This window comes from Pleurodeles waltl, chromosome 12 (genome assembly GCF_031143425.1).
Source record: "Pleurodeles waltl isolate 20211129_DDA chromosome 12, aPleWal1.hap1.20221129, whole genome shotgun sequence".
Lineage (NCBI taxonomy): Eukaryota > Metazoa > Chordata > Amphibia > Caudata > Salamandridae > Pleurodeles > Pleurodeles waltl.
In genome coordinates this window covers 71,419,952-71,564,130 of record NC_090451.1, presented here as the reverse complement: position 1 = coordinate 71,564,130, position 144,179 = coordinate 71,419,952, and the positions used below count along the sequence as shown (strand labels likewise).

The 144,179-nt window shown below is 45.6% G+C and overlaps 2 protein-coding genes across 5 annotated transcripts; both read left to right on the top strand.

Annotated features, from left to right (window-relative positions):
* Nucleotides 1-29,724: 29,724 nt before the first annotated feature.
* On the top strand, nucleotides 29,725-37,794 carry UQCR11 (ubiquinol-cytochrome c reductase, complex III subunit XI). Its single transcript, XM_069217433.1, has 3 exons — nucleotides 29,725-29,908; nucleotides 36,476-36,615; nucleotides 37,576-37,794. The coding sequence occupies exons 1-2, from the start codon at nucleotides 29,859-29,861 to the stop codon at nucleotides 36,594-36,596; spliced, it is 171 nt and encodes a 56-aa protein (XP_069073534.1). The 5' UTR covers nucleotides 29,725-29,858; the 3' UTR covers nucleotides 36,597-36,615; nucleotides 37,576-37,794.
* Nucleotides 37,795-70,891: 33,097 nt separating this feature from the next.
* Nucleotides 70,892-115,797, top strand: MBD3 (methyl-CpG binding domain protein 3). Of its 4 annotated transcripts, none has more exons than XM_069215856.1 (8): nucleotides 70,912-71,298; nucleotides 72,698-72,718; nucleotides 74,985-75,144; nucleotides 76,649-76,786; nucleotides 80,756-80,846; nucleotides 86,063-86,240; nucleotides 87,025-87,210; nucleotides 110,942-115,797. In XM_069215856.1, the coding sequence occupies exons 1-7, from the start codon at nucleotides 71,189-71,191 to the stop codon at nucleotides 87,203-87,205; spliced, it is 879 nt and encodes a 292-aa protein (XP_069071957.1). In that variant the 5' UTR covers nucleotides 70,912-71,188; the 3' UTR covers nucleotides 87,206-87,210; nucleotides 110,942-115,797. The 4 variants fall into 4 exon arrangements, with proteins under 4 accessions (XP_069071958.1, XP_069071961.1, XP_069071957.1 ...); XM_069215858.1 differs by having other exon boundaries at nucleotides 71,055-71,202; XM_069215857.1 differs by lacking the exon at nucleotides 72,698-72,718 and having other exon boundaries at nucleotides 70,892-71,298.
* The last annotated feature ends 28,382 nt before the right edge of the window (nucleotides 115,798-144,179 follow it).

Sequence of the window (144,179 nt, the reverse complement as noted above, 5' to 3'; positions counted from 1 at the left end):
TCTCTTCGCCATCCCCATCAGTACTCTCAGAAGACTCATCAACACAAGGGGCAGATCAGGCCATTTCAAGGATGTTGAAGCACACACCTTTGCCAATCTTGATTTGAGCGTGCCATTCACTTGCTCAACCAAACCCGGAGCCTCAGGTCTATAACTGCAGTGCAGTCTCTGTTCCACTTGCAGTGCTGGGCACAACAATATCAGAACCTCATTGTTGAAATCAATTCCTCAATCTGATTCTAAAAGAGGGCAGAAAGTAACACCTAGGTATAAGCTCCCTCAACAGTGGTATGGTTATAGTAAGACTATCAGTTCGCCTAGCTGGGTATGCCTCAACCCAATGGGAAAAAATACACACAATAACCAAAACATACCTCAATCAGTTGCACACAGGCATCTCAATGAAATTCATCTGTATCCTGTTGAAAGGTCCTCCTGACATTCTTATGTGAGTCAATGTAACTGCAGTTCCCTCTCCATCGTTGTTCTGTTGACACACAACATATTGGTGACACAGTGCTTCAGCCATCAATCTGAATTTAGAATTGATCCGAGGGGCATATTTATACTCCATTTGCGGTGAATTTGTGTCATTTTTTTAATGCAAATTCGGCACAAAACTAACTCCATATTTATATGTTGACATTAGACCCGTCTAATGTCAAAATATTGGAGTTTGTACCATTTTTTAGATGCTCGAATCTGCCTTGTGTCAATGAGATGCAAAGTAGGCGTTCCCATCTAAAAAATTGTGCTAGCCCCATATTTATCCTCCTGTGCTAAAATGACACACGGGTGGGAGGAGGGGCTAAATAATGGTGCAAAGCTTGCTTTGCCCCGTTATTCAAAGCCTGGGTCAGACTAGGGGTTAGGGGACCTGTGGACCCGTTTTCATGGTTAAACACCATGAAATGGGTCCACAGGTGCCCTCCCTAAGCCCCAGAAACATCCCCACCCACACCAGAGGGACACTGGAAGATGGGAGACCCCATCCCAGGTAAGAGGGGAAGGTATAGGTAAATATTTTGTTCTTGAATTAAAGTTCCATCGGGGGCCCAACTTGGGGCCCCCTGAATGTCACAGGGTGCAATGGCCATGCCCAGGGGATACTGGCCCCCTGTGCTGGCCAATGGGATAGTGGGCATGACTCCTGTCTTTTATAAGACAGGAGTCATGTGGTATGGATGGTTTTGCATCAGAAAATGACGCTAGGCTAATTAGAGGCATTTTTTTTGCCTCTATCCAGCCTAACATAATTTTTTGGTACAAAACCTCCTTCTCCCATACCGCCAGGCCCACCCGGCTAGAGTCTTTTTTTTTTAACGCTAGCCCACCCGCTCTGGAATGACGCAAGCCGGCGATATATTTTTTTACGCAAAACTGCGTTTGCACAGTTTTGCATAAAAAAGTATAAATATGGGCCTAAGTCTTTCTGACCAATCTCACTACAGCATCCCTACCAAAATGAGCAGGACTGTGAAAATGTTGAGCCATAGGAGGTAACGAGCTATTTGGCAACACTGGTCTTCCATCCATTGAAACGCAAAGGTCATCATCTCTTTTGGCATAACCTGCCCTGACCGAACTCTCCTGTTCATTTTCAGACACTTCCTCTTGAAGCCTTTTCACCTCATAACAAGTATCAGCTGTTTTAACAAAAGGTTAAAGTTAGTCTCATCCATTCCCTCATTTGTGAATTCACCATTAAAGGTACAGACATTAAAAGGGCACAGTATCTCTCAACCTCGTAGGCATACCTATTGCCCAAAATCATATAATCATCTCCAGAACAATGTGTAGGACACTTGACCACTGCAGCTTGTTCTGGTAAGTGTAGAAGGTCGAGGAGGTTTTTCACTTGTTTGCTGTTCTGGATCGGAAATCCAGAGGACGTCATAAAGCCTCACTGAGACCACAGTTGTCCGAAGTCATGAACGATGCCAAAGCTGTATTAACTATCGGTAAAGATTGTCATTTTCAATTTATCAGAGACACAGCATGCTCTAGGAAGAGCAAACAATTTGGCTAATTGGACAGAGAATATTCCTTGAAGCCAAGAAGCTTTGACAACTCCAGGCAGCGTATAAACAGCATAAGCTGCTCTCAAGCCGTTGTCTCTCAAGTATGAACCATCAACATAAAGGACATAATCAGATTCAGTTTGTGGTTCACCCCATATGTCTGGTCTCGGATTTGTACATAGTTCAGTGACATCAAGACAATCATGGTCCCCTTCACAATCTTCAGTAGTTCCCTGATCCACAGCAGAGTAGCAGGATTCAAAATCCCACAAGGCTTTATTGTTGCATACTCTGCGGCCAATATGATCTGATCGTACTTAGTAAGTTGACTACTTGTCAAGTGCTACGTTCTAGTTCTAGTCAAAAAAAGATCGACTGAGTGAGGGATGTACGTAGTTAATGGGTGTTCCATAACAATATTTTCACACCTCTCTTTGCTAGTGCTAACCACAGCTACGGATTTTAAACATCCAGGCAATGCAGAAGCAACAGAATTTAATGTGGTGGAAAAATACACCACAGGTCTCTTAGCATTTCCATGCATTTGAGTCAGCACCGAGAGAGCACAGCCCTCCCTCTCACCGCAGAAAAGTGCAAATGATTTGTTATAATCAGGCATCCCTAGAGCCTGGGGCACGACAGACACTCTCTCAGCTCTAGAAACGTGACAAGACAATTGTTGTCCCAGGGTACCGGATCAGACACATCCTTGTGTGTCAGCCTCTGTAAAGGCTTAGCCACCAGGGAAAAGTTGGGTATCCCCTGTCTACAGTAGCCTACCATTCCCAAAAACATCCTGACTTTTCTCTGTGTAGTTGGCGGACCCTTTTTCAGTATTGCTGAAATCCTCCCCAGTGACACCTTTCTCAATGTTTCACCCTGTTTTTTTAGAATATTGCAACTTTCCTGGAAATACTTTATGCCCATTCTCAGCCAGGTGGTTCACTAAAGCAATAGTACCCTGTTTACAAGGTTCTTGAGTATTCAAAGCCACCATGAGGTCATGGATAAACTGAATCAGGACTGAATTGTGTGGTATGACCAAAGATTCCAAATTTGTGTTTAAAATCTGATTGAAAATCGATAGTGACTCAATATACCCTCGTGGAACTTAGCACCATGCCAAAACCCTGTTTCTGAGTTGGAATGCGAAGAGAAATTGACTATCCTTATCTGACGGTATCAAAAAGAAGGCCTGAATCAAATCAATGTCAGTGAACCACGCAGGCTCACATGGAATCCAGAACAATATTACAGCTGGATTCAGTACCACAGGTCAATAAGGGACAACTATATTATTTATTTTCCTAAGGTCCTGTACAATTCTGTATTTTCCATTTGGTTTCTGAAGACCCATGATGGAAGAGTTACATGGACTTCCCATGATCTCCTTCAGAAGCCCCTGTTGTATCTTGGATTTGATCACAGGAGTTATTCAAGCAACCGTTTCAGGGGTCAAACTATGTGGTATGGTTTTCGGAAATTCAAGATTTGGTTTAACAGTAATCCAGACAGGTTCTACACCTTTTATCAGTCTGGTATCCTTTCCTGAGAAATCCCACATTTCAGGTTCAACAGTTTCTCTAAATCTGGGGGCAAATCATCAACTATTAACAAAGTCAATTTCACTTTTCATCAACTTAAAGACAGCATCCTCATCTTGGGTGTGGACTTCTATTCCTGCTGGGGTACAACACATGATGCAATTTAATTTTGACAGTAAATCTCTTCCCAAGAGATTCACTGGACTGTGATCACATATTATAAATGTGTGCTTGTCTTCAAATTTACCTTCTGGCAAGATCCAACAACACTCTGCTATGGCATGGGGAGCTGGGGGACTTGCAACACTTTATCTTGGGGCACATTTAAAAATGTGGCTCCTGCGTCTTTGGACACCCTACATCTGGTTAGGATTGTTACTCTGAGAAGGCTCAGATACTGCATTTTGGACTTGATTTGCCAGATTTGAATGAAAATCCAACTTTAAATGTCCCAGCTTATTGCAGAGGTGACAAGGAGTTGATATTTTTAGACTATTTACATCCATTCCTATACAAGGGTCTATTGGGACTTCTCGACCTCTACCTTGTATTGCATTCTGTGGCTGTTGATATACACCTTGCATTGCAAGTGGCATTATTTACAGCTATGGGCCTCTGTTTAGTCCTTTGAGCTGCTTTAATTTGGGCAAGCATCAACTTTTCCTTCAACTTTTTCTGCTTCACCTCTATTTCATTATGGGAATATGTAGCGTAATTGAAAATCTCGTCAATTGACTTATTCTGCCAACAGATTAACTGTTGCTCAATCTGAGTTATCTCTGGCCTCAATCCTGTCACAAACTTTGATACAAAATGTTCCATATCTTTTGCCTATAAAGTCTCTTGTAAGAGCCTTTGATATCAAGCATGGATCGACTCCTTTGGTTCTTGAGTTGTTCTATCAATCTTGACCTAATCAACATCTTGAGGAGGCACCTTCCTTTTTAGGACTGTCATGTCCTCCAGATATTTCTTCTTTGCCAATGGCGAAGGACCCTTAGTTACTGTGTTCCTAGTTGTTTCTGTCTCAGGCCATTGAACAGCTATTTTACACTCAGTACGCAAGTCACTTGGAACAACAATGTCAAACAATGTATTCAAATCAATCCACAACACCTGTGAAATGTTCACAAACCCTTCAACCTGTCGATATCACTTCAGTGGCTTTTCTCACAACTTTGGGAATTCATTGGTAAATGAAGCAAGATCACTTTGACTCCATGGCACATGACATAACCACCCCCAGGCACTTCTCTCAAGGGGAAGATTGTAACACCTCCCTCTGCTCCAATTGACGGTAGTTCACCCGAAGGTTTCTTGACCTCTTTCTTTTTCACCTATTTGGTCTCCCACTTATCTAACTCATTCTATTTCCTAATTTTCAGAATCAATCTCCTAATCTGAGTTTTCAATGTCGGAGTGTCCTTTTCACTGAAACACACTCAATTGCTCCTTTACAAAGCCTTGGTTTTATTTAATTCTACCTCATACTTTTGAGCCAATTCTGCCAATTTATCATGAACTTGGCCTGCTCGCTTAGTAATATCCCAACACATGAATGCGAGCTCACATTCTTTGTGGGAAAGTGCCTCTTTTGAAATGGTCACCCACCCCACTTTTTGCCTGGTTTCTGGTGCAATTTTGACTAAAAGTGCACTGTGTCCCTGCTAAACAGGTCCCCAGTGTCAGATCTCTTTCCCCCTAAAATGCACAGTCGTTTTTCCCAATTGGCAAACCTTTAACTACCACTGTAAGTCCCTAGTAAATGGTACCCTTGGTACCTACGGCATGGGGTACTAAAGGAAGGCCCCTGAGGGCTGCAGCACAAATTGTGCCACCTTCAGGGACCTTCTCACTAAGTGCACATAGTGCTTCATTCGCAGGTTGCGTGTCTTGGTGCAGAACCAAAATTAAAACACAACATGGCATACAGCTGGTGTGCCCTGTCCCATTTACACTGCATGCAATATATGTAAGCCACCCCTCTAGCAGGCCTTCCAGCCCTAAAGACAGGGTGTATTATAATACGTGTGAGGGCATACCTGCATTAGCAGGTATGCCTCTGCTATGTTTCTGTCAATTCTCAGACATAGTAAGTAAACAGGGAAGACATTTTAAGTACATGTGCTGGACACTGGTTATTACGAGTTCCCCAGGTACATGATGGCTTCACTGAAAACAAGGCTGCTTTTTATCAAACATCTTGTATTAATAAACCCTCGTTGAATACAGTGATGGATTTATTAATACGTGCACTCAGAGGGCACCTTAGAGGTGCCCCCTAAAAACCTACAAACTACTAGCGTGGACATGAACTGGTCAAAATCAGTGCAGCCACCTTAGACAGAGTTCTGGCCCCCTGAGGTGAGAGCCAGTCCTCTCAAGGGCTCAGAACAAAGGCCTGCTCTGGACGGAGAGGCTAACACCTCGTCCAGGCAGGATGGACATTCCAGGGCGGGGAGCTTCAAAGGCCTTGCAGCCTTTGTAATGCGACCGAGGCCTCTCCAAAAGGAACGGAAGGCACACCCCCAGTTCTGGACCCCACTTTTGGTGGCAGGACTGGCACAAAAATTAGGTAGAGGTATGCCTAGTTCATGTTTGTTCAACTCCTAAGGTGGACGAGCTGAAGTGGACACTACCTTTTAAATTCCTCCCTCTTGCTTGGAATGAATGTAGGCCATTAGGGTTAGGGTTATGCCCACTTTCAAACAAAAGTGGTCATAAAAAGGGTGGAGTCACCCTGAAGGTGTGTAGCCCATTGGCTACCACCTGGCACTCCCAGTAATGCTCAGAAATTCAGTATTTAGGTGGTACTCCTGAAACCTAAAACTCAGGTTCCTGATGACCTAAGAAGAGCCAGACACAACAGAGTCGCATCAGCAGAGAAGACTACAGACACTTACTGACTTGGCCCCAGTCCTACTGGCCTGTCTGCAGCCCTTGACAATCCTGCACTCCTGGCCCGAGCCTGCAGCCTTTATCCAAAACTGATCTCCCCAACTGATTTGCATTGGGCGCCCATCGCTGTGTTGGCACTCTGTACCTGGCCGCCCCTGTGCCGCTGATGGCGTACGTTTGGTGCTGCTTTGTGGGCCCCCCTGTGCTTACCTCAACCCCAGGAGATCAACCCATGGCACCGTTTTACTCACCTGTGAGCAGTGCATCTTCGTTATCCGCAGTCTCCATTGGTTAACATTGGGCATCCGAAGTTGTATTGGCACTCTGCACCCAGCCGCCCCTGCTCTGCTGAGGGTGTAGGTTTTGTGCTACGTTGTGCCACCTCTTGTGCTTACCTCAACCCCAGGAGATTGACCCCTGACACCGCTATACTCACCAGTGAGGAGCGCATCATCCTTCACCACCAGTCTCCATTGGTTAACATTGGGCATCCAACTCCGAATTTGACCTCTGCACCCGGCTGCCCCTGTACCACGGTGGTTGCACTCTTGGTACTGATTTGAACCTTGCCTGGTGTTGACCTAAAAGCCAGAAGACTGGCTTTGTAAGCCATGTACTTACCTGCAAAACTGCATTTTTTTGGGTTCCTCCTATAGATTAACATTGCTGAACTGAAAAACTGCATTGTGTTGATTTTTGAAACTACAAAGTATTTATGCTGGGTTTGAAACATATATAAAAAGAAATGTTTCACCAGTGTGGGACAGTTTATGGACAACTCCTGGGATCCTTCTGCATCTCCTGGACACCACAGCTGCATCTCCATAACAACTGTCCAACAGGAAAGCATCTTTAAGAAGGGTGGGCATTGCCGTCCTGCACCCCCTGGGCATCTCCGGGTGGTCTGGACGCTGTCCCCTCTTTCCTTAGGTACTGCTCATCTGGAATCCATGCCTGGGTTCCACCGACCTGGTCCACGGGTCATGACAGCAGCTGTACAGCCAAGGTCCCCACTGACATCAATGGGAGACTCCAACAAGACTTCACCCCTATGCACCTGGGCTCCCTAGTGTGGGGGCTCCACTTCTCTGGGTATCCATGGGTGGGGCACTCTTGAACATTCCGTGTCACAACGGGTTTCCTCTGGGAAGAGTCCTGAAATATGAATACTCCAACTGTGACTTCCCCAAGTTATTCTATGGACAACTGAACCGGGGTAACATCTCTGCACATGGATGTCTGGGGAATCCTAGCTATTTACCTCTGGTGTTTTAGTACTTCCCCAGTACCTAAGATCTTTGGGTGGCAGTCTTGGCTTGCTGTGACTTTATCATCCCATTTTTTAGTATATGGTTTGGCCTCCCCATGGGGGCCCCTGTTATTTTATGCTTTTACTTACCTGTTTTGAAGTATATTTTTGTGTGTTTATATCTCAGGTTAGGAGATATACCAAAGTTAGTTTAGTGTCTGTATTTTACTAAATACTACATTATTTTGATAACACTGGTGTGGTTCTTTCTAGTGTGTAAATCACTGACTGACTTTGTGATATTTGCAATTGCTTTGCTCCCTCCCCGATATGCATTAGCTGCTTTCCACAGCTGTAGGAAGCTGGCCTGGTGTGTGGTGAGCACATATGACGTTATCACCTTATACCAGGTCCAGGTATCTCCTATTAGTGAAGTGTAGACAGTGTCTAGAAGCCAGGCTCTCTAGAGGTAGCTGTGGATGAGCAGCCAATACTTATCTAGGAGATATGCAAAGCTGATGCAATATCACTATAGTCACACAGCACTTACACACATGAAAGGACTACACAGTGTTACAAAAAAGAAGGTACTTTATTATAGTAATACAAATTGTAGAATACTGTATAGGCAATACTCCAACTGAAGGTAGGTAGACACACTATTATATACACATTAGCAGTCAGTAAATAGCATAGAAAGCAATAGGCATTGGTAAAAGCAATGCCAATTTTTGATGGCCCTAAGGGAGGGCCAAACCATATACTAAAAAAGTTGAATGTGAAAGACAGTCCTCCACCCAAGGAAGTGAAATCAGTAGAAAGGAGCTGGAGGGACTAGGAACCCCAAGAGGTGAGTACCAGAGTGACCCCCAGCAACCAGGAGTGTAGAGGTAAGTACCTGGTTTTCACCAAAAACAAACAGAACAATTTTGGAAAAGGATTATGTAAGACCCAACCAAGACTGGAAGAACCCAAAGGTGGATCCTGACAGAAAAGGACCTGCAAAGGAAGGCGACCAAGTCCAGTTTGTGAGTGAGTGTCCGGTCATGGCAGGAGCCACTACCCACCCTTCTGTGGCTGTAGAACCAGGTCGACGGTGGACGAAGAAGGTCAGCAGTGGAGCACAGGAGATGTAGAGAAGTCCCAGTAGTGATGCAACTGATGCCATGATGGCGGTCAAGATGCAGTCTGTTAGTGGTGCTAAAAAAAAAAAACTACAACAAGCCTTGGCAAATGCAAGAGACGGAGAAGAAGGTTTGCAATGCTGAAGAGGACCACCAAGGTCCAGGGGACTCAACCCAAGAAGGGAAGTCCGGGATGACCCTCAGCAGTTGGGAGAGTCACAAGAAGAGAAGGCAGTCATCACAGTCAACCCTCTGGCAGCAGGCACAGGAGTTGCAGTGAGGCCCACTGAGCACACCTGAAGAGGAGTCCCATTTCGCTGGAACACCAGGCAGGAGACTGTGCTTTACAGGAAGGAGTGCTGTGGGCTGGGGCTACACGGAGCCTGAAGATCTCTTGGAGAATAAACAAACAAGCCTTGGTAGCTGCAAAAGTCATGGTACACAGGGGTACTGTCCTCAACGAAGAGGCAAGGGCTTACGGTCTCCCAAGTTGGAAAGCTGGTAGAGAGGACCAAGGGGGCCACTCCAGACTACTACCTGTGATTCAGGATCCACGCAGCTCCGGAGGAGAGAAGATCCACGCAGCCGATTGTCATTGTAGTGGTGCCTACAACTGCAGGAGAGTGACTCCTTCACTCCAACGGAGATTCCTTCTTACTTCTTGTGCAGGTTGAAGACTCTCTGCCCTCAGAAGATGTACAGCTGGGGAAATGTTGCAGTTGCTTGAAGGAGCCACAGAAACAATGTTGCAGAGCGAAGATGTCGCTGTAGTTTCAGATTGTCCGTTCCTAGAGGGTCGAGTTGCAGTCCCAATGGCCAGAAGATGAAGTAAACGATGCAGAGGATTCCTGCTGGAATCTTGCATATCAAATCTGAGGACCCACCCAACAGGGAGACCCTATATAGCCCAGGAAGGGGGATTGGTCACCTAGCAGGGTAACCACCTATCAGGAGGGGGCTGTGATGTCACCTACCTAACCTGACCACTCAGATGCTCACAGTGGCCTCTGCCCACCTTGGATTCAAGATGGCAGAATTGAGTGGCCACATGGAGGAGCTCTGGGCACCACGCCCAGGGTGGTGATGGACAGGGTAGTGGTCTGCCCCCTTTCCTTTGACCAGTTTAGCGCCAGAGCAGGGACCAGGGGTCCCTGGACTGGTACAATCTGGTTTATGCAAGGAGGGCACAAAATGTGCTCTTCAAAATATACCAGTAGTTTGGGGAGGCTACTCTTTCCAAGCCATGTAACACCTATTTCCAAGGGAGAGGGTGTTAACTCCCTCTCCCACAGGAATTACTTTGTTCTGCCTTCCTCAGCCTGAGCTGGTCAAGGAGCAAGAGGACAAAAACCTGTCTGATTTGTGGCAGCAGTGCAGGCTGCCCGAAAAACCCAGAAGACTGGTAGGAGTAACGCTGAGGGTTCTCTAAGGAGCCTGCAGTGTGCATGGAATCATAAACCAATACTGGCAACAGTATTGGGGTATGAGTCAGACATGTTTGATACCAAACATGCCCAAGTTCGGAGTTACCATTATGTAGCTGGAAACAGGTGGTGACCTGTGTCCAGTACACAGGTAAAATGGCTTCCCCGCACCTACAAAGTCCAGTGTAATGGAGCTGGAGTTGGTAGGGGCACCTCTGCTCATGCAAGTGTGCCCTCACACATAGGTACCTGCACGCTGCCCACTGGGCTAGGAGGGTCTACAATAGAAGTGACTTACAGTGACCTGGTAGAGTGACCTCTAGGGAAAGGGTGCATGCACCCTTTCATGCAGGCTGCAACGGCAGGCTTGCAGACACATTTTGAATAGGCTCCCATAGGTGACACAATACATGCTGCAGCCCATGGGGAACCCCTGGTTCCCTAATGCCCTGGGTGACTAAGGGGGTCATTACAACCCTGGCGGACGGTGTTAAAGCAGCGGTAATACCGCAAACAGGCCGGCAGACAAAAAAAGGGAATCATGACCCTTGCGGAAACCGCCAACAAAGACAGCCACTTTAACACACCGCCCGCCACGGCGGTACAGACAAGCAGCGCGGCAGTCACCGCCAACAGACAGGCAGAAGACAATGTACCGCCCATAGTATCACAATCCGCCACCTTTTCCGGGGCGGTTTCACCGTGGATAAAAACACGGCGGAAACAGTTTCTGCAATGGGAAAACGCTCACCTGAACACATCCCACGAGGAAGGAGGACACCATGGAGCTGGAATTACAAATCCTACCAGCCCTTGTATTCCTACTCATCTACGAAGACCAACGCTGGCGCCGGCGAAGACAACGGTGAGTACTGCACCTACGACATAGGGGAGGGGGAGGCAAAAGTCAGGGGGACACACGCAACACCCCCAACCTCGCACATTACAACACACACACCAATGCATCTACAAACATCACAGTAACAACCCACAACCCCCCCGGAAGAATGCAAAGATAAAACAAAATGAGTTCAAACATTGTAATGTATCAATATACATGTCTCAAATATATACAGATATATCATAAAATCATTCAAAAATATATACATAACGAGAAGTAGTGCAGATATGCACATATCAATGTCCGTGCACCACTAGTCCAAAAATGCATGGGCGAGGCCCACACAAGATACCTGTCCACAAACGGAGAGAACACTGCCGGGGCATCAGAGAGAAATACAACAGGCACCTCAGGGGGAAGGGAACGGGGGGGCACCTCAGCCGGATGAGTGCAAAGCCAGATCCACGACGGGGCTCCATGCCCATTGATGTATCCTGGGGAGTGCAAAGCCACAGTCTCTCAAGTCTCTACAGTGGGTGGGTTGCCCACTGGACCATCCTGGGGAGTGCAAAGCCACAGTCTCTCAAGTCTCTACAGTGGGTGGGTTGCCCACTGGACCATCCTGGGGAGTGCAAAGCCACAGTCTCTCAAGTCTCTACAGTGGGTGGGTTGCCCACTGGACCATCCTGGGGTGTGCAAAGCCACAGTCTCTCAAGTCTCTACAGTGGGTGGGTTGCCCACTGGACCATCCTGGGGAGTGCAAAGCCACAGTCTCTCAAGTAGATAACAGCCTCCACTGGTTCTGGAGGGGGTCTGGTGCCCAGAGTGCTTCATCCTGTGCAGGACAGACAGAGTGGATGCATGTCTCCACTGGTTCTGGAGGGGGACTGGTGCCCAGAGTGCTTCATCCTGTGAAGGACAGACAGAGTGGATGCATGTCTCCACTGGTTCTGGAGGGGGACTGGTGCCCAGAGTGCTTCATCCTGTGAAGGACAGACAGAGTGGATGCATGTCTCCACTGGTTCTGGAGGGGGACTGGTGCCCAGAGTGCTTCATCCTGTGCAGGACAGACAGAGTGGATGCATGTCTCCACTGGTTCTGGAGGGGTACTGGTGCCCAGAGTGGATTATTCTCCCCGTGACAGTTCCTGTCCTGTCACTGTCCCAGCTGCACATGGGATAACGATGCTTGATGTGGCGGTCTTTTCCTTCTTCAGCGGTGCTTGCCCTGTTCAGCGGTGCATGCCCTGTTCAGCGGTGCTTGCCTTGTTCAGCGGTGCTTTGCCATGGCGGTTCTGGACTGTTCATCGGTGCTTTGCCATGGCGGTTCTGGACTGTTCAGCGGTGCTTTGCCATGCCGGTTCTGGACTGTTCAGCGGTGCTTTGCCATGGCGGTTCTGGACTGTTCAGCGGTGCTTTGCCATGCCGGTTCTGGACTGTTCAGCGGTGCTTTGCCATGCCGGTGCTTGCCCTGTTCAGCGGTGCTTTGCCATGGCGGTTCTGGACTGTTCAGCGGTGCTTTGCCATGCCGGTGCTTGCCCTGTTCAGCGGTGCTTTGCCATGGCGGTTCTGGACTGTTCAGCGGTGCTTTGCCATGCCGGTGCTTGCCCTGTTCAGCGGTGCTTTGCCATGGCGGTGCTTGCCCTGTTCAGCGGTGCTTTGCCATGGCGGTTCTGGACTGTTCAGCGGTGCTTTGCCATGCCGGTTCTGGACTGTTCAGCGGTGCTTTGCCATGCCGGTGCTTGCCCTGTTCAGCGGTGCTTTGCCATGGCGGTTCTGGACTGTTCAGCGGTGCTTTGCCATGCCGGTGCTTGCCCTGTTCAGCGGTGCTTTGCCATGGCGGTTCTGGACTGTTCAGCAGTGCTTTGCCATGCCGGTGCTTGCCCTGTTCAGCGGTGCTTTGCCATGGCGGTGCTTGCCCTGTTCAGCGGTGCTTTGCCATGGCGGTTCTGGACTGTTCAGCGGTGATTTGCCATGGCGGTTCTGGACTGTTCAGCTGTGCTTTGCCATGCCGGTGCTTGCCCTGTTCAGCGGTGCTTTGCCATGGCGGTTCTGGACTGTTCAGCGGTGCTTTGCCATGGCGGTTCTGGACTGTTCAGTGGTGCTTTGCCATGCCGGTTCTGGACTGTTCAGCGGTGCTTTGCCATGCTGGTGCTTGCCCTGTTCAGCTGTGCTTTGCCATGGCGGTTCTGGACTGTTCAGCGGTGCTTTGCCATGCCGGTGCTTGCCCTGTTCAGCGGTGCTTTGCCATGGCGATTCTGGACTGTTCAGCGGTGCTTTGCCATGGCGGTTCTGGACTGGGCATTGGTGTGTGGCATGACGTTCTCTGGACTGGGCATTGGTGTGTGGCATGACGTTCTCTGGAGTGGGCATTGGTGTGTGGCATGACGGTCCCTCATTGCCCAGCGGGGCTGTGGCTGCCGGGGCCCTCCTGGGCACTGACTCCGGCGGTGGCGGTGGTCTCCTGACCAGTGACGATACTTGGGCCCTCCCGGGCACTGACTCCGATGGTGGTCTCCTGACCAGTGACGATACTTGGGCCCTCCTGGGCACTGACTCCGGCGGTGGTCTCCTGACCAGTGACGATACTTGGGCCCTCCTGGGCACTGACTCCGGCAGTGGTCTCCTGACCAGTAACGATACTTGGGCCCTCCTGGGCACTGACTCCGGCGGTGGTCTCCTGACCTGTGACGATACTTGGGTCCTCCTGAGCACTGACTCCGGCGGTGGCGGTGGTCTCCTGACCAGTGACGATACTTGGGCCCTACTGGGCACTGACTCCGGCGGTGGTCTCCTGACCAGTGACGATACTTGGGCCCTCCTGGGCACTGACTCCGGCAGTGGTCTCCTGACCAGTAACGATACTTGGGCCCTCCTGGGCACTGACTCCGGCGGTGGTCTCCTGACAAGTGACGATACTTGGGCCCTCCTGGGCACTGACTCTGGCGGTGGCAGTGGTCTCCTGACCAGTGACGATACTTGGGCCCTCCTGGGCACTGACTCCGGCGGTGGTCTCCTGACCAGTGACGATACTTGGGCCCTCCTGGGCACTGACTCCTGCGGTGGCGGTGGTCTCCTGACCAGTGACGATACTTGGGCCCTCCTGGGCACTGACTCCGGCGGTGGTCTCCTGACCAGTGACGACGGTGATGGCGGTGGCGTCCAGCCAGCCGGGAAGGATGCCGGCCTTCTCCGCTGTGATGCTGACACCAGGCTGTGCAGACTTCTTCTGGCCCTTCCCCACCTTTGGAGGAGTCACAGCTGACTCTGCATTCCCCCTGGGACCCCTGTGAGTTGTTTTGCCTCCAGGAGTCTTCACACGGTCCCGTCGGCCACTTTCCAACTTCAGAGCCTTTACAGGGGGTGGACTGCCAGTGCCTTGGCTCCGTGTCACACTGCCTGCCCTGGTGGCCGGTGCACTCCACACACCTTGAACACGCACCACTGGTACTGGAGGCTTTTTGGCTGAGGCGCTACGACAGGACTGATGAATTGGAGGGGTGGGGGCAAAAAGGTCAACTTTGCAGAGGGACAGTTTCTGACGAACACTGGGATGGGTAGCTGGAGGGGGTCTGGGAGTGGAGGAAGAGGAGGTGGTTGTAGGAGGTGTCACTTTAGGTGTTTTGGGTGCAGGTGCAGGTCCTGGGGGCTGTCGTGAGGTGGATGGATGTTGGGTGTGTGGGTGCCCGCGTTTGTGTACTTTGGGAGGGGGCGTCACAGACACACTGGGAGAGGACACAGGGGACGTGTAAATGGTAGTGGGGGTGGTGAGTGCAGGTGAGCGGGGTGTGGTGCTGGGTGTTCTGGTGCGAGTCCTGGTGCCTGTAGATGTAGTGCATGCAGGTGAGAGTGTAGACGACACTGGGAGGGAGGAGGTAGACGACGAGGAGGGGGACACAGTGGAGGCAGTGGATGTTGCTGTGTTTGCATGTGGGTGATGCTTGTGTGAGTGCCTGTGGGTTGTGTGGTGCTTATGTTTGCCAGAGCTGTGTGCATGCTGGTCTGATGGTGTGCCTCGGATAGGCTGGGGTACAGGGGACTGGGTCTGGGTGGAGGAAGTTGGAGGGGGGAGGCTAGACACAGGGACAATGGCTGCCATCAGTGCTGAGGCCAGAGATTGCAGGGTTCGCTGAAGGACAGCCTGACCAGAATGAATGCCCTCCAGGAATCCATTACCGTGTTGCAACTCCCTTTCTACACCCTGGATGGCATTCACAATGGTAGGCTGCCCAACAGTGAGTGACCTGAGGAGGTCAATGGCCTCCTCACTGAGGGCAGCAGGGGTGACTGGGACAGGGCCTGAGGTGCCTGGGGTGAAGGTGATGTCCACCCTCCTGGGTGAGCGGGCACGGGGCGAACGCTGGGGGGCTGCTGCGAGGGCGGTGCTGGTAGGGGAGGTGGTGGCTGTACCTGTAGAAGTGGTGGCTGTACCTGTAGAAGTGGGGCGCACAGATGGTGCCGCCACCACAAGGGAGCTCCCATCGGCAAACGAGTCTGTGTCGCTGGTTGGTGATGCGGTGGCCAACGTGAAGCTCCCCTCGCCCTCCGTCCCACTGGTGCATTCTGAGTCCGTGATGTGGCCCTCCATGGCCAAGTGGGATGCAGCTCCCTCGTGCTCCGGTGCCACTGTACCTCCGCCTGATGATGCTGATGCACAAAAGAACAGGGAGAGCAGAAAAAGGGGTGGGGGAAGACAGAAGAAAGACAGGTTGAGTGCATGGCATACCGCTACCGTTGGCAGACAATACAGACACAGCAGCCCCCTGCACTACGCCGTGCTCCTGGCCTCTACAGATGCAATTTCTTGGATCTGGCCTACATGGCTATGGTGGACATCTGCACACATGGATGCCACAGGGGCATGTATACCTGTACTTGGCACTATACTGTGGTGGGGTAGAGTGCCACATGGCCTGCATTACGGAGGGGCCTAGCCTACGTATTTCTGCCTGGCTTAGGTACACCCACAGCCCTCCTCCCTCAGCCAGCCCCTCCACTGCGCGCTAAGTCCCCAGAATGAGGTTGTACTCACCCCCTTGTGTCTGCTGTGATGCCCTCAAGCGCCCATCCAACTCCGGGTAGGCCACCGCCAGGATCCGGAACATCAGGGGCGTCATGGGGCGACGGGCACCCCTCCCACGTTGGGAGGCCATCCCCAGCTGATCCTCCGCCGTCTTCTTGCTCCAGCGGCGAATGTCCTCCCATCTTTTCCGGCAGTGGGTGCCCCGTCTCTGGTGGACCCCCAGGGTCCGGACGTCCTTGGCTATGGCACGCCAAATGTCCTTCTTCTGGTGGGTGCTGACCTACATGACAAGCACAAGGGAAGAAGAGAAGTCATTATCAACTGCACCGTCGATGTGAGTGTCCCCCCTCCCTACCCTAGCCATGTGGCACATTCATTCACATGCATTCATGTTCCCTGAACTCTGCCCCCTTCCCTCTTACAACCAGCCCTCTCCACCCAGGCCTAGCCCATACAACGTGCTCCCTGTGTACTAACCTGTTTGTCTGGATGACCGTAGAGTAGCGTGTACTGGGGGAGGACCCCGTCTACTAGTTTCTCCAACTCCTGAGCAGTGAAGGCAGGGGCCCTTTCCCCAGACGCAGCAGCCATCGTCGCTTCCAGACCGAGGTTACAGCAGCACTTTCAGTGTAGGTCCTCTCCTGTCGAAGATCAGGTATCTAGTGATTGAACAGATAGAAAATGGTGGTGACGTCCACGGCGGTGACGTCCACGGCGGTGCGTATCATCACCGGCGGCGCACTTCTTCATTGGCTCCTGGGACCCATAGGGTCCAATGCTAACCAATGCAGCATTGCGCCACGGTCTAAGACCGGCTACTGCGACGGTGTGCCACGCCAATGCACTTACCCCACAATCCCATTGTCCCAGTTTAGAGGTCAGGCAGCCGCCATTTCAGGGGCCCACATGGCTTCATTTACTACTGCGTCACACATAGCTAGGCCTACACTCAACACACATACAGGAAGGGTTTTGTGTTTGGTGTTGTGTTCTGTGTATCTGTGGGTACATACCTGGGATTTTGTTGACTCTGTGGTCGCTGTTGTCCTTCCTAGGCACCGTCAGCTGGGACATTTGAGAAGATGGCGGAATCCTCCGGTGTACCGACCGCTGGTGGACCTGTTGACAATGGAGGAGCGACATTTAATCGTCACCTACAGGTTTGACCGTGCCACTATCCAGGAACTATGTATCCAGTTGGAGCCAGACCTGATGTCACCAATCCGCCATCCCACAGGAATCCCCCCTGACGTGCAGGTGCTGTCAGTGCTCCATTTTCTTGCAAGTGGGTCTTTTCAGACAACAGTGGCCATGGCATCAGGGATGTCCCAGCCTATGTTTTCCAACGTGCTGTCCAGAGTGTTGTCTGCCCTGTTGAAACACGTAAGGAGATACATCATTTTCCCTCAGGTGGAAGATTTGGCTACAGTTAAAGGTGACTTCTATGCCCTTGGACATATCCTCAACATCATAGGTGCTATTGATGGGACCCATGTAGCTCTGGTCCCCCCCCACAGGAGTGAACAGGTGTACAGGAACCGGAAGAGTTATCATTCTATGAATGTACAGATGGTATGTTTGGCAGACCAGTACATCTCTCAGGTAAATGCTATGTTTCCTGGCTCAGTGTATGACGCCTACATCCTGCGGAATAGCAGCATCCCTGATATGATGGGTCAACTCCAGAGGCACCGTGTGTGGCTATTAGGAGACTCTGGTTACCCCAACCTGTCCTGGCTATTGACCCCAGTGAGGAATCCCAGGACCAGGGCAGAGGAATGCTACAATGAGGCCCATGGGCGAACTAGGAGGGTGATCGAACGCACCTTCCGCCTCCTGAAGGCCAGGTTCAGGTGCCTCCATATGACAGGTGGTTCCCTATTCTACTCACCCAAGAAGGTGTGCCAGATCATCATCGCCCGCTCGATGCTTCACAATCTTGCTTTGCGGCGCCAGGTGCCTTTTCTGCAGGAGGATGGTCCAGATGGCGGTGCTGTGGCAGCTGTGGAGCCTGTGGAGCCTGTGGACAGTGATGAGGAGGAAGCTGAGGAAGAAGACAACGACAACAGGGAGTCATTCATACAGCAATATTTCCAGTGACAAACAGGTGAGAACATTTTCATTTTTACCATTACATTCACTGTCACACGTCTTCCTCTATCCTGTGTGTAATTTCATAGCATTATTTGGTAACTGAGTTGTACCTTTCCATTACGGTTTCACATGTGTGGTTACCAACGTGTGTCATCTGCAAGCATCCTTCAAGGACTTGTGATGTGTGACATAGGTATGTTGCCTTTACAACTAGAAACGCATTTTCACACTGTCATTGATAATACATTTTACCAAATCATATACTGACTCCAGATTGCTTTGTGGGTCAAGGGTGTTTATTTAAGTGCTCAAAAATGGAGGGGGGTTGTAAAATGGTGATGGGGGACGGTGGAGGAATGTCAGAGTCCAGTCTATTGGTCACACAGGTGCACTGCCCATATGGGCATAGGAAGTGGAGCTGGGGCAGTTTAAGTATGGACAGGGTAACAAAGTGGGACAGTGGGAGGACAATCAGGGTGGTCTCATTTCCTGGCGGGGGTCTTGCCATCTTGCTCTGTCCTGTTCCTGGATCTCAGGGACCGCTTGCATGGTGGTTGTCCGTCTGCAGGGGGTGGGGTGCTGGTGTGGTGGTCCTGTGGCGGGGCGTCCTGTCCACTCGCGCCGGCGGAGGTGGTGGGCAGTTCATCGTCCTGGCTAGTGTCAGGGGCCCCTTGGACTGCCACGGTGTCCCTCAAGGTCTGCTGTATGTCCTTCAGCACCCCTACGATGGTGCCCAAGGCGGAGCTGATGGTCCTGAGCTCCTCCCTGAACCCCATATACTGGTCCTCCTGCAGGCGCTGGGTCTCCTGAAACTTGACCAGGACCGTCGCCATCGTCTCCTGGGAGTGGTGGTATGCTCCGATGATGGAGGAGAGGGCCTCGTGGAGAGTGGGTTCCCTTGGCCTGTCCGGCCCTGTCGCACAGCAGCCCTCCCAGTTCCCCTGTGTTCCTGGGCCTCCGTCCCCTGGACCGTGTGCCCACTACCACTGCCCCCAGGTCCCTGTTGTTGTTGGGGTGGTGGGTTATCCTGGGTTCCCTGTAGTGATGGACACACCGCTGATTGGCCTGTCCTGGGTACGGAGGTTTGGGCCCGCTGGGTGGGTGCTGTGCTGGTGTTACCACAGTGTGGAAGGTCAGTGTTGGGCTGTGCCTGTGCAAGGGGAACCGACTGTCCCGAGGCCCACGATGGTCCGGGCTGGTCATCAGGATCCAGTAGGGCAGAGCTGCTATCGTCACTTTGGGCCTCTTCTGTGGGTGGAGTGGAGTTGTCTGGACCCTCCGGTGTGGTGACGGTCCTTCGTGTTCCTGCAGGGGCATAAGTGCATGATTATTGCATGTGTGTATGTCATGGTGTGCAATTGGTGGCTCACCGTGTACCCCAGTGCAAGCATTCCTGTGTAGAGGCTTGTGTGATGATGGTTTAGGGGGGTGTATGGGTATGTGCAGTGGGCATGCTTTAGTGATGGGTGTCCATGCTTAGTTGTGTCATGCAGGGCTTGGTGTTGGGATGGGTGGTTTGTGTTATGAGTACATTAGTGAGGAGTTGGAGTGATAGGGGAGGGGGTGATGGTGGGGGTGTATGATAGCATGCAGGTAGGGTGGGGGATATGATAGTTAAGAATTGGCTTACCAGTGTCAGTTCCTCCACCGACTCCTCCGAGGCCCTCTGGATGCATGATGGTCAAGACTTGCTCCTCCCATGTTGTTAGTTGTGGAGGAGGAGGTAGGGGTCCGCCGCTAGTCCGCTGAACCGCTATGTTGTGCCTGGAGACCGCTGAACGCACCTTCCCCCGTAGGTCGTTCCACCTCTTCCTGATGTCCTCCCGATTTCTTGGATGCTGTCCCACAGCGTTGACCGTGTCGACTATTCTGTGCCATAGCTCCATCTTCCTGGCTATGGATGTGTGCTGCATCTGTGAGCCAAATAGCTATGGCTCTACCCGTAGGATTTCCTCCACCATGACCCGGAGCTCCTCCTCGGAAAAGCGGGGGTGTCTTTGGCGTGACATGGGGTGTGTGTGTGATGTGTGGGGCGGTGTCAGTGTTGATGTGTGTGGTGATGTGTAGTGGTGTGTGGTGTTTTGTGCGTGGATGTTGTGTGGGTGGTGATGTTGTGTGCCTCTGTGTGGTGGGGTTGTCTATTCTGTGCTGTCTCTCTTGCCTTCGTGACTAATTTTTGGTCGTAGGTGTTTGTGGGTGATGTGGGAGTGTGTTTTATATAGTGTTGGATGTGTGGGAGTGGTGTTTGTATGTGTATCAGGTGTGTGTATTTCGAATTGTCCAATGTGGCGGTGTTTTGGAGATGTGTGTGTATTTTGAGCGCGGCGGTGTGTACCGCCAATGGAATACGACGGTTGAAAGACCGCTGCGTGGATTCGTGGGTCGTAATAGCATGGGCGTGTTTCTGTTGGCGTGGAGGTGGAGGTTTTGTTTTCGCCACTTTACCACTGACCTTTGGTGTGGCGGACTTGTGTGGGTGTCTGAATTTCGGCGGATTCCGAGATGTGGGTCATAATAGCTGTGGCGGAGTTCCGCGGCGCCGGCGGTGTATTGGCGGTCTTCTGCATGGCGGTAAGCGCCTTTTACCGCCAATGCTGTAAAGACCCCCTAAGTATCGTATACTAGGGACTTATAATGGGACACGAGTATGCCAACTGTGGAGTGCACAAAGGTCATAGGCAACCAAATTTAGAGAGAGAGAGCACAATCACTGGGGTCCTGGTTAGCAGGATCCCAGTGGCAACAGTCAAAGCATACTGACAGCAGGAAAAATTTGGAGGTAACCATACCAAAAAGAGGGTACTTCCCTACAATAGCTACCCTTTGAGAGCTTTGGTTATTAGGAACCACTACCACTATCACTAACAGTTGCCTGAACTCAGTACATTGAGCAAATGGTTATAAAGAATAACACTTCTAAAATACTATAAAATGGACATTCTTGCAAACAAGTTTTAAATGCAGCTTACATGAAACATTATTTTCATTATACACCTTTACTAATATATTTCAGTACATTATGTTTAACAATTCATTTTACACATTACCAAAAGAAATAACCACGCCTTCTTCTCATGTTTTAAAAAGCATAATGGCATAGCCAGGTTATGCTCCTTCACATCAAACCAGTCCTGAATGTTCCAGCTAAAACCTAGATGATATGGTGGTTGGTAAGGGGAAGTTTTCCAACAAACTCTTTTATGTCCAAAGATTTTGTGAAAACTGAAGCCACAATTAATTTTGTTTCTCTGAGAATTTCATTTGATGCTTGTAGGAAAGTACCATCTTGCCTGGCAGATTACCCCCATTTTTACATGTATGTCAGTTTATTTTTGCCTGTCTCACTGGGATCCTGCTAGCCAGGACCCCAGTGCTTATAGTTTGTGGGCTGAATGTGTATACCTGTGTAGTGGCTAACTGTGTCACTGAGGCTCTGCTAATCAGAACCTCAGTGCTTACGCTCTCTCTGCCTTTACATTTGTCACTATAGGCTAGTGACCACTTTTACCAATGTCAATTGGCACACTGGAACACCCTTATAATTCCCTAGTATATGGTACCTAGGTACCCAGGGTATTGGGGTTCAAGGAGATCCCTATGGCTGCAGCATTTCTTTTACCACCTATAGGGAGCTCAGACAAACCTTTACACACGCCTGCCACTGCAGCCTGAGTTAAATAACGCACATGTTATTTCACAGCCATTTTCACTGCACTTAAGTAACTTATAAGTCACCTATATGTCTAGCCTTCACTTTCTGAAGCTTAGGTGCAAAGTAACTAAGTGTGAGGGCACCCTTGCACTAGCAAAGGTGCCCCCACATAGTTCAGGGCCATTTCCCAGGACTTTGTGAGTGCGGGGACACCATTACATGCATGCACTACATATAGGTCAATACCTATATGTAGCTTCACAATGGTAACTCTGAATATGGCCATGTAACATGTCTAAGATCATGGAATTGTCCCCCCATGCCAAATCTGGTATTGGGGTGTCAATTCCATGCATCCACGGGGCTCCACCATGGACCCTGGGTACTGCCAAACCAGCTCTCTGGGGGTTTTCTCGGAAGCTACCGCTGCTGCCACCCCACAGACAGGGTTCTGCCCTCCTTGGGTCTGGGCAGCCCAGTCCAAGGAAGGCAGAACAAAGAATTTCCTCTGAGAGAGGGTGTTACACCCTCTCCCTTTGGAAATAGGGATTAAAGGCTGGGGAGGGGTTACCTCTCCCAGCCTCTAGAAATGCTTTGAAGGGCACACATGGTGCCCTCATTGCATAAACCAGTCTACACCGCTTCTGGGAACCCCCAGTCCCTGCTCTGGCACAAAACTGGACAATGGAAAGGGGAGTGACCACTCCCCTGTCCATCACCACCCCACCGGTGGTGCCCAGAGCTCCTCCAGTGTGTCCCAGACCTCTGCCATCTTGGATCCAGGGGTGTGAGGGCACTCTGGAGGCCTCTGAGTGACCAGTGCCAGCAGGTGATGTCAGAGACCCCTCCTGATAGGTGCTTACCTGACTAGGTGGCTAATCCTCCTCTGAGGGCTATTTATGGTCTCTCCAGTGGGCTTTTCCTCAGATAACGACTTGCAAGAATTCACCAGAGTTCCTCTGCACCTCTCTCTTTGACTTCTGCCAAGGATCGACCGCTGACTGCTCCAGGACGCCTGCAAAACTGCAACAAAGTAGCAAGAAGACTACCAGCGACATTGTAGTGCCTAATCCTGCCGGCTTTCTCAACTGTTTCCTGGTGGTGCATGCTTTGGAGGCTGCCTGCCTTCATCCTGCACTGGGAGCCATGAAGAAATCTCCCGTGGGTTGACGGAATCTTCCCCCTGCTCCAGCAGGCACCAAACGTCAGCGTCACCAGTACCCTGGGACCCCTCTCATCCTGACGAGTTGGCCCTTGGAACACAGGTGGTGGACTCAAGTGACCCAGACTGTCCAGTAGTCACACTGTCCAAATTTGGAGGAGGTAAGTCCTTGCCTCCCTTCTCCGGACAGTAATCCTGTGCACCACATGAACTGCAGCTACAAGGGCTTCTGTGCACATTTCCACAAAATCCTTCATGCACAGCCAAGCCTTGGTCCCTAGCACTCTGTCCTGCGGTGCTCTGCTCCCTGAGTTGATCTCCGCCTTCGTGGGACCCTCTTTTGCAGTGTTGAGATGACCGCCATGTTCAGACTTCTTGAACCCATGTTCAAGTGCTTCTGCGGGTTCTACCTTCTTGTGCATGGGCTCTCTATGTTGCTGAGGGCCCCCTCTGTCTCCTCTCCCAAGTGGCGACATCCTGGTCCCTCCTGGGCCTGGGCAGCACCCTTTTTCTTCAACCGTGACTCCTGCAGCTAGCAAGGCTTGTTTGTGGTATTTTGCCAAGGAAACAACTCTGCATCCTCCAGCATGCCGTAGCACATCTTCTGCATGAAGGAGACGTTCCTAGCACCTTCTCTTGTTGCAGAATCTCCACCTTCTTCCATCCAGAGGCAGCTATTTTGCACCTTCATCTGGGGTTTAGTGGGCTCCTGCCCCCCCTGGACACTTTCACGACTCTTGGACTTCGTCCCCTTCCTTTGCAGGTCCTCAGGTCCAGGAATCCGTCTTCAGTGCTTTGCAGTCTGTTGTGGTCTTTGCAAAATCCTTCAGTGTGTTTCTGGGGAAATAGTAGTACTTTACTCCTACTTTCCAGGGTCTTGGGGTGTGGTATCTTGGATACCCTTAGTGTTTTCTTACACTCCCAGTGACCCTCTACACACTACACTAGCCTAGGGGTCCATTTGTGGTTCGCATTCCACTTTCTTAGTATTTGGTTTGTGTTGCACTTAGGCCTATTATATTCTACAGTGTTTGCACTACTTTCTGACTGTTTTACCTACCTGATTTTGGGTTGTGTGTATATTTTGTGTATTTTACTTACCTTCTAAGGGAGTATATCCTCTGAGATATTTTTGGCACATTGTCACTAAAATAAAGTACCTTTATTTTTAGTAACTCTGAGTATTGTCTTTCTTATGATATAGTACCTATATGATATAAGTGGTATAGTAGGAGCTTTGCATGTCTCCTAATTCAGCCAGAGCTGCTCTGCTACAGCTACCTATATCAGCCTACGCAGCTAGAACACTACCAATCTACTAATAAGGGATAACTGGACCTGGCACAAGGTGTAGGTACCATCAGGTACCCACTTTAAGCCAGGCCAGCCTTCGACAGTGGGATAAGTACTTGTAACTGCTTTACCACTTTGTCATTGGTGCTTTTCATAAGAAAATCATATTCTAAATACCTAGAAATATACACAGTTAACCTAAACAGTCTAACTTTCTTCCTAAAAACTTTCTAAAAAGTTTCAGAACAGTTTGAAAATGTTTTTCTCTTTTCTCTAAATGTTTTCTAAACTTTTTCTCTCTCTCCCCTAAACTCTTTCTTTCAACTATGTCTGTAGTAGAGGCCACTCCCAAAGTTGTGCAGACAACTTATGACAATTTAAACTTTAAAGGTTTGAGGGGTCTGTGTGTAGAAAGGAGTTTATGGATTGGTAAGAACCCTACCAAAGAGCTCCTTCTCCTTGAAAGTGACCAGAACCAGACTGGTCAAACCCAGGATCAGGAGGGAGAGGAGGGGGGTACCCAGATAGTTCCAGTGGGGGTACAAGAGGACTCTGGGTATGGTACTTCCAAAGACCTTTCAGTTAACAGGCCATCTAGTGAAGCTGGTAGTGGGAGGGGGTCACACACTAGTAGGGCACCTTTCACTCCAAAAGGCCAGGTAACTAGAGTTCAGGTAGTTAGAGATAGGTCCACTTCTGCCCATTCCCACATTACCTCTGTGTCAGAGAATTCACAAGCCTCCCACCCTGAGGATAACACCCTAGACAGGGAACTCAGAAAGCTGAGGTTGGAAGAGGCCAGACTGAAGCTGAGACAGCAACAGTTGGCCTTAGACAGGAAGTCTCTAGATGTAGAGAGGGAAAGACAGAAGTTGGGGTTAGTTCCCCATGATGGCAGCAGCAGTATTCTTAATAGTCATCCTGTTAGAGAAACAGATTCAAGAAACCTGCATAAGATTGTCCCCTCTTACAAGGAGGGGGATGACATAAACAAGTGGTTTTCTGCACTTGAGAGGGCCTGTATGGTACAGTTGGTCCCTCAAAGGCAGTGGGCTGCTATCTTGTGGCTATCTTTCACTGACAAAGGTAGGTAGAGATAGACTCCTTACTGTCAGGGAGAGTGATGCCAATAACTACAGAGTTTTGAAAGATGCACTCTTAGATGGATTTGGCTTAACCACTGAACAATAAAGGATAAAGTTCAGAGATACCAGAAAAGGGTCCTCTCAACACTGGACGGACTTTGTAGACTGTTCAGTGAAGGCCTTGGAGGGATGGTTATATGGCAGTAAGGTGACTGATTATGAAAACCTATATAATCTTATTTTGAGAGAGCATATTTTGAATAATTGTGTGTCTGACTGGTTGCATCAGTACTTGGTAGACTCAGATCTGACCTCTCCCCAAGAATTGGGAAAGAAGGCAGACAAATGTGTCAGAACAAGACTGAGCGGAAAAGCTCATACAGGTGGTGACAAGGATGGCAAGAAGAAGGATGGTAAGCCTTCTAACAAGGGTGGGGACAAAGATAAAAAGAATCCAGAGTCTTCATCAGGCCCACACAAATCCTCTGGGGGAGGTGGGTCCAAATCCTCTTCAAACAATCAAAAGAAGCCATGGTGTTATTTCTGTAAAAGTAAAGGCCATTGGGCAAGTGATTCCACTTGTCCAAAGAAAAACACCAAGGCTCCCACTACCACAACCCCAACTGTGTCCTCTAGTGCCCCTAATAATAGCAGTGGTGGTGGGAAGAACACTACAAATAGCCAAGCAAAGGGTGTAGCTGGGCTCACCATTGGTAATGTAGTTGGGGTTGGTCTGGTTAGGGAGACCACAGAGGCTGTTTTAGTCTCTGATGGTGGTATTGATTTTGCCACCTTGGTTGCTTCTCCCCTTACTATGGGTAAGTACAAGCAACTACCCCTAATAAATGGTGTTGAGGTTGAGGCCTACAGGGACACAGGAGCCAGTGTCACTATGGTGACTGACAAACTGGTTGCCCCAAAATAAAACCTACTCAGTCAGCAGTAGCAAGTGACTGATGCTCATAACAACACTCTTAACCACCCCACGGCTGTTGTGAATCTCAACTGAGGGGGGGGGGAGGTTTACTGGTCCAAAGAAAGTTGTGGTAGCCACTGATTTACCCATAGACTGCTTACTAGGCAATGATTTGAAGACATCAGCTTGGGCTGAAGTGGAGTTGGAGGCTCTTGAAACAATGCTGGGCATTCCAGGGCATATCTTTGCTCTCACAAGTGCTCAGGCCCAGAAGCAAATAGGACAGGGAAACTTGGATCCTGGAAAAATGGACCAAGTGCTCCCAAAAGCTAGGGGTAGAAAGGGTGAATCCTTGCCCACTATCCCACCCTCTCCAGAAGATTCCACTTTTGAGGAAGAAGAATCCTCTCCATGTGCAGAACCTACACCAGATGAGCTGGCAGCAGACACTGCTGAGCTTTTGGGTGCAGGGGGCCTGCTAGGGAAGAGCTGAGTGTGGTACTAATCTACTAATAAGGGATAACTGGACCTGGCACAAGGTGTAAGTACCATCAGGTACCCACTATAAGCCAGGCCAGCCTCCTACAATGTTCATGGCCATTTAATTGTTATTTCTATTTTACTCCACTGCACTGGAGAGAAAACAGCAAATGCCACAATGTCCTTGTCTTGTAAATCAGTTATGAATTATAATCAGTTATACAGATATGGCTGTTTGTGGTTAATTTGTTAATGTGAACCCCAATATATCTCTTCAAATTAGAAAGTTAACAAAGTATTTATGATATAATTAAAATGTAACTTGTGTGTAATTAAAATGATAATGTATATGAGTCATAGTTTATAGACTGAACATTTCCACAAAACTCAATCTACAATGGAATTCTCAGACCCATTTGGAAATGTGAAACTGGGGCTACTGAAATGTGCTGTGATGCTGTACTCATTGTAGACTATGCCCTATTCAAATGTCCCACAAACTAAGGTGTAATGTCCAAATCAAACTTCAAAAACATACACAATAAATGTTGGGAAAACCTAAGCATTGGCAATACTTTTTTGTCAATTTATGTCAACTAAATATTATTGTACTGTAGGTGTCACCAGACAATACAAATGAAGATTCCACCTCAGCAGCAGCTACAGGATGACACATTAACTGTGTTTATAAATATAAATGTGCATTAATGCGACACCATGGGGGTTATTCTAACTTTGGAGGAGTGTTAATCCGTCCCAAAAGTGACGGTAAAGTGACGGATATACCACCAGCCGTATTACGAGTTCCATAGGATATAATGGACTCGTAATACGGCTGGTGGTAAATCCGTCACTTTTCCATCACTTTTGGGACGGATTAACACCTCCTCCAAAGTTAGAATAACCCCCTATATGCCTGAAAAACTGACATACTCAAATTAAGGCTGTCATATAGGTGGAACTTTGTGTAAGTATTTGTGGATGTTCTGAAGAAAGTGCATCCTACTGTCACTCTGTTGTTCCTGTGTTTTGCTTTAAATTAGCAGCAACAGTCAGGTACGGCGTATACTTTTAATACAGTGGTCTCCAAACCTTTTAGTGCCGAGCCCCCTCAGTTGAAAAATAAAAGTCACTGAGCCCCCCGTCAGAATTTTTCACAAATATTTTATAAAGATGGCAACATTTAAATATGTCTAGACACACTTAAACATTGCAGTTAAGTACTGTTAACTTTTTCAAAATGCAATAACATGTTTCTGCTTAACTAAAACAAAACACTGTTATCTGTGTAATGCTTCTTTTGGCCAGAGTCTGGCACAACCCCTGGGATCACTTGAGCCCCCCCGTAAGTGCTGCCCACCTCCCAGTTTGAAGACCCCTGTTTTAATAGGAGAGCAGGTCTTTAAGTGGGCTGCTCAGCACGGCACTTCTAAAAAGCAGGTGCTGAGATGAGTCCCTATTGGGCTCTTCGTTAATGCCCTCACTCTCAGAGTGAAAAAAAAACTCGTAACTGGCAGCAGTTCCTCCTTTCACTGCCTTTGATGCAACATCAAAGAGGTTCATTCTAGTTCTTTCACAGTCTTGTCATATCAGAACTGAAGCATTTTAACTGTTTATTTTACACAAAGATGCCATTGTAGTTGCTTATTTATCTTATGCAACTAGCAACCATTGACAAAGCCAATAATCCTGGTTTGCTGCAGGTATAATGTTACTTGTTGTATTATATATCTTGATGCAAAGACAGAAAAAAGCAGCAAAAATATCAGTTGGGCGCCACACTATGCTAGGCAGAGATTTCTAACTTCCATTTTGTAAGCCATGCTCTTAATTTTATCGGCCATGCCCCTTTGAGAGACCCCCAGTTTTTCCATCCCACTTAAAGCCCTGTGGGAAAGTATAAGCAATGCTCAGAAAACAGGTATTTCTAGAGAGGGAGTAACAGCACTTCTACATTTCTATTCACCACAGTTTCAGGAAATTCACTGCTTCTGCAGCAGTTCTTCTCACCCCTGCCATTTTTTGCACCCTGCTCGCTCTCAGGGTAGGGTGACTGATACAGAATATAACAAGCATTTGCAATCCAACTGGTCTCGCGTTTGCTCGTGTTAGAGCTGATAGCTTTGTAAACTCCTAACCGGACTTTTCACTCGTCATGAAACCTATCGGCAAATATGCAATAACCGGAAAAAATGCAATTAAGTGTGTAACAGGGTCTATATTATGTAAACCGCTCGACTTCTGCCAAGCGAGATCGCGCTAGGAAAATAGAGAAAAAGTAGTCCACGAACCGGACGGAAAACAGCGAGCCTCGTGTGTTTTCTGTACTTGGTCGATGTGCTTGAGGAGGGCTATCTACCGGAAAAGGCATGACGTATGCGTGCCTTCCACTAATGAAATCAAGCAGATTTTAACAGGCAAGCCCACTAGCCAATGAAAGACACTGACGTGACTTGGACAGGGCTCCGAGCCCTTTTTAATTCCTAAAGCGTCTCGCTCAGTAAAACGCATGCAACGCAGGCTCGACCCTAAAAATGTTACTCTATTCGCCACACCAGTTTGATAGATTTTTTTCGCTTCACCTTTTTCATGTAATTTCTCAATTTGATTATATTGGTAACAAATACTGACTCTAGACAGTTAATAAGATGTTGGCATCAAAAGGTGCTAACACCTCGTCAGTGGTAGTAAGTGCTATAGAAATGCAATTTAATGTAAACTTCAGCTGCGTGTGTGAGGTGTAAGCTTTGTTAAGCCAATAAAGCATTATCGTATTGAATTCCGCTTTCTCCCAGGGTCATAACACCAGAATTAGCGGACCAGTCCCTTTTATTGAGTCGTGAACCAATCACAAGCCTCTATTTAAGGGGCCGTCCATCGACCGCCTGTTACCAGTTGGTGTCGACCTTGTCTCCTCCGGACCAATTGTTTTCGTAGCTTCGGATCAGGCGCGTCGCGGGCAGCCCGTAGTCTGAGGTCCCCGGCATTTGTCCGCTGGGTCGGACTGACCGTCAGAGTCACTTTGAGCTGCGGTGTCGCCGTTTAGGGGCAAGATGATCAGCAAACTGCTGGGGCCGCGCTTACAGCAGCTGGCCAAGAACTGGTGAGGGCCGGGGCTGCGTGGGTACTGGGATCTTCTCTTGTGTATTACCTTTTAAAGCGTCTCTGATTACCCCCACGCCTGAAGAGTCTAAACTGTACCACGTCGGTTATATTTTGACAGAAATGCTCTGCTTTTCGGGTCGTCGCTCAGCTCTTCGATTGAAAATCTTCTTCTTCTTATTTGTATTTTATTTTATTTTTTGTTTGTGAACGTTTTCCACCCCTGTAGAGTACCTTCTTTTTATGTATATTGAAGCTCATCCCTGTACACCCTTTTGCCTCCTGTGTATTTTTTTTGTCAGTCAGTTCCATCACTCCGTTTGAGACCAATTTGTCACGTAGGCTATCGGTTGCTGGAGGTTTTGTGCTCCACGATGAAGCCCCCACTCCCTTTAGTAGTTTCACAGGCCTCCAGCTGCCATGTTTTACAAAATGCCTAGTAACGTTGAGTATCTCACTATGGTGGCCCCTTTTCTCCGATGGCTAGGTGGGACAGTCACGCCAAATTATTCATTTACCAAGAGGTAATCGTTTGTAAGCCTTAAATCCGCTTACTTTGGATGAGGAGCTCCTTCTCAAAATTAAAGTCTAAGACACGCAACAAACGTGTATTTTGACAGCAGCTATGGCTACAGGGCTACACAGGCCGCATTATGTGATTTGGGGCTATAATGAGAGTCCCTGAGAGACTACTTCACTTTCAAATGAAACTAGGATGCCAATTTAACACGACCGTTATATTCTGGACGATACTCGTCATTAGTGCAGTGGTGGTGTGAGAGACTCTGCACCCCAAATTATATGTGTGTGTGTGTGTGTGTATATATATATATCTCATATGCACCTGCAAAAAGCATTTAACCTCAACTGTTGTCTAAAGCAGTGGTTCCCAACCTTTTGACTTCTGTGGACCCCTATTTTATCAATACTGGAGCCCGGGGACCCCCACTGAATCCTTATTGGAACCTGGGGACCCCCACTGAGTCATTACTGATAGCTGGGACCTAATATCATTACATTTTTTAAGAAGACGCAGACCCCCTGAGGATGCTTTGCGGACCCCCGGGGTCCTCGGCCCACAGGTTGGGAACCACTGGTCTAAAGGCCTCTTATGGACCATACCATAAACTAACAGTGGGCATAGAGAGCCGATTGCTTACCACTGGTTCCCCCACTCAAAGACCTGCCACCTTAAAAAAAATCACTGTATGAGGAGAGGATGTCGCCTTGGAGGGGTCTTGTGCCGATAAAAGTCCTAAGAGATGCTTCTTCTCCCTTGCCCTGCCAAAGCCCCTCCCCTAGGGTTTTAAACTCTTCGCAGTGGTTTCCACCCTTTTTTCACCTGCCATCATATGATATGGCATTGATTTTCCACTAGATGGCCGTATGAAGGAAGCTGATATTGCGTGACACTGAGTTGGCAGGTCAGCACCTGTTTGCTTGGTTTTTCCTCAATGTCTTTCCCTCCTCCTCCTTTTTCTTCCTTTTTTTTTTCCCATTCCTAAGAGTGCATAAGTTTTCTTGCTCTCTACTGCATCAGCTGCTCATTCACCTTTCCCTCCCTGCCATGTCCGTTGTTTTCCCCACCTAGGGTTTTTAAAATGTTATTCCTCCAGCCACCTTGTCTGTCTTTTTTGTATAGTCTCAGAATAATGTGAAAACACATCCAAAAATCTTATTCCAGAAAGTGACTGAACTAACCTTATCTTTGATTGGCACCCTACAGTCCTGCTGTTTTTCCTTTTGCCTAGCCACCCTTAATAAGACCAGATCTTAAGTATTGATGATCTTTTCTGAAGCGATTATCAGAGTTTATAGCATCCACAATCTTGGATCAACCTATAAAATTGAGGCTAATACTGTGAATACAAGATACTTTATCTGGAGCAGTTGATAACATCGCCCTGCCTAAAGGTGTAGCACAAGTAGATGCCTGAAACGATGCTTGCTCTAAATAATGTGAGATGGGTTCAGAGTATCCACAGAGGATGTGGAGAAATGGCGCAGTTGTCATAAACCAATACAACCAAAGTTTACAAATGGAATCATCACTGCCTTAAGCTAAGTGACAGAAGTATTGTAGGCCATCATCCTAGTAGCACAGTGGACCCACCTGTCTAAATTCTCACCCTGTAAATCATACAAATTGAGGTTTTCTTCTGGGGACGATTATTGGAAATGTAATCCTTGCAACTACAAAGCTCAGCACTCCCCATTATGGCCACCAATGCACAACCATCTCCTTCCTAATTCATATGAAGGAGAAGGTCTTGCTCATTCTCGACCATCAAAAAACCTTATAGAACTTTTGGAAAAAAATACAAATATCATTCCTTCCTAAGTACTTAAGCACAGCAACCCAGTTCCTAGAAGCACACTAGGGGAGATAGTTGGAAAACGCATGCACTCTCGTGGAGTGCTTACAACAAAAGAAAATAGTTGTGAAAATTGAGCAGTAGAAGGACACCAGTAAATTGGAAATGCACCAGGGGAGGGACAGACACAAGTTGGCTAAGGTAGACCATTGAATAAGAAGCAGGAAAGAGTGTTTGTAGGCCATCCCATGGTAAGCACTGGATGAGCTGTGAGCCCCTCTAGGTTCTTGGTAATTCTGCAATGTCTGTAGCAGCCAAACAGCTGCAGTGTCTGGTAGTCTCAATCTAAAAAAAAAAAAAAAGGGGTGTCGTGGTCATGGAGGAATATCAACTGCAGAAAGGAGGCAGATGAAGACTGCATCCAGGAAGCAGAAGTCTGGAGCGAGTGACTAGCTGGGTTGGTGTAGGACGTTGGCTCTGTATATACTATTTCAAAGTAAGGAATAGTGTGCACAGAGTCCAAGGGTTCCCCTTAGAGGTAAGATAGTGGCAAAAGTAGATAATTCTAATGCTCTATTTTGTGGTAGTGTGGTCGAGCAGTAGGCTTATCAGAGGGTAGTGTTAAGCATTTGTTGTACACACAGGCAATAAATGAGGAACACACGCTCAAAGACTTACTCCAGGCCAATAGGTTTTTATATTGAAAAATATATTTTCTTAGTTTATTGTAAGAACCACAAGTTCAAGATTTACAGTTAATACTTTAAATGTAAGGTACTTCACTTAGATACTTTAGGAACTTTGAATGAAAACAATATCATGTACAGTCTTTGTAAAAATGGCAATAAGCTATTTTCAAAGTGGATACTTAGTGCAAAAATCAACAGTTCCTGGGGGAGGTAAGTAAAACACTTACAAGTCTCAGTTCTGGGGCATAGGGAGCCCACCGTTGGGGGTTCAAGGCCACCCCAAAGATACCACACCATCAGCTCAGGGCCGGTCACGTGCAGAGGTCAAAGAGGTGCCCAAAATACATAGGCTTCTATGGAGAACAGGGGTGCCCCAGTTCCAGTCTGCCAGCAGGTAAGTACCCGTGTCCTCGGGGGGGGGGGGGGGCAGACCAGGGGGGTTTTGTAGGGCACCGGGGGGACCCAAGAAGGCACAGAAAGTACACCCTCAGCGGCACAGGAACGGCCGGGTGCAGTGTGTAAACAGGCGTCCGGTTTTGTATAGGAAGTAATGGAGAGACCCGTGGGTCACTTCAACGCTGCAGGCAGGCACAGGAGGGGCTCCTTGGGGCAGCCACCACCTGGGCTAGGCAAAGGGTCGCCTGGGGGTCGCTCCTGCACTGGAGTTAGGTTCCTTCAGGTCCTGGGGGCTGCGGGTGCAGTGTTGGTTCCAGGTGTCGGGTCCCTTGTTACAGGCAGTCGCGGTCAGGGGGAGCCTCTGGCTTCTTTCTGCAGACGTCGCTGTGGGGGCTCGTCTCTGGTTACTCACGGGCTCGCAGTCGCCGGGGAGTCCTCCCTGAGGTGTTGGTTTTCTGCAGGTCGAGCGTGGGGTGCAGAGGGTGGAGTCTCACGCTTCCGGTGGGAAACGTGAAGTCTTTGGAAGTTGCTTCTTTTTTGCCAAGAATAGCTGGTTTTGAACAGAGCCACTGTTCACAGGAGTTTCTTGGTCCTTTGGTGCAGGGCAGTCCTCTGAGGCGTCAGAGGTCGCTGGTCCCTGTTGGATGCGTTGCTGTTGCAGTTTTCTTCGAAGTTGGGAGACAGGCCGGTAGGGCTGGGGCCAAGGCAGTTGTCGTCTCCGTCTTCTCTGCAGGGCTTCAGGTCAACAGCCTTCTTCTTTGTTAAAGTTGCAGGAATCTAGGTTCTGGGGTGCCCCTAAATACTAGATTTAGGGGTGTGTTTAGGTCTGGGAGGGCAGTAGCCAATGGCTACTGTCCTGGAGGGTGGCTACACCCTCTTTGTGCCTCCTCCCTGTGGGGAGGGGGAAACATCCCTAATCCTATTGGGGGAATCCTCCACTCTCAAGATGGAGGATTTCTAAAACCAGGACTCCCCTCAGCTCAGGACACCTTAGGGGTTGTCCTGTCTGGTGGGTGGCTCCTTCTTGTTTTTCTAATTATTTCCTCCAGCCTTGCCACCAAAAGTGGGGGCAGTGACCGGAGGGGCGGGCATCTCCACTAGCTGGGATGCCCTGGGGTGAGCCTTTGAGGCTTACCGCCAGGTGTTACAGTTCCTGCAGGGGGAGGTGAGAAGCGCCTACACCCAGTACAGGCTTTGTTCCTGGCCACAGAGTGACAAAGGCACTCTTCCCCATGTGGCCAGCAACATGTCTGGTGTATGGCAGGCTGGCAGAAACTAGTCAGCCTACACTGGAAGTCGGGTTGGTATTCAGGAGGTACCTCTAAGGTGCCCTCTGGGTGTATGTTAAAATAAATTGCACACTGGCATCAGTGTGCATTTATTGTGCTGAGAAGTTTGATACCAAACTTCCCAATTTTCAGTGTAGCCATTATGGAACTACGGAGTTAGTGTTTGACAAACTCCCAGACCATATACTCTTATGGCTACAATGTCTAAGGTTTTGCTTAGACACTGTAGGGGCATAGTGCTCATGCACATATGCCCTCACCTTTGGTATAGTGCACCCTGCCTTAGGGCTGTAAGGCCTGCTCGATGGGTGACTTAACTATGCCACAGGCAGTGAGAGGGTTGGCATGGCACTCTGAGGGGAGTGCCATGTCGACTTAGTCTTTTTCTCCCCACCAGCACACACAAGCTTTGAGGCAGTGTGCATGTGCTGAGTGAGGGGTCCCCAGGGTGGCATAAGACATGCTGCAGCCCTTAGAGACCTTCCCTGGCATCAGGGCCCTTGGTACCAGTTACAAGGGACTTACCTGAGTGCCAGGGTTGTGCCAATTGTGGAGACAAAGAAACAGTTTAGGGAAAGAACACTGGTGCAGGGGCCTGGTTAGCAGGGTCCCAGCACACTTTCAAATCATAACTTAGCATCAGCAAAGGCACAAGGTCAGGGGGTAACCATGCCAAGGAGGCATTTCCTTACAGTTGGTAATCTGTTTAAACTATGTAGGCAAGGCTTCACTTGGATTCTAGTGGTATGAATGGATCTTTTTTTAATGCATCATTGGGTTCCAGCTAAGCATTGACAATAATCCTATATTCTCTCTTCAGCATGATATTGAAATTCCCGATTTGGTTTGTTAACCAACATATAGCTTTTCACTGGGAGACAATGCCTAAGCAGGAACTTTAAATTCCTCCAAGATGCCCTATAACTCAGGCATGTTCAGTGGTAACATGATGTTCTTCAGACCATGCCTTTGTTTAAATAATCAAGACCCTGGGCACCTCACTAAGATGACCGTGCTCTTAGGGGGTTCTGATGCTTGTTTACTGATGTAAGATTGTCTCCAGTTAAGTATCCATTCGCTAAGCCATACTTTGCTCGTGTACATGAGCTTCCTTCAGAGACAAAAGTACTCGGATGTCTGTTTCAAACAATTTTTGGGGTCTTTTTAGGTTTTATGTCTGATTATTTTGCATGGAAGGGTGGCATAAGGGAGATTAAACCATAAAACCAATGTATGTTTGTTTAAATCCATACACATCAATGCTCCTAAGGGACCTCTAAATGTGCTGTTTCATCAATGTTTCTTTTTCAAAAGGCACTTTTCAAAAGCAGTTCAGTGATTCCTAATGTTGGTGCCTTGAATCTGTGCTAAATATATACCCGTATCTGAATGTGGTGCCACTAATCTTCATTTTAAGAAGCCAAATCTTATTTTTCCTTAGACTTTCCTCCAGGCAATGGAGGAAGGTGCAAAAGGGAGGAAGAGAAAGCAGGGTTGGAATAACTTGCAAGAACGAGCTAGGAAATGTTGGGTGATTTTAATATAGAACACAAGGTGAAATCCAGATTAGGCAGCCTTGGTATTTGACCCTGCCCTTTTATTTTTCATTTTGACCACCCCCTAAAATGTCCCTCAAAATCTGCTGATATCAGAACAGTATTCAGACAGACATGGCTAAGTCACAGATTGTGCCAAAACAGCTTCAGAATACTTTTAAAACCTGGTTATTCATTGAAATGAATCGGCAATCTGGATGAGGGTAGGTATGGAGTTCAGAGTTAGGTTCACATAATGGTTTCTGACTGAGCAGAGGTCCAGGTAATAAGTTGTGGTGCATTGTAGTAGCTGTAACATTGAATTAATGTCCTTTGTTTTGTAGGGTTCCCATACTAGGGACATGGAGCGCTGTTGGTGGAGTAGGTCTTGTGTGGGCCACAGACTGGAGGCTTTTTTTGGATTATGTCCCTTACATCAGTGGCAAATTTAAGACGGATGATTAGTTCGGAGTCTCGTATTTTGGTAAGTTTACAATGTTGCAACACATATTTTTGTCCCCCATTTGGTCCTCTTGATTTGAAGCTTCAGTTGCTCAAAAACTAATGAAGGGAATTTATTCTTGCAAGAGCAAGAAAGTTGTTTCAGATGCTGTTGATCACACCAGAACTGCTTGTTCCAATTAGTTACGTAATTGGTTCTGAGATGAAGGTGCCCGCCGGTGGCGGGCAATATTATTAGTTATTGACTTGTTCCAAACTTTAACTGCTTTAGCACAAGAAAGAGGACGACCGACTCCCTATTCTTTAAGCTGTGTAAGTCCAGAAGTGACAGCTGGGTTGTAAATTTGGAATGTGGTCGGATGAAAACTTGGATAAGATTTAAATCCTTACTTGGCACAGAAGGAATATTTTATAGAAATCAAACTTTGGGTGGTTTATTTACTTTCCTCGAAGGTCTATCAGTGTCAACCAAAGATTATTTCATCTTTTTTTAACGTTTGCATGTAACATGTTCTGACTTAATGAATTTATAGGTGTGTGTAAAAGGGCCCCTTACTGCAAGTGGTTATGTTCACAAAATTGATGATTGCACACAATAAAATTCAGTGACTAGATTAAGGAGGCTCAAGAACAGCATTAAATGTTCACTTAAGGTAAACTGGATTTTAAATGATACTTCAGTTTACTGTATGAATATTTATCTTGAGTGTAAAATATTTGCCTAATGATAGCTCCATGTCACAAGCAAATGGCATTTCTAAGAGGCAAAGCCCTTGTTTAAATTGTTTCGAGACCAATAATTAAGTTTTACACACATTTGCTAATTTCCATAGATAAGGAACTGCATGGACCACAGGGAGCTTAGTAGCACATGGTTATACAAAAGTGTGGAATGCTTCAAAATGAACTGAAAAATATGGTGGACTTTCTCCATACTGATCATCAGTTAATCTGCTTTTTTTTTTTCTCCTCTTCATTTCAGATGACTCCTTTGCTCCGATTTTCTGTCATCAAGGTTCACAACACAGCAGGCAGAAGGAGGGCAAGCGTGATGATAAATTCTCATTTCTGCCAAGACCCCTTTGCTTAGTTACTGCTGTGATTGAACCTAATTTGTTTCCACGTTAAATATTTTAATGGATACCCGCTGACTCATTTTATTTGAAGCTTTGTCTAAATAAATGCTGCTTTATTTTGTTGATTTGCGATCTGTTGTGTGTTCTGTGTTCTCACTTTTCCACTTGTTGTTTTCTTCCAATGTGATGTACTTTCTTGTATGCTGTGAAGTCCACATTCTTCAATTTGAGAAAAGGGTACTAATTTTATTTAACAAACAGGCACTCTTAAAATACTGTTGTACAGTTCCAGCCATTCCTTTGACAAATCTGTGTTTTACATTTTTTTTAACTCTTAAGTGCTCATGTTAACTGCAATTATCCAGTGTTAACGTGTGCACACATGCCCATGGCAAATTTCAAATGTTTTCTCGTTTTTTATAGCTATCCAAATATCGATAATGCTGATACTTCCAAATTAGTATGGAGTTGAGGCCTACTGTGTTCCTAACTCTGGATCTTTTCTTATAGTACAAATTTAACTTGAGGGTGCATGATCAAATAAGTGCTGGCTGGCAGAGTGAAGTTTTGCAGTGCAGTAGGCCAAGATGGAATCTGATTTATTTTGGGGCATTTTTTTTCTGCAGTGCTTTGTGGATGCAATTAGAATCGGAAACTTCCATCTTTAGTGTTTATTGAAGGAGTCCAAGATGTGTTGGTATGATCCTGATAATCAGCATGAAATATCACAGGCTGCTGTTTTGTAGAACTTGCAACTTCATGAGACCTTGGAGGGAGAATGCAGTCGTCTACTTTGGTAAAATCAAGCTTTTGAGTGTTTATTCAGGGTTGGGGTAAGAGCTATTAGACTTCGAGTTAACAGTACACAACCTTGATATAGTGTATTCTTACTGTTCGAATGTAAATGTAGTTATTCTCTCAACTATTATAAATGTATTTTGCCACAAACCCTCCTAGCCTGTTGCTTCATCACAGACCAGTTGGAGGCAGGATTTGCCACCTGCTCCACTGGGAATCCATCACAACAGACAAGTGGGTTTTGCAGATAGTCTGAAGGGGCTACTCCCTCCCCTTAAAGACTACCCCTTCGGCCATGCTGTCTTACGACTGTCTACTGGAGGATCAGTTGGCACTTCTCCGTAGCTCTCTTGGCCAAAGGAGCTATAGAGAGCGTCCCTGTGCCAGAAGTAGGTTGTGGTGGTTGTTCCTGCTACTTTCTGGTGCCCAAAAAGGACAAGGGCCTTTGTCCTGTCCTAGATATCAGGGCCCTCAATACCTTCCTTAGGAAGGAGAAGTTCAAAATGCTCACTCTGGTTCAGGTCCTATGTGCCCTGGACCCAGGAGACTGGATGGTAGCATTGGACTTGCAGGATGCCTATTTCCACATACCCATCCTGCCTATACACAGACGTTACTTGTGGTTTTTGCTGACCAGCGCACCTCAAGTGTTTACGAAAGTAATGGCAGTGGTCGCAGCTCATCTGCACAGGTTAGGTGTTTCAGTCTTCCGATACCTCTGCGACTGGCTGTTGAAGGTGAGCTCGCCCCAGTTCATTTCCTCTCACCTTCAGACTATGCCAAACCTCTTGCATTTGCTGGGGTTCACTATAAATGTACCCAAGTCACGCCTGACTTCCTCTCAGACGCTCCCTTTAATTGGAGCTGTTCTGGACACATTGCAGTTTCAGACCTCTCCTCCCGAAAAGCGAGTCCAGGATATTCAGGAGATGATACAGATGTTTTAGCCTCTGTCCTGGGTTTTGATGAGCATGACTGAGGCTGAAGGACCTCATTGCATCCTGCTGGTCACACATGCCACACAAACCTCAGCTACACAAACCTAACAGAATATACAAATCATCAATCAAAAAAAGCTAAAATCTGCAACTTGAGAATTCTATAAAATTCTCAATGAATTTCGAAAGCCTAAATGCATTTAAGTAAGCTATTCCACTACTCAAGATTTCACAAACAAGCTGGCAACTCATTAAACAACCAAGGCAGGCACATTGGACTCCTATTTAAAACAGAAGAAAACCATCAGCACCAACCTGTTTCCTAAAATGTCCTCCAAAAGTAAACCAAACCAGCCTCTGCACTCCTTCAAACATCAAAAGGTGAATTTATGGATTTGGTCAAAACAAGCAGGACTTCAGTCTGCCCTTCTGACCCCTGCCACACCTGTAAGAAGAATCATTAATAACTCTTTAAGAACAGGAACTTTTCCTGAAGACCTAAAGGCATACATAGGTCTGTTATTAAAGAAAACAACCCAGACCCACGGGACCCCAACAACTACAGACCAACTACAAATGGACCTTTCCTGGGCAAACTGATAAAGCAGCATTCCCTCAGATGCCACAATTCATTGAAGACAATTCCATACTTTCAGACTAGCAAACTGGATTCCACCCAGGAATCTTAAAAACACGGTTGACTGCAATGGAGTTGCTACACTACTTCTCCTGGACCTCTTGGCTGCCTTTGATACTATTGACCATGGCACCCTAATTCAAAGACTCCATGAAGCCGGCATAGAAGGGACTGCTTTTGAGTGGATTACAGCCTACCCTCAAAACGGAACTAATATCTATTCCCCACCTCCCCCCAATTATCGGCCAAACCCTACCTCACAAAAGCAGGGGTCCACCAAGGATCGATCATCTCACATGTGCTTTTCAACATCTATGTGATGCCATTACCAGACTCTATCAATGAGTTTCAACTCACATGCTACAACTATGCAGATGACCCACAAATACTACTTAAATTGGAGTGCCCCCAAAGACATTAAAAATTCACAGATATTCAGTTACCTCAGAGCTGTTGATCAGTGGATGATTTGGAGCCATCTCAAACTAAATGCTTCCAAAACAGAAATACTCACATGTGACAACTGGAAAAATTATGACCCACTGTGCGTCTTGCCGTATGATCTGGGACAACCTCCTCGAGTAGCCAAGGAAGTTAAAACTTTGGAATTACCATGGACTTCAAGTTAACAATGAATGCCCAAGTGGATAAATGAGCACAATCAAGCTTTATCACCTTGAAGAGACTGCGTCACATCATCCCCTCCCCCCCCCCCACCACCCCTGATTTCCACACAAGGTGCAGGCTACTATATATTGTACTATCCAAACTGGACTATGCCAATGACCTCTACCATGGATCATCTCTATCTAGTATGAAAAAACTACAAAGTATTCAGAACTAAGCTGCCAGGCTACTATTATATGTAAAGCCACAAGCCCACATCTCTACTCTACTCCAGAGTTGGCCCTTTCCTTCATAACCACCAAATTCAAACATCAATGGACTGCATATGCCGGTGTTGATACATATTTATAATCGGATTGTGTGTATAATCTTGATGTGTACAGTTCTTTAAGAAATATGTATAGTTACATATGCTCTTTAAGCCTGTTTAACAAACGTATATTTACTCACGGTTAAATATATATATTGTTCCTGATACTACTTAGTCCAAACGATGGCGGTTCGTGTACGGGTCAGGCTTCCGTAGATCTGCAGATCCACACAACTCTTCCGATACCAGAAGAATAAACACAAATTCTGCAGCGTAAAGTGATTTAATAAAGTTCCACAATCACCACCCAAAAAAAAAACCTGTTTCAAGATTCCTCCCCCCCCCCGCCCCCCCAGACCATATTGTTATTTGTTGTTGGTTCAGGGGTTTTAGGAAAGGACCACTACAGAGCTTACCCGTGAGCAAGGTGTGATATGCCAGTGGGTTGGCTGTTGGAGCCAGTTGGTGATTATGGAACCTTATTTATTCACTTTACGTCTGCTGAGTTTGTGTTTATTCTTCTGGTATCAGAAGTTATGTGTGGATCTGCATACATATATATGTGTACATATATACATATATATGTGTATATTATTCAGTGCTTAACATGCTTATAGGTCTTTGCATAGCTCCTAGACTATATTAGATACTTATGAATCCCTGCTTTCTTTTTTGTATTGCAATGAGCAAATGTTATAACTATTTATCAGCAACCATTTTGCTATTGAAAAATTGAGGAAAGATAAATGAATGTTAGAAAAGTACACTTATTAATTAACGTCAAATATTACAATGTTAAGTCTGTTAACACAGTACTACTTTTCTTATATTACACCCACTATTATATTCTTTGCACATATATTCCCTTACTATGTATTTACATATCTATTCTTCTAGTCCTACTGTACTAGAGAGAAAAAATAAATAATATACATTTTACTCTCGTAAGCTTTACTCTCCCCATCACCCTGTGTCTCTACCAATCTATACCCACTCTGACTCATCTCAAACCCATTCTAATACTTTCACCTCCAAAATAACCCTGCCTAAGCTCTTACCTCCTCTACCGCATCTGGGAGCTCATCCAAAACCTCAGTCTACTGCCATGATCTCCCAAACAACCCTACAGAATTCTCCCTCATTTATCTCACTTTTGACTCATCCAGAACCCCTCCTGCTACTATGTCCCTAACCCCTTTCTACAGACTATTCCCTTCTCCAACTCTCTTTTATGCATCATAAGCCTCATCTTGTTACTACAAACTCCCAATTAAGACTGCTAGATTCTTTCCTCCATTACTCTAGCCAATCCAGCTAACAAACTCGCATATCCTCTGCTCAACTCATAATAATACTAATATTGTATTCCTATTTCCCTATACTAATCTACCAGTAATTCCTCTTGCGTTCCGGAGTAGCGTGCTACTCCGAAAAGGGCGTCAGCGCCTTGTCAGGGGTAGCAAGCGCAATATAAATACAATTTCGTTAACGAGTTCAGCAACTAATCTTAACTGTTACAAGGTGAACTTGGTAAACCAATTCTGGAATGTAGTAGGCAAGCTGCCTGTTGTGTGTGAGGAGGGGCTGCAGCATTCTTGTTGTGTCTGGTGGTTGAGAAAATGGCTCACTGCTTTTTTTGACACCCTTTTTTCTTTTTATAGGCTTTATTTCTCAATTCTGCATTTAGATCTGGGAAGTTGGGCCTGTGTTGCTTATAGCTGTGTTAGTGAGGAGAAACACCTGGACAGGACCCTACCACCTTGGCCAGGTTTATGTCTTGTGTTGATGAACTTTAACGTATGACCAGTGTTACAGGTCTTCACCGGTTTTAGTGGGATTATAGGATGGTATCTTGAACCTGAGAACAGAAGCTGCTGGGATGCTGTATTGGGTGCTTGCTGTATCTCTGATCATAAGACCTGTATTTTTAGGAAAGCTGTAGACACTGGAGGTGTCGAAGACAAAATCCTCAGTCTTCCCAGTAGTATTTCATGAGCCCTTAACTTATTTCTTTGGTTGGAGATGGCTCTTATTGACACAGGTGCTTATTGTAAGATGTTAAGCCATTTTAGTCCACTCCTGGACAGTGCTGATATTTTATCTGCAAAAATTATATTTTGCTGGAAGGTTTGTGATGGTAAGTGGAGTGGGATGGTACACATAGTGCTTTACACAGATCTTGATATATTTATGGCGCCAAGCTGCCCTTTCCAACTTGAGAGAAAATCCCAGATCACTGTTGGCACAGTAGTATTCCCCTGCTTTTGCACTACTAAAATTCTCATCCTATGCTATAAAACAAACAAACCATGGTCAGTATGTACTGATCAGAACAACATGGGTGGGTGGGACAGGACATATATACACATACATACACCTACCTCTGGATCTTGCTAGCTGCACTGAAAGTTTTGGCATTTATACCATAATTGAATGCATACTAGGTGAGATATCACATAGGTAATACGATTGTGAATTCAGTTTTCTGGTTTGTGCTGTGACAGTGATTAATCGGGGGCAGCCAGTAAATAATCCAACAGAAGTCGTATTACCTTTCAGGCGGACATAACATTTGGTTTGCATCTGTGTAATGCTTTGTTTTCTACATTCATATAAAATCAAGCTTTATTCAGTTCATGCTGCAAACCATACCACAATCCAGAATTAAAACATATACATGTCTAAAAATTACAGATCGTAAAATACAAGATAAAATCAATCATCCAGTATTAAGTTTACTCAAGGGCGTTCCTCACACTCATAGTAGCTTTCAAAAAACACTTCACAGAAAAAAGAGTATTCTCGTGTAACAACTGCAAAAAAACAGGGCAGGGCGTACTTGAGAAATAAAATTTCTTTAACAATGGGATATGGTAAGCCTTCCTAGGGCCCTCGTAGAATTTGCAGAACATTGTAAAATGCAAAGTGTCCTGCGGGAATGAAATACATAGACGAAGTACCTCTCCCTTGGAAAGGCTAATCTGAAGTGGAGAAGATCGAACCTAAATCTAGTTAAGAGAAAGCGCTCATAAGTACTTTTTACCAACATGAGGGACATTTCAGTGGAGGGAATAGTTTGTAGAAGGTAATAGGCACGTACATGGGTTTTCAAAAGGGCAGCCTCCTCCCTTTAGTTAGCCCTCAGCCAGAAAAAGTTTTCCTTTGCCCACTTCCAGTCTGCTCTAATAATCTCCTTCAATGTACTGAACAATTTGCCCCTTCCTAAACTCTGGGTAGGTCCTTAATATAGTTGAACCAGGGGATGGTAATTGGCCTGCCCGGTGCCATGCAGTCCCTTAGAACCTCCCTGTTCAGGGTAGCAGAAGGCAATGACCAGATGTCAAGCCATAAAGCAAGAGGATGAAAAGCCATGACATCCGTAACATAGCCTATACTTAGCTCAACATAAACAGATAATGTTGGTGTGCTTATGAGGTGAGAGACACAGTGTAGGTGTCTAAAGAAGGTATTTTCAGCCACTTGCAAGTCTTTTTGATAGGCATACCACCACACCCTACTTCTATAGACTGCCTTAGAAACACATTTAGGTTGGTATAGCTGCAGAATAGCCTTAATTGGTCTTCTACCCAAACGTGTCTCAAAGCCAAACACAGATGCATTAGCCCTTGCAAAGTCCTCCTTCCTCCTGGAGACCAAGGGTCACCAAGAGAAGCCCCAGGAAGGAGGAAGCCCTTGTTTTAGGGAGGACTCTATTCCCCAGAGTAAACCTGCATGTTTTAGTCCTACAGGGCCCTACCATCATCACATAGGATTTATTTACATTAACTGTCAAATCCAGGTTGTCCACAAAGTTGCCAAAGGCGTTCATCAGGACCTGCAAACCCCTTGCAGTTTTTGCTATGACTGTGTTGTCAGAGTAAAGGAGCACTGACAAACTCCAGGCCCCCCACATGTGGACAATCTACCCCTGTGTCAATTGAGGCTGAAAAAAACCGGTGTGTGTGTATATGTATATATGTATGTATATATATATAAAAATATATATATTGATTGAAAAGAAATGGTGCCAAAATGCAGCCCTGGTGAGCCCCCCTTTTAATGGCAAAGCTGTGTAAGCCTTTCATGTTGCTCGAGTAGCGCGCTGAGGCTGCTGTATTCATATGGAGGTCTCTTAAAAAAAAGAATGTCCCTGTCCACCTTCATTGACCCCCATTAGCTCTGGATAAATCAGATTGTTATACTTATTTTTTTTTAGAGTTTCATCTTTTTCTGAGTTTATTTAGGTCTATCCAACAGATTGCTTTAGGATAGACCTGCAGAGCCTGCTTTGGGTTAGCCCTGGCTTATGACTCACCGGGTGCCTTTCTGGTCTATCTCAGTTCCCTGGGTCTTACTTGATGCCTTTCATCCCCTATTCATCGTCATTGGCAGACGCGTATCCACCTGGTACTGATATGAAGGAGCTTCTTTACTTGTTTCAGTTTTCCATGGGAATGCATCACTTCCCTCCCTTCACCCAGTCAGCACACTACCACAACAAACTCCTTGCTGTCCCCTTCACCTCAATAGCGTTCTTTTTTTATTTGTATATTATCTACCGGTAAATTATAAATAGTTTCCAATGCATCGCAATGCAATGGCCATCTTGAAATGGTCAAAACATGTTTTTACTATTCCAAGATGGCCATTCTGTGTGCGGATTGTAAGGAAATGCCTCCTTGGCATGGTTACCCCCTGACTTTTTGCCTTTGCTGATGGGAAGTTATGATTTGAAAGTGTGCTGAGGCCTGCTAACCAGGCCCCAGCACCAGTGTTCTTTCCCTAACCTGTACCTTTGTCTCCACAATTGGCACAACCCTGGCACCCAGGTAAGTCCCTTGTAACTGGTGACCCTGGTACCAAGAGCCCTGATGCCAGGGAAGGTCTCCAAGGGATGCAGCATGTCTTATTTCACCCTAGGGACCCCTCACTCAGCACAGACACACTGCTTGCCAGCTTGTGTATGCTGGTGGGGAGAAAATGACTAAGTCGACATGGCACTCCCTTCAGGGTGCCATGCCAACCTCACACTGCCTGTGGCATAGGTAAGTCACCTCTCTAGCAGGCCTTACAGCCCTAGGGCAGGGTGCACTATACCACAGGTGAGGGCATAGGTGCATGAGCACTATGCTCCTACAGTGTCTAAGCAAATCCTTAGACATTGTAAGTGCAGGGTAGCCATAAGAGTATATGGTCTGGGAGTCTGTCAAACACGAACTCCACAGCACCATAATGGCTACACTGAAAACTGGGACGTTTGGTATTAAACTTCTCAGCACAATAAATGCACACTCATGCCAGTGTGCACTTTATTGTAAAAATACACCCAGAGGGCATCTTAGAGATGCCCCCTGAAAACATACCGACTTCCAGTGTGGGCTGACTAGTTTTTGCCAGCCTGCCACACACCAGACATGTTGCTGGCCACATGGGGAGAGAGCCTTTGTCACTCTGTGGCCAGGAACAAAGCCTGTACTGGGTGGAGGTGCTTCTCACCTCCCCCTGCAGGAACTGTAACACCTGGCGGTGAGCCTCTAAGCCTCACTGTAGGAAAGTACCATCTTGCCTGGCATGTTACCCCCATATTTCACTGTACATAGGTTGTTTTAGTGTATGTGTCACTGGGACCCTGCCAGCCAGGGCCCCAGTGCTCATAAGTGTGCCCTGTATGTGTTCCCTGTGTGATGACTAACTGTCTCACTGAGGCTCTGCTAACCAGAACCTCAGTGGTTAGGCTCTCTTTGCTTTCCAAATTGTCACTAACAGGCTAGTGACCAATTTCACCAATTCACATTGGCATACTTGAACACCCCTATAATTCCCTAGTATATGGTACTGAGGTACCCAGGGTATTGGGGTTCCAGGAGATCCCTATGGGCTGCAGCATTTCTTTTGCCACCCATAGGGAGATCTGACAATTCTTACACAGGCCTGCCAGTGCAGCCTGAGTGAAATAACGTCCACGTTATTTCACAGCCATTTACCACTGCACTTAAGTAACTTATAAGTCACCTATATGTCTAACCTTCACCTGGTGAAGGTTGGGTGCAAAGTTACTTAGTGTGTGGGCACCCTGGCACTAGCTAAGGTGCTCCCACATTGTTCAGGGCAAATTCCCCAGACTTTGTGAGTGCGGGGACACCATTTCACGCGTGCACTATACATAGGTCACTACCTATGTATAGCATCACAATGGTAACTCCGAACATGGCCATGTAACATGTCTAAGATCATGGAATTGTCACCCCAATGCCAGAGGGGAGACAATTCCATGATCCCCCGGGTCTCTAGCACAGAACCCGGGTACTGCCAAACTGCCTTTCCTGGGGTTTCACTGCAGCTGCTGCTGCTGCCAACCCCTCAGAAAGGTTTCTGCCCTCCTGGGGTCCAGCCAGGCCTGGCCCAGGAAGGCAGAACAAAGGACTTCCTCAGAGAGAGGGTGTTACACCCTCTCCCTTTGGAAATAGGTGTCAGGGCTGGGGAGGTGTAGCCTCCCCCAGCCTCTGGAAATGCTTTGATGGGCACAGATGGTGCCCATCTCTGCATAAGCCAGTCTACACCGGTTCAGGGATCCCCCAGCCCTGCTGTGGCGCGAAACTGGACAAAGGAAAGGGGAGTGACCACTCCCCTGACATGCACCTCCCGGGGGAGGTGCCCAGAGCTCCTCCAGTGTGCCCCAGACCTCTGCCATCTTGGATTCAGAGGTGTGCTGGCACACTGGACTGCTCTGAGTGGCCAGGGCCAGCAGGTGACGTCAGAGACTCCTTCTGATAGGCTCTTACCTTTCTTACTAGCCTATCCTCCTTCCTAGGTAGCCAAACCTCTTTTCTGGCTATTTAGGGTCTCTGCTTTGGGGAATTCTTCAGATACCGAATGCAAGAGCTCACCAGAGTTCCTCTGCATTTCCCTCTTCACCTTCTGCCAAAGGATCGACCGCTGACTGCTCAGGACACCTGCAAAACCGCAACAAAGTAGCAAAGACGACTACTGCAACCTTGTATCGCTTCATCCTGCCGGCTTTCTCGCCTGTTTCCTGGTGGTGCATGCTCTGGGGGTAGCCTGCCTCCTTCTTGCACCAGGAGCTCTGAAGAAATCTCCTGCGGGTCGACGGAATCTTCCCCCTGCAACCGCAGGCAACAAAAGACTGCATCACCGGTCCTCTGGGTCCCCTCTCAGCACGACGAGTGTGGTCCCTGGAACTCAGCAACACTGTCCAAGTGACTCTTCAGTCCAAGTTTGGTGGAGGTAAGTCCTTGCCTCCCCACGCTGGACTGCATTGCTGGGTACCGCGTGATTTGCAGCTGCTCCGGCTCCTGTGCACTCTTCCAGGATTTCCTTCGTGCACAGCCAAGCCTGGGTCCCCGACATTCTAACCTGCAGTGCACAACCTTCTGAGTTGTCCTCCGGCGTCGTGGGACTCCCTTTTCTGACTTCGGGTGAACTCTGGTTCACTCCTCTTCTAAGTGCCTGTTCCGGTACTTCTGCGGGTGCTGCCTGCTTCTGTGAGGGCTCCCTGACTTGCTGGGCGCCCCCTCTGTCTCCTCATCCAAGTGGCGACATCCTGGTCCCTCCTGGGCCACAGCAGCATCCAAAAACCCTAACTGCGACCCTTGCAGCTAGCAAGGCTTGTTTGCGGTCTTTCTGCGTGGGAGCACCTCTGCAAGCTTCTTCACGACGTGAGACATCCATCCTCCAAAGGGGAAGTTCCTAGTCCTCTTCGTTCTTGCAATACACCAAGCTTCTTCCATCCGGTGGCAGCTCCTTTGCATCCTCAGCTGGCATTTCCTGGGCATCTGCCCACTCTCGACACTGTCGCGACTCTTGGACTTGGTCCCCTTGTTTCACAGGTACTCAGGTCCGGAAATCCACTGTTGTTGCTTTGCTGGTGTTGGTTTTCCTTGCAGAATCCCCCTATCACGACTTCTGTGCTCTCTGGGGGTTGTAGGTGCACTTTACACCTACCTTACAGGGTCTTAGGGTGGGCTATTTTTCTAACCTTCACTGTTTTCTTACAGTCCCAGCGACCCTCTACAAGCTCACATAGGTTTGGGGTCCATTCGTGGTTCGCATTCCACTTTTGGAGTATATGGTTTGTGTTGCCCCTATACCTATGTGCTCCTATACACTGCTTGCATTACTTCCTTTTGCTATTACAGCATATTTTTGGTATTGTGTACATATATCTTGTGTATATTTGGCATCCTCATACTGAGGGTACTCCCTGAGATACTTTTGGCATATTGTCATTAAAATAAAGTACCTTTATTTTTAGTATATCTGTGTATTGTGTTTTCTTATGATATTGTGCATATGACATCAGTGGTATAGTAGGAGCTTTGCATGTCTCCTAGTTCAGCCTAAGCTGATCTGCTATAGCTACCTTCTATCAGCCTAAGCTGCCAGAAACACCTCTTCTACACTAATAAGGGATAACTGGACCTGGTACAGAGTGTAAGTACCCCTTGGTACTCACTACAAGCCAGGCCAGCCTCCTACACTCACCCCCTTTTGTTACAGCGCCACAGGGCATCCCAGCTAGTGGAGATGCCGCCCCTCCGGCCACTGCCCCCACTTTTGGCGGCAAGGCTGGAGGAGGTAATGAGAAAAACAAGGAGTTGTCACTCCACCAGTCAGGACAGCCCCTAAGGTGTCCTGAGCTGAGGTGACTCTTACTTTTTGAAATCCTCCATCTTGCAGATGGAGGATTCCCCCAATAGGATTAGGGATGTTCCCCCCCCTCCCCACAGGGAGGAGGCACAAAATGGTGTAGCCACCCTCAGGGCCAGTAGCCATTGGCTACTGTCCTCCCAGACCTAAACACACCCCTAAATTGAGTATTTAGGGGCTCCCAGAACCGAGGAAGATAGATTCCTGCAACCTAAGAAGAAGAAGGACTACTGACCTGAAGCCTTGCAGAGTAGACAGAGACAACAACTGCTTTGGCCCCAGCCCTACCGGCCTGTCTCCCCACTTCGAGAAAAACTGCAACAGCGACGCATCCCACAGGGTCCAGCGACCTCTGAAGCCTCAGAGGACCACCCTGCATCTAAAAGGACCAAGAAGCTCCCGAGAACAGCGGCCCTGTTCAGCAAACCTGCAACTTTGCAACAAAGAAGCAACTTTTAAAGACCACACGTTTCCCGCCGGAAGCGTGAGACTTTCCACCCTGCACCCGACGCCCCCGGCTCGACCTGCGGAAAACCAACACTACAGGGAGGACTCCCTGGCGACTGCGAGCCCGTGAGTAGCCAGAGTTGACCCCCCTGGGGCCCAACAAAACCCCCCTGGTCTGCCCTCCGAAGTCGCAGGTACTTACCTGCTGGCAGACTGGATAAATATAATGGAGCCAGCAATTGCTCACATAGCCTATCCAATCAGGCACCAGCACCCTCTAGAACCTTCTCCAGAGAAGCTCCCTTCCTCAGATTTTCTACCGCACGTCGTGTGAAGGGAGTCTCCCTGAGCTCTGCTCAGTTTTTCTTCTACTTCAGAATGTTTTCTCTCAAAAGAGTTGAAAATATGTCAGATTCTTCTAGGAAAGGCCTTTTCCGCCCTTGCAAGACCTGTGGAAAGAAAAGGCTCCATGTGGATGACTCACATAAAGACTGTTTGTATTGTCTCTACCCACAACACCAGGTTAAGGACTGCAAAATATGTCGCACCTTCTCCACAAAGACTCTCAGAGACCGTGAGGGCAGGCTCCTGACATGGTTACAGGCCAAATCCTGTACTTCAGGTGAGGCGAGTGGGTCAGAGAGGCCACACAAAAGGTCCAGATCTGAGGACCTGGGCCACACAGAAAAATCCAGGAAGAGGCAGAAATCACATCATGGGAAGGGCTTACAGACTTCAGTCTCCTCTGAGTCTTCCTTTCCTCTTCAAAAGAAGGAGTCCTACCGTCTATCTCCTTCCTCAGAGCCTTCCACTTCTGGAAATATGACTCTAAAAATCAGATCGACGACGACGGCGACAGTACCAACAACTACTGTCTCCACTACATCGTCGACGAGACCGTCGTCAGCGTCGACTACCTTAACATCGACGGTAAGGGATCCTATTCCCTCTCTCATAACTCCGTCGACGAGTATAGTAAAAACATCGTCGGTTGCAACACCGTCGACGACTGCCCCGTCGACTATAACGTCAGTGATGCCATTGTCATCGGCGGTTTCGCCATCGACGGAGACACCGTCAAAGAAGTCATCCTCGACGACACTAGCGTCGACGACACTACCGTCGACGAAACCATCGTCGGCGAAACCACCGTCGAGGGAAAAATCTGTACCATCCACGGCTGCATCAACTTTCACGCCATCGACAGCACTGGTGCCTAGTAGACAGATTGAGGCCACTCCTGCCTCTTCCAGGTCTCCAGATCTCCGAGCCATGGTCGGGATCAAATCTCTACCTGCACCAGACATTTATCCAATTGACACATCTCCAAACAAGGTGTCGGCTTTAGTACCCAGTCATCTTCTTGACTGGGAGGAATCTGACGAAGGTCCATTCGGAGATGCACATAGCCCCTCGCAGCTCCATGTCAAGTACCAAGATGAGGATGAAGAGGATGAGTATGAACAATACCAACCATACTACTCTCATCAGGAACAATATTACGAAACACGAGAACCTCAACACAGGGATACTGTACAAATGCCTTCCTACTTAATCCAGGATTTACAATCCATGCTTCAGGATTATAGGAGAAGGTTCCCACTGGCAGCGGAAGATCAACCACCAGCGCCAGTCTCTCCGGTGACACCAGTTAATGTTCCTCCTCCGCCAGCTACTCCAAGATTAACATCCCACTCGGTGTTAGCTGCACCCCCCAGAGATGAAGGTTCCACTTCAGGGGAAGAGGAACAAGAAGAAGGAGGAATTTCCACTCCACAACATCCTACCGAGGAATGGGATGATTACTTGGCCCCCACTCCTTCTCCACCACCTCCTCGCCCCTCTGATTCTCCGCCCGAGGACATAGGTGGTTTCCATAATCTTATGGACAGAGCCGCAGTGCGTTTTCACCTTCCAACATCCGTCTCCCAGTCGGAATGTTTCCTACATGATTTCAAGGAGCAATCACGGAAGTCGGTACGGTCCATTCCGATTATTGATTTCATATGGAGCGAGGGCACAAAGATTATGCGAAACCCGGCTACGGTTCCTCCAGTTCCACAAAAACTGGATAAAAAATACAAGGCAACCCAAGATTCTCCGGCATGCCTTACTGGCCATCCAAAGCCTGACTCGGTGATCTCACAGGCTGCTCAAAGGCGCTCCAAAAACCCATTGACGCCTATCTCTACTCCTCCAGACAAGGAAGGTCGAAGACTGGACAATATAGGCAAGAGATTCTCCTCCATGTCTGCAATCACTGTCAGGGCAGCAAATTCTTTAGCCATTCTAGGCCGATATGACCGCCAAATGTGGTCCGACATGCAACCTTTCCTGGACCTCATTCCTGAAAATAAACAAGCAGAGGCACGAAAGATCCTACAGGAAGGTGAGCGTACGTCAGAAGAAATTATCGACTGCGCTCTTGACATAGCCTCTACTGGTTTCCGCCAACTAGCGGGTGCTGCAGTCTTACGACGGCAAGGTTGGCTCAAGGCCACATCTTTTAGACCAGAAGTGCAGTCCCGAATCCTAGACATGCCTTACGATGGCGAATCTCTATTTGGCAAACATGTGGATGACGCACTTCAAGCCATCAAGACGGACACGGACACCGCCAAGTCCCTGGGTACCCTGCAGTACCGGAAACAGCCCTTTCGAGGGGCTAGAGGGAGAGGTTTCACCTCATTTCGAGGTTCCTTCCACAGACAATACCAGCAATCCCAGTACAAGCCTTCATACCACCAGCAGTACAGGCAATCATCGACTGCCTCCTATACCAGACAAGTAGGTAAACGAAGGCAGGGTTCGCAATCCAGAGATCAACCTAGAAAACAATGATCTTCTACAGGCACCGGCTATGCTCCCCCAATGCCCACGACATCAGCCAATAGGAGCAAATATTTCCAACTTCATCCAAGAGTGGAAGAAAATAACATCAGACAGATGGGTGCTGGATATAGTGACAAGAGGTCATACCCTGGAATTCACACAAAAGCCACCGCCTCACCCACCAACATCAGGCAGGTCTCTCCATCTTCGTCTGCTTCAGGCGGAAGTATTCAGCCTTCTTGCCAAAGGGGCTATAGAGGCAGTTCCTCTGCAACAACGGGGTCTCGGGTTCTACTCCCAGTTTTTCCTCATAAGGAAGAAGTCAGGAGAGTGGCGTCCTATACTAGACCTCAGGAAACTCAACAAGTTCCTTCGGAAACAATCCTTCCGGATGATCACACTGTCAGATATCCTGCACCTCCTGAATCCTGGAGACTTTATGACAACTCTAGATCTCCAGGACGCCTACTTCCACATTCCAATACACCAAAAGCATCGCAAATATCTCCGTTTTACAGTAGCCGTGCCCATTATCAGTTCAGAGTCCTAACATTTGACCTCAGATCAGCTCCGAGAATCTTCACGAAATGCCTTGCCCCGGTTTCAGCCTCCCTCAGAAGCAAGGGTTTCCAGGTGTTCCCATACCTGGACGACTGGCTCATAAAAGCTCCGTCATCTCTGCTAGCTTCCAAAGCGACAAACGCCTGCCTAAAACTATTCAACGGTTTGGGTCTAACAGTGAACCTACAGAAGTCAGTAGTGCTTCCCGCATGCAGGAGAGTTTTCCTGGGAGCAGAATTAGACACTATCCAAAACAAGGCATATCTCACCCTAGCAAGGCAGCAGAAGCTGACCCAATTGGCTGTCACAATCTCCGCAAAAAAGTTTGTTTCAGTACGACTATTCAAATCGCTCCTGGGCATGATTTCCTCAGCCATCGTCCTAGTACGGCTAGCAAGACTCAAAATGAGGCCGCTGCAAGAAGAACTGCAACTTCAATGGACCCAGTCGCAAGGATCCTTCGACGACTTAATAACTATCACACCAAAGATTCGGCAGGCGTTAGAATGGTGGTCTCACATCAACCACCTCTCCCACGTCTTACTTTTCTGGCACCAATAACAGACTTTGTCATCACCACGGACGCCTCCTTGGAAGGATGGGGAGGCCACTTACAGGACATGCGCATTCAAGGCAGATGGTCCAAGCTCCAAAAACAGATGCACATAAACCTGTTAGAGCTGAAGGCGATTCATCTCACTCTCAAAGCTTTTCTGCCACGCATCGCAGGATCATCAGTGTTAGTAAGAACAGACAACACAACAAGCATGTTCTACATCAACAAGCAGGGAGGAACAAGATCCCTCTCCCTCTCAAGAGAAGCTCAGTCTCTCTGGAACTGGCTCACACTGAACAACGTCCGCCTCAGGGCGGAGCACCTGGCTGGGGTCAACAATGCTCTAGCGGACTCTCCCAGCAGGACGGACGACAACTGTCACGAGTGGGAACTCAATCAGACCATACTCGAAGACATCTTCCAACGATGGGGTCGGCCGATCCTAGACTTGTTCGCCACCAATCTGAACGCCAAATGCCAGTTTTACGCCAGTCGATACCCACTCCTGGGGTCATGGGGAAATGCTCTTTTGATAAGATGGTCCGGGATCTTTGCATACGCTTTTCCCCCCATTCCACTGATTCCCAAGCTCCTCAGGAAAATGAAGACCGAATGCTGCACGATCATTCTCATTGCCCCCAAGTGGCCCAGGCAGTACTGGTACACGGAGCTCCTACTCCGGTCAGTAACCAACCCAGTCCGCCTGCCTTGCAACCACAATCTTCTAACGAAGAATCAGGGTCTCATCTTACATCCCGACCCAACTTCACTACACTTGCATGCTTGGCTCCTGAGTACAGAGAGTTCCAAGATATGAACATTGATCAAGAATGTAGACTTATATTATCTAAGGCACGAGCAGAGAGCACGAACAAGACATACAAACTCAAATGGAAGAGATTCTGTGTTTGGTGCTCTTAGAATAATTTTCACCCATTTCAGATTAACCCTGAGCAAATTCTTTCTTACCTGCTCTCTCTCTCTAAAGCTGGTCTTTCCCATGTATCAGTCAAGATTCACCTAGCAACTATAGCCTCTTACAGACGATCGGCTGACATGCCATCTATCGGCTCATCCAGAGTCATCAAACAGTTTATGAAAGGGCTGTTCTGCACCTTTCCTCCGGTACACTTACCTCCGCCAGAGTGGCATCTTAATATTGTCCTCTCCCAACTCATGAAAGCTCCTTTTGAACCCATTCATAGGGCGGAGCTCAAGTACATCACCTGGAAAGTGTCAACCTTGCTCGCTCTCACCTCTACCAGGAGAGTCAGTGATATACAGGCGTTCACTACTAAAGAACCCTTTTTGGTTTTCTCTGAAGACTTCGTTATGCTCCGAACCAATCCCAAATATATTCCCAAGGTTCCATCTTCGTTCCACCTCAATGAACCAGTTATTCTACGAACCTTTTTTCCAACTACGATAGCAGAGAAAACTCTCCACTCTTTGGACATCAAACGATGCCTAAAATTTTATCTGCAAAGTACCAAACACATCAGGAAATCAGACCAACTCCTAGTATCTTATTCTCTGGGACGACAGGGAACAGGAGTAACCAAGGCCACTATAGCCCGATGGATTTCTTTGACAATCCAATTTTGTCACACCAAGTCAGGAAAACCCTTGACTAGGTGCCCGAGAGCCCACTCCACAAGAGCAGTCTCCACATCGGCTGCTTTGTTTCAAGGTATTGCCCTTGATAAAATTTGCCAGGCTGCGACATGGAAAACTACACACTCCTTTACGCAGCACTATTGTTTGGAGTCATCACAAAGAACAGATTCCCTAGTAGGACAAGCTGTTCTACGCCATCTCTTTCATTAAGGTGAGACCTTTCCTTAGTTATAGACATATGGTTTGAAATGCAAATAACCATGTTTTCTATTATGCTTCCATGTGAATATGTAGGGTATATATATATATATTTAATATATTTATATCGGTATTTACAGCATGAATTTCAGTATTTATGTACACCTTCGTAACTCACGATCAGAAATGTATGAGTTTACTATGATTATTATTGTTATTATTTATATTGGAGATAGAGGGTCTTCATGCTCGCACCCTCCATCCACGCTGGATACAATGTTTATCAACCATACTGCTGTCTATTCAGATTCAAGCATGTGAATTTATGAAAGATCCAATACTGGATAAGAAAACAAGTTACTTACCTGTAACTACAGTTATCCAGTATTGGTATCTTTCATAAATTCACATGCGACCCACCCTCCTCCCCTTTGATGCTCGCATTTCCTCTCAGGTTCTAATTTTTCACTCTCGTGCTGGAAAATCTGAGGAAGGGAGCTTCTCTGGAGAAGGTTCTAGAGGGTGCTGGTGCCTGATTGGACAGCAGGCAGGTTTAGGTCCTTTCACAAAAGGACATGGATAGGCTATGTGAGCAATTGCTGGCTCCATTATAGCCTATGGCAAAACAAAATATATATGTATTATTTATTGCTATTTTATGTACCGTGGGACTCCCACTTCGACAACGGGGATGATTCAAGCATGTGAATTTATGAAAGATACCAATACTGGATAACTGTAGTTACAGGTAAGTAACTTGTTTTCTTACTTACCTCCCCCAGGAACAGTTGATTTTTGCACTGTGTCCGCTTTTAAAATAGTTTATTGCCATTTTTTGCCAAAACTGTACATGCTATTGTGATAATTCAAAGTTCCTAAGATACCTGAGTGAAATACCTTTCATTTAAAGTATTGTTTGTAAATCTTGAACCTGTGGTCCTTAAAATAAACTAAGAAAAGATTTGTTTTTTAATATAAAAACCTATTGGCCTGGAATTGTCTTTGAGTGTGTGTTCCTCACTTATTGCCTGTGTGTGTACAACAAATGCTTAACACTAACCTCTGATAAGTGTACTGCTCGACCACACTACCACAAAATAGAGCATTAGAATTCTCTCTTTTTGCCACTACCTTACCTCTAAGGGGAACCCTTGGACTCTATGCATGCTATTTCTTACTTTGAAATAGTACATACAGAGCCAACTTCCTACACGGATGTGTTGTGATGCACCACAACCATTTTCCATATTACTGTTCCAATATGGCCAACCATTTTAATATTGTTAAATACTCAAGCATTTAGCAAAGCTAGGTTTTGCCCGATATAGGGTGCTGACCAATTGTCTCCCCCCCCCCCCACACACACAGAAAGCCAGTATTTGATGCTGTTCTAGGAAGGTGGGGGGTAACTGAGGGGGGGCATTGGCAAAACTAAAAGTTGGCGCCTGTTACCAAGGGTGAGACCTATTGGCTTTAGCAGTACTTGTTAAATATAAGGCATCATTGTAGAATAGTCAAGATTGAAATTCTGTTAAGGAAGATTGTAGCACTAATATAAGCAGTTCGCTAGGGTTGCTGTGAGGGCTAATCTTGCAGACATATCAGTTATCTATTCAGACCATAAAATCCCAAATTGTATATAAGGCAGCATTTAAGAACTTTTCTGCATTTATTTACCTGATAAATGTACATGTTTGAGGGTCGACGGTCTTCAGTGCTGCAGGTACCCAATATTTTATCTCAATACATCCAAATAAAAACATCTAGAACAGTTTAGGACTCATTGGGAAACCTGAAAGCACTGAAAATCACCAAACAGAATACCTATTTTCTGTTGTAATCCATAGTTTGGAATAACCACAGATGGAGAAATTTCTCATGGCATTTTTTTGAAATTGTCACACTTCTGCAGTAACCATAGCTGCATGCTTTGCTCTGTTTGGTGTGCCTTTTGTGGAACCTTTGGTTTTGCTCTTCTCTCTGATTTGTTTCAGTGTCCAGACCTCCTTTCATGGTTGATGCCACAGTGAAAGTGAATGCACTCCTGCAGGTAGGCCCTTAGCCCATCTAGTGATTACCTCAATGCTTGGCTGGTCACACAGATGGGAAACAGCCTTAAACACGCATGGTAAAGAAAGTGCATATGTATATTGTGTGTAAATATATATATATATATATATAATAATCACACAAAGCTGTCCCTTGCAGTGCGCTTTCTCCAGGCTGGTGCTAGTGTCAGAGACGAACCTTCCCTCATTTTATTTTCCACAAAATCTGATAATATGCTGCACTCCAGGAAAGTGTCTATATAAATGTATTTCAGTGTTATTTCATCCCCTTAACCACCACTGATGTTTCGACTTCTCAGTCTTGCTCCCAGTTAGTGAGTGTGTTCCTTATGTCTACAATTTATACTGTCCCACTTGTGCCAATAATGAGGCATTCTGGGATCCATAGTGCTTTTTTAAAAACAATTATCAGAGATTTCATTTGCAATCCATATACATATTGGGTATATACATATTTTCACTGTCATTGATTATCAATCATATCACGTGTATTACTTCCATAGTGAGACCGTTTATCATATGTCATCCCACATTGTACCTCTATTTAACATTTGTATTTATATTCCTGTACCTTTCTTCAACTGACATTTTCATTAATATGGGTCTCACTGACCCTTAACACATCCATGTACAGGATCCACAACATTTATAACTGGGATACAGCCCTTCCTAAAATGTCCTTATTTTAGGGCTAAGTGCCCTATTCAATGACAGTGTTGAGTAGTTTTTATCTTGCAGTATGCCATCCTACTATGCATGTTATTTTCCTCCTTTTTGTGAGAAAAGACCTCTATATCATTTTTCATCATTGCACATATTTCAACATAATTACTATTCGCATGTCACATTCATCTCTTTTTTTCATAGTCACATTCATCTCTTTTTTTCATACTGTCACTGGGTTCTTAGATTATATCATTTCATACTTCTTCTCTATCACCTTGTAGTTAAGAGATTCGTCCCCGTTCAGTTCTTAGGTATCTTAGTCATTATTAGCTTTATAATTGATCGGGACTCCAGATGTCCTGGTTTCAGCTCTATACCTCCCCTTCTCTTATTTTTACCAGTACTTGCTATTACATAGTATCTCATGTTTAACCAATACATGTTTTGTCATGGCATAGTTTGTATCCCTGTTTTGTACCGCTCTTATGTTCCAAAATTCGCTTCATGTGATGATTTGATTGATAATCAATGACAGTGAAGAGATGTATATACCCAATATGTACGCAGATTGCAAAATAACTCTTTGGATTGTTTTTAAAAAAGCACTACGGATACCAGAATGCCTCATTATGGGCACCAGTGGGACAATATAAATAGTATACATAGAGAACGCACTCACTAACCGTGAGCAAGACTTAGAAGTTGAAAGGTGTCTGTGGTATTGAGGTGATGAAATAACACTGAAGTAAATTTGTATAGGCACTTTCCTCGAGTGGAGCGTATCGTCAGTTTTTGTGGAAAAATAAAACAAGGGAAGGTCTGTCCCTGACACTAGCACCAGCCAGGAGAAAGCGCAGCGCACTGCAAGGGACTGTTTTGTGTAATATTTTTATATATATATATATATATATATATATATATATACACATACGCACACCCGCACTTTCTTTACCATGCGTGTTTCCCAACTGTGAGTGCAGTGTATCGTCTGTTTTTGTGGAAAAATATATATAGCTAAATGTAGGTTTTGGGGTGGATAGTAGTGAAGTTAATTTGAGGTGTTGATGGTAAAATGATGTATAGGTAATTTTATGGGTAGGTAATGTATAGAGTGGTAAGGGTGATTTTAGTGTTTAGGGGTGGGTAGTGGTAAGGGGAATGGTGTGGGCGGGTAGTGGAAAGGTTGGAATGGTTGCATTTATGGATGGGTAGTGGTAAAGGAGGATAAGGTAAGTTTTGGGCTGTGGTAAAGGCTTTTTTGGGGTTTAAGGGTGAGTAGTGGAAAACGCTGATTGTTAGTAATTTAGAAAAGGGGGAGGGCTTGGGTTTTACTTACCTTAATGTACGTATCATGCTTGGTAAAGGCATGTGTTTTACCATCAAGCATCCCTCACACAGCAGGAATATACTGTAGTCTGGGTTCACTTGTGTTGCTAAATGTCAAGGTTGTACTGCTTTCTGGAAACTATACGATCCCATCGTTGATTAGTGCAAGATTGTTTTCAACACATCTTCAACTACAAAGAGTAGCAGGAACAAGCACTTTACCACCTTTATCCGTTTCTGTGGTGGTAGTGTATGTGTTGTGCAGGTGACCCAAGTCTGTAAGTGACGGATCCAAAAACACAGAAAAGTAACACCCAATACACTTATAAAATAACAGGCCACACTGCTGTAATGGCAGTTTAATTCTTTTACTTGTATGACGTTGTGGGGCGAACCAGGACATACTTAGGAGAGGTGTCTATTTTAACTTGTTTCACATTTAAAACACCATATTCCTCCTCAAAAATGGGATATAGACAATCCAAAGCCTCTCTCTGGTGCCTTCTTTGACATAATAAAGTACAAAGAGTGGTAGGCTGCAGTCCAGAACTTGACGGAAAACGTTGCATCCATCGGCTATGAGATGGAGTCACATTTGACTGTAGATGATAGTGAGATTTAGACTAACAACTTCATAATGGCTGAGAACACGCAGTCTTGGTACTTGTAAAAGGGCAGATGCCTCCCTGGAAGAAATCTGATATGGTTGGATCACTGGTGTAAAATACATGGGTCACAGCTTTATGGGCTTATGGGTCTAGCCAGAAATCTCCGCTTACTGGAGATTCGAGTATGTGGCATAGTTTTGTTAAGGAAGAGACACACCTTGTGATTTGTTTACTTCACTGTCATTTGTCTGAAATCATCTATTATGTCCGTTCAAATGGAAAACAGAATTTACTACGATGATGATTGTAGGAAGCTGGCTTTTTATATATCAAAATGAGACATGACATATGCAGAGTCCAAGGGTTCCCCTAACAGTAGACAGAGGTTGACAGGGGTTTGCTCTGGAAATGTGCTCTTCTAAGGGGTAGTGTGGAGAAGCAGCCTCAAGCTTATCAGAGAGGAGTGTTAGAGATCTGCAAATATACACACACAGTCCATAAATAAGACGCAGAACTCATGAAGGAGATCCACACCAATTTACAAAAAAAACCAAGTATTTTTATATATGTTTAGCACCAGAATCAATTCGATCAGGTAAGTAAGTTTTGCAAGACAAATACTTTCAGATTTCAAAGGTCAATACAGTGCATTTTTCAGAAGCAGTAATTTTATTCTATGGCGAGAAAAACAAGTACTGCATTCAGGTATAGTACGGTGACTTACGGGACCAAACCAACAGGTCACAACGGGCGCGGGGTACGGAGGTGTAGTATGGTGTCGGTGCCCAATGTAAGTCAATGGGGATTGGTGCGGGTGAAAGGAGGCTGCAGGTTAGGACTGGGGATCCAGTCAGGGTGAGCCACCAAGTGGACTCAGTCCTTGCAATGATCAGTGACTTAGGGACACCAATGGTCCTCATCTTCTTGGTCTGTGTGCAGAGGGTTCTTAGACCGTTGGGTTTTTGTCACCGATCGTGATGGTGGGGTCCGTAGAAACAGGCAGCAAGCGTGGGCTAGGGACCAGTCTGGCTCCACCAACAAGTGGGCTCAAGTCTCACAAGCCTGTGGGAGGCAGGGACACCAGTGGTCGTCTTCTCTGTTCAGGGCGTCCAGGTGCACAGGTACAGTGGACCGTCAGATTGCCGTCACTTGAGGTATTCGCAGTTGAAGGGGGCCTGCATAAAGAGGCTGCAGGCATCGGTGTGAAGGTCGCAGTGGGGAATTGTACGATTGACTTTGTCTCTGGAGAGGCTGGGGCCCATGCTGGCACCATTGGCTTACTTCAACTCTGGCTAAGGAGCACGGGTGCAGTGGTCCTGTCCGGCGTCGGGTTTTGGCGGTCCAGAGCCCTCTTCAGGGTTTCTTGGGTGTTTGCAAAGATATAGAGAAGCTGCTCCACAGGAATGCCTGGTGCTGGGGTAAATGTGGGCAGTCTTTCCTGGCTCTTGGCAGTTTCGGCAGCTGGGTGGCGAGGTGTCCTTCTCACAATTGTCGAAGTCCACAGGCAGGCTTGCAGAGTTGGCGCAGAGTCATTCACTGATCCTCAGTTCTTGCCTTTTGCATTTCTGGAGTTTCCTCATTCAGGTCAGCATGGATCTGATTTCCTGGTACCAGGGGCTCCCCTAAATACTAATTTAGGGGTGTTTTGGGGAGTGTAGAATAGTAGCCAATAGGCTACTTACCCCTAGGGTTACTACACCTCCTGTATGACCACATACTTGGAAAGTGGGCATTACCCTGTCCCAGAGTTCCTAAATCTGCCAGCACCAAGATGTCAGATTTCTAGATGTTCTATCCACATCAGGCAGTGCACCTTAGGGGTGGGACTCACCTGAGGGGTGGACACATCTCTTTGAATACTACATTTCCCACCTGTCCAGGTGCCAAGTGAGCCGTGGTCAGCATCTCCTTTGAGTGACATCAGATCTGCTTAACAAGGGCGGTGGGCTTCTTTGAAGCTCCCTGCCTTAGAATGCAGATTTGAAGGTCATCCTTTTGGGTGGGTTGTGAAAACACCTCTCCCAGAGCAGGCTTTGTTTCTGACTGCCCAAGGGCAAAGGCCCTCACCCTAGGGAGTCAGAATCATGTCTGGTGGTGGCAGGCTGGCTAAAAGCAGTCAGTATGCACACTGGTAGTTGGTAGGTTTTCAGGGGGCACCTCTAAGGTGCCCTCTTAGTGCATGTATTAATCCATCACTGGCATCAGTGACTGTCAATAATATGAGATGTTTGAAACCAGACATCCCTGTTTTCAGTGACGCCATCATGTAGCTGGGGAACACATACTGACCAGTGTCCAGCACATGTACTTAAAATGGCTTCCGTGTTCACTCACTATGTCTAAGAATCGACAAAGGCATAGCAGGGGCATATCTGCTCTTGCAGGTATGTCTTCCCATGTAATATAATGCACTCTGCCTTCGGGCTGCTGCAGGGGTGACTTACATATATTGCATGCAGTGTTAAGGGACATGCCACACAGGCTGTGTGCCATTTTGTGTTTTCACTTTTAGCTGCACCAAGACACACAGACTACAATGCCAGTCTGCATATGCTACATGAGGGGGTTCCTAAGGGTGGCACAATGCAGCCCTTGTGGACCCTCTTTGGTACCCATGCCCTAGGTACCAGGGGTACCATTTACTAGGGACTTACAGGGGCCAAAGGTATTACAAATTGGGAAACAATTGTAAAATTTTAGGGAAAGAGATCTGGCACTTGGGGTCTGGTTAGCAGGAACCAAGTGCACTTTCAGTCAAAATTGCATCATATACCAGGCAAAAAGTGGAGGTGATCAAGTCAAAAAGGGACACTTTTCTACAATTATGGTGTTCCATAAGGACGTTATCTTCTACACCATGATTGGACCAGCAGAAATGTTGCCTCTTCTGGTCTTTTTCTGTGGGCTAAAACTCCAGTGTCATAAATAGATGTGGTCTGTCAAGACTGATTAGGAATAATGCCACACACCATGTTCATCAAAATGGACACCGTGGAGGTTCATCCATGAGGTATTTTGTGGTATTCCTTTAAGAATAGACCTACCACTCCTGAGAAATGCCAACATATTCCATCTGTGCATGGTTGTTGCACACCTATGCCTGAAGAACTTTGTGCAGGAAATAACCAATCTTGAAGAGACCTTTAGCCCTGGTTGGCATGCCATCTCAAATACAGCCTGCATAGAACCGAGTTATTTTTGTCTTCACTACACTGCTCCATGCAGGCACATAGCTAGCTGAGCATTGAAATCCCACTTGAACGCAAGCCATGTATTGTGGAAAGTGCTAAATCCTTAGGATTTACTCTTGAGAAAACCTAAATCTTCTAGCCCACATCAACACCTTTGTGAAGAGAGCTTCATACCAAATTAGACTCTAAGGGAATCGAGTTCATTCCAGTCGATGACTTCAAAACAGCAGTCCAATCACTAGTCCTCTCAAGACCCTAGTATGGCATCTTCCTCTGGACTGGCATTTCCAGTGTCCACCTGAATCTACTGGTGGCAGCCCTCAATTTCTTGCCTGACTTGCCTCTTTCTCCACTAAATCAGAGCACACCATTCCAACCAGTAGCAGTCTCTCTAAGCCCCACACGACAGGTTGTGGTTGGTACCTTTCAGAGAGGGTGGTAAGCCTCTTGTTGGGTCTCTATTATACACCAGGTGTCCAGTGATAGCTGCGGGTGGGACTGCCAGTGCTGCTTGAAGGGTCAGCCGATGCTGCTTGGAAGGTCAGGTGTGGCTGTACGAAAAACTGCCGACTGGGTGTGTATCAGGAGGAAGATGGCTGCTGTGATGTGTCACATGGATGACACAAGTTAGACAACTGACACTAGTGATGGTGCACAGAGAGGATCACACATACCACACTATTTCGGCCGAGCATACTGGACTTCCTCTGGCATGGTCCAGCAACTCTTAATGAATATTAAAAACTCATGGGTGAACCATGCCAAACGCTCACAAGAGAGAGAGAGACCTTCATTTTATCTAGTGTGTTCATGTGCGACACTATGATGGCCAGCATTATGCAGTTTGAGTTATAAGCTCCAGCATTATGTGTTGATAAGTGAGTTTGCATTAGGCTTGCATGGGAAGCTGCTGTACTTCCATCTAGATCTCTGCTGTCCCCGTCAGCACCATGTACCACCTCAATGGATGATCTTGAAGCCAGTGCATGGCTGATGTGACTACTTCTTTTACACTACTCAACTCATGGACATCTGTTACAAGCAGTTAGCATGTCTAACAAGGTTAGGTTTAACCACCAGTGTGTGGGATTGACCGCTCTCCACACAACTTAAACATTTGACCTGTAGAGCTACTGTTCAAAAGACCTGTTCACTGGAAGGTAAACCATTGTCATTCAGTTCAGAAGCTGTGCCAACATTCCAGGTGCTCAGTGCATGTACAGGGAGTGCAGAATTATTAGGCAAATGAGTATTTTGACCACATCATCCTCTTTATGCATGTTGTCTTACTCCAAGCTGTATAGGCTTGAAAGCCTACTACCAATTAAGCATATTAGGTGATGTGCATCTCTGTAATGGGAAGGGGTGTGGTCTAATGACATCAACACCCTATATCAGGTGTGCATAATTATTAGGCAACTTCCTTTCCTTTGGCAAAATGGGTCAAAAGAAGGACTTGACAGGCTCAGAAAAGTCAAAAATAGTGAGAGATCTTGCAGAGGGATGCAGCACTCTTAAAATTGCAAAGCTTCTGAAGCGTGATCATCGAACAATCAAGCGTTTCATTCAAAATAGTCAACAGGGTCGCAAGAAGCGTGTGGAAAAACCAAGGCGCAAAATAACTGCCCATGAACTGAGAAAAGTCAAGCGTGCAGCTGCCACGATGCCACTTGCCACCAGTTTGGCCATATTTCAGAGCTGCAACATCACTGGAGTGCCCAAAAGCACAAGGTGTGCAATACTCAGAGACATGGCCAAGGTAAGAAAGGCTGAAAGACGACCACCACTGAACAAGACACACAAGCTGAAACGTCAAGACTGGGCCAAGAAATATCTCAAGACTGATTTTTCTAAGGTTTTATGGACTGATGAAATGAGAGTGAGTCTTGATGGGCCAGATGGATGGGCCCGTGGCTGGATTGGTAAAGGGCAGAGAGCTCCAGTCCGACTCAGACGCCAGCAAGGTGGAGGTGGAGTACTGTTTTGGGCTGGTATCATCAAAGATGAGCTTGTGGGGCCTTTTCGGGTTGAGGATGGAGTCAAGCTCAACTCCCAGTCCTACTGCCAGTTCCTGGAAGACACCTTCTTCAAGCAGTGGTACAGGAAGAAGTCTGCATCCTTCAAGAAAAACATGATTTTCATGCAGGACAATGCTCCATCACACGCGTCCAAGTACTCCACAGCGTGGCTGGCAAGAAAGGGTATAAAAGAAGGAAATCTAATGACATGGCCTCCTTGTTCACCTGATCTGAACCCCATTGAGAACCTGTGGTCCATCATCAAATGTGAGATTTACAAGGAGGGAAAACAGTACACCTCTCTGAACAGCGTCTGGGAGGCTGTGGTTGCTGCTGCACGCAATGTTGATGGTGAACAGATCAAAACACTGACAGAATCCATGGATGGCAGGCTTTTGAGTGTCCTTGCAAAGAAAGGTGGCTATATTGGTCTCTGATTTGTTTTTGTTTTGTTTTTGAATGTCAGAAATGTATATTTGTGAATGTTGAGATGTTATATTGGTTTCACTGGTAATAATAAATAATTGAAATGGGTATATATTTTTTTTTGTTAAGTTGTCTAATAATTATGCACAGTAATAGTCACCTGCACACACAGATATCCCCCTAACATAGCTAAAACTAAAAACAAACTAAAAACTACTTCCAAAAATATTCAGCTTTGATATTAATGAGTTTTTTGGGTTCATTGAGAACATGGTTGTTGTTCAATAATAAAATTAATCCTCAAAAATACAACTTGCCTAATAATTCTGCACTCCCTGTAGAGGGGGCTACAAAATACTCCCACATGACAGTACTTTAGTAGCATAGCTGGTAATTTCATGACACGCCCCAGCCAAAAAAAAAAAAAAAAGGGCGCAAAGAAGCAAATCTGTGTTATTCGCCCTTAAAACATAAAGAGAAAATAGAATCTACTAGTAAAAACAACTTAAAACTAAATCACGTTGATTAAACTCTTAAATGGTTAATAAAGAAAACAGAAGAATTGCCATGTTAAACAAGCACTGACAAAGCCAATAGTTCTGGGTTGAATGTGCTAAAGAATGCAGTGTTGCCGAGTGAAGTACACAGGAAGGAGCAAGCAGGAGTGAACTCAGAAGACTTATAGTTGTAAAGGAGTCCCTCCTGCAGTTCAATGCAAGCATTTGAATGAGGGCAGAAGGATACACCACTGTCTGAGCAAACGTGACTCTCAGTCAACACCAATGGCTGAAGGAGGATGGTTAAAGGAATCCAGTGGCTGAAACAGGCTGACTGAAACAACACTATGTATATTGTTTGTAACAGGCAGGCTTGGCAGCTTTGCTGTCAAAAACCCTTCCACGTCGTTAAAAGGGGGCAGTCCTAAAGCTTGGTCTTTGTACATTATTAGCAATAGGTCGATATGCAAGCTGTGATGTCAAAAGCAGACCTAAAATATGTAGAAGATAGTACTCAAAATCTTATTCAAAAAGCAGCTTGGATCCTTTAAGAATCTCAAACCATGAAAAACGGTTGGTGTTTTATGGCAAGACTAGATGTTCCGATTGAAAAGGCAGAACATTTCTCAGGGCATAGTTATGTGACTTGTAAAAAATTATTAGAATTCAATCCACGCTGGTGTATTGTCACTTGAAAAAAAATTGACATACAACTTTAGGCCTGTGCTTTTTATTCTACCTCTGCTGAAGAGTATTATTCAGCTCAGTGACTCACTTGTCATTTATGGTATTGCAAAACGAAAAAGGTTTCAACAGCAAACACCAAATAGAATACGATATTAATGAGAGTGTGCAAAATTTGCATAATTTCCTTTTGGGTAGTTATGAAACATTTAAGAAAGTATGCGAAATTACGCAAGAGCAGTACTGACATTTTGCACTATATTTTAGTGTAAAAGGCACCATCATGTCTGTTTTGGACTCAAAGACTTACTGTGGGTGTAAAAAAATGAAGCAAAAACCCAAGTGGTGCTTGCATTCTGTCCGTTCACATTGTTCCTGTGATAGAATTTTTACACTAATGTTCTATATGTTTTAATTTATATTCACCTGTGCGTCTCGTGCTGCACCACGAGATGCACTGTGAGCGTTAAGGTTTTCATTGAATGTGTCAATTTTTTCTGAATTCGGGACAGCTGGAGTGACTGTTGGAGTGTGGATTGTGACGGTGGCTTGACGGAGCAAGGAGTCAGTCGTGGGCTTCTCCATTCATGAGACCTAAAGAAGTTTCCAACTTTAACTACGCTTGAGTTGTTGTTTTTATTCTACGCATCGTAAATTGGTGATGAGCATGGTGAAGCTAGGGATGCCCGCCGACATCCATATCCTGATACCTGATGTTCTGAGAAGTGCGGCGCTCTGGACCTATTCTACGCTATATGCGTGACAATACATCTGGGATCCTGCAGCAGTCATCACCGCTTGCCTGAGTCCATATGTCTTGACTGCTTGAAGGGGGCACTTCATCAGGTTTCCAGCACTCGAGCATTCTCCTATGGAGCTCGGGCACATGCTGCAGCTCTATCCAGCGCTTCAGCTTTCATGTGAGGCACTTGACATCACGCATCATTTACATTGTAGAGGTGCCATCTTTATTTGGGCTCGCACAGCGCTAGCCATGCTCGTGCCGGATTTTGTCACTGCTTACGTTGTGATACCTTCTGTTATTCCTGTGACATGCACACCACTTGTCAGCCTGTCAACATTGCTCTTCAATCAGCTTGACAGGGACAGGCACAATATAACAAGGTACTTCATCGGTGTTGTTTTGTTGTCGGTGACAGGCACATTATTTAAAGATACTGATTTTTTGCTGACCTGTTTGGTCACTGTGCAATACCATTTTACTCATTATTGTCAGTCACAGCTGGAAGGTCAAGGGTCACATATCACAGTTTTAGTGTCCTTCTCATTAAATCAATATTTAGTTTTCACATTCAGTTCTTACAGTTGCTGTAATATTTAATATATTAGTCATGGCCATAACAAATATTCCTCGATATGCACATCATTTTTAGAAAATGCAGGCAAACCACCCATGCTATGGAAACAATGGCTTTGCACAATTGAGAACTACTTGATAGTATGTAAGGCAACTAAATTTGATCCTAACACCTACCGGAAGTGGATGCTCCTTCAGATAGCTTTGGAAGGTGGGATGCATATGTAGAAGCCGTGGCACATCTTACAAGCACATTTTCAGAAGAACCATGTGTATTACTAGAACTTTAGAACTTCTTTAAATGCAAACAGAACAGCGAGGAATCTGTGGAGGAGTATATATCAGCCTTAAGAAAATTAGCCTCAACATGCAATTTTTGAAACTCGCTTGATACATATATTAGGGACCGATTTGTTTACAGATGTGCCTCAAATAAAGTTCAGGAAGGGTTACTAAGTTGTAGGGACCCAACGTTATCTGAAGTAATCAACACCACAAAAAGCATTGAGAGGTCCATGGTCTCCAGCAAGCTCATGGCTGCTGAATCTCCAATATAAGGGGTATCAACTATGGATTTACCTGATGAGATGTATGCTATTTCTGCCATTTCCACAAGGAATCAAAAAATGAAAGTTACTCAGAAGAACAGTTTAACTTTATGTTATAGATGTGGATCCAAATTTAATTTGGCTAATAGTTAGTCCAGTCCAGCACTCAATAAACAAGTGTAACAGGGTTGAAAAACTTTCAAGATGTTTGCAAAAACCCCAAACCACAACTCAGAGTTAACAGCATCGATCTAGATACTGATCAATGTTGCATAGCTTTAGCTAGAGTTTTTTTTACTTTGTTTCCCTTCTGAAAACGACACCCCGTTAAAAGACAGCCTAAAGGTGTTTGGGGAGCAGGACATCAACATGTTGGGCTACTTTGTTGATGCACTTACCTGCCTGAGCAGAAGAATCATTACCAAAATGTATGTGACTGCCAAGAGGAGAAACATAATTGGCTGGCAAGTCCAGGTCAGGTTGAGAATTATGGTAATTCCAGGATTTGACAATCCAGTTGTTGCTACAGACAACCACACATCTTTTATTGAACCAGATGACAACAGACAAAATCACTGTGACATTTCCAAGTATTTTCTCTGACAGTATTGGAAACATCAAAGGTGGCTTCGATGGAGGAAGTAATCAGCCGTGGGGCTCTTCATTCATGTGAGCTAATAAAGTCTCCAACTTCAACAACGCTTGAGTTGTTGCTTTTATTCCGCGCTACAACTAGCAACCCACAATTACACCAAGTGAAGTAATTTTGAAAACTTCTGCAACAAAAAAAATACAAAGCATGAAATGCCAGTAAGTACGCGAATCACGCCAATGTAACTTTGAATTTCGCCTGTGGGCTGATATTACGCGAAATCTGGGTGGGTGGGAGTTGTACTCTAACATGTTAAAACGAGATGCGCAATATTGTAATTTCCCGCAAAAGTTGGGGCAGAAATACGTCAAAGTCTTAGCATAAAGGAAGAGAGCGAGTAAAGGCACGCCGGCTTGCGGCTCTAACTCCGCTTTGTTCCAGCGGCCCGAGACAATACGCGGCAGCCACAAAGAAGGGACTACGTTTTCACCCCAAGCGTAGAGCTCCACCACGGACCTCATGGCGGAAGGATCTGTTTTGTTAGTTGTAGCTCTGAGACTTGCTTCTGTTACAGCTACTCTATTGTACATGGCAGGGGGCGTGATGCTTTGTCAGAAACAAAAAGCGGACAAGAAATGAAAAGGCGGTCAATCGGAAGAAGAAAGGATCGGCCATCTCGTACTATGTGTAGTTCACAAGGAAAGTAACACATTGCGGCACTAAAATGTTCTTGTTCACTTTTATAAGAAATTAGAAACGGGAAGAAGCACATTAATAAAATAACGTGTTCAATGATAAAAGGACATATTCGTATTAAGATAACACAGTTTTACAATGTTAAATAGTAAAAAGGCATACTTAAAAATGCACGTCGTTAATTAGTCAATATAAATGAAGAAGGCGATGACGCAGTTTCCAATACTTGAATACCAGCGAACAAATGGCAGTGGAAATGCAAATTGTAAGATGGCGAACAAGGCCTCGCATCGGACCAGCAGCCGAGTCCCTCGGAGGTCTGCCGTTAGAGTAGGCAGGAAGTAGGGGTGCGCGTGGGGGCGGAGCCGGGGGCGGCACGAAGCGGCGAGCGGGGCGGTGTGAGGGGAGGGCCACTGCCGTTGTGTGGAGAGCCGGCACCGGTCAGAGGACAGGCTGGCGGTGTGAATAGCGGGAGCGTCGCGAGGGCGGAGTGAGGGAGTTACAGGGGGAGGGGTTGGAGGCGGCTGTGTGGAGAGGCTTACGGGGGTCGTGTGCCAGGGGCTATTGCTCTCCCGACTCTGAAGGCTGCTGCACGGCGGAGACGGTGATCCCCGCGTACCGCCGAACACGGAGAATAAACCGGAGACCCTCCCCGGGTGGGAGCCGCGGACGCAGCCCTGGAGGCCGCCGGGATGGACAGGAAGAGGTGGGAGTGCTCAGCTCTCCCCCAGGGCTGGAAAAGGGAAGAAGTGACCAGAAAGACGGGTCTGTCCACCGGCAAGAGCGATGTCTATTACTATAGGTGAATGTGCGGGCTGCGGCGGCACTGGGGCTCAACCCACCCACTCTCTCCACAGGCTGATGCCGCCTGACCGGCAGCAAGGATGCATCTCTCCTTTGACTCATCCCAAACCGTTTTACTACTATGATCTCCCTAATCCCTTTCTACAGGCTATTTCCTCTCCCATCTCTCCTTTGCTCACCCCAGACCTCAACTTGCTATTATGATCTCCCAATTAACACTTTCTGGATTCTTCCCTCTTCTGTCCCTCCATTATTCTATGCAATCCAACTAATGGACTGGAGTCCAGTGCTCACATTAACTCATATTTACCTTTACTAATACCATACTCTTATTTCCCTATACTAATCCGCCACTAATCCTTTTGGGTGTGGGAGTAGCGTGCTACTCGCCGAAAAGTGCTTCAACGCCTGGTCAGGGGCAGTATGCGCTGTATAACTACAGTTGCAATATAATAAGTACCATGAGGCACCGCTCGGACTTTTGGGGGAGGGGGGTGTTGCCTAATGATCTGGGTTATTGGAGATTTAATGGCTAGTGTGATCTTTTAGGGGGAGCTGAACTGGGTGAAACAAAGTGATCTAACTTGACTTTAAACGAGCGTGCAGTTATTCACTTGACCTCAGTGGTGTGAAAAAAGATGATATGACACTGTATGTGGTGTTTGGAGGGAGCTGACAGATGTTGATCTGAGGTCCCGTAGGGGATGGAAAGGTTGATCTTCTCTCACCGGGGTAAGCTTGATTCTCCAGGGGCAAAAAAATGCTTCTGATTTCACCCGGCGTTGAAGGAAACAGGTGGTTGAATTTAATCTAGAGAAACAGTTGCTTGCCTGACGTTCATTGCTCGAGGGAATCAAGTTGGGACGGTTCATTAGTCGGCCTCTGATGACCTGAGTAATGGACTGTAGAACGGGTACAGTCATCGGCGCCACGATCCGCAGCTTGAGAGCTTTACCACTTCCCACCCTGGTCAACAGAAAAACGTTGGTCCCAGCCCTTGGTGCTGATGTTCGTTAAACACAACCGATTGCTAACTATTTTTTACGAGTGGGATCTCACTCCATTTTCATACTTGAATTTATTCGTGTTTTTTTGGTTATATCAGATCTTAGGGTAGGCTTCACATTTACGCTTAAATGATAAAATGGGACTGGCTATTCTGACGGCAGATTGCAGCAAATAGACCCCAATGTCCACCCGAAGAACATGAAGTGAGAGAAAAAATTGAGTAATTTCCTGATGTGGGGCTCAAAAGAATGGGCTGTAAGAACTAATACTTTTTATATTCATTTGTGTGTATTTTGATGTGAAGAAATGTCACAAAACTTTTCATTTTATTTTTTTAAAACTTTTCTTTTTCCTTTTGTTTCCTCCATCCTTGTTTGCTTGGTGCACAGAGATGCAGGGTTTACAAGCAGGTAAAGAAAAGGTTCCCATTCATATATTGTTTACATATTGTCCGTTCTTTTTTCTAAGTTGCGTTTTTTATTTAAATTTATAGAGCAGCTGAAATGAAGCACTTGGTTAAATGTTTTGTGTTAATCTCTATACTTTTTTAAAAATTATCTCCCACCAGTGGTTCAAGCCACCTCTGGCAAAATAACAGGTTCACTTATTACTCACAGTTAAACTCCATTAGATGAACTTACATTCGTCTACACATAAAGATCTGATATGTGCTTTTTACATCCTATCACCTATTGTACAGTAAAGCACACAGTAGCTGCACTTGCATCTGCAGAGACAGTCAGTGGATGAGTACAGTTGTGTTTAAAGTGCCTCCTCAGTATAAGTGAGCATTTCATTTGCCAGATGTTTGAAGATGTAAGTTCACTGTGATCTACTCTTCTGGCCCTTAGATACATTTTGGCTGTTTATGACCTGATTACAGTTGGCTCCAGTGGTAGTGGATGCTGTCGTCTTGGCTCACGGGTTCTGCTAGCAGTGACATTTGAAATCTTACACTTTTCTCACTCTGCTGGCACCGGCCCCTCAATTCTGAATGTTATATTCGTTATTTTTTAAAGAAGATATAATAGAATAAAATTTACATTGCCTCATCTCCCTTTGAGGTGTTATACGTGCAGGGCCCGCCTTCCTTTGACAGTGCTTACCCTAAATACGTTTGAAGTGGTGAAGTGAGGGGGCAACGTTGAAGTTTTTAAATTGTGTGGTTCTGTTTGCTGACTTTGTTTGAGAGACCACGATCTACTGTTGGTCTGTATTCTCACTGTCCTCCCAAACTGTTTCTACCATTGATAAAATGATCTCCGCTTAGTCACTGTTCCAGTCCTGGTCGCTTGAACAGAAGGGAATGGATAAACTTTGAACAGGGTTAGGTACAAGCATGTTTGAGTAGCCCTCCTACACACCACAGAGCCAACATCTTAGTGAAATATGCTAGGGTATGTGCATTTCCAGTAATCAAAACAATTGCACATGACCCTTGCTAAGTTGTAGTTTACATTGTGACTCCCCTACTCACAAGGAGACTAGTTTGGGTTGCATTATTTTAAGCGTTGTCAATTGAAGAGGGGGGTATCTTTACAGGGGTGCTTGCGTTTTCCGTCTCATTTATTTGCGCATTTGAAGATGTTCATTTCTCCTGCCAGCCAGTCGGCGAACAGATGTTTTTCTCCAGCTTACTTTGTATTCTAGATTGTCCTTATGTTAGAGACATGATTTGTTGTAAACAGCTCTGTTCCGTGAGCACATCAGTCCTGTCTAATTTTAATCACAGTAGTTGGTTTCATTTCGCCTAGCTGCATAGTGTGGCTCTCAGTGGATATGATACATTAACCTCTAATACTTCCTGGCTACTTTTGGATTGAGTCGTGGTTGATTGGTAGCGCAGTGTTGAAGGATGCCCATTACCGAGTTAAGTTTTTGACTTCTTTCAAACCACTCAAGATACATATACGTTGAAGCACTTTCTACTTGTATAACTTTTTGTTTGCTTTTTCTGTTTGTGACTGGTGGGGTTTCCAGACTTTTTAGTTATGTCTTCTACCCTCAAAGAAGTCTATAGCATCAAGGTACATAATCTAGACTAAAATGTCTAGCTTTCAGTGTGTTCATTTATTGCGTTCCGTTGCTGACTCGCATTGTGTTTTTTTTTTTTTTTGTGTAAAAAAAAACCGAATTTTTGTTTTCCCTTGCTTTTTGCCAGCTAATAACCATATCCAATTTTTTGCAGTCTTTGCCAGTTGTTTCATTTACACTTTTTAAACCACATGAATAGCAATATTTCGATTATGTAACTGCTTTCTGCCTTTTCTGAAACCTGTCCCCAAGCATAGAAGTTTTTGTTTATTTTATAACAACGTTAGTACATTTGTTCTTTTATTTGTACCTTCTGTTACTTTATTCGGTGCGCACTTTAGGGTTCTGTGGGCAGCAGTGATCAAGACTACAAAATACTTTGTTCCAGAATATTGAAGGGGGGCTACGAAGTATATCCTTTCTGTTTGTACCTTTGTTGGAGAGGGCCGGAGGTGAATGGGGATGTGGTTCGTGTAATTGCTAATACCAAACCCATATTAACTTTCCCGATGTCATATCGGACCTAATCTTTTTCTCATCTGATGTGTAACTGGAAAAAAAACCGCCCCCTGCAAATCAGTGTATATTTAAGACTGTTTCATGTTTATCTGTCTATAACGTGATGTCCCTTTTTTCTGTTAGCCCTAGTGGGAAGAAGTTTCGTAGCAAACCCCAGTTAGCACGTTACCTTGGCAACTCCATGGACCTGGGAACGTTTGATTTCCGGACGGGAAAGATGCTGATGAGCAAGGTTAACAAGACTCGTCAGAGGTTGCGCTACGACGGCACAAATCAAGTGAAAGTAAGAACTAGTCGTGGGATGTGACTGCTGCAGGCGCCTATGCTCTAGTTCCCAACCACCACCACAAACCTACTGCAATTCAAATGTTGTACACAAAAAATAATTATAAAACAGTAGTGTGAAATTTCTGTTCTCTCTTTTTTTTTTTTTTTTAAAGCATAAACAAAGCAACTTGAACCTTAAACCTGCTTTTGCAGAGCGGTCCTGTGTTTGTGACGTGTGACTTCCTCCACCCACAGGGTCGCAGGTTCAAGTAATGGCGAGGGTCGCTCATTCTGACCCCGCTAAATTGGGTGTCATTCGGTTTGGGTCAGTGCAGCACTTTCTTCTCTGTTCCCCCTGGTCTTCTCACTTCCCTTTTCACCACCTACCCCTTCACTACAGTGCCCATTCTTATGTCTTTGCTGCTGTCGCTTCATTAACAGAACGCAGGTTGAACGTGGGTAGCAGTGCAAGATCCACAGCTGAGCAGCAACTGCTTCTGCTGGCAGTGTACTATGATTTCCGTGCATGACTCAAGCGTACACACAACTAAATGAAGTTTAAAAAACCCCAAAAGATTGACATTGCCCCGATTGTCTGTTAACATGGGACTCCAACAATGGGTTCTCTTGTTGCCAGGTTCGAACTCGGACCTTAAATTCAAGACTCCTGCTGATTGGACCCTTTTGGGTTTGTGCCAAGTAATCTAGTGAAATTGAGTCTCTGCACTGTTTATAAACAACCAGCTGCTGCCGTGTTGTGGCTGAATTGTGCTATGAGATGTCATTATCACCCACGTTGGTCATTTACACCCCCGAACCCCCCTTCGAAGGGCGAAAGTGTAGTCAGTTTCGTTAATCCACAGTGCTGACAATCCATATCTGGTTGTTTTTTTTCAATGCTTTTTGAAATATGGGGCGTAGGATGTGGCAAATAAACATATTTTGTTGAAATTTATAGAGCAGAAATTCTCAGTGACATATAAAGTGCTACAAGTGTCATTTGTTAATTCTGCACTGTACATAACTATTGAGTGTGTGCGTATAGAATTGTGGTAGAGTAACAACTGACCTTTTCTTAAGGGAATTTCATGCCTGTATTCTGTGATCAATTTAGGGCCGCAATTGCCTTTCTATATGTGATATAAGCAGTGATATTTTTAATTTTGAAAGGTGTGCACCTTTCGGGGAAAACATTTTCTTTCCATTAAACAGGTATACGGAGAGACCTTGGTGTGGTTGGAGTACGCTAGCTTTGGTTTATAGGTTGGCATTTTCACAAAAGTTTATCTGATGAACTAATCACCATGTTTATGTTGGAAAGTATTAAAGCACATGTCTGTAGAAATGCATTCTGGAAGCATTTGTGGATATCTATCGCATCTCAATAAGTAACTCACAAAGTGAAGTTAGTGTGACTCGTATCTGTTGGTTCCCCAAAAGCATAACAAATTAAAAACATATATACACATACATACAACTGCTGCATTTTTCTACTATTTATGGAGTGTTCTGTTTTTCAGGGAAAACCCGATTTGAACACTGCTCTCCCTGTGAGACAGACTGCATCCATCTTCAAACAGCCTGTCACTAAGGTCACCAACCACCCCAGCAACAAAGTGAAGAGTGATCCCCAGAAAGCTGTGGACCAGCCGCGCCAGGTTAGAGCTTCTTGTGCCTGAGCTCTGAGAGTTCATAATTGCTGCAGTTTGTGGACATATGCGGTGGGTTTTTGCTGTCCACTGAAACATCTCTTGTGCATCATTGAATTTTCAATAGTAACCTTTTAACACCTACTGTTCACCCACTTGTTGGATTCCTTAACAACTTTATCAACCAAGAGACTAATCGTCAAAACAATTATTTGACACGATGTAAATATATATTAACAAAATCCAAAATTAGAAAGAGGGTTTAAAATGCACAGAACAACATTGCTGGAAAGCCACTTTTTTATTCTCCTTTTTTACAGCGAAAAAAACACGTAAGAAAAAAAAACAGACGCCTTGTTTTAAGGAAGTCCATGGTTCTATTGCCCCGCAGTGTTTCAGAGCGACAGTTGTTTCCTTAGTTCTTTTTACCTCTCATCTGCATATGGTTTTAGGTGTTTGTGCTAGGTGACCTGTGTGTATAGTACGATAATTAGAGTGAGCTTTGGGTCCGCCTTCTTTCTCCTGATTAGATGGCTTTCTCTATCTCAGTTTGATGCTCCTGATCAGATGGCTTTCCTACCTATTGCTGCGCATTGCGCACTCCTTCCAGACAATACCTGTTATTTTTACTGTCCTTTTGATTGGATCAGTTATGCCCTTTTTGCAGCGGACATTAGGGAGCTAATAATTATTTCATTGTCTTTTCGTACTGAATTAGATGATGGCTTTCCTCGCTCGCTACAGCCTCATGCTCCATTGGCGGGCCGTTTTTTTAAAAATCTGAATTTCTACCCAATTGGTTTTTTGCAACCCTCCCTCCCCTTAAATACTACCCCCCACTTCTTTCCTTTTAATTTCTCTCTCTCTTTATATATCTTTTTTTATCAGCACACTCCGACCAGGTCTCTAGGCTTTATTTTGATGCTCTTTAAATTAACTCCCTAAAATGCGTTTGGCTTTATTGGAACTTAAATTAAATATAACATTTATGTGTTATATCACAGAGAGGTGATGGAGCAGCCAAAATAACCCCTTGTGCGTTTCAGGCAATGCACAGTGAGGCACCAGCAGCCGTCTTTGAAAGCTGTTCAATTTAGAGAAACCATTTCAAGATGGTGCATAGACCTGTACTTTGGTGTAATACCTAAGTGGCTATTTTGGAATATTTTTCTGACAAAACACATTACAAATTGACTGCATATGTGTCATGATGTACCAGTAGCCATTTTTTATTTTCTCATTTTTGCTAGTACCAGTGCAAACAAGAATTGACAAACCCAATAGCTTAGGAACCTTATTTTAGAGGTGAGACTTATTTGCTTTGCCAGTTCTTTTTCTGTGTGCAATATACAGGGGTGTGGAATTTATTAAAATATCTACTTGTCCAGGGGACAGGTTGCTTCTCAAATCTACTTGTCCTGTAAAAAGATCTACTTGTCCCTTTGGTGCCATGTAGTGTGGCGACAAATTATGGCCGCAATTAATAGCCTCTCTGATTATGCCAGGGCTACTACCATAGTAGGGCTTGAATACTTGCAGTTTCAATCCCTACTGTAGCAATTTCCTTATTTTGCCACCTTTCTGCAGATCTGCATACTGGGGCTGGAGGAAGCAGTAAGCAATAGTTCCAGGGCTGGAATGCCTTTGAGTCTGCAAACCTACTAACCTGCATGTTTTAAAGATTTTTACCAGCTTCTCTCTAATATTTTCCCATAATAAGAAAGGTTGGACATTTACTCCTGACAATGGCAGAATTAGAACTTCTTCCAGGGTTGGGAAGAAAGTGGCTGGAGGGAAAATGAACTTGCAAATGCTCAATAGATTGAGCAAATCTACACATCGTATTTACCCATGCTAAAATACAGTTCACAAATATTTTACAGGGGTACGACATATACCATGGGTGCACTTTTGTGACTTTCTTTAAGAATTTGGGGCCACATGTAGGTAGGTTCAGATTTGTGACCTGCAAATTGCGAGTCGCAAATCTGAATGTAGGATGGTGTCCTTGACACCATCTGTGATTCGCAAGGGCTTCACAAATGCCCATCTCATGAATAATCATGAGGTGGGTCGCAATTTGCGACCCCTTCGCGAATGGTGGCCTGCTGGAGACAGCAGACCACCATGTTTGTGACTGCTTTTCAATAAAGCAGTTTTTTTTTTTTTGTAATGCAGCCCGTTTTCCTTAAAGGAAAACGAGATGCATAACAAAAACGAAAAATGAAACGTTTTCGTTTAACTTTTTCAGAGCAGGCAGTGGTCCACAGGACCACTGCCTGCTCTGAGAAAATGTTTGCAGTGACATTCACAATGGGGAAGGGGTCCCATGGGGATCCCTTCCCTTTTGCGAAAGTGTTAGCACCCATTTGAAATGGGTGCAAACTGCGATTGGTTTGCGCCCACGTTCGCGGTCACAAAACAATCCTACATTGCACTGCGAGTCGCAATTAGGAAGGGAACACCCCTTACTAATTGCGAGTCGCAAACCCGTTTAGTGATTCGGTAACCAGGTTACTGAATCGCAAAACTGGGCTTGTGCATCGCAATGTGCTTTTTGCACGTCGCAAACAGCGAAAGTCGCTGTTTGCGACATGCAAAAAGCTACCTACATGTGGGTCTTGGTCCCTAATTAGGTCTGGTGTTAACAAAGACATTTTGTTTTTATTAAACTTCTATTTCTCTCTCTTTCGGCTGGCTTTACTGTGAGTGATCGCATTCTGCTCTACCACAAGGAGCATATTGCCACACAAAGTAGTTTGTTCAGTGTCGGGAACTACAGTGGCAATCAGTGACGTAACGAAACTGGAGGGTGCCCCTTTGCAAAGAACATGGAGGAGCCCCCTCTCCAGACTCACTCAGGGCAGATGCTGTGCTGAAGGGGCCCCCTGGAGGGCGGCTGTGGGGCCTTTGTTATGCCGCTGGTGGCAACTTGTGCTTTTAGCGTTCAAAAACATTTTAGGGGGTTTTGCCAGTGTTTGTTACAATGTTGAGGGCCTGGTAGCTCCCACAACAATAAAGTATTACAAAAGCCATGTCAAAACAAGACACGGATTGATGAAACTAAAAGACTTATAAAAATATGTCAGATCAGTTGGCTTTGTCAGTGTTTGTTTATTTTCATGCTTCCCATAATCGTGTTGAAAATGGTTACACTGATTTTCCATTAGAAATATTTTTGGGAAATACTAGCATGCATCAACACATTTTACTAAATGACACTTCATTTGCATAAAACCAGAGAGCATTCTGGGAGCATTATACTTAGCCTCTTAGTCTAAACCTTTCAAACATGTGTGTACACGTTTTTTTTTTTGTACTGGAACCAACGTCAGTAGTGAAGTGTGACCTTAAAACATTTATTTACAGCACTCACCCTAATAATGAAGGCTTTCAAATAATGAACCATAAATACAAGTTCGAACAGCATTATCTTTTGGAAACACATTACCTCAACTACAGAGAGTTCTACTCTCTGTAAACAGGCAGCCAAAGGGTTTGTGCTGCAGGGGGTTGGGCCTACTTGTCCCAAGGACAAAGTAAACATAAAAACTTGTTGCCCTTGACCCCAAACCAGATGTCCCCGGGCGTGGGCGATAGGAATTCCACATCCCTGAATATAAAAAGAATGGTATACAGCACTGGTGCACTTAGTTCAAAATTTTATTAGGGGGGGTGAGGCGATTGACAAGATCTAAATGGAAGTTTGGCTTCTGCTGTTAAATGGGTAGCATTAGACTGCCAGAAAGAGTGTGATAAGATTTCTAACATTGTAGTCTGCTCAACTGGGTGATTGAGCACAGGGTTAGGAAACACACCATGAGCAACCACCACTGTATCAACTGCTTATCCCGAAGACTATTTCTGCACTTCCGTTTGCAAAAGTATACTTACAATTAAGGGAATTCTTTGGCTTCAAAGTATTTACCCATCGCAGCAAGGAACATCTAATAAACTATTTGTATATTTCTTAAACAGTTGTTCTGGGAGAAGAAACTGAGTGGCCTCAATGCTTTTGATATTGCAGAAGAGTTGGTGAAAACAATGGACCTTCCAAAGGGCCTCCAAGGTAATGGAGAGAAATTGCTTAACTCTCAACTTACTATCCATTTTATTTACGTACCGAAATGGCATTAAACGCACAGAGAGAACTGTTTAAAAAGTGAAGTCTTGAGATGAATCTGAATCACTGCTCCGCTCACTTTGACAACCCATCTACACTCCAATATTTATGAAATTGCATCAAAATCCCTGATATTTTCACAGTCTTGCTTTGCAAATGCAACAGTTTGTTGAATTTGCTAATGAATTGTTCATCACATTGGTATGTGTGCGTAGTAATTAGTTTTTTCATTCATAGAAAGACTATGGGGGTTATTCTAACTTTGGAGGAGTGTTAATCCGTCCCAAAAGTGACGGTAAAGTGACGGATATACCACCAGCCGTATTACGAGTTCCATAGGATATAATGGACTCGTAATACGGCTGGTGGTAAATCCGTCACTTTTCCGTCACTTTTGGGACGTATTAACACCTCCTCCAAAGTTAGAATAACCCCCAATTTTCTTTATCATACAATCTCTTCCAGTTTTTATTTCGAACTCGAAATTGTGCCGTCACATGCGACTTCATTTGTGTTATTTACACAGCCTAACCGGTTTAGTTATTGTTTAAACGAATGCAGGGAAAGAAGACAAAAGAGAAAACCCGATGCTGTGCAAGGCAAAAATATTGTTATGGTTATTCTTACTTTCTTTTCCGCACATATTTCAATAAGTAAATCAATTTCAATCCTGTGCCATCTCCAAAGACCCTATTTATTGTTGTAGTGTAAGATGTGATTATAGGGACTGATTTTATACCTGATGGAGTGGATGTCAAAACCATATTCATTGCTTTTTTAGCAAGAGTTGGGACTCGGCCTTATGACTTGGAAAGGTTCCACTACTCCAGTTTATACTTGAACATGGTCTACCACACTGTGAAAGAAATGAATAAAACTCCTTCTTTTTCTAATCGTTCTAAAGGTCGGGGGTTTACAGAATCAGAGCATTCATTAACAATCTACTTGATGGGTCTAATTATCCTTAAATGTGTTAGGATATGTTTACTGTTGCTCATATATTACTTTCAGTCAACTTAGACTATACACACTATTTATGCTGGTTAAACACTGGGCCACCTGGCTGACTTTTTTGATGCATAGATTGTAGCAGTATGCTACCGTTGAGTTCAATTTATACGTATACAGGGAGTGCAGAATTATTAGGCAAATGAGTATTTTGACCACATCATCCTCTTTATGCATGTTGTCTTACTCCAAGCTGTATAGGCTCGAAAGCCTACTACCAATTAAGCATATTAGGTGATGTGCATCTCTGTAATGAGAAGGGGTGTGGTCTAATGACATCACCACCCTATATCAGGTGTGCATAATTATTAGGCAACTTCCTTTCCTTTGGCAAAATGGGTCAAAAGAAGGACTTGACAGGCTCAGAAAAGTCAAAAATAGTGAGATATCTTGCAGAGGGATGCAGCACTCTTAAAATTGCAAAGCTTCTGAAGCGTGATCATCGAACAATCAAGCGTTTCATTCAAAATAGTCAACAGGGTCGCAAGAAGCGTGTGGAAAAACCAAGGCGCAAAATAACTGCCCATGAACTGAGAAAAGTCAAGCGTGCAGCTGCCACGATGCCACTTGCCACCAGTTTGGCCATATTTCAGAGCTGCAACATCACTGGAGTGCCCAAAAGCACAAGGTGTGCAATACTCAGAGACATGGCCAAGGTAAGAAAGGCTGAAAGACGACCACCACTGAACAAGACACACAAGCTGAAACGTCAAGACTGGGCCAAGAAATATCTCAAGACTGATTTTCTAAGGTTTTATGGACTGATGAAATGAGAGTGAGTCTTGATGGGCCAGATGGATGGGCCCGTGGCTGGATTGGTAAAGGGCAGAGAGCTTCAGTCCGACTCAGACGCCAGCAAGGTGGAGGTGGAGTACTGGTTTGGGCTGGTATCATCAAAGATGAGCTTGTGGGGCCTTTTCGGGTTGAGGATGGAGTCAAGCTCAACTCCCAGTCCTACTGCCAGTTCCTGGTAGACACATTCTTCAAGCAGTGGTACAGGAAGAAGTCTGCATCCTTCAAGAAAAACATGATTTTCATGCAGGACAATGCTCCATCACACGCGTCCAAGTACTCCACAGCGTGGCTGGCAAGAAAGGGTATAAAAGAAGGAAATCTAATGACATGGCCTCCTTGTTCACCTGATCTGAACCCCATTGAGAACCTGTGGTCCATCATCAAATGTGAGATTTACAAGGAGGGAAAACAGTACATCTCTCTATACAGTGTCTGGGAGGCTGTGGTTGCTGCTGCACGCAATGTTGATGGTGAACAGATCAAAACACTGACAGAATCCATGGATGGCAGGCTTTTGAGTGTCCTTGCAAAGAAAGGTGGCTATATTGGTCACTGATTTGTTTTTGTTTTGTTTTTTAATGTCAGACATGTATATTTGTGAATGTTGAGATGTTATATTGGTTTCACTGGTAATAATAAATAATTGAAATGGGTATATATTTGTTTTTTGTTAAGTTGCCTAATAATTATGCACAGTAATAGTCACCTGCACACACAGATATCCCCCTAACATAGCTAAAACTAAAAACAAACTAAAAACTACTTCCAAAAATATTCAGCTTTGATATTAATGAGTTTTTTGGGTTCATTGAGAACATGGTTGTTGTTCAATAATAAAATTAATCCTCAAAAATACAACTTGCCTAATAATTCTGCACTCCCAGTATGTGCTCTGTTAAATAAAGCAATAATTCTTATAGCGAGGCTGAAAAAGTGCTGTTGCAGCAAATTATTGACATTGTACTTTCCATCGGGAATTCGGAATAAACCATTTTCCTGTCTCCTTTCCAAATGTTTGCCTAAGCTTCAAGTTTTTAAACCACAGTTCGGATTTCATAGCTTCTTTGAGACTAACCCTGGGCAGACGGTGGCTGTTTAGTAGAATCCTTTGTAGGTAACTGTGCCACAATGCTGGTGCACTTGGATTGGATAGCCATTATACTACCCTTAGGCTTTTGACTTTGTCGGTGCAGTGACGATGAGCAGTCAGGACTTACTCCAGTGGTTTAGGGAGTTAGAAACCACGATTCAGTGTGGCACTGTTAATAACATTCAAGGACTTCTATGCCCAGTCAGTCCTTTGTATTTTAAGAGGAAAGGGGATTTATTTATTTAGCATGTAAACAAATAGTTCAGCTAAAAAAGAAGCTACATCCAAAAAAAAACCCTTGCGATATTCCACGTTATGGGGCTCTGTGCCCACTATCTCCAGATATAAAGATGGTTTAAAGTTTCCATCTTCAGGCATCCTCCAGCTGTAAGAACTGGGCCTCCTACTGGCACTGACTGCCTTATGTCTAGGGTTCGCGAAGAAGAGGGTTCAGGTACCAAAAGGGTATCGGATATGTTAGGCGCCGCACAGGCTTCTCTATACCGAAAGGTTCCTCATTATATGTAGAGCTTGCATCCTCTTTGGCAGCTGTGTTGTGGCAACCACATAGCCTACTCAGCCCATTGAGCAGGCCATGCAAGCCTTCTAGTCAGCTGAGCCTTTTGCAGTTCTAACTGTCGATTAGGTCAAGCCTCCTGGCAACTGCAGCCCAGCTCCTCGGTAAGCAGGCAAGTCTTTCTCTAACCAGGGTCCACAGAAGCAAGGCAACTCCTCAGGCTTCCTAAAAGTAGGGTATCTGGAGGCAGAATAGCAACAAACAATGTTCCATTCCTAGGCTGGAGTTTTCTAGTACTACATAGGTATGTATGCCTCTGGGGTTTTGAGATGGTGGACAATTAACAAAGTATTGGCTAAGGCATGCAGTTTATACATCTCTGGTGACCGAGCCAACCAGTTCAAAAGTTTGTGTGCGCTGCTCCACTTTGTATCTGACTACACTTTAGGCTTCGGATCCCTCGGTCCCCAGCGGATACGTTCCAACTAGTCCAAGGGGTGTGTATTGGCCTGTGATTGAAGCAGCATGCCCTATGACTGCCAAAGCAGATGAGCACAACTCAGAAAATGGGTGAGTTTCACCCAAGCATTATAGAGCTGCTCTGGGCAAAGGGGATGGGCTGGATACGGAAGTCTCCGAAAGGGGATCCGGTGTAAAGCCCTGTGCCCCCGGATTGTAATGTTGCTACCAGCACTAGTGGGTCTAAGTATCGCCTGGGTTCAGTGAGTTATTAGTCAGCTTTACTGAGCCACGCAGAGGGCATACATTTCTAATTCTCCAAACAGACTTTTTGTGTGTGATTATGAAAACATTTTAACAAGGGCTTTTGTGTCCAGTACGTTTCAAGTTGCATCCCTTAAAACAAGGTGCATCACATTTGGCTTTCAACATAAAAAAAAAACAAAAACAAAAAAAAACTTTTGCTAAACTATTATGCGACTTTAAATACAATTTCACGGAAGCTTCATTTAAAAAAAAAAAAAAAAAGCGTTTCATGCATTCACATATTTAAAAAAATGTATTTAATACATTTGAGAATCGTTGTAAAACCATTGTAGACATGAATGAGGGGCCCAGTTCTTTAGGAAAGTCGTGACAGCGGAATAGCAGATATGTCTTTGAATTGGTGCAGAGTTACCGACTTTCAAGAATTCCCAAGTTCGCAGAGGCGCCCCTTCCCACCCCTAGTTTTATACCTGCCCTTGTCCAAGGTAAATGTTCAACTGATTTCATTGTGGGAAGAGATTGGATAGGAGTTGGCCTATCTGTGTCTGTTGGTTTGTGGTGTTGAGAGACTCTCTGAGCTTTCCAAGCCTGGAGCTACCACTTCCTGCCACTGCTAGTTTATGTTGATTTGCGGGGAAAGAAGCAGAATAAGACCCTCGCAGATACCCAGACCCTGAAACAATATCAGTCCAGGCACAATCAGAGAAGGTACTTTCAGAGATTGGATATATTGAAACTAGTGCTATAATTTGTCACCTCACTGCAGGGCACTAAAATGGACACGTTGATTTTTTTTTTAACAGGGCATGTAGATTCCACCAGCATTCTACCCATTGGAAAGGTAGATAATACATAAAATGCCCACTATTACTAGTTGTATTCCCAGACTTTGCTCTTTTCAAGACTGAGGGCTAGCAATATTCCGAAGCTATTGGTTTGCAATTTTGAGGCTGGCTAGGCTGCGTTTGTGTGTTCCTTTGCTCATTTTTGGACGTCGTTAACAGCGTGCTGTTTATCTGACTTTAGGCGTGGGACCTGGTTGCACAGACGAAACTCTTCTGTCTGCTATTGCAAGTGCCCTTCACACCAGCTCAATGCCAATCACAGGGCAGCTGTCTGCAGCAGTGGAGAAGAATCCTGGTGTCTGGCTCAACACTTCACAGCCCCTTTGCAAAGCTTTCATGGTGACAGATGAAGACATCAGGTAAGGGCTGAATACAGTTGGGGTAATGCTCTTTTTGAAAAATAAAATACATGCAAATAATTACTTTCTCATTGTACAAAACAAGAGTACCTGATAGAAAATGCTTGTGTATGCCACAGTTATAAGATAAAATGACCGGCTGCCTGGGCAAGGATGCCTTAGCCATAGATCTGGAACAGTTAGTATTGATTCTTTGTACTGAAGCACATGCATGTGCTTTTTAATAATCCAAATGCACGTTTCAGCATGTGTGTGACAAAGCAAGACCCCACTGCTGCATACACCATTTCTGGCTACAGTGTATTTATGTGGTGACAAAGTAGATGCAGGGTTATTCTTTAGAATCAAAAAGCTGATGCACAAGTTGTACCACAGTAACTTTGGAGAGGACAGTGAACTTCTTGCAACCAGTCCTTTTTATCAAACCTTTGGTAATATCCTGAAGCAACATCTACAACGAGGAGAAGAATGTTCATTGCAGGTGCCTTAACGTTGATAACTTGCCAATGTTGGAGGGTCTTTGAACGCATGTTGTTCCACTTGAGAGTGTTTTACCCTGTACCTTGAAAATGTCTCCACTATAGACAAAAGCATGTCTGTTTTTTAAACACCTGCATCCTGGATACCCTCTAGGGTAATTATTGTGCTAAACAAATCATTATAACATAACAAACGTGCAGTTTGCCTTTTCCTGGGTAGGCTTTTGGGCAGCTTTTAGAGGTACACCTAATTTGGAAGTGTTGTGAATACTAGGAAAAAAATCTACTTCTGGTTGGTTTTGAAGGAAACAGGAAGAACTTGTGCAGCAGGTTCGCAAGAGACTAGAAGAGGCACTGATGGCAGACATGCTTGCACAAATGGAGGAAATCTCCAAAGATGGTACTCTTATGGCAGAAAAAGATAGGGATGACGATGACGAGGATGAAGAGGAGGAAGAACATGAACAGGAGATGGAAGATGCATAATCCAGGTAGAGATCAACTTTGTTAAATGTGCTTCACATTTATCGTGTACTTATTAATGTTGGCTGTGAGTCACTGAACTTCTCAGTGTGTTATTTATGAGTGTAATGTACAGATAACCTCTGATGTAGTTCTCCAGCATGAGGTGCTCGATAACTTGCTGTCCCTTTGGTGGGCTGCGGAAGATGTTTTAGAAAAGTTGCTTTCAGTGAACATTTACAGTCTTTCTGCTTTATTTTTCTGCTTTTTTATCTCTTCTGACTTTCTTCTTTCATTATAACCCCTTGCATTCAGTTTTGTTTCAGTTAGTTTTTCACCTAGTGCAAGAGTTAATTGCAGGATTTTCAAGCCTGTCTTCATTTATCATATATTAGTCAAAATCTTGCTTCTGTAATAGTAGTGTGCTCAAGTTTGGTTATGCTTTGCTGATCAGTTTTTATTCGGTTTTAAGTCTCTTGGACTAAACCATTAAGTTGCTTTTCCTCTCTCTTTCAACGTTTGAATTTTCACTCCCCTGTGCCTTTTCTATGTCCACACCTTTGCATGATTTGGTAGAACCATAGAGGTATGTAAGAACCTGCCCGCAACTGTCACTAGTACTTGCAAAGCCAAAACCCCTAATACTCTACAGAGACTGAACAGTTAAAAACTGCCATAGGTGTACCTCTCCTTCAGACTGCAGATGGGGATCTGCACCATTTCCCCCATATTCTATACCTCGTTTATATACCTAAAAGGTATCTAGCGTCATGGAGCCAACTTTTAATACAGCCCGTAGCTTTCATGACTGGAAGACTCCAAGCTCTGAAAAGGAGGCTAATTCCAAAGTTGGAAACCTTGACTGGGCAAAGGCACCAAAAGCACAAGCCAAGAGAAAAAAGTGCCCCTACTTTAGATAAGGAGAGCAGGAACAGGAGCATAACGATACAGTCAACTAAAGAATAACCACCTACCCTTCCAATTTGCTAAATGTTCATACATTTCAAATCTTTAATACATTACTAGCTCATCACGGGAAATTAGTGTAGATCTCATAAATATTAAAGTTTACATGTTTATTGATATGATTTAATTTATTACACATCATTATATTAATTTATCTTCATTGTGATTTACACAATTACCATATCTCTCTCTCATATATATATATATATGTTCGATGGCATCTGTCGCTGTAGATACACATGTTGTGCGCATAGCCCGCCATCTGGTGTTGGGTCGGAGTGTTACAAGTTGTTTTTCTTCGAAGAAGTCTTTCGAGTCATGGGACCGAGGGACTCCTCCTCTTTGTCTCCATTGCGCATGGGCGTCGACTCCATCTTCGATTGTTTTCTTTCCGCCATCGGGTTCGGACGTGTTCCTTTCGCTCCGGGTTTCGGAACGGAAAGTTAGCTCAAAATCAGAAAATTACGTCGGTATTGTTGCGTTCGGGATCGGGTTAGATAGCATCGACATCGAATCGATACGATAACATCTCCGTTGCCCTTCGGGGTAGTTTTCGATCCCCCGTCGGGGCCTGGTCGGCCCGACCGCCTGTGACATCGACGCTGATGGAACGGACCCCGTTCCGATTCTGTCCTAAATGCCACAACAAATACCCATATACAGACCAACATTCGGTCTGTAACCTGTGCCTGTCGCCCGAGCACAGGGAAGAAACTTGTGAGGCCTGTCGTGCGTTCCGGTCCCGAAAAACACTCCGTGACGGCCGAGCCAGAAGACTGCAAATGGCGTCCACGCCGACAGGACACCGAGATTTCGAGGAACAAGAAGAAGTAGAAGCCTTCTCGATCCATGAATCGGACTCGGACGAATTCGACGACCATGAAACAGTGAGTAAGACGTCGAAGATAGCACATAAGAAAACTGACAAGGCCCAGGGGACGCCACTGCCATCAGGCCATGGCTCAACCCATAAAATCGGTGACCGACCATCGGCACCGAAGAAGGCCGAAATAGTGCCGAGATCGTCCGACTCGGGTCGAGACACAGGCACCCAGCCATCTCGGGACCGAGATAGTGCTGCCGACAAAGATCGATGCCGAGATAGCGGAGCCGAAGCTGCTCGACGCAGAGACAGCGGCACCGAGGAGGATCGACGCCGAGAGGGTTCGACTCCGAAAAAGAGAAAAGTCGCCTCGGAGCCGAAAAAGAGCGTGGACATAGTTTCGGTGCCAAAACGACCCGCAACCGAGCCAACTACCGGTTCCTATTCAGAGGAACAATCACTGTCCTCTCAAATGCGAAAGCATAGATTCGAGGAGGAATTACAATCCACCGAGGTGGACCACACTCAAAAACGGATTTTTATACAGAGTGGAACAGGGAAAATAAGCACCCTTCCCCCTATTAGGAGGAAGAGGAGACTTGAATTCCAACAAGAACAAGCACCACAAACAAAACTGGTGAAGAAGGTAACTCCGCCACCCTCTCCTCCACCTGTAGCTCACATTTCACCGGCACAGACTCCGTCACATTCACCGGCTCACACCACCTTAAGCCAAGGTGACCAGGACCAAGATGCTTGGGACTTATACGACGCCCCAGTGTCGGACAACAGTCCAGAGGCGTATCCTACAAAGCCCTCACCACCAGAAGACAGCACAGCATATTCACAAGTGGTGGCTAGAGCAGCAGAGTTCCACAACGTGTCTCTACACTCGGAGCCTGTCGAGGATGACTTCCTCTTCAACACCCTCTCTTCCACACATAGCACCTACCAAAGCCTGCCTATGCTCCCAGGAATGCTAAGGCACGCAAAGGACATATTCAAAGAGCCTGTCAAGAGTAAGGCAATAACACCGAGGGTGGAAAAGAAATATAAAGCACCTCCCACAGACCCAGCTTTCATCACCTCACAACTGCCACCAGATTCGGTTGTGGTAGGGGCAGCTCGCAAGAGAGCAAACTCTCACACATCGGGCGATGCACCACCCCCAGATAAGGAGAGCCGCAAGTTCGATGCAGCCGGTAAAAGGGTCGCAGTACAGGCTGCAAACCAGTGGCGCATCGCTAACTCTCAAGCGCTCCTAGCGCGATATGACAGAGCCCACTGGGATGAGATGCAACACCTCATTGAGCATCTACCCACAGAACTAAAAAAGAGGGCGAAACAAGTGGTTGAGGAGGGCCAAAACATCTCCAATAACCAGATACGCTCCTCTATGGACGCAGCGGACACAGCAGCAAGAACAATTAACACGGCAGTAACCATACGAAGGCACGCGTGGCTACGAACATCTGGTTTTAAACCAGAGATACAGCAGGCGGTGCTCAATATGCCATTCAATGAGCAACAATTGTTCGGACCTGAAGTGGACACGGCAATTGAGAAGCTAAAAAAGGACACTAACACTGCAAAAGCCATGGGCGCGCTCTACTCCCCGCAGAGCAGAGGCACTTTCAACACCTTCCGCGAGACAACCTTTAGAGGGGGGTTTCGGGGTCAAGCCACACAAGCCAGTACCTCACATTCAACACCGTCCACCTACCAGGGACAGTACCAAAGGGGAGGCTTTCGGGGCCAATACAGAGGGGGACAATTCCCTAGAAGCAGGGGAAAATTTCAAGGCCCCAAAACACCTACAACCAAACAGTGACTCACACGTCACTCATCCCCTCCACACAACACCAGTGGGGGGAAGAATAAGTCAGTATTACCAAGAGTGGGAGAAAATAACAACAGACACTTGGGTCTTAGCAATTATCCAACATGGTTATTGCATAGAATTTCTACAAATCCCTCCAAACATACCACCAAAAACACAGAATATATCAAAACAACATTCGGACCTCCTAGAAATAGAAGTTCAAGCATTACTGCAAAAGAACGCAGTAGAACTGGTACCAGATACACAAACAAATACAGGGGTTTACACTTTCTAATACCAAAGAAGGACAAAACACTGAGACCAATCCTAGACCTCAGAACACTAAACACATACATCAAATCAGAACACTTTCACATGGTCACGCTACAGGAAGTGTTACCATTGCTAAAGCAACAAGATTACATGACAACCTTAGATCTCAAAGACGCGTATTTCCACATACCAATACATCCGTCGCACAGGAAATACCTAAGGTTCGTATTCAAAGGAATACATTACCAATTCAAAGTATTGCCGTTCGGTTTAACAACTGCACCAAGAGTCTTCACAAAATGCCTAGCAGTAGTGGCTGCACACATCAGAAGGCAGCAAATACACGTATTCCCGTATCTAGACGACTGGCTAATCAAGACCGACTCACTGACAGGGTGCTCACACCACACAGATCAGGTCATACAAACCCTCTACAAACTCGGTTTTACCATCAACTATGCGAAATCACACATTCTGCCGTGCAAAGTACAACAATACCTAGGAGCGACAATAGACACAACGAGGGGAATAGCCACTCCAAGTCCACAAAGGGTTCAAAATTTCCAAAAGATTATACAACGCATGTATCCAACACAAAAAATACAGGCAAAGATGATATTACAACTCCTAGGCATGATGTCCTCATGCATAGCCATTGTCCTGAACGCAAGACTACACATGAGGCCCTTACAACAGTGCCTAGCATCACAATGGTCACAAGCACAGGGTCGCCTTCTAGATCTGGTGTTAATAGACCGCCTAACATACCTCTCGCTTCTATGGTGGAACAATATACATTTAAACAAAGGGCGGCCTTTCCAAGACCCAGTGCCACAATACGTGATAACAACAGATGCTTCCATGACAGGGTGGGGAGCACACCTCAATCAACACCGCATACAAGGACAATGGGATGTACATCAAAGAAAGCTGCATATAAATCACCTCGAACTACTAGCAGTTTTCAAAGCATTAAAAGCATTTCAACCAATCATAACTCACAAGTACATTCTTGTCAAAACGGACAACATGACAACAATGTATTATCTAAACAAACAGGGGGGGACACACTCGACACAGCTGTGCCTTCTGGCACAAAAAATATGGCAATGGGCAATTCACAACCACATTCGCCTAATAGCACAGTTTATTCCAGGGATCCAGAATCAACTTGCAGACAATCTCTCTCGAGATCACCAACAGGTCCACGAATGGGAAATTCACCCCCAAATTCTAAACACTTACTTCAAACGTTGGGGAACACCTCAAATAGACTTATTTGCAACAAAGGAGAACGCAAAATGCCAAAACTTCGCATCCAGATACCCACACAGGCAGTCTCAAGGCAATGCCCTATGGATGAACTGGTCAGGGATATTTGCGTACGCTTTTCCCCCTCTCCCTCTCCTTCCATATCTAGTAAACAAATTGAGTCAAAACAAACTCAAACTCGTACTGATAGCACCAACATGGGCAAGGCAACCATGGTACACAACACTGCTAGACCTATCAGTAGTACCCCACGTCAAGTTGCCCAACAGGCCAGATCTGTTAACACAACACAAACAACAGATCAGGCATCCAGATCCAGCATCGCTGAATCTAGCAATCTGGCTCCTGAAATCCTAGAATTCGGACACTTAAACCTCACACAAGAATGTATGGAAGTCATTAAGCAAGCTAGAAGCCCATCCACTAGACACTGCTATGCAAGCAAATGGAAAAGGTTTGTTTGCTACTGCCATCATAATCAAATTCAACCATTACACGCATCTCCAAAGGATGTAGTGGGTTACTTACTACACTTACAAAAATCGAACCTGGCCTTCTCTTCCATTAAAATACACCTCGCAGCAATATCTGCATACCTGCAGATTACCCATTCAACTTCACTATTTAGGATACCTGTCATTAAAGCGTTTATGGAAGGCCTCAAAAGAATTATACCACCAAGGACACCACCAGTTCCTTCATGGAACCTCAACATCGTCTTAACAAGACTCATGGGTCCACCCTTTGAACCTATGCATTCTTGCGAAATACAATTGCTAACCTGGAAAGTTGCATTTCTCATCGCCATCACATCTCTAAGAAGAGTAAGTGAAATTCAGGCGTTTACAATACAAGAACCTTTTATCCAACTACACAAAAATAAAGTAGTCCTAAGGACCAATCCCAAATTTTTGCCAAAGGTTATTTCACCGTTCCACCTAAATCAAAAGGTAGAGCTACCAGTGTTCTTCCCACAGCCAGATTCCATAGCTGAAAGGGCACTACATACATCAGACGTCAAAAGAGCACTAATGTACTACATCGACAGAACTAAAAACATTAGAAAAACTAAACAACTGTTTATTGCATTTCAAAAACCTCACGCAGGAAACCCAATATCGAAACAGGGTATAGCCAGATGGATAGTTAAGTGCATCCAAATCTGCTACCTTAAAGCAAAAAGACAACTGCCCATTACACCAAGGGCACACTCAACCAGAAAGAAAGGCGCTACCATGGCCTTCCTAGGGAATATTCCAATGCACGAAATATGTAAGGCAGCCACATGGTCTATGCCTCACACATTTACCAAGCACTACTGTGTATACGTGCTATCCGCACAACAAGCCACAGTAGGTCAAGCCGTACTAAGAACCTTATTTCAGACTACTTCCACTCCTACAGGCTGAGCCACCGTTTTTGGGGAGATAACTGCTTACTAGTCTATGCACAACATGTGTATCTACAGCGACAGATGCCATCGAACTGAAAATGTCACTTACCCAGTGTACATCTGTTCGTGGCATCAGTCGCTGAAGATTCACATGTGCCCACCCACCTCCCCGGGAGCCTGTAGCCGTTTGGAAGTTAGCTTCAACTTTGTACATTTGTAAATATATTAAAGCTTAAATAGGTACATACTTATTCACTCCATTGCATGGGCACTATTACTAACAAACAACTCCTACCTCACCCTCTGCGGGGAAAACAATCGAAGATGGAGTCGACGCCCATGCGCAATGGAGACAAAGAGGAGGAGTCCCTCGGTCCCGTGACTCGAAAGACTTCTTCGAAGAAAAACAACTTGTAACACTCCGACCCAACACCAGATGGCGGGCTATGCGCACAACATGTGAATCTTCAGCGACTGATGCCACGAACAGATGTACACTGGGTAAGTGACATTTTCAATATATATATATATATATATATATATATATATATATATATATGTTCGATGGCATGTGTAGCTGCAGATACACATGCTGTGCACATCCCGCCATCTGGTGTTGGTCTCGGAGTGTTACAAGTTGTTTTTCTTCGAAGAAGTCTTTTCGAGTCACAAGACCGAGGGACTCCTCCCATTTCGGCTCCATTGCGCATGGGCGTCGACTCCATCTTAGATTGTTTTTTTTTTTTCCACCATCGGGTTCGGGTGTGTTCCTTTTCGCTCCGTGTTTCAGGTCGAAAAGTTAGTTAGAATCTCGGAAAAATCGTCGGTATTGTTTGTGTTCGGTATCGGGTTAGTTAAAACAGATCGACACCGACTTTGGAAGAGCTCCGGTAGTCCTTCGGGGTTTTCTTCGATCCCCGTCTGGGCCTGGTCGGCCCGGCCACGTGTCTCTTCAAGGCTGATGGAACGGACCCCATTCCGCTTCTGCCCAAAATGCCATAACAAGTATCCATATACAGATCAGCATCTGGTCTGTAACTTGTGTTTGTCGCCGGAACACAAGGAAGATACTTGAGAAGCCTGTCGAGCGTTTCGGTCCAGAAAGACACTAAGAGACCGAAGAGCAAGGAGACTGCAAATGGCGTCGGCGCCGACAGGACAAGAGCGTTTCGAGGAGGAGGAAGAAACATTCTCCATCCATGAATCGGACTCGGATGAGATCGATCCCGAAGAAACGCCAAAAACCATGAGTAAGACGTCGAAACACAAAACTCACGAAAAAACCACTAAAGCCCAGGGGACGCCACCGCCAACAGGCCATGGCTTAACCCGAAAAATAGGTGACCGATCATCGGCACCGAAAAAGGGCACGCTGGTGGCGAAGTCATCCGACTCCGGTCGAGATACCGCCACACAGCAATCTCGGGCCTGAGATAGTGGCTCCGAGCAAATTCGGGACAGAGATAGCGGCACCGAAATGGGTCGGCCCCGAGAGACCACGACGCCGAAAGTAAAGAAGGTTTCGTCAGAACCGAAAAAAGCAGCCGAAAAGGTTTCGATACCAAAACATCCGGCCTCTGAACCGAAAACAAGTTCCTACACTGAGGAACAAGGACTGTCCACACAAATAAAAAAACATAGATTTGGACAAGAATTGGAAACAATAGAGCCAGACTATACACAGAGAAGGCTCCATATCCAAAAAGAAACAGGGAAGATCAGTACTCTCCCTCCGATTAAAATGAAACGCAAACTTGCCTTCCAAGAAAAAGACAAGCAGCCACAGGCAAAGGTGGCTAAACAAGTAACCCCACCACCATCTCCACAATGCTCTCCGCAACCATCACCGGTAGCCACTCCACCAATGATGCAATCCCCAACTCATACAGGAATGAGTCAAGATGACCCTGACGCATGGGACCTTTATGACGCACCAGTGTCAGATAATAGTCCTGAATGTTATCCAGCTAGACCGTCGCCACCAGAGGATAGTACAGCCTACGCACAGGTGGTGTCGAGAGCAGCGGCATTTCATAATGTCAGCCTGCAGGCTGAGCCCATTGAAGACGACTTTCTTTTTAACACACTGTCGTCCACACACAGCCAGTATCAAAGTCTTCCTATGCTACCCGGAATGCTAAAACACTCCAAACAAGTGGAGTCTTGTAAAAGGAAGGGCCATTACTCCAAGAGTGGAGAAAAAATATAAACCGCCACCAACAGACCCCGTGTACATCACACAACAGCTAACACCGGACTCAGTTGTAGTAGGGGCAGCGCGCAAGAGAGCGAACTCACATAGTTCAGGAGATGCACCACCTCCAGATAAAGGAAGTCGAAAATTCTACGCTGCAGGCAAGAGGGTAGCGGCACAGGCAGCAAACCAGTGGCGTATTGCCAATTCACAGGCTTTGTTGGCCAGATACGATAGGGCCCATTGGGACGAAATGCAACACTTTATAGAACATTTGCCCAAGGAGTTCCAAAAGAGAGCGCAGCAAGTAGTAGAAGAAGGACAAAGTATCTCCAACAATCAGATACGGTCAGCAATGGATGCTGCAGACACAGCTGCTAGAACTGTCAACACAGCAGTAACAATAAGGAGACCTGCATGGCTGCGTACTTCAGGATTTAAACCAGAAATACAGCAAGCTGTGCTGAATATGCCATTCAACGGACAGTAGTTGTTTGGGCCGGAGGTGGACACTGCGATCGAAAAACTTAAGAAAGACACTGACACGGCCAAAGCCATGGGTGCACTCTACTCCCCACAGAGCAGAGGCACATTTAGAAAAACACAGTTTAGAGGGGGGTTTCGAGGACAAAGCACAGAACCCTCAACCTCACAAACAAGACCCACTTACCAGAGCCAGTATCAGCGGGGAAGTTTTCGGGGACAATATAGAGGGGGACAGTTCCAAAAGAATAGAGGGAAGTTCCAAAGTCCCAAAACTCCTCAAAACAAGCAGTGACTTCCAAGTCACAAATCCCCAACACATAACATCTGTGGGGGGGAGACTAACCAAGTATTACAAACATTGGGAGGAAATAACAACAGACACTTGGGTCCTAGCAATTATCCAGCATGGTTATTGCATAGAATTTCTCAAATTCCCTCCAAACGTCCCACCGAAAACCCACAATATGTCAAAACAACATATAGATCTTCTACGACTAGAAGTTCAGGCATTGCTACAAAAAGAAGCAATCGAATTAGTACCAAACCAACACAAAGGGACAGGAGTTTACTCTCTGTACTTTCTCATACCCAAAAAAGACAAGAGTCTGAGACCTATACTAGATCTCAGAACATTAAATACATACATCAAATCCGATCACTTTCACATAGTGACATTACAGGACGTAATCCCACTGCTCAAACAACAAGACTACATGACAACACTAGATTTAAAGGATGCATATTTCCATATACAGAGACATCCTTCACACAGAAAGTACCTAAGGTTTGCATTCCAAGGGGTACCTTACCAGTTCAAAGTGTTGCCATTCGGAATAACAACTGCGCCAAGAGTTTTTACAAAATGCCTGGCAGTAGTAGCTGCACATATCAGAAGGCAGCAAATACATGTGTTCCTGTACCTAGACGATTGGTTAATCAAAACCAACACGCTAAAACGGTGTTCACAACACACGAAGTACGTCATAGAAATCCTCCACAATCTAGGTTTCTCAATCAACTACACAAAGTCACACCTTCTGCCGTGTCAAACACAGCAATACTTAGGGGCAACAATCAACACAGCAAAAGGGATTGCCACTCCAAGCCCACAAAGGGTTCAAGCATTTCACAAGGTAATAAAGACCATGTATCCAAAACAAAAGATACAAGTCAAAATGGTGATGAAACTACTAGGCATGATGTCCTCATGCATAGCCATTGTCCCGAACGCAAGGTTGCACATGCGGCCCTTACAACAGTGCCTAGCATCACAATGGTCACAAGCACAGGGTCAGCTTCTAGATCTGGTGTTGATAGACCGCCAAACATACACCTCGCTTCAATGGTGGAACAGTATAAATTTAAACCAAGGGCGGCCTTTCCAAGACCCAGAGCCACGATATGTAATAACAACAGATGCCTCCATGATAGGGTGGGAGCACACCTCAATCAACACAGCATCCAAGGACAATGGGACACTCAGCATAAACAGTTTCACATAAATCACTTAGAACTATTGGCAGTATTTCTAGCGCTAAAAGCATTTCAACCCATAATAAGCCACAAACACATTCTTGTCAAAACAGACAACATGATAATGATGTATTACCTAAACAAACAAGGGGGGACACACTCAACACAGTTGTGTCTCCTGGCACAAAAAATATGGCATTGGGTGATTCACAACCACATTCGCCTAATAGCACAATTTATTCCAGGAATTCAGAACCAGTTGGCAGACAATCTCTCTCGGGATCATCAACAGATCCACGAATGGGAGATTCACCCCCAAATACTAAACAAATACTTCCAAAATTGGGGAACACCACAAATAGATCTATTTGCAACAAAGGAAAACGCAAAATGCCAAGACTTCGCATCCAGGTACCCACAAGATCAGTCTCAGGGCAATGTGTTATGGATGAGCTGGTCAGGGATATTTGCTTACGCTTTTCCCCCTCTCCCACTCCTTCCATATCTGGTAAACAAATTGAGTCAAAACAAACTCAAACTCATACTAATAGCGCCAACATGGGCAAGACAACCTTGGTACACAACACTACTAGACCTCTCTGTAGTGCCTCATGTCAAACTACCAAACAGACCAGATCTGTTAACACAACACAAACAACAGATCAGGCATCCAAATCCAGCATCACTGAATCTAGCAATTTGGCTCCTGAAGTCCTAGAATTTGGACACTTAGACCTTACACAGGAATGTATGGAGGTCATAAAACAAGCTAGAAAACCTACCACTAGACAGTGCTATGCAAATAAGTAGAACAGATTTGTTTATTACTGCCATAATAATCAAATTCAACCCGTACACGCATCTGCCAAAGACATCGTAAGATACTTACTACATTTGCAAAAGTCAAAGCTAGCTTTCTCTTCCATAAAGATACATCTTACCGCAATTTCAGCTTAATTGCAAATTACGCACTCAACCTCACTATTTAGGATACCAGTCATAAAAGCGTTTATGGAAGGACTAAAGAGAATAATACCACCAAGAACACCACCAGTTCCTTCATGGAACCTCAACATTGTCTTAACACGACTCATGGGTCCACCTTTTGAGCCCATGCATTCTTGTGAAATGCAATACTTAACATGGAAAGTTGCATTTTTAATTGCCATCACATCTCTAAGAAGAGTGAGTGAAATTCAAGCATTTACCATACAAGAACCATTTATTCAAATACACAAGCATAAAATAGTTCTACGGACAAATCCAACATTTTTACCAAAAGTTATATCACCGTTCCACTTTAATCAAACAGTAGAATTACCAGTGTTCCTCCCACAGCCAGACTCTGTAGCTGAAAGAGCACTACATACATTGGACATCAAAAGAGCGTTAATGTACTACATTGACAGGACAAAACTAATTCGAAAAACAAAACAATTATTTATTGCATTCTAAAAACCTCATACAGGTAATCCAATTTCTAAACAAGGCATTGCTAGATGGATAGTTAAGTGTATTCAAACCTGCTATCTTAAAGCAAAGAGAGAACTGCCTATTACACCAAAAGCACACTGAACCAGAAAGAAAGGTGCTACCATGGCCTTTCTAGGAAATATTCCAATGACTGAAATATGTAAGGCAGCTACATGGTCTACGCCTCATACATTTACCAAACACTACTGTGTAGATGTGTTAACAGCACAACAAGCCACAGTAGGTCAAGCAGTACTACGAACATTGTTTCAAACAACTTCAACTCCTACAGGCTGAACCACCGCTTTTGGGGAGATAACTGCTTACTAGTCTATGCACAGCATGTGTATCTGCAGCTACACATGCCATCGAACGGAAAATGTCACTTACCCAGTGTACATCTGTTCGTGGCATTAGTCGCTGCAGATTCACATGCGCCCACCCGCCTCCCCGGGAGCCTGTAGCCGTTAAGAAGTTGATCTTGAACATTAGTAAATTTGAAAATATATTACTTTAAACTACATTATGTACATTACTCCATTGCATGGGCACTATTACTAGCATACACAACTCCTACCTCACCCTCTGCGGGGGAAAACAATCTAAGATGGAGTCGACGCCCATGCGCAATGGAGCTGAAATGGGAGGAGTCCCTCGGTCTCGTGACTCGAAAAGACTTCTTCGAAGAAAAACAACTTGTAACACTCCGAGCCCAACACCAGATGGCGGGATGTGCACAGCATGTGAATCTGCAGCGACTAATGCCACGAACAGATGTACACTGGGTAAGTGACATTTTCCATATGTTCGATGGCATGTGTAGCTGCAGATACACATGCTGTGCACATCCCGCCATCTGGTGTTGGGCTCGGAGTGTTACAAGTTGTTTTTCTTCGAAGAAGTCTTTTCGAGTCACGAGACCGAGGGACTCCTCCCATTTCGGCTCCATTGCGCATGGGCGTCGACTCCATCTTGATTGTTTTTTTTTTTTCCACCATCGAGTTCGGACGTATTCCCCTTCGCTCCGTGTTTCGGTTCGGAAAGTTAGTTCGAATCTCAGAAAAATCGTCAGTATTGTTTGCGTTCGGTATCGGGTTAGTTACACCAGATCGACACCGAAATTTGGAGAGCTCCGGTGGCCCTTCGGGGTTTTCGATTCCCCGGCGGGGCCTGGTCGGCCTGACCTCGTGCCTCTTCAAGGCTAATGGAACGGACCCCATTCCGCTTCTGCCCCGAATGTCACAACAAGTATCCTTACACAGATCAGCATCTGGTCTGTAATTTGTGTTTGTCTCCCGAACACAAAGAGGATACCTGCGAGGCCTGTCGAGCGTTTCGGTCAGGAAAAAAATAAGAGACCGAAGAGCAAGAAGACTACAAATGGCGTCGGCGCAGGCAGGACAACAACAACACTTGGAAGAAGAAGAAACCTTCTCCATCGCGGATTCGGACTCGGACGAGGTCGATCCCGAACAGACGCTGAGAACCGTGAGTAAGACGTCACTGCACAAAACTCACGGAAAAATCACAAAAGCCCAGGGGACGCCACCGCCAACAGGCCATGGCTTAACCCGAAAATTAGGTGACTGACCATCGGCACTGAAAAAGGGCACGCATGTGTCGAAGTCATCCGACTCCGGTCGAGATACCGACACAGAACAGACTCGACCTCGAGACACTGGGTCAGAGCAATCTCAACACCGAGAGGGCGGCACCGAAATGAGTTGGCACTGAGACATCGGAACACTGAAAGGCAAAAAAGTGTCTTCGGAGCCAAAAAAGACGGTCGAAAAGGTTTCGATACCACAACATCCGGCCTCTGAGCCAAAACCAAGTTCCTTCACAGAGGAACAGGGCCTGTCCTCACAGATGCAAGGACACAGATTCGGACAGGAGCTAGAGGCAGGGGAACCAGATTACTCTCAAAGGAGGCTCCACATTCAGAAGGACACAGGAAAGATCAGTACTCTCCCTCCAATACGAATTAAAAGGAAACTTGCCTCCCAAGAGAAAGACAAGCAACCACAAGCAAAGGTGGCAAAACAAATAGCTCCGCCACCATCACCACAACGCTCACCACAAGCATCACCAGTAGGCACTCCACCAATGATGCAGTCTCCAACTCATACAGGAATGAGTCAGGATGATCCTGACGCATGGGGATCTTTATGATGCGCCTGTATCAGATAACAGTCCCGACTGTTATCCAGCGAGACCGTCACCACCTGAGGACAGTACTGCCTACACACAGGTGGTGTCAAGAGCAGCTGCGTTTCTCAATGTCACCCTGCACGCAGAACCAATAGAGGATGACTTTCTGTTTAATACACTGTTGAGCACACATAGCCAGTATGTTACCGGGAATGCTAAAACACTCAAAACAAGTGTTTCAGGAGCCTGTAAAAGGCAGGGCCATTACTCCAAGGGTGGAGAAAAAGTCCCAAAACACCACAAAATAAACAGTGACTTCAACGTCACAAATCCCCAACACATAACACCAGTGGGGGGGGAGACTAACCAATTTTTACAAAAACTGGGAGGAAATAACAACAGACACGTGGGTCCTAGCCATTATCCAACATGGTTATTGCATAGAATTTCTACAATTCTCTCCAAATGTCCCACCGAAAACATACACCATGTCCAAACAACACATGGATCTATTACAACTAGAGGTACAAGCGTTGTTACAAAAAGATGCAATAGAGCTAGTACCAATTCATCAGAAAGGAACAGGAGTTTACTCCCTGTACTTTCTCATACCCAAAAAAGACAAAACTCTAAGACCCATATTAGATCTCAGAACATTAAACATCTACATCAAATCAGATCACTTTCACATGGTGACACTGCAAGTCGTGATCCCATTGCTCAAACAACAAGACTACATGACAACACTAGACCTCAAGGATGCGTATTTCCATATACCTATACATCCTTCTCACAGAAAGTACTTAAGGTTTGTAATCCAAGGGGTACATTACCAGTTCAAAGTGTGCCATTTGGAATAACAGCGCCAAGAGTTTTTACAAAATGCCTGGCCGTAGTGGCAGCCCATCTCAGAAGGCAACAAATACATGTGTTCCTGTACCTAGACGATTAGTTAATCAAAACCAATACGCAAGAACGGTGTTCACAACACACAAAGTATGTCATAGAAACCCTTCACAAGCTAGGTTTCTCACTCAACTACAACAAATCACACCTACAGCTGTGTCAGATACAACAGTACTTAGGAGCAACAATCAACACAACAAAAGGGATTGCCACTCCAAGTCCACAAAGGGTACAGGCATTCCAAAACGCAATATAAGCCATGCACCCAAAACAAAAGCACCAGGTAAAATTAGTGATGAAGTTACTTGGCATGATGTCCTCATGCATAGCCTTTGTCTCAAACGCAAGATTACACATGCGGCCCTTACAGCAGTGCCTAGCATCACAGTGGTCACAAGCACAGGGTCAACTTCAAGATCTAGTGTTGATAGACCGCCAAACATACACCTCGCTTCAATGGTGGAACAATATAAACTTAAACAGAGGGCGGCCTTTTCAAGACCCAGTTCCTCAATACGTTATCACAACAGATGCTTCCATGATAGAGTGGGGAGCACACCTCAACCAACACAGCATCCAAGGACAATGCGACACTCAGCAGAGACAGCTTCATATAAATCACTTAGAACTACTAGCAGTATTTCTAGCGTTGAAAGCATTTCAACCTATAATAACCCACAAACACATTCTTGTCAAAACAGACAACATGACAACAATGTATTATCTGAACAAACAGGGAGGGACACACTCGACACTGTTGTCTCTTAGCACAAAAGATATGGCATTGGGCGATTCACAACCACATTCGCCTAATAGCGCAGTTCGTACCAGGAATTCAAAAACAGTTAGCCGACAATCTCTCAAGGGATCACCAACAGATCCACGAATAGGAAATTTATCCCCAAATACTAAATACTTACTTCCAAAGATGGGAAACACCGCAAATAGACTTATTTGCAACAAAAGAAAACGCAAAATGCCAAAACTTCGCATCCAGGTACCCACAGGCTCACTCTCAAGGCAATGCGTTATGGATGAGTTGGTCAGGGATATTTGCATACGCTTTTCCCCCTCTCCCACTCCTTCTATATCTAGTAAACAAATTGAGTCAAAACCAACTCAAACTCATACTAATAGCACCAACTTGGGCACGACAACCTTGGTACACAACACTACTAGACCTCTCAGTAGTGCCCCATATCAAACTGCCAACCAGACCAGATCTGTTAACTCAACACAAACAACAGATCAGACACCCAAATCCAGCATCTATGAATCTAGCAATTTGGGTCCTGAAATCTTAGAATTCAGGCACCTAGACCTTACACAAGAATGTATGGAGGTCATAAAACAAGCTAGAAAACCAACCACAAGACATTTCTACGCAAATAAGTGGAAAAGATTTGTTTATTACTGCCATAATAATCAAATTCAACCATTACACGCATCTGCAAAAAATATCGTAAGCTACCTACTTCACTTACAAAAGTCAAAGTTAGCTTTTTCATCCATTAAAATACATCTCACTGCAATTTCAGCTTATCTGCAAATTACGCACTCCACTTCATTATTCAGAATCCCAGTCATAAAAGCATTTATGGAGAGTCTGAAAAGAATTATCCCACCAAGAACACCACCAGTTCCTTCGTGGAACCTCAACATTGTATTAACACGACTCATGGGTCCACCTTTTGAACTCATGTGAGATACAATACTTAACATGGAAAGTAGTATTTCTAATAGCTATCAAATCTCTCAGAAGAGTAAGTGAAATACAAGCCTTTACCATACAAGAACCCTTTATTCAAATACACAAGCATAAAGTAGTTCTACGAACAAATCCAAAATTCTTACCTAAGGTCATATCACCGTTCCACTTAAATCAAACAGTGGAACTCCCAGTGTTCTTTCCAGAAGCAGATTCTGTAGCTGAGAGAGCATTACATACATTAGACATCAAAAGAGCACTAATGTACTACATTGATAGAACTAAACAAATTCGCATAACAAAACAATTGTTTGTTGCTTTCCAAAAACCTCATACAGGGAATCCAATATCCAAACAAGGCATTGCCAGGTGGATAGTTAAATGTATTCAAACCTGTTATGTAAAAGCAAAAAGAGAACTGCCTATTACACCAAAGGCACACTCAACTAGAAAGAAAGGTGCTACCATGGCCTTTCTTGGAAACATACCAATGACTGAAATCTGTAAGGCAGCTACATGGTCTACGCCTCATACATTTACCAAGCATTACTGCGTGGATGTGTTAACAACACAGCAAGCCACAGTAGGACAAGCAGTATTACGGACTTTATTTCAAACAACTTCAACTCCTACAGGCTGAACCACCGCTTTTGGGGAGATAACTGCTTACTAGTCTATGCACAGCACGTGTATCTGCAGCTACACATGCCATCGAACGGAAAATGTCACTTACCCAGTGTACATCTGTTCGTGGCATGAGACGCTGCAGATTCACATGCGCCCTCCCACCTCCCCGGGAGCCTGTAGCCGTTTTAAGTTGAGAAAAGGTCTTGAACATTTGTAAATTTGTAAATATATCTCTTTTAACCATATTATGTACATACATATTTACTCCATTGATGGGCACTATTACTATATACACAACTCCTACCTCACCCTCTGCGGGGAAAACAATCTAAGATGGAGTCGACGCCCATGCGCAATGGAGCCGAAAGGGGAGGAGTCCCTCGATCTCGTGACTCGAAAAGACTTCTTCGAAGAAAAACAGCTTGTAACACTCCGAGCCCAACACTAGATGGCAGGATAATGCACAGCATGTGAATCTGCAGCGTCTCATGCCACAAACAGATGTACACTGGGTAAGTGACATTTTCCATATATTTATTTTTATATATATATATATATATATATAATCTGCACAGAGAGAGATCACCCGTTAACCTCCCCTGCCAATCATACACTCCTCAACAAAAAACAACCTGCCATCAAACGGTCTCACGCGTACTTCGCCCGTACAAGTACACATAAAAAATCTAAATTTGCACGGAATCTAACAGATTAAAAATTATTACACTCTACAGAATGTCATCCTTAGATTCCTTTTGTTTATAGATTTTGTTAGAAATGGGGTTTCTGGTTGGCTAGGGTATGCACCTCAGCCAGGTAGAACTTACCCACTCTAGTCAGGGCAAGGGAGTTACACGTCCAAGATAACCCCTGCTCACCCCCTTGGTAGCTTGGCACGAGCAGTCAGGCTTAACCCGGAGGCAATGCGTAAAGCGTTTGCACAACACACACATACATGTGACGCAATATCCCCACCACAAAGGAAACACAACACCAGATTATATGAAAATACACTGTATTGTACACCACGTAATTATTAGACCAACATCACATAACAGTACTATCCTGCTACCTTAGCAGTTGTCAGAACGTTACACATTAGTTACTCTGCAAACTAGCAGTAGTCACACATAACACACAGGTTACTCAGTATTCTGCAACATAAGCAGTAGTCAGGAAACACGTTATCACATTAGCACACTTGTCATAAGAATATCATAAAACGCCCATAGTAGGAACATTAGAAAACCTATGGCAAGTTAAGCAAACATATTAGCAAGTCATGCCCATAAAAGGAACATGTGCACACATATGTAAACACATCATAGGACAGGCAGGCAATATAACATAATTACAAAGTCTGTAAAAAGAACTTTAAATCAACGTTACATTAGTCCGTTTTAAAGTACCTGAAAAATGATGAAAAGGCACCTCCAGTGCCTAAAACGAATAATGGGGCGGCACTTCCAGTGCCTAAACAACCAATGGGGCCCCCGGCGCTCCTCTGCGCAAAACGGGGGCCTCCTGTGCATATTTGGGCCAAAGAGGGGCGGCACGCACCCTCTCAGCGTTCCTGACGGGCCCCTCCTGGGACCCGTAATCACTGGGGGCCCCCCGGGCCTCCACCGGCCCTCCTGTGGGGGGCCAAGGTCAGGGAAATCCTGAGGATCTGGAGGGGGGCGCCACGCACCCCCTCCACTCTGCGAACAGGCCCCTCTGGGGGCCCGCAAACTCCTGGGGTCTCCCGGGGCCTCCGCTGGCCCTTTCAGAGGGGAGACCCCTTCACAATTGCCCTGGGCCCACGAGGGGGCCCACCAGAAAGCCGGCGGCACGGGCGAGCCTCCGATGAGGCTGCTGCCCCGCCCGCACGCGCCGAGAGAGCCCTCCGGGGCTGGAGCAGGTGAGGGAGAGGCGTCCTCCTCTCCCTCCTGCTCGCACACAACGCCGGCACCCGGTCGGGCCGGCCGGTGCCCCGGGGGCGCTCCTCGGAGCGATCCCTACCCCGGGGGCACCGCTAGGAGCAGGCTTGCTCCTTGTCACGTCCAAGGTGGATTTCTTGTGCCCCGGGGGCACGGAACGGAGCGCGATCCTCGCGCTTTACAGAATTAAGTTCCCCGGGCTGCGGCGGTGATTTTCTTTCACGAAGCGCTTTTCACAGCGCTTCCGAAAATTATGCAGCCTGGGCTGCGGCGGTGATTTCCTCTCAGCAGAAACGCGCTCCAGGAAGCGCAAGGGCACAATTTAAAAGCCAGGGCTGCGGCGGTGATTTCTTTTAGGAAAAGAAAAGCGCTTTCCAAGCGCTATAGTGCATCAGCAGCCCAGCACTTAAAAGAATGCCTGTTTCTCCTCCAGCATCCTGTCAAAGATGTAGAAGATCGTTGCAGGGGTCAGGGGCCACAGCACCCTGCCCCTGGGAACAACTTAACAAGAGGGAGCACAGGGCTGGTGGGCTCAGCTACAGGCCAGCACAAAGGGTGCAGATGGTGGCAGTTCCTCCTAGTGACCAGGCAGGTCACAGGTCAGCACAGCAGCAGCAGTCCATGGCGGTTTCCTGGTGAGTCCATTCATCAGCGTTCTGTGTCCAGTTCCAAGTTCCAAGAATGTTCAAATTGTGGGGAAAATTCCCCTGTACTTATAGTCCATTTTTACAGTGTTTTACAATGCCAGGGAGAGGAGGTTCCAGCCAGTTACAACTGGTTCTGGGAGTGTCCCCTCTCTCCTTTCAGCACAGGCTCCAAACATCAGTGGGGGGTTAACGACCCTACTGTGTGAGGCCAGGGCACAGCCTTTACAAATGTAGGTGTGCCCCGCCTCTCCCTTCTCTCAGCCCAGGAAGACTATTCAGTATGCAGATGCACCTCGGTGACACCTCCACCCTTCCTGTGTACAGGCTGTCTGAAAAGTATGCACAAAGCCCCAACTGTCACTCTGCCCAGACGTGGATTGGAGTCAAGCTGCAAAACACCAGAATCATAAGCACAGATAAATGCGCACTTTCTAGAAGTGACATTTCTGTGATAGTAATAAAAAATACACCCACACCAGTAAGCAGTATTTATTATCACCATCACACCCATACCAAACACGCCTACGCTACCCCTCATAAATCAGACAATACCCTTTACACATAAGGCAGGGCATTTCTAATGCAATCCTATGAGAAGGCAGCACTCACAGCAGTGAGACACCAAGTTAGGCTGTTTGTCACTACCAGGACAGGCCATGCAATATGGCACATGTCCTGCCTTTCTACATACATGGCACCCTGCCCATAGGGCTAGCTAGGGCGTACTTTAGGGGTGACTTACATGTAGTAAAAGGGGAGTTCTGGGCCTGGCAAGTAAATTTAGATGCCAGGTCCCTGTGGCAGAAAACTGCGCACACAGGCCCTGCGCTAGCAGGCCTGAGACAGGTTTGAAAGTCTACTTCAGTGGGTGGCGCAAGCAGCGCTGCAGGCCCACTAGTAGTGTTTAATTTACAGGCCCTGGGTATAGAGATACCACTGTACAAGGGACTTATAGGTAAATTAAATATGCCAATTAGGTATAAGCCAAACATACCAACTTTAGATGGGAGAGCACCTGCACTTTAGCACTGGTCAGCAGTGAAAAAGTGCTCAGAGTCCTAGAGCCAACAGCGAGAGGTCAGAAAAACCAGGAGGAAGGAGGCAAAAAGACTAGGGATGACCATGCGTATGGCCAAAAGTCCAACAGATTTCAATACCTATATGTTGAATAAATTCTTAGTTTTTTTTCTTCCATTGGCATCTCTGCAGCTACGTTTCAAAATATGCCCGTTACATCACCTTTATTCTGCCGACACACGTTTCAGTGCAAAACAGCAGACCCACAATGCACCTTCCACAGGTCACAATATAGGTATTGCCTATATTAAAAGGTATACGGGGGAAGACGAGAAACCACCTAAAATGCTAACAAACACTGTAGGATAATAGTTAAAGGGCTCCCACCAAGTAATCATCCAGTAATGTAGATGCTACGAAATGACTAATTTACTGCCTTTGTGTAACATCACTCCATCAAAATGCTATAACAGTTGTCCCCACGCATATCCCTTAACCATTATGGCTGCTCAGTGTAGGTACCAAAAGTATCCAGCCGGCAAGAGGACTTAAGGTACAAAATTTTAATTTTCCCCTCTGAGCTTTTCCTCACAAAACAAACTGCTTCACTCGGAAATCTTCCAACGCCTGTCAGCCGTTGTGGAGCACTCTGAGCATACATTCTGCTGCGTTGCTAAGCTGACAGATTTTGTCCCCTTGAAAAAAGACTAATGGTCTAATTATGACCCTGGTGGTCCGTTGGCCAGGTTACCGCCGTCTCTGCTGGGAAGGGCTGACGGCAGGGTGTAGGTTGCAATCAGCCAGCCCTGCTGATTACAACCTGGTTCTCCGCCACCCTTTTCATGGCGGTTTCACCACCATGAAAAGGCTGGCTGAGAACAGGTGCAGGGGGCGATAGGGGCTGCCCTGCCTACCTGTGGCATGGGCAGCAGAGGGGTCCCCCTTCCCAGCACCCTCCTTGCATCCACTGTCTACTGTGCAGACAGTGCTCATTACGAGGTGTGCTGGTGCCCCCTTGGGCGGCAACATTGCCATCTGCTCAATTACGTGTTAGCGACAATGCTGCCACTACTTTCCTGTTAGGCTGATGGGCTGAAACATTGGTTTCTGGCCGTTAGCCCAGCGGAAAAGTCATAATGGGTCCGGTGTGGAGTGGCGACCACCCTGTCGGGAGTTTGGCGGACAGGTATTGCCGTCCACCAACCTCGTAATAAGGGCCTAAGTCCCAAAATAAAATCTGTGACTGTTTAAAATCTGTTTCAGTATCCAGCCTGTGCTTCATCTGGGCAAATCTGAAATCATGCCTTGGTACTGGCCTATCGTGACCATTGACTATCATTGGCGTTTTTTGGCTCTAATTTTATTTAAGGTTAAAAACAATTCATACCTTCAGTTACCTTTTATTGAATTTTTGTCATTTTGTTCATTAAATTATACCCTATTTGTATATATCTGAGTGGGTTTATGGTTGTGTTTTTATCTTCTTCACTGTGTTGGTACTTCTAAATGCTTACACATTTTCTTAAGTTAAGCCTGTGCCATAGCTACCAGGGGTTGTGCTCAGGTGTTTTGAAACCCTTTCCTGACCTAACAAGATAGTGACATTATTACTTGCGTTGGACTCCCATCCACCCCAACTAGCAATCAGTTTTCCCACACTGTCTATGCAGAATTGGTTCTCATTAGTCATGTAATGCCCCACACTGGCTTCCTTTGGTTAAATATAGCACATTTATAGCTCCATTCAGTGCACAACGGTATCCATGATACTGGACAACTTTTCCTTCAATATGAACTTTTCGTCCTCTGCCAAACAAGGTTGGTCACTTTAGAGTGTCCTTTTCATCCCTCACTTCAGACAGTCTGGTGCTAACTCTCTTTCCATTGAGGAAACTGAAGCTAAAGCCCCGTGAGAATAAAAATTAATACCCATCTTGAATTTCTGAGTGCCAGAAACCTGGATATCTTACACAGCACTCCCAATACAATAGTTGAATGGTAAATACATTCCTGAGTAAATTGCCTATTTTCCAACATTTGTACTCCAACCTATGCTTAAAAGTAACTAGAGATATGCCACAACATGAGTGAAGCACACTCATTGCCTCCCCGGTAGGTCACACTACCAGCCCCTATCTTGCCCTCAAGGCACACTGAAAGGTTTCACAGCTCCCAGAACACCAGCAGATTGCTTCAACGCCTTGTCAAGGGGGTGATGCACCGCATATAATATATATATATATATATATATATATATATATATATATATATATATATATATATATATAAAAAAAAACATGCTTCAGTACTGAACAGGAAGGAAAAAGGGTTTTGGGGTTGCAGCAGAGCTTGGGCGTCATTCTGTTGGGGTCTAGCCTTGGACCAGAGTGAGCGTAAGACTAAATTGTCTGCGCATTGTTTATCCCACAACTTTCTATGTGAAAAACTGTGTCCAGTGTCTCCGGTGACAGTTCAGAGCCTGTCCCAAAGCACTAACAATATTATACGTGGTCAAATGTGACTATTATCTCTGTGTTTCTTTTTGCTATATTCCTTTTGACCTTGCAGTACAAAGAGTTAATTTTCATTTCTTTCTTTCCCTTTTTACAGGGTTCTTTGTACGTCTGAGTGTTTACATTTTGAGTTTGCCAAACTGGTAAAACACCACAAACATCCAGAGCATCTGTGGGAAATGAATGAATTGGTCAAACAGCCTAATTTGTGAGAGTGCTTATTGCTGAGCAGGCAGCAGAGTCTGCCAGTGACCTCTTTTGAGGTTAAAAAGTACGAAGGAACTGGCCGAGATGTACTTAGGTGTATTTATCTTCTTCAAGATATTAGTACTTTAATGACCTTGTAAAATGTATAAGGAAGATGCCAACGAGGAGACCGACTTCTGTTTTTCTTATCCATTTATTGTGGCCCCCTTCCCGGTCTTCTTTGCAGTCTCTATTGCCACTGTATATTTTAACAATTATTTCCTTTCACCACCATATGGATAGTTGTTGAGACATGTTTTTCAGATTTCTTATGAAATTCTGTTGGTGGGAAAATTGATGTGAAGGTCTATGGTCGTATGGAAATTATTTTACAATGTGAAACTCTAATACCTCAATTTGTCCTTTTTTCCGACGGATTTTTCAGTCTTTTCTATTTTACATGGAGCCTTTCAGATCTTGTATAACAACCCTGCAAACTGACGGCGGGCAGCTGGGATGTGATTCATTGGCACATACGACATGCTTAAGTCTGAAAGAAACCGAGTGAATCTAACTATAACCATTCCGACTTACAAATGGTATATGGCGAAGAATGTTGCTATACAGTACAAATTGAGTTAATTTGCTCGCAGTTTTTTAATTGGTCCTAGGAAAAACGTTGTTTTATTCATCCCTAAAATGTATCGATTTAACTAATGCATGCTTTCCCATTCCCCCCAAAATACTACTGTGAATGAAGTGCACACGGCTAAAGAATAATGTGGTGAAGTGCTGCACCTGAAGATGTTTTTTTTTTTTTTTTTTTGTTTTGGACCTCCGTACAGTATTTGTTCAGTTCTGCTTCTAGGACACTGTTAGTGCACTGAAGCCAATCTATCTAACTAGTCCTGCTGATCTTTCACTTTTTGTTTTGACATATTTCACCTTGGTTTCCTGCTTGTTGATTTTGCAAATGTGTTTAGGGTTTTCATTTTTAAAGTTGTATCCATCTCCTACTTGTGCAGTATATACAAATATACTGGCTTAACTATAGCTTTCAATCTAAACCTACACAAGGTATTTGCTCAACAATGAATTATCTAGACAGTACAACTTTAGGTATGAAGGACACAGCTACCTTTTGGCCTGTTTTCTGCCTACTGCCCCAAGGAGGTTGAGGTAACATATGACGAGGAACCATTTGGGGAAGGGGTAGAACAAAATCTGCTGATTCATCTTAAGGTGTTAAAATGAATTTCCAGCATATGAAATTAATTCCATATGAATTTGCCTTCATTCTAGATTATATTTCTTATCTTGTATGTATGACTGAGAATAAACTTTGTCTGAAGAGCCATTAGGCTTTCAGTATAGAATTTTCTGATGGATACTTCTACCTGCAGATTCTTCACCTCTTGAATACTCGCCCAGGTGCCATACTGGTCCCGTAAACTCTTCTTCATAGCTCTGTCGCAGGGGTAGGAGACACCTTGCTCCATTTTATGCTAGAAGTGACATTCCTGTGAAGTTGCCAACCTCATCAAGCGCCCATACTGTTGTGCCGAAGTTCACTTTTTTTCCTTGCCTTTGACGCAGTTCCAGAGCTCATTTTCTCAAATTTTTTCACTGAAAGTACCACAGCGATGTGCCCTTGTAATTGATGTGGATTTAAACTCGGTCAGGACTGTACGGGACAGATGTCAATTACAGACTTCCATGACAAGTGTGGTGTTTTAAGTTCTGATCTTAACTGCATGTCCTGTGAGCCATGTCAGAGGATGCAACTGAAGGCTATTAATGACGGGAGTCCAAGCTCTTCATGGTCAGGACAAGGGACGGCAGAGGTAGGCAATCAATCTAGTCCTCATTCCTGATCTCTGGCGTCATCAGAGTCAAAAGGAAGCACAGATGCAAGCATTAACAAGATATGTCACTGAGGCTGCCCTCTTCTTTGGAGTGGGATTCCCCCCCCACCCCACCTCCCCCGCTACCCCTTCCAGTGATGACTCCAAAGCAGTAACAGGACTTCCTGGTGCCCGATCCGGCACGGTATCTGAATGCCAAGTTAGAGGTGTTTGTGTCCAATTGTCTGGAGCACCATTGGAATACATGGGACCTGTGTGGATGCCCTATGGGTTCATGTCGGCAGGACTTCCCGCTATTTCCCCTCACCCTCTTTTTGCCTTTTCAAGCAGTGCTGCCGATGTCTCCTTAAACAAACGTCATCCAATCGGGCCTCAATATGGTGGAATTGGTCACCATGTCCATGGGGATGTTTGTTGTTGTTAGACTACATACATGGCTTAGAATCTCTGGATTCTCATCAGTTATTAAAAATCCATATTCTTGGACTTGCCTCTCGAAAGCACAAAATAGTCTAGGGAGAAGGATTATTTAGTCTTGGACATTTTAGGTCAAGTTTGGCTTTTCCCATGATCTGCCGCTCCAAAGGAGCCTGGGTTGTGCTACCTCATCCTCCCCTACCACCCCAGGGAAGCAGCTCTAGTTTTCCTGTGTTGATCCATTTGAGACTGGTGGGAGGGCTGGTTTCACTTTTTCCACAGGCCTGGAAGGCCAGAACTTCAGACCAGTGGATTTTTTAGATCACACAATAAAGGGTATACTGTACCCTTCCAAAAGCTGCCCTTTCCAATCACAAATTTCGCAGAAACACCTCCTCCTGCTACAATAAAAGGTGTTAGCCTTGCTTTTGAAGGGTGCAGTGGACTTAATGCCAGTGTAGGAGATTGATCAAAGGTGCTATTCCTGATGCTTCCTTGTTCTAAAGAACAGGAGACTTCACCTGATCCTGGACCTCAGTGTCTTCAATCTCTCTTCATAAATAGAAGTTGAACATAATGTCCCTTGCACAGGTTCTTTTGGCATGAGAACTTGGAGACTGGATAGTGTCGCTCGACTTACTGGATTCCTTTTTCTTTCTGCATAATGATCCTGCAGACTCATAGGAAGCACCTGTGGTTTAACGTAGGCTTGACGTAATACTTATCAGTGGTCCTTCCTTTTGGTCTAACATCAGCACCTCTGTTCTTCAGATGTTGTGACTGTTGTATCATCCCATCTATGAAAGTAAGGGATACCAAAGTTTTCCTACTTGCAACACTAGCTTCTAAAAGCCAGGACCTCAGAGATGGTGCAGTCACATCTGCGTCAGTGGCATCCCTGCTGCATGTTCTGGGGTTTTCTATCATTGTGCCCAAATCTCACCTGGAGCCTTGTTCATAGGGGCAGTACAAGGGCACCTGGAGTCTTGGTCTCAGTTGAGAAGCTCTGGGACTCTGGTCCTAGTCTCACAAAACATTGAATATGGTTGGTAGGGAATCATCTTGTGGGCTCCCTGAACACAGTGCCGATGACCTAATTTGGGGATGTCATCTTGCCATTCACAAGTGGGTTCTCTGCCGGGAGGTGGTACAGAGTAACTGCGATCAATAGGGCATGCATCACGTAGATATCTTTGCCATTGTTCAAGTATCACATAATGTATTGTTCCATTAATAAAATCAACAATACAAGGAGCAGAAACCAAAACAATATGGAGGAAGATAAAAAGTTGTGATTAAAAAGCTCCAAACCATCGACATTCGGCCATATAAAATGCACATTTTAAAAATGCTTTAAAATCCACGTCAAGACGTATTTCCATGCAGCCAGAGCTAACAACAAGTTTACCTATGAAGCATAAAATGCATATAGTCTTAAATTGCTCCCACAGTTAGTAAAAACCATTGCATGTTCAAGAGAGAACACAGTAAAACTTTGTTTTTAAGATTACCGTAAAAAACAAAAATCTTAAAATCCAAGCCTGGAGGTATAATGTTCCAAACTGGTTTTCTCTTGTTGCACAACAAACTGATTCAGTGTTATTTTCAACCTGCTATGGTTTTGAGAATAGTTTTCCAGATCATTCTGGCTCCAGTGGGAGTTTTTTTTACGAGGAGAGAAATCTGAAGGTAGGTAGAGTATCAACCAGAAATATTTGGCAGTGAAGATGAGTGTCTTTTCCTTTGAGGTTCTATTGTCGAATTGGTGACCTGACTTTCTGTACAGCCCTCTTAATATTTTACTTCGTTTTGATGATCCTACCGCAAAATATGACCAAATGGTAACCAGGCAGGTTTTTGCCATGTGAGCAGCAGTGGCCTCATCTCCTGTTGAGAAAGTGCCCCGTTGGACGTTGGACTCCGTACTTGATGCTTTGGAAATAATGTGTGAACATCAACAGCAAAATTGAAATAGTCAATCTTTCTAAGACATCTTTTTACCAATTGGAATATGTTTGGCGATAAGGGAATGGCTCCATAATAGCTTTTGTGTTATAGTTTTATTGTGTGTGTGTCTAATTATGTTTTTGAGATGTAAATGCTAGTCATTTGCTGTGCATTACTCCACCATCTAGAGGTCGAGTGCATTCATGATGATGTCGAGCGAAAGTACACGATAACCCTGACGCATGACCACCGTCTTAAGATTCTGTTTTCTGCGTTTAGGTTTGGAATTATGATGTTTATTTGTTTTGCGATTTTTGGCTGTAAATATTGTTCATTTTGGGAAGATGTCTTGCTTCTTCTCACTAGGCTTATACAGCATTTTAGTATATGTAACATTTCTTCTTGCAATCTTCATTTGTGAAGGCGGTTACACACACATCATAGTTTTTGATTCTACTCCTCTAAGAAGTGTTCTGTCACCAATGGTTCTTGTCCACGCTATACAAAACACCCTAATAAACGATTGAATAAGCAAGTATTTGCATGGCCTTTGGCGATTTCTTTTCCTTGGAAATAGAGAATCTTTAGGATTGAACGAAGAAGGTTACCTCTTTGACAGTGCCTGAGCTGTTACCGAAAACAAGGACTTTGACCATTGGAGGTCTAGGTCCGAAAGACTGAGAAATTTCAAAGTGTTGTTTTGTCTTTGCATTTCTGATTGTTTGACATTCTTCCATTTCTGTCCTTCAGAGGTGGGTCAGTATGCATACAGTCTGTAAATTGTCCAGTTTGGCAAGATAAAACATGTTGACAACATGTAGAATGTTTATTAATTGTAATGGATATTTTACTATGTCTATACAATCATAAGATCAAATATATTACTTCAAAATTTTACAATCCCGACAATATATAATTATATACATAAATTAAAATAACTTAGTCAAGTCAAAGGCAGCGATATACTCAGTACAAGAGTTTACTGAACTTCCGTATAAACTGGGCATCATTGTTTTGAAACCGTATCTAAATTGATTGTGAATTGTTCAACTGTTGATAAAACTAGACTTAAGGTACTTTTTTTCCTAAGCACAGTGGTTAGGGGCATATACAGACTGTCTGTTCTATTGAATATAACCTCAAAACCACAAAGCTCATGATTTTGTTGGAAGGCATTTACTGTTCCACGAACCTTCAAATTGAGCAGTGGGAATGTGTGTAAAATCTCAAATATTTAGTGTACAGGACATGTCGCTCTGGCATGCATTTTTACAGGTATCAACAATAGAGTACCTAAATTATAGTAAATTAGTTATCGAAGTCACCTGTGTTGTTCCCTCAAGGACTGGCTTATAATAAAGTCTACAGAGTCAAGTGTGACAGACTGGCTAGATACAACAGTGAAGGTAAATTATTGTAAATTATAGCATTGTTGATTGTCATTGGACTCAACACTTACGAGAAGTCGCTTCACAATTGCATCTCTTTATGTATGTAGTATTTCAAAGAATCTTCTTTGGCATTCGCATGCACAATTTAACGGTGCCTCTAAATACCTCACTCTTAAAAACGGTAAAGTAAACTCCAGTCGGATTTTACAATGCAGAGTCAAAGAGCATAGCCCCAAAAAGAGCTTAATTTCGTTCGTATAAAGGTTATTTAGTGCTGTAATTGTTTAATCATGGAAGATCAAAGAAGGGTGTAGAAGAGCTGGAATATATTTATTGTTAAATACCTCAGTAACTTGGAAGCCGTATCTTCTGAAGTACTTTTTAAGCAACTTCTTCAGGGCAGTTTTTATCAAGTGTCAAGGTGGCGGGGGTTGGGTGGGTCGATTACAACTTCGGCAGATGGAAAAGGCCGTCTGCCAAAGTCCAGAAGGTCAGGTTGCCACCAGTATGGCTGCCTTTCCGTGGGCCCCATTAAGAGTTTTCCGCTGGGTGAGCGGTGGAAAATGGCCTACAACATCAATGCCGGCTCATAATAGAGCCGACGGCAATGCTGTAGGGCATAGGGTGCACCAGCACCTGTCATGATGTTCACTGGCTCCAAAGCAGACTGAAAATCGTGACGGGGCTGGCCAGGGGGGGCCCCTACACCCGTCTCCACCAGCAGTTACATGGCAGTACTACTGCAGTGTAACCACCGGCGGAGAAGGGACGTGTAATACCCAGGGCAGTGTTGCATGCCCCGCTGCCCTGGTGGATTAGGACCGCCAGTCTCTCCTGTGCTACTGCCACAGTCGTAATGTGGCTGTTGGACCGCTACATTGGCGGCAGTCCGACTGCCACTGAGACTGCCATGGTCGTAATGACCCCCCGAGTCTTAATTTTTCATCCGTATTTGTTCCTTTACACCAGTAGGAGGTGTGGCCTGACTCCCCAGAGGCCGTGCAGAGCCACGTATTGGTGCCATCCTTTAATGCTGACATCAGTTCCTTTCTTTATCCACCATTCAGAGCAAATCTGCAGCTCCACTTCCCACTTAGTGAGTTACGCCGGCTCCAATTTAGCAAAATCTACAGTGTGCCAAAGGATGCATCGCTTCAAAGACCATATGCATAAACCAGGGATCTTCAACCGTTTCTGTAATATGAGTATCTTATGTTATATGAAAATGCTCCCAAGTTACTAGTATTAGCTACACTGTTAGATTTTTATTATGCAACTATTAGTTTTAAATATATTTTAGAAATTCAGCCATTATTCCCTAACATCAAAGTATGAGTTCTGAAAATTCACTCGTTTTGAATATATGCTTTTCAATTTTGGTATACATATATTAATTCAACCAAGCAAGCTGCTTCTTTAGTTCTCTGGGTTGCATGTAGGATAGCTACGTTCAGGTAGCTGGAGAGCTACCAGTAGTTCACGAGCTACTTATTGGAAAAACCTCCCATCTCTGCAGGAATCGGATTTCATTTACAGTTCTGTATGACGTTTGCCTGTGGTGCTAAATTCCCATTAAGACTCAGTTGTCTGCCAGATGCTCCCTGGTGCACCCAAAGGCGATCAGAGAGCAGAAAATTAAACTTGCAGGCCAGAAGCAACAGCCACGCACAAAACACAGATACCGCACAGTTTGTCAGGTAAGTTGAAATCCAAGTTGTGCCATAAACACAAGGGCCAAATGGAATTAGTCTCCCTTCTGCCACTCCAGTGCATGTAGAGGGAACAGTTGCCCCTTCAGGGGGCCAGCTCAACAGGTGTCCTCTGAGCCCAGTGCAAGGTTGGTCTCAGAACGCTTCGTGTTATAACCCTGCCACCGTCTGCCCCGCAGCTCACTACAGAGCTGTAAGGGGCTGTCTTCTGTACTTTGCTGACTGTTGTTCCCCGTTGCCGAGGGACCGTTGGCCATTTCGCCCAGATCCTTGCTGGTGCCGGCCTATCCTGGCTCCAGTCTCACTGACCCCGACTCCAGCAGTACCCGCTCTGGATCTCTTTCTGACAGATTTCTGACCTGGACACCTGTCCCTTGCTAGCCCCATGTCACACTGTGATGTAACTGAAGCCCAACCTTGCATGATTGCCAACTTCCCCAGTGCCAGTACAGGTGGTTGGAGGCCTTGTTCGGATCGGAGTCAGATGACGATAAGGAGGCAGGCGAATTTCACCCCACTCCTGGAATCCACCTGGGCTTGCAAAATGCTAGTGTAATAGACACTTATTCAGAGACCCCTCGCAGAGGCAAATCCCTTGCTTGCTGTTGTCTGTAGAACGGTAGTACTAGATTTACAACTCTCAGTACTTGAGACAAAAGCCAACTTACTAAAGGAAATCTTGCAGGCAAGGAATTTCCGCATCTGAGCCTGCGCTGCCATTGAATGAGGACCTGACGGACAACTTGACGGCATCCTGGGTAAAAGCTCTCCACACCTAGTTGCCCAGTGGCTAAGTGGAATAGACAAGGTAAAGAGAGCCGTTCTTACTCCTGAAACAAAAGTTTAGTCATCCAAGCATCTACGAGCAAAGTCAATCCAAAAGCTTTCCATTCTTTGCCACTAGATTGGGAGTCAGTGCGCATTGATTAATTTGGTAAAAGAATATTTTTTTCTGACATCTTGGCATTTCGGTTCGCAGCTGCTGTCTGTCTCCTTGGACAATATGCACATTCCTTTTGTGACATGACCAGTGAGATCTTGCCGGTTATCCCTGACAAAATAAGGGATGCCCTTGCCAACATTATTCACACTAGGCAATACACTACAACAGTGGTTCCCAACCTTTTGACTCCTGAGGACCCGCAATGAATCACTACTGGAAGCTGGGGACCCCCAAGCAATTTGTACGATTTAAATTTCAAACATTAAGACAGTAATTTGGAACTAACACATAGCAAGTACACAACAAACACATACGATTCAAATTTCAAACATTTACAGTAATTTGCAAATAATACACAGACAAGTACACACCAAATAAATACTCAAATTACTAAACATATAATTGTTTTATATTGAAAAAATATTCAAAAATTGAAAGTTTTTAATGGAAAGGTTGGTGAGGCATCTTGGCAGCTAACTTTTCAATGTTTGGTTTTATTTAGGAAAACTGAATCACCAGGCCAGATTCTACATTTCCCAAGCATTTTTTCTTTTTAGGTATAAAGGATCTGAGAACGGTTTTTTTCACAGAAATATGTGGTGTGGAAAAGAAATAAAACCATAAAGGCCTCTCATCTCTGCATTGCCTCTCTGCCACATGTATGTTATTTGTTTTATACCACCTCTTACCAGTGTAGGGTGTCAGAGCACTTTCCAGGGTACTGTAAGGTGTAGGATTCACATGTTATCCATACTGATAAGCATTTTCTAAGAGTGCTTGGTCTGGAAAAGCATAAACTCAGGATTCAGAACTTAACAGTTTTTAGCGTTGACTTTAATAATGTATTTCTATGCAAGCAAACCTTTCATGTTAGCAGCATAAGGATAATGAAAGACTGGGAAAAAAACATAACTTTCTAATTTGTTCCATGCAGTTTGCATGCAGTTCTTTGATGGCAGTTCATAGCTTACTTTGCTAGATTATGATTGTAATTTATGAACTGCACAGTAACAAAATAATCTGACAAAAGCAGTAACCCACTGTGCTTTGCACATATAATACTGTTCTTTTCATGATACACGTTCTTTGCAGCAGGCATATTAACCATCTGTACTACCTTAGATGAGTCAAAATTGCCACTAGTTAAAACTCACATCTCTCTCCAGCAGGTACATTAATCACCAGAGTTATCTTGACACTTTCTGCTGCATTTTTTTTTTTAAATTAAAACCGCTGCACAAATGAAGTAACAAACATCAAAACATGCACGTTGTTTCTGTCTTGAGGTCCCAGCTGGAGAAGTGACTTCCTGCTGTCCTAGGCCTGGGGACCACCTGGGAATGTGTCATGGACCCCTGGGGTCCGCGGAACACAGGTTGGGAACCACTGCACTACAATATATACTTTGAGGGCTGGCCTTGACAGGATGGACAGTGGGCTGTGCCACAGGCACCTGAGTTGGGCTTAAGTGTCATGCCTGGATGCAGCCCCCAGCTTTCTTTGGCAGTGTACAGGAATCACTAACAGACAGGCACACATTGTTGTCTTCTGGCTTTTTGAAAAAAAGGTTACCCTGCACTTTAGCCTTTTGGGAACGGCATCGGCACAGTCTTCTTTTTAGGCGTGCCTTAATCGGCCTGTCGCTTCCACCAACAATATAGTAAATTTGGAGTGGAATCCCGCTGCCTGGCTTACTGTGAACACAACTCTCACCGCACATTCAGCAGATTTTCCTGTGGCTCCAGAGCATATTTTGATAGTTGAGGTCACACACTCCACCAACAATAGACATCCTCACTCTTGTGCTCACCTGTCACAACTGCTTCCAAGAAGCTTTTACTTCCCCTTACCGCAACATTTGCAGCTACTGGGGGGACAGGGTCCAATTTTTAAAAAATCCAACTGGGAATCCACAACTTCAGATCAGTATGTGTTACAGACTTCATAAACCTTTACGCTTCGCCTTTCAATCATGCTCCCTTGTATTCCTACTCAAGTTTCAGTGGGGGCGTACTGCCATCCTTCTACAGGAAGTTTAATTCCTTTTTGCCAAAGGGGGCTACAGAGAAAGTACAAGAAATGGAAAAGGGCGAGAGGTGCTACTCCTAAGATGTTCTGGTATCCAGGAAGGATAGAGGTCTCAGACTGATTTTGGATCCTCTTCTGAATGCCTTCCTGCGGAGGGAAACATTCAAAATGCTCACTCTAGCTCATGATCTGGGTGATTCAATGGTGCCCTTGCTCTTGCAAGACAGGCACCCTAATGTGCTCGTCTTGCAGTCCCGCAGATGCTACCTTTGGTTTCCAGTGGATCAAAGCATGTCCAACTTGCCATTCTACTCTTTGGCCTGATCTCTGCCCCTTGTTTATTCACAAAATCATCATGGTCGCATATATTACCACGACTGGCTGCTGAAGGTGAGCCCGCCTGTTAGTCGCAGACCATGGCCATACTACGGTTACTCAGAAAGGCCTTCAAAACCTGGCTTTTCAAAAATTAGTTTGCCCTCTAATATTGCTCTGGGATCCCTAATATCCACCCGCTGTCGTCTAGATCTGCCAGTTTTTCTCCCTTTCTCTTAGTGTTATCTGTGCCAGTACACCCTGCGGGGGTAGAGTTGTGCTGTATAAAATATCTCTACTTTCATCTCTGATATTTTGTGTTACCCATCAAGACTGCTATCTGTGCAGATGATTCTTTTAATCCGAGGCATCCTGGACACAGTAGCATTCCGGTCTTTTCCACACCCACACCGAGTCAGCATTATTCAGCATATGGTCCCAGTGTTTCGTGCTCAATCTTAGGTTTCTGTAATGATAGTTCTGACACTTGAATTCATAGCCTCACGCTTTCTGCTCGTCCCTCATACCTGCTGGCAAAGGTGGTCTTTGTAGCAGGACTTCCATTTTCAGTGGCTGCCCCACCGGCCTGTCAACTAACATCTGCATATCGAAGGCAAAGCCCAGGACCGCCATTGGACACCAACTTGTCATGTGGCAGGGCCTCCCCCCCCCCCCCCCCCCCCCCCCCCCCATCCTCCCATCCTCCAATCCTCCAGCCAAACCTGCATTGTTATTGGGTTGGAATGGTCACCTTACAGAAGTGCAGCTCAGGTGGTTATGACCACTATCTAAAGAAAGCCCCACAACACATCTGTCCTGTGGTACTAAAACTAACAGGGTGGATTGGATGTGAAGGGTTTGAGGTGGTTGGGGTCTTGGACCTGGTGCTTCAGGAGATCTCTCTGGTGACCAGTCATTTGTTGGGGTTGCTCAAGACCACAGTGGACTTCAAATTGTATCTTTATCCATAGATTTTTAAAGGCTTTCTTACCTTGTGGGGGCATGTCTTGCTTGGAACATTTCACCACAATTGAGAATATGCAGTTCCCGCAATTACTGTGCACGGGAATTTCTGACCGGAAGCTCCAGAGGGGATGCATTCTGTCTGTAGTGGGGCTCAGGGCTCCTGCATACCTTTTGACTGCTACCTTGTGCGTTGGCTTCTGAGGGAGCCAAGGTCTAATCAAGCTCAGAACATCTTGAAAGCTTCAAATTGGACCAGAATAGTGTGGGACCTTGACCTGTTGAGTTTCAACATTTTTCCCTGCGTCAAGCTGCCTCTTCAGGAGGACCTCATTTATTAGTGACTTTTCCCGACTGTTTAGGGTGATGGCTTAAATTTGTGGCCTGGTGTGGGGCACCATCAGCTTTATCCTCTGCAGGCAAAGTTATCTGACATTTTGTTGCTCATTTTATTTTTAGCCAGCAGGGCTTTGCGGTGGACAAGGTTATAGGTTATATGTTGTCAGTTACCTGAGCAACCTTTTTTGTGCAAGTCACGCATAGTGATAAGATTCCTAAAAGGCCTAACACACCTTTCCACCAATGCTTTTCTCTATGCTTCAGTGGGACCCTAACTTTGTCCTCACATTTCTGATGTGCACTCTGTTCAAGCCCATGCTTAGCTCTTCAGTAAGGTTTGTCACCCTCAGAGTGATTTTTCTTACCGCAATTACTTCTCCTTTCAATTTCAATGAGCTGCATGTTTTGTCAATGCAACCTGTGTACACTGTTTTCAATCCTGATAAATTGGTGCAGAGTAATTGGGCTTTCTGTCAAAGATTGTTGCACACTTTAGCGTGGGTGCATCCATCATCTTTCATGCCTTTGACTTTCTGACACATAGCTCTCAGCTACTACATCGAGAACTAAAGAGAGTGCTGAGTGGACTACTAGCTTTTTGTCAAAATCTCCAGTGATCACAAAGGTAAAGTGTATCAGAAAGGAACACTGTCCAAGTGGATTGTCCAGTGCACAAAGACTTGCTATGGCCTGCAAAAAAGTTGCCCCCCCCCCTCCACTGCAAAGTACCAAGGGACTCAATTCACCAAAGCCAAGGCTGTTTCAGTAGCATGCATAAGTTCATAAAGCATTAATGAGTTAACAGAACTCTGCAGGGAGCACTTTCTTTTTTTTTTCTGGCTCTGCTTGACTTGGTATGAGCTACGCTGCAGACCTTGTACCTTTTGGAAGGTAATGCTTGGATATCTGTGTATCTGTTCAAAAGGTGAGTAATCTGCTGTTATGAATATCCATCAGATGAACAAGTTACTTACCTTTTGTAATGCTTCTTTTGGTGTATGCTCAATTTAACTGCAGATTCCTCACTGTCCTCGTTCTGTGGAGTGGACTTTTGTGACTGTTTTAAAAAAGAAGAAAAAAAAGACCCCCAAGTTAGTCGGCACGTTCTCCTTCAAATTGACATGGTTGAGTTGTGTCTGAGGGGTGGAAAAATGGATGAATTTGAGCAGGGGTATGCCTACAGGTGCCTCTGCTCTGCCACTTCTGGGGGTGCCACAATGGTGTTGCAGAGTTCAACAATGCCACCTCCAGCTCACACGAGAAATTGCTGCTGAGAAGTCGGTATCCAGTCTAGCACTTAGAGATTCTCAAATGCTGATGAATCTAAGCCCACACGGACACATAGTGACCTGACTTCAAACCTGAAAGTTATGGTTGCCCATTGATCTTTAACACAGTATTTCACATAATAAGCTGTTCATTGAAAACGAGGTTTATACTTTTAAGAAAGTAGCTCCTTAGGCAAAGGTCAAACTCTCTGGCAAGATACATAACAAATGATACGTTTCGACTTTGAAACATTACGATCTTGTTAAAGTGGCCCGATTCAGATTACTACTCTGGGTAGTATTTCATGGTCAATGTTGAATCCGCATTAAATATTGTAGGAACTAATTAGGCAACTTGAAGTTTGGAACAAATGCACAACAGTGGAAACCTTCTAAAGAAGTCTGAATATGTTCCGTCATCTCTGAAAAGGCAAGGCAGAGACTAACGAACAAGCATTTGCTTGATTTAGAGCTATTAGCGTTGTACATACATAACTACTTTTCGTGCCACATAAATTGAAAATGAAAAGTAAAACAGTTGACATAAGCTAGCCGATTCAAAGCGCCATGGCCGCCATGAGCGCTAAGGAGAGACACAAGGAAAAAGAAGTTTGCTGACAGTCGAACGTATCGCCAAAAGTGCAATTATACATGTAACAGGGTCGATGGCAAAGGCGGTAACAAGACTGTCTCTAGGAGGGACAAACGTAAAGCATTTACCAATGACTACAAAGGATTTTTGAAAGGCAAGCCCATGAACGAGTGATAGTGATGGGCGTGGTGGGTGTGGATCAAAGCCCACAGAGATTACAGCATGTCGGAGTGCTTGCAGGCTCGAACTAAAACAAGGATTAAAAGTAATCTTGGTGTAACTTTCTTAATTTATGATCAGTTGGTGATTAATTTATTTATGCTGTTGTGCTTTTTGATGTTAATGTTCCTACATTTGTTGTACAGTGGAAATTGTTTTTGTATTTGCGTTATGAACAAATAAAAAATGGCGGCTATTGGTGGGCCACTTCGATATTGAGACAGCAAAAGGCTGGAAATAAAGGCAGAGGAGGCTGCAGAATTTCCAATTCAGTAGCACTGTTAGGCTGTTACGGGCAGCATCAGTGGTAGAAAATAAAGACGATGCAGTACTTACGAGACAACAACTGCTTATGTCATTGTTCAAGAAGCAAGATGTTTGCACACTCATCAGCTGGTTCTTAAAATACAATTAAATACAATTTCTTTCACTCGGCACACCTTCTTGCCTTTGAATGAGCATGTAGAAGAGCCCTGAGCACTTTCCTTCCAGTTCAGTCCACATGCTAGTGGTCAGAAACACTCAGCTGAGGAGGTTTCTGGTTTGCATAAGGTTTGGGGGCCTACCTTGACCTAGTACATCCTTTACTTGTCCCTTCTGTAGCTAAAGGTTGTTCACAAAGAAAATCCTCACTGGCAATTTGCTTCCTTTTCAACTAGCACCTCCAAATAAAATACACCTATCTTACAAAACACTTTACATGTGTGAGAGACAGTGTTCCAATTCTCGCCCACTTCCTGCTTCAGAAATCTGCAGGACACACTGCACCACAAGTTAATTGACATATCCCATCCCTTGACCATTCACAGCACACACATTTTTTTATTGCAGGTATGTAGGAAGTTGGCTCTGTATGCACTATTTCAAAGTAAGGAATAGTATGCACAGAGTCCAAGGGTTCCCCTTAGAGGTAAGATAGTGGTAAAAATAGATAATACTAATGCTCTATTTTGTGGTAGTGTGGTCGAGCAATAGGCTTATCCAAGGAGTAGTGTTAAGCATTTGTTGTACATACACATAGACAATAAATGAGGTACACACACTCAGAGACAAATCCAGCCAATAGGTTTTTATATAGAAAAATATCTTTTCTTAGTTTATTTTAAGAACCACAGGTTCAAATTCTACATGTAATATCTCATTCGAAAGGTATTGCAGGTAAGTACTTTAGGAACTTCAAATCATCAAAATTGCATGTATACTTTTCAAGTTATTCACAAATAGCTGTTTTAAAAGTGGACACTTAGTGCAATTTTCACAGTTCCTAGGGGAGGTAAGTATTTGTTAGGTTAACCAGGTAAGTAAGACACTTACAGGGCTTAGTTCTTGGTCCAAGGTAGCCCACCGTTGGGGGTTCAGAGCAACCCCAAAGTCACCACACCAGCAGCTCAGGGCCGGTCAGGTGCAGAGGTCAAAGTGGTGCCCAAAACACATAGGCTAGAATGGAGAGAAGGGGGTGCCCCGGTTCCGGTCTGCTTGCAGGTAAGTACCCGCGTCTTCGGAGGGCAGACCAGGGGGGTTTTGTAGGGCACCGGGGGGGACACAAGTCCACACAGAAATTTCACCCTCAGCAGCGCGGGGGCGGCCGGGTGCAGTGTAGGAACAGGCGTCGGGTTCGCAATGTTAGTCTATGAGAGATCTCGGGATCTCTTCAGCGCTGCAGGCAGGCAAGGGGGGGATTCCTCGGGGAAACCTCCACTTGGGCAAGGGAGAGGGACTCCTGGGGGTCACTTCTCCAGTGAAAGTCCGGTCCTTCAGGTCCTGGGGGCTGCGGGTGCAGGGTCTCTCCCAGGCGTCGGGACTTTAGGTTCAAAGAGTCGCGGTCAGGGGAAGCCTCGGGATTCCCTCTGCAGGCGGTGCTGTGGGGGCTCAGGGGGGACAGGTTTTGGTACTCACAGTATCAGAGTAGTCCTGGGGTCCCTCCTGAGGTGTCGGATCTCCACCAGCCGAGTCGGGGTCGCCGGGTGCAGTGTTGCAAGTCTCACGCTTCTTGCGGGGAGCTTGCAGGGTTCTTTAAAGCTGCTGGAAACAAAGTTGCAGCTTTTCTTGGAGCAGGTCCGCTGTCCTCGGGAGTTTCTTGTCTTTTCGAAGCAGGGGCAGTCCTCAGAGGATGTCGAGGTCGCTGGTCCCTTTGGAAGGCGTCGCTGGAGCAGGATCTTTGGAAGGCAGGAGACAGGCCGGTGAGTTTCTGGAGCCAAGGCAGTTGTCGTCTTCTGGTCTTCCTCTGCAGGGGTTTTCAGCTAGGCAGTCCTTCTTCTTGTAGTTGCAGGAATCTAATTTTCTAGGGTTCAGGGTAGCCCTTAAATACTAAATTTAAGGGCGTGTTTAGGTCTGGGGGGTTAGTAGCCAATGGCTACTAGCCCTGAGGGTGGGTACACCCTCTTTGTGCCTCCTCCCAAGGGGAGGGGGTCACAATCCTAACCCTATTGGGGGAATCCTCCATCTGCAAGATGGAGGATTTCTAAAAGTCAGAGTCACCTCAGCTCAGGACACCTTAGGGGCTGTCCTGACTGGCCAGTGACTCCTCCTTGTTGCTTTCTTTGTTCCCTCCAGCCTTGCCGCCAAAAGTGGGGGCCGTGGCCGGAGGGGGCGGGCAACTCCACTAAGCTGGAGTGCCCTGCTGGGCTGTGACAAAGGGGTGAGCCTTTGAGGCTCACCGCCAGGTGTTACAGCTCCTGCCTGGGGGAGGTGTTAGCATCTCCACCCAGTGCAGGCTTTGTTACTGGCCTCAGAGTGACAAAGGCACTCTCCCCATGGGGCCAGCAACATGTCTCTAGTGTGGCAGGCTGCTGGAACCAGTCAGCCTACACAGATAGTTGGTTAAGTTTCAGGGGGCACCTCTAAGGTGCCCTCTGTGGTGTATTTTACAATAAAATGTACACTGGCATCAGTGTGCATTTATTGTGCTGAGAAGTTTGATACCAAACTTCCCAGTTTTCAGTGTAGCCATTATGGTGCTGTGGAGTTCGTGTTTGACAGACTCCCAGACCATATACTCTTATGGCTACCCTGCACTTACAATGTCTAAGGTTTTGTTTAGACACTGTAGGGGTACCATGCTCATGCACTGGTACCCTCACCTATGGTATAGTGCACCCTGCCTTAGGGCTGTAAGGCCTGCTAGAGGGGTGTCTTACCTATACTGCATAGGCAGTGAGAGGCTGGCATGGCACCCTGAGGGGAGTGCCATGTCGACTTACTCGTTTTGTCCTCACTAGCACACACAAGCTGGCAAGCAGTGTGTCTGTGCTGAGTGAGAGGTCTCCAGGGTGGCATAAGACATGCTGCAGCCCTTAGAGACCTTCCTTGGCATCAGGGCCCTTGGTACTAGAAGTACCAGTTACAAGGGACTTATCTGGATGCCAGGGTCTGCCAATTGTGGATACAAAAGTACAGGTTAGGGAAAGAACACTGGTGCTGGGGCCTGGTTAGCAGGCCTCAGCACACTTTCAATTGTAAACATAGCATCAGCAAAGGCAAAAAGTCAGGGGGCAACCATGCCAAGGAGGCATTTCCTTACAAGGTACAAACACTATAAGATACTATTCGGTCAGCATGGAGTCTGCATAATTACAAGAAAATGTATGGGAAAAGTTGAAGTTGGGAAACAAGATGGCTTATTTGGGACAGCGGCTCCATTTACAAACATGTCTGATATTGAGCTTAGATGTCTCTCCGCTCTTTAGTCTACCTTGACTTCAAAGAGACTTAGATTATTTTCACTGTTGGGCAACACTTCCATCCACCATCCCCTGTCAGTGCAAGTGCCTGCTCCCAGGCCCCCCAGATCCTAGAGTGTTTATCAAGGACAGCCCGTGCCTTGTAGACCTCCCTCTCCAGAATGGAACTATGACCCTGAAGCGCGTGGTGTGGGAATGTGCCTGTTCCCTCCACCGCTGTACTGTTGTGCTTTGCAATAAGCACACGCAGTCCAATCAGTGTATGAGCTTTCCTGGTCCACCAAGCTCATCCTTGATTCCAAGCAAGGCTATTTTGGGTGTGAGGATTACAGATGCCACTTGCATCTGACAGCACACATGTGCTGCCAAAACGGTCAAATATGAAGGCACTCCCATGTGATGTGTAGGAGTGAATCAGAGGTCGTACAACACATGCAAGAAGGAATAACTTTCACTCCCACCTTCCATAGTTGCTCAGGGGAAAGGTGTGTCTTGTGCAGGTATTTAAATTGGATAATGCCAAGCCGGTGTGGCCAAACATCTTGTTGTCTTGGTTTCCATCCATTTGAAATCATCTGAGGGGTCTGTGTCTTTCACTGCTTGAGCAAGCGGAGGGTGGGATCTGGTAGCAGAAGAATTGAGAGTGGTGTAGGAAGTATTCAATGTTTGAAAGAACATGTATAGGAACCCCTCTACATGGCTTCTGGGATACACACCCCTGTGGCACAACATTTCTCATATCCTTTTAACTCTGCACATCAGGCAGGCTTATGCAAAGCCACTGTAGGGTTCATTGCAAGTTTCCCTTTCAGAGCTGTGTGCCAGATTTGTATTGTATTTCTGGTGGCCTCTAGTAAAGAGCTTGTACTTCTAACACTGTAAGTACACATGTGGTGCACCTCGCAGGGAAGAGGTCTAGCACAATAGGATATGCTGGGCTGTGTCGATTGTCGTATATAGTGACCAATTGTCAGCCCAGTAATTCTGTGGAAGGTCTGTGGCACCTCGCTCCCCGTCCCCCCAACATAAACCAATAGCATGCATTGGAGGAGGAAGAAGATCCTAGGTTGCTGTCCAGTCTACAGGAAGTCTCCTCGACTTGAAGACCAACAAAGAGGGCATTTTGTATGCTATGTGGGAAGTTTTGTAGGATATGGAGCCATTTGGGTAGGTTGATCATCTAGAAAAAAGTTTCCTGCCAGCTGTATTGGGGGTAGTTTTACCCATTTTAAAAGTCCTCGCTTGTCTTAGTAAATAGAGGGGAGACATTGAGGTCCCAGCCCACCCAGGGGGTGGGCAATGTATATGCCCAGGTACTTGAAATGCCTGAGAAGTGCCAGAAGCCCAGGCTCTGAGGATCCCAGTCTGTTTCCACCCTAGTGGAATCAGAACCCATTTGTGTCATTTGACCCAGCAAATGGCTTGAATTATTAAGGATTTACAGGGTTCCAGGCCTGAGCTGACGAAGTTGCAGCCACCATCTTGAGCAGCCAATCCAAGCCCCACAGCTGTTTTATTTATATAAAGCTGAGTTCACTCAGGAATAAACCTTTTCTTTATAGTGAAAGAACTACCTATGGGATCATAGAGGGCTAAGTATGAATAATAGGAATTATTTTTACTGAAACAAAACAAACACAGCTTGAATTCTCTATAGTGACAGTCAGGACTGTGATCTAAGCAGGATTCCCTTAACCCAGTTACCAATATACAAATTTGTGTTATATGCAAACCTGCCCCTATTGTGAACAGGCTTTTCGCATAGTTGTGTACCCAGCATCAGAATTGCCTCAAGGTGATGGTTCAGTCATTTAGCCTTGTGTCTCCTGCGAGGTACTTTTTGTGTGTTTTTTTTTTTATATATATTTTTTAACATGCTTGCCTTATAGTAAGAAGACTGGCCCCACTTAGTCAGTGCTTCTGAGACAGCTTGGAAGGTTCTGCATGCAGAGTGAAGAGCTGGGAATAATCTGCTGGCAAAAATATTGATTCTGGGGACAAAGTAGCATGTCAAACATAGGCTTCTTCTTACACCTGCTGTTTTATTGAAATGCCAGTAGGCCAATAGGCATGGGTAGCCTTAAACAAATTCCTATTCAAAATGGCTGCTTCTCCAGTGTTTGTGCTTAGTTTCCTTCTACAAGATGGTTCCAATCTTTTTAGGTCGAGCATGCAAGCGCTTTTCAACCTGTTGTAAGTATTCAGTGGGCTTTTAACCACGCCCATCTCACGCCCATCAATTTCACTCGTTCGTGGGCTTACCTTTCAGAAACCCCTTAATGTCATTGGTAAATGCTTTACATTTGTCCCGCCTTGGGGCGATTTTGTTACCGCCTTGCAGACTGACCGTGTTACATGGATTATTTCAGATTGCCAATATACTTCAGCGTGGGCAAACAATTTTTTCTTTTGTTTCTCTCCTTCATGCTCCATGGCGGCCATGGCGCACTCAGCACAGAACAGAGCGAACTCCATCGGCGGTATTGAATCATTGGTCACTTTGTTCACACTGTTACCTAATCAGTCATTTCTTTTGGCTCTCCCCTTGTTGCTCCACAGCTTTCACAAAAACACTTGTAATTGATAAATGATTTATGTAAAAACACAGAAATCCTTAAAGTGGCTGTCCCAACAAAGCGGAGGAGCAGATACTACAATGTTTACTGCACTTGGGAAACTTGTCCTATTATGCTTTGCAGGTCATTAGTTTTAGAAAAAATTGTTGCTCATAACTCAGCCTGTGGTGGTCCTAAACAATGGGACCACCACCAAAACATTCACAACAGCGTGCGCTTTCTGTCTACATCTCTGTGTCCCCACACTAGGTTAGATGGGACCCCAAAATAATAACCCCTCACCATTCAGTGTCTTTTTAAGCACCATCATGATTGTAGCTCTTGTTTTACAGCTGGGAATAGATTGTGTTTCAAAGGCCTTGTTTGCAATTTTATTGCAGTAGGCCTGCTAGCCCTAAACATGTGTAATGCTTTATGCGCTCTAGGAGCTTAATATATGGTTACAGTGCATTACTTTCTGACATTTTCTTTTCACGTGGTTATGCCCTTTAGGGGCTAACTATATGGTTATGTGACCATGTTTCTTACAAATTATATTTTCATTGCAGTGTCCTCTAGGGGCTATTCTGAGCATTACAGTCTAATAATAAAAGTTTATTTCTGATATAGGTTTTTATTGGCTTTACATGATAATTGTATATGTTCTATTAATGTCTCCTTTTTGCAATGTTTACCATGATTCAGGCCAACCTAATATCCTTATTACACTATGACTGTTTTAACACTCTTGATATTGTTGGGCGACCCTTCTAGTTTATTTCTCTCGTTACTCCTCCGTGGCTGTCTTGTGTCTTTTTGGGGGGAATTGTGTTAGCCAGCAAGCAACTCTGATGGTATGGTAGTGAAAGCGGAATTCTATTGGAATTAGCATGGCAGATTTAAATTAGGATGCTAAATGGTTGCAGATAGAGGAAAAAGGTAAATGGAGGTCCTTTAGTTATATTAGGGCCACTGGAATTATGTGGCAGGAAAAGACAAAATTATGAGGCAGGGTTGAGCAATTTGTGTGGCAAGAAAAGTCAAGTTATACATTTACAACGCAAATAGCTCTAACTCAAGCAAATGCAAGACCTATTAAATTGCAAATGCTTGTTTTCCTTGGGTGTAATTTCCATCTTATATCATACATAATGGTCTGGGAGACTACGCGCTGAGCTGTTCCTCTGCTCTGTCTCATAATAGTATTGGAGCCTTGCTCATCAGCTCTTCAGTCACCACTCCTCTTCAATGAAGATCTACTAATATTACCTATGGAGGTTTTTTCTGCAGTTTGTGACTTTTCATCCTAGCTGGGACCCTCTTAAGGAGTCACTTGTCAGGTTTAAATTAAGTGCAGGATAACACTGTGGCCCCTGAGAGGCATTTCCCTTTCAAAGAGGTAGTCATCAAGAAGGAAACGTGAAAGAACTTCACAGCATCCAGTCCTTGACTGATTGCTGCATCTACTAATCCAAGTATTTGTTTTTGCAAAGGACACTTCTCAGAACCTGGCTCAAGAATTACAACTTTGTCATGAAAATATGTCCCATAGCATTAAGGTCTACAGTTATGCCTAGCATCCCTTCTGCTGCCCTAGATATTCTGGGATTGTTCATTTTAGATTCTATAAGAATATATTTTGTCTTCCTCCATGAATCTTTAGTGCAAAAGCGACCTAAGGTGGGACACATAAGCAACTGTCTCACTGGAACTACCTTAGCTTGTGCCAGCTCAAGTACTTGCCTGAATAGTAATGCTACCTTTGTACTTGTGGTTAATATTTTTCAACGCCTTGTTCTTAACCAAGCAATTTCCCCCGAGTTCATAAAAAGTTTAATATATGCGTATATTCCCAGGATCTCACACATGTGCAGAGTCATTCTGCAATTTTTTCATTCAGAGAGAATACCCATGTTTTTTGCTTTACTATTTACTGAGATAAAACACACACACACTGAAAAAGAATCTCTGGTATGCAACTCTTAGTTTAGGAAATACATTTATTAAATCACTCTGCGAGGCTCGTAAAGGGAAGGTCAGTACAACTGAAAGATCACGTTTAAAATGTGCGCAATAATGAAATGAAAAGACGTACAAAGAATCTTCAATCTATAAACAGCAAATATATATATATGCAAAGACACAGAGATATATATATGTGTTTGGAGGCAAGTGTAGCTGCAGATACACATGCTGTGCACTGTTCCTGCCATCTAGTGTTGGGCTCGGAGTGTTACAAGTTGCTTTTCTTCGAAGAAGTCTTTTAGAGCCACGGGACCGAGTGACTCCTCCTCTTCGGCTCCATTGCGCATGGGCATCGACTCCATCTTAGATTGTTTTCTTTCCGCGATTGGGTTCGGACGTGTTCCTCTTCGCTCCGGTTATTCGATTCGGAAAACTTCAAAAATCACAGAAAATCGTCTGTATTGTTTTTGATCGCGACCCATCTTGCATCGATACCTCTGCACCGGCGAAACACACCTTCGGTTGCCCTTCGGGGCACCCATGCAGAATCCTGGGCATGGTCGGCCCGACCGCAGGAAGCGTCGAAGCCTCATGGACCGGACCCCGTTACGGTTCTACCCTCAGTGCCACGCAAAGTATCCATACATGGATCAACATCGGGTCTGTAATCTTTGTTTGTCACCAGATCACCGAGAGGATACTTGTGAGGCCTGCAGGTCCTTCCGTTCCAAGAAGACCTTGAGGGATCGAATGGCTAGACGACTACAAATGGTGTTGAAGAGTACCGAACACCTCGACGCCGAAGAAGAGGAGATGGCCATCTCCATTCAAGGATCAGATTCGGACGAATCAGATGCGGATGGACCACCGACAACAGGCCAACACGTGAGTACGCCTTCCCAAACCCAGAGCCAGTCCACGACCAAACAAAAGGCCTCGGGGATGCCACTGCCAGAAGGCCATGGCTCTACCCGGAAGAAATCAAGCGGTGACCAAGCAACAATTTCAGCACCGAAAAAGGCCACATCCGCACCAAAGTATTCGGACTCGAGTCGGGACACAGTCTCCGAAAAAGTTCAACATCGACTCGTCAAATCGAAACCCCGAAAGACTCTTTCGGAACCGAGGCCTACGATCACCATGGGCATTTCGGTGCCAAAAAAAACGGTTTCGGAGCTGAAAAAAGCCTCATATACTGAGGAACATGGACTTTCTAAACAGATGAAAGAAAGCCACAGATTTGAGGAAGAACTTCAACAAATGGAGGAATTTGATGACAGACAAGCCAGGATACAGATCCACAAGGATACTGGCAAGATCCTCACAGCACCTCCCCTCAAACTTAAAAGGAAGCTGGCTTTCCAAGGACATTTGGACACTGATCAGCCAAGGGCTAAAGTGCCAAGAGAGCAATCTCCGCCATGCCAGTTTTCCCCAGCACATTCTCCTCAAAGAACTGTTTCTCCTCTTGAAACACCCACTGCACAGTCACCCGCACACACTGTGCAGTCGCATCAAGACACAGACCCGTGGGATCTTTATGATGACCCTGTGTCAGACAATAGCCCGGAGTGCTATCCGTCTATACCCTCTCCACCTGAAGAGAGCACCTCCTACACACAGGTCTTGGCTAGGGCTGCAGCTTTCCACAGTGTAAGCATGCACACCGAGCCACTAGAGGACGACTTTCTTTTTAATGCGTTGTCCTCAACACATACCTCTTACCAAAGTCTACCCATGCTCCCAGGTATGCTCAAACATGCCCAACAGATTTTTCAGGAGCCGGTTAAAGGAAGGGCCATAACACCAAGGGTAGAAAAGAAATATAAACCACCACCTTCTGATCCGGTATTTATCACGCAACAGCTGCCCCCAGATTCGGTAGTGGTCAGTGCGGCGAGGAAGAGGGCCAACTCGCAGTCATTTGGAGATGCACCCCCTCCAGATAAAGAGAGTAAAAAGTTTGATGGGGCAGGAAAGAGGGTAGCGTCACAAGCAGCCAATCAGTGGCGCATAGCGAACTCTCAGGCCCTACTCGAAAGATATAACAGAGCTCATTGGGATGAGATGAGCGACATAATTCAACATCTCCCCAAAGAATACCAAAAAAGAGCTCAGCAGGTAGTAGAGGAGGGTCAGGCAATAACGAATAACCAGATAAGGTCTGCATTAGATTCAGCTGGCACTGCCGCAAGAACAATAAACACTGCAGTTACAATTAGACGCCATGCATGGCTTAGATCATCAGGTTTTAAACCTGAGATTCAGCAGGCGGTCCTCAACATGCCATTCAACCAGCAACAGCTATTTTGGCACACAGGTGGACACAGCCATAGAAAAAATGAAAAAGGATACGGATACAGCCAAAGCGATGGGAGCGCTTTACTCATCCCAATACAGAGGGACATTTAGGAAGCCGCAGTACAGAGGGGGGTTTCAGGCCACAGCCATCAGAACCATCCACCTCACAGACAAAGCCCTCATACCAATCACAGTATCAAAGAGGGGGGTTCCGAGGGTTCTTCAAAGGGCAATTTCCCAAATCCAGGGGAAAATTCCAATCTACAAAGCAAGCCACTAACAACAAGCAGTGACTTTGCCATCACCTTCCCCCAACACACATCCCCTGTGGGAGGAAGACTGGAAAGCTTCCACAATCAATGGTCAAACATAACAACGGACACTATCAATTATCCAACATGGTTACTGCATAGAATTTACACATTTTCCTCCAGATATTCCCCCAAAAGCGCACAACCTATCGTCGCAACATCTAACAATGTTACAAACAGAGGTGCAAGCACTATTAACAAAAACAAGCCATAGAACTAGTACCTCATCAACAAAAAGGAACAGGGGTCTATTCCCTGTACTTCCTTATTCCCAAAAAGGACAAAACACTAAGGCCAATATTAGATCTCAGGACTCTCAACCTCTACATTCAATCAACACTTTCACATGGTGACACTACAAGATGTAGTCCCATTATTGAAACAGGGAGAATACATGTCAACACTGGATTTAAAAGATGCGTATTTTCACATACCCATCCATCCATCTCCAGAAAATACCTCAGGTTTGTTATACAAGGAAAACATTACCAATTCAAGGTATTACCCTTCGGGATAACAACAGCCCCCAGAGTATTTACAAAATGCCTTGCCGTAGTAGCAGCATACATAAGGAGACAACACATGCATGTATTCCCATATCGCGACGATTGGCTAATAAAGGCCAACTCTCAAGAACAGTGTCAACATCACACATGTTATGTAATAGATACCTTACACACCCTAGGGTTTTCGATAAATTATCAAAAATCACACTTGCAACCATCCCAAATTCAGCAGTACTTGGGAGCTACACTCAACACTCAAAAAGCGATTGCAAGTCCAAGCCCACAAAGGGTGCAATCATTCCACACCATGGTGCCAAAAATAAAACCAAATCAGCATTACACAGTCAGATTTGTGATGAAACTCCTAGGCATGATGGCATCATGCATCGCAATTGTCCCAAACGCATGGTTACACATAAGGCCCTTACAGCAGTGCCTTGCAAAACAATGGTCGCAGGCACAGGGTCAACTCCAAGATCTAGTGTTGATAGACCGCCAAACACACTATTCGCATCAGTCGTGGAATCCCACAAATTTAAACAAAGGGCGGCCTTTTCAAGACCATGTGCCTCACGCCATTCTCACAACAGATGCATCAATGATTGGGTGGGGAGCACACCTCAACAATCACAGTATACAAGGACAGTGGGACAGCGAGCAAAAACAGCTACACATAAATCACTTAGAGCTGCTAGCAGTCTTTCTAGCACTAAAAGCTTTTTAACCTCTTCTGGCTCACAAACACATTCTTGTCAAAACAGACAATATGACAACGATGCACTACTTAAACAAACGGGGGAACACACTCATCGCAACTTTGCCTCCTAGCACAAAAACTTTGGCATTGGGCAATTCACAACAACATTTGCCTAATAGCTCAATACATCAGAGGGATTCACAATCAATTAGCAGACAATCTCAGTCGGGATCACCAGCAAACTCACAAGTGGGAAATACATCCCCAGGTACTACAAAGACACTTTTGTCAGTGGGGGACACCAGACATAGATCTGTTCCCACAAACCAAAACCCAAAATGGCAAAACTTTGGGTCCAGGTACCCGCACCCTCAGTCCAAAGGCAATGCTCTATGGATCAACTGGTCAGGGATATTTGCTTACGCTTTTCCCCCTCCCCCTCTCCCACTCATTCCATTTCTGGTCAACAAACAACGTCAAAACAAACTCAAACTAATACTTATAGCACCAACGTGGCACGCCAACCGTGGTACACCACACTGTTGTACCTCTCAGTAGTACCTCACGTCAAGCTTCCAAACAGACCAGATCTGTTAACGCAACACAAACAGCAGATCAGACACCCCAATCCAGCAATGCTCAATCTAGCAATCTGGCTCCTGAAATCTTAGAGTTTGGCTATCTAAATCTTCCAAACGAGTGTATGGAAGTTGTTAAACAGGCAAGAAAACCTACCACCAGGCATTGTTATGCTAACAAATGGAAAAGATTTGTCTTCTGCTGCCAAGCAAAACACATCACACCGTTGGATGCGTCCATACAAGACATCTTAGGATACTTATTACACCTACAAAAAGCAAATCTAGCCTTTTCACCCATCAAAATACACCTCACCACAATTTCGGCTTATTTGCAAATTAAACACACAAAATCCCTATTTAGGATACCAGTCATTAAAGCCTTCATGGAAGGACTAAAACGAATCATACCTCCAAGAACTCCACCAATACCCTTGTCGAATCTTAATATTGTACTTACACGACTCATGGGTCCACCTTTTGAACCCATGCATTCTTGTCAGATCCAATTCTTAACTTGGAAAGTGGCATTTCTAGTAGCAATCGCTTAATTACCAAAAGTTAGTGAAATACAGGCTTTCACTATTGAAGAACCCTTTATACAAGTACACAAACATAAAGTTGTTCTCCGCACAAATCCAAAATGTCTACCAAAAGTCATCTCACTGTTTCATTTAAACCATTTAAACCAAACAGTGGAGCTCCCAGTCTTCTTCCCACAGCCAGACTCAGTGGCAGAAATTAGATATAAAAAGAGCTCTAATGTATTATATCGACAGAACAAAAGCATTTCGTAAAACTAAACAATTGTTCATCGCATGCCAGAAACCCCATACTGGTAACCCTATACCCAAACAAGGCATAGCCAGGTGGATAGTGAAATGTATACAAACTTGTTACCTGAAAGCTAAAAGCAACTACTCATTACACCAAAGGCACACTCAACTAGAAAGAAAGGAGCAACAATGGCCTTTCTAGGAAACATACCAATGACAGAAATTTGTAAGGCAGCCACTTGGTCTACACCTCATACATTCACCAAGCATTACTGTGTAGATGTGTTAGCAACACAACAAGCCACAGTAGGACAGGCTGTACTAAAAACATTATTTCAAACAACTTCAACTCCTACAGGCTGACCACCGCTTTGGGGAGAGTTACTGCTTTGTAGTCTATGCACAGCATGTGTATCTGCAGCTACACATGCCACAGAGCGGAAAATGTCACTTACCCAGTGTACATCTGTTCGTGGCACGTTCCGCTGCAGATTCACATGCGCCCTCCTACCTCCCCGGGAGCCTGTAGCCGTTTAAGTTGCAATTAGAAATTGTTTATATGTAAATAAACATTTCTCTACCTCAATTTTGTACATACATCTCTATCCCATTGCATGGACATCTTTACTATTCTTACTCTATCACTCCTACCTTACCCTCTGCGGGAAAACAATCTAAGATGGAGTCGATGCCCATGCGCAATGGAGCCGAAAGGGAGGAGTCACTCGGTCCCGTGACTCGAAAAGACTTCTTCGAAGAAAAACAACTTATAACACTCCGAGCCCAACACTAGATAGCAGGAACAGTGCACAGCATGTGAATCTGCAGCGGAACATGCCACGAACAGATGTACACTGGGTAATGCCCGTGATCAAGGTCCCTCAGACCGAAACGCGTAGGGCAGGTGATTGTTGAGCTGTAAACGAAGTTAACAGAGCCTGAATAAATGAATTTTGTGAAATAAGAGATCCCGGAGTGCAGTCGTTCGTGAAGTATTTCATGAATGTTGTTTATATATGTTCGATGGCATGTGTAGCTGCAGATACACATGCTGTGCACATCCCGCCCGCCATCTGGTGTTGGGCTCGGAGTGTTACAAGTTGTTTTTCTTCGAAGAAGTCTTTTCGAGTCACGAGACCGAGGGACTCCTCCCATTTCGACTCCATTGCGCATGGGCGTCGACTCCATCTTAGATTGTTTTTTTTCCGCCATCGGGTTCGGATGTGTTCCTTTTCGCTCCGTGTTTCGGGTCGGAAAGTTAGTTAGAATCTCGGAAAAAACGTCGGTATTGTTTGCGTTCGGTATTGGGTTAGTTACAACAGATCGACACCGAATTTTGAAGAGCTCCGGTGGCCCTTCGGGGTTTTTTCGATCCCCCGTCTGGGCCTGGTCAGCCCGGCCACGTGTGACTTCAAGGCTGATGGAACGGACCCCATTGCGCTTCTGTCCAAAATGCCATAACAAGTATCCGTATACGGATCAGCATCTGGTCTGTAACTTGTGCTTGTCCCCAGAGCACAAGGAAGATACTTGTGTGGCCTGTCGAGCGTTTCGGTCCAGAAAGACGTTAAGAGACCGAAGAGCCAGAAGACTGCAGATGGCATCGACGCCGACAGGACAAGAGCTTTTCGAGGAGGAAGAGGAAGCTTTCTCTATCCACGAGTCGGACTCGGAAGAGCTCGAGGCCGAAGAAATGCTGAAAACCGTGAGTAAGACATCGAAACATAAGACTCACGAGAAGTCAACAAAAGCCCAGGGGACGCCACCGCCAACAGGCCATGGCTTAACCCAAAAAATAGGTGACCGAGCCAAGGCACCGAAAAAGGGCACGCTGGTGTCGAAGTCATCCGACTCCGGTCGAGATACCGCCACCCAGCAATCTCGGACCCGAGACATCGGCTCAGAGAAATTTCGCCACTGTGACAGCAGCACCGAACAAATTCGGCACCGAGAAACCACCACGCCGAAAATTACAAAGGTTTCTTCGGAGCCTAAAAAGACGTCCGAAAAAGTTTCGGTTCCGAAACATCCAGCCTCGGAGCCGAAAACAGGTTCCTATACATAGGAACAAGGATTGTCCTCCCAAATGCAAAAACATAGATTTGGAGAGGAACTTCAAGCTGTAGAGCCAGACTATACTCAAAGGAGGCTCCACATTCATCAAGACACAGGGAAGATAACCACTCTTCCCCCAATTAAAATAAAAAGAAAACTTGCCTTTCAAAAAAAGGACAAGGAGCCACAGGCAAAGGTGGCAAAGAAAACAACTCCACCACCGTCTCCACCACCATCAGTGCACACATCAACAGTAGCAACTCCTCCACTGATGCACTCCCCGACTCATACTGCCATGAGTCAAGATGATCCCGATGCATGGGACCTTTACGATGCTCCAGTATCGGACAACAGCCCAGACTCGTACCCTGCCAGGCCGTCCCCTCCTGAGGACAGTACATCTTACACACAGGTGATCGCAAGGGCAGCTGCTTTCCATAACGTCACCTTGCATTCCGAACCAATTGAGGATGACTTTTTGTTTAACACGCTATCCTCCACTCATAGCCAATACCAAAGACTACCTATGCTCCCAGGAATGCTAAAACATTCAAAACAAATCTTTCAGGATCCTGTTAAAGGCCGAGCCATAACTCCAAGGGTGGAGAAAAAGTACAAGCCACCGCCAACAGATCCTGTTTATATTACAACCCAGTTAACACCAGACTCAGTAGTTGTCGGGGCAGCTCGTAAGAGAGCAAACTCTCATACCTCGGGGGACGCACCACCTCCAGACAAAGAGAGTCGCAAATTTGATGCTGCGGGCAAAAGGGTTGCAGCACAAGCAGCAAACCAATGGCGCATTGCCAATTCACAAGCACTTTTGGCAAGATATGATAGAGCTCACTGGGATGCAACATTTGATAGAACACTTACCCAAGGAGTTCCAAAAAAGAGCACAACAATTGGTGGAAGAAGGACAAAGTATCTCTAATAATCAATCAATCAATCAATCAAAAAATTTGTATAGCGCGCTACTCACCCGGAGGGTCTCAAGGCACTGGGGGGGAGGGGGGACCGCTACTGCTCAAACAGCCAGGTCTTGAGTTGCTTCCTGAAGGAGAGGTGGTCGTGGGTCAGACGGAGGTGGATGGGGAGGGAGTTCCAAGTCTTGGCTGCCAGGTAGGAGAAGGATCTTCCTCCCATGGTGGCTTTTCTAATGCGTGGCACGGCGGCAAGGGCGTGGCTGGTCGATCGTAGCTGGCGGGTGGGAGTGTAGAAGGTCAGGCGGTTGTTGAGGTACCTGGGGCCCAGGTCGTGGAGGGCCTTGTGTGCGTGGGTGAGGAGGCGGAACGTGATTCTCTTGCTGACGGGGAGCCAGTGCAAGTCTCTTAGGTGTCCGGAGATGTGGCTGTGTCGGGGGATGTCAAGGATGAGGCGTGCGGAGGCGTTCTGGATGCGTTGGAGTCTTTTCTGTAGTTTGACCGTGGTTCCGGTGTAGAGGGTGTTACCGTAGTCCAGTCGGCTGGTGACTAGTGCCTGGGTGACCGTCTTCCTGGTTTCGGTGGGGATCCATCGGAAGATCTTTCGGAGAATGCGTAAGATGTTGAAGCATGATGAAGAGACGGCGTTGACTTGTCTGGTCATCGAGAGAGAGGAGTCCAGGATGAAGCCCAGGTTGCGTGCGTGGTCCGTTGGTTTGGGTGCGCTGCCCAGGGCAAGGGGCCACCAGGAGTCGTCCCAGGCAGAGGGTGATGATCCAAGGATGAGGACTTCCGTCTTGTCTGAGTTTAGTTTCAGGCGGCTGTTCATCATCCACTCGGCTACGTCTTATATCCCTTCGTGCAGGTTGGTTCTGGCGGTGGCTGGGTCGTTGGTGAGGGAGAGGATCAGCTGGGTGTCGTCGGCGTAGGAGATGATGTTGAGGTTGTGATGGCGTGCGATGGCTGCAAGGGGGCTCATGTAGACGTTGAAGAGGGTGGGGCTGAGTGAGGATCCTTGTGGTACGCCGCAGATGACTTCGGTGGCCTCGGATCTGAACGGGGAGAGGCGAACTCTCTGGGTTCTTCCGGTGAGGAACGAGATGATCCACTCTAGAGCCTTCTCTTGAATTCCGATGTTGCTGAGGCGCTGCACTAGGGTGCGGTGGCAGACCGTGTCGAACGCTGCGGAGAGGTCCAGGAGGATGAGGACCGCTGTTTCCCCATTGTCGAGCAGGGCTCGGATGTCGTCGGTGGCTGCGATGAGGGCGGTCTCGGTGCTGTGGTTGGCTCGGAAGCCGGACTGTGAGTGGTCGAGGGATCCATTAGTCTCGAGGAAGGCGGGCAGCTGTCTGTTGACGGTCTTCTCGATGACTTTGGCAGGAAACGGGAGGAGCGAGATGGGGCGGTAGTTCTTGAGGTCGGTGGGGTCTGCTGATGGTTTCTTCAGGAGGGCGCTGAGTTCGGCATGCTTCCAGCTCTCCGGGTAGGTGGCGGTGTTGAAGGAGCAATTGATGATGTCCCGGAGATGGGGTGCGATGACGGAGTCGGCCTTGTTGAAGACGTGGTGGGGGCATGGGTCGGTTGGTGATCCGGAATGGATAGTGTTCATCGTATGGATGGTGTCTTCGGTGCTGACCGGGGTCCAGGCGCGGAGGGTGGTGTTGGGGGGCGTCTGTTTGGTGGTTGGGTGCGTGGTCTGTGCGCCGAAGCTGTTGTGTATGTCGGCGATCTTGCGGTGAAAGAACGAGGCGAGTGAGTCGCAGAGGTCTTGTGAGGGGGTGATGTCGTTGTTTCCGGCGCTGGGGTTGGAGAGCTCTTTGACGATGCTGAAGAGTTCCTTGCTGTTGTGTGCGTTGTTGTCTAGTCGTTCTTTGAATGCTGTCTTCTTGGTGGTGTGGATCAGCTGGTGGTGTTTACGGGACGCGTACTTGAGGGCGGTCATGTTGTCTGTAGTCGGGTTTTTTCGCCAGGCTCTCTCGAGGGTGCGGCAGTTCTTCTTGGAGTTCTTGAGGTCGTTGTTGAACCAGGAGGCTTTCTTGCTGTTGGGCCTGATGGGATGGGTTTTCAGAGGTGCGAGGTTGTCAGCGCAGTTGGTGATCCACTGTGTAAGGTTGTTGGCTGCTTGGTTGGGGTCCGCTGAGCTGGCGGGAGGGTTCTGGCTCAGTGATGTGGAGAGCTGGTCGGTGGTGATCTTGTTCCAGCTCCTGCGGGGAGCCTGTTGTGGGTGGTGGTGAGTCGTGGTTTTTCTGAAGCTGAAGTGGACGCAGCTGTGGTCTGTCCAGTGGAGTCCGGTGGAGTGGCTGAAGGAGATGTACTTGCTGGAGGAGAAGACTGGGTCAAGCGTGTGTCCGGCGTAGTGGGTGGGGGTGTTCACCAGTTGCTTGAGTCCGAGGTTGGCGAGGTTGTCCAGAAGGGTGGTGGTGTTGTTGTCGTTGTTGTTCTCCAGGTGGAAGTTGAGGTCCCCTAGGAGGATGTAGTCGGCGGAGGAGAGGGCGTGAGGGCTGATGAAGTCTGCGATGTCTTCGCTGAATTGTGTGCGGGGTCCTGGGGGTCTATAGATGAGGGTGCCTCTGAGTGTGGTCTTGGGGTCGGTGTGTGAATCTGGAAGTGGAGATGTTCGGCAGCTGTGAGGGTGTCGTCGGAGTTGGTCGTGATGCGGATGGTGTTCTTGTGGACAATGGCGATGCCTCCTCCTGTCTGGTTGATGCGGTCCCTCCGGGTGATCTTGTATCCGTCCGGGATGGCGATGGCGATGTCGGGCGCTGAGGAGGCGTTCATCCAGGTTTCTGTGAGGAAGGCGACGTCT

Bases quoted from the DNA above. Each gene is read 5' to 3' on its own strand.
- UQCR11 (XM_069217433.1), top strand. From the start codon at position 29,859: ATGATCAGCAAACTGCTGGGGCCGCGCTTACAGCAGCTGGCCAAGAAC. The intron at 29,909-36,475 runs GTGAGGGCCGGG...TTTGTTTTGTAG, and splicing joins CAGCAGCTGGCCAAGAACTG to GGTTCCCATACTAGGGACAT.
- MBD3 (XM_069215856.1), top strand. From the start codon at position 71,189: ATGGACAGGAAGAGGTGGGAGTGCTCAGCTCTCCCCCAGGGCTGGAAA. The intron at 72,719-74,984 runs GTAAAGAAAAGG...TTTTTCTGTTAG, and splicing joins GATGCAGGGTTTACAAGCAG to CCCTAGTGGGAAGAAGTTTC. The intron at 80,847-86,062 runs GTAATGGAGAGA...ATCTGACTTTAG, and splicing joins CCTTCCAAAGGGCCTCCAAG to GCGTGGGACCTGGTTGCACA.